At 42.1% G+C, this 123542-nt stretch overlaps 3 protein-coding genes across 12 annotated transcripts; 1 reads left to right on the forward strand and 2 right to left on the reverse strand.

The window, feature by feature from the left end:
- Positions 1-1219: 1219 nt before the first annotated feature.
- Positions 1220-29581, reverse strand: LOC116229690 (rho GTPase-activating protein 6-like). 4 transcript variants are annotated; one of them, XM_090150231.1, is made up of 13 exons: positions 28693-29581; positions 24341-24533; positions 21836-22027; positions 17637-17793; positions 13672-13734; positions 11526-11785; positions 10292-10487; positions 9754-9809; positions 9239-9389; positions 8488-8636; positions 7536-7706; positions 6935-7032; positions 1220-6051 (listed from the first exon to the last, which is right to left on the reverse strand). In XM_090150231.1, the coding sequence occupies exons 4-13, from the start codon at positions 17749-17751 to the stop codon at positions 5922-5924; spliced, it is 1389 nt and encodes a 462-aa protein (XP_090006357.1). In that variant the 5' UTR covers positions 17752-17793; positions 21836-22027; positions 24341-24533; positions 28693-29581; the 3' UTR covers positions 1220-5921. The 4 variants fall into 4 exon arrangements, with proteins under 4 accessions (XP_090006357.1, XP_031450198.2, XP_031450199.2 ...); XM_031594338.2 differs by lacking the exons at positions 21836-22027; positions 24341-24533; positions 28693-29581 and adding exons at positions 18473-18674; positions 18761-18846; XM_031594339.2 differs by lacking the exons at positions 24341-24533; positions 28693-29581 and having other exon boundaries at positions 21836-22170.
- A 75-nt stretch (positions 29582-29656) lies between these two features.
- On the forward strand, positions 29657-41948 carry LOC116229689 (terminal nucleotidyltransferase 5C-like). 4 transcript variants are annotated; one of them, XM_031594333.2, is made up of 3 exons: positions 29657-29836; positions 36138-36260; positions 40678-41948. In XM_031594333.2, exon 3 carries the CDS (start codon positions 40697-40699, stop codon positions 41870-41872), a length of 1176 nt encoding a protein of 391 aa, XP_031450193.2. In that variant the 5' UTR covers positions 29657-29836; positions 36138-36260; positions 40678-40696; the 3' UTR covers positions 41873-41948. The 4 variants fall into 4 exon arrangements, with proteins under 4 accessions (XP_031450193.2, XP_031450194.2, XP_031450195.2 ...); XM_031594334.2 differs by having other exon boundaries at positions 29657-29793; XM_031594335.2 differs by lacking the exon at positions 29657-29836 and adding an exon at positions 30559-30691.
- Positions 41949-61356: 19408 nt separating this feature from the next.
- Positions 61357-117725, reverse strand: BRWD3 (bromodomain and WD repeat domain containing 3). Of its 4 annotated transcripts, XM_090150233.1 has the most exons (41): positions 117309-117725; positions 117159-117217; positions 116942-116971; positions 116668-116727; positions 108429-108579; positions 106028-106126; positions 98706-98866; positions 96624-96845; positions 95765-95865; positions 95022-95092; positions 93541-93641; positions 91739-91779; positions 88182-88286; positions 86590-86743; positions 85959-86093; positions 85042-85170; positions 84419-84644; positions 83637-83807; positions 81659-81842; positions 81091-81184; positions 80291-80440; positions 79588-79664; positions 78505-78682; positions 78063-78179; positions 77657-77764; positions 76398-76522; positions 76098-76180; positions 75464-75575; positions 75102-75163; positions 74856-75011; positions 74458-74578; positions 73571-73696; positions 73389-73470; positions 72861-72917; positions 72205-72348; positions 71768-71920; positions 70266-70429; positions 69562-69659; positions 68898-69056; positions 67762-67854; positions 61357-67684 (listed from the first exon to the last, which is right to left on the reverse strand). In XM_090150233.1, exons 1-41 carry the CDS (start codon positions 117343-117345, stop codon positions 66894-66896), a joined length of 5487 nt encoding a protein of 1828 aa, XP_090006359.1. In that variant the 5' UTR covers positions 117346-117725; the 3' UTR covers positions 61357-66893. The 4 variants fall into 4 exon arrangements, with proteins under 4 accessions (XP_090006359.1, XP_031450191.1, XP_031450192.1 ...); XM_031594331.2 differs by lacking the exon at positions 67762-67854 and having other exon boundaries at positions 72205-72345; XM_031594332.2 differs by lacking the exon at positions 67762-67854 and having other exon boundaries at positions 68898-69050.
- Positions 117726-123542: the final 5817 nt, after the last annotated feature.

Raw genomic sequence — 123542 nt, forward strand, 5'->3', positions numbered from 1 at the left:
ATCCTTTGGGTGAATGAGCAGGTCACAGAGGGACACTACGGACTTCAGAGGGAAAAAAAAAAAAAGAAAAAGAAAAAAATAAAAGCACATCTGTGTTTTCTAACTGTGCTCATTTGGAGTTTTCTTTAGCTCTTACTCCCGTACAGAACTATCAGCTAAAGCTGACAGTTTCTGGGTGTAAGCCAGTGTCCCTGTATTCCTTTCAATGCAGAGTGGCACAGAATATGATCTCAACCCTCATGGTGCAGAACCTGTATTTAGAAGAAATTGCATGTTGGCCATTGAGAAGCAAGTAGTTATTACAGCAGTGCTTTATGCTGCACTGGGACTGGCCATGCTCCGATTTGCCATACTGTGCTCTGGGGTTTTCACTGTAAATAACACAGTACAGGGAAGGCTGGAAACCCCAGGCAATTCCCCTCCTACTAAACCCCAAGAGTGCTGGCCCACAGCCAGTTTCGGGCTGGTTGTGCTGCAGAACTCTACCAGTTCTAACCTTCTTAAGACCTCTAAAGCTGACTAGCTGTAAAACCCCTCTGGTGTTGCGTTGCCCAAACTGTTTCTGGCAGTGTGTGAGCAGGCAGCCCACAGTTGCCCCCAGCAGCATCACTCTGTCCTGGTACCTGAGGGCTGCAAACAGCCAGACAAAATTTCCAACTGCTTTAAAACATATTTTTATAGCAGTTTGCAAATTCAGGTGGGTAGGAGGGTAAAAGAGGCTGAAACTGAAGCATGGCAAAAGCCAAGCAGATTTGCCAGGATCTAGCATTACTTCTATCCTTCAGCTTTGTGTCTGCATCTCTTCTGAGGAGCAGGCCTATTGGGGCAGCAGCTGAGCAAGAATCAGGCAAAGTGCTTCAGGAATAACAGTGCTCTGCAACCGATTCGTGAAGTCTTGTTTGTTTGAGGAAGCTGAAATAGAACAAGTCATATGCAAGCACACGTGCCAGGCAGTGTCTGCTGCTGCACTTCTGAAAGAGCACTTCATGCTGCTGAGAGGAAGCAGCGCACTTACAGAGACAAGTGGTGACAGCTGCCCTCATGTGGAGCTTTCAGCAACATCCCAGTGTTTATCCCCTGCCAGTGAAGTTTCAAGCCTTGCATGCAGTGGAAGAACCTTACACTAAAAGAGATTTTTTTTTTTCCTGTAAAAAATAATAATTAATCTTTGAAAAGTGCATTTCTCTGCAGTGGCTGCAAAGGACAGCCACTACTTGCTTCTCAGTGAACCCTCAGTGCCGCTGTCCTCTAATACAGTGCTTGGCAAGCAAACTTTAAAAGGAATTTTCTTGCAAAGCAAAGCAAATAGTGTTTCATCATAGCCATCACCTTCAGGTTAACATAATCAAGAACTAGAATTAAGTGCCCCACATAGTGATGCTTTTGAAAATGCACTTCTTCCCCTGGCCCGTGGGGAGCAGCACATGAAACACAGGGTGTGCGTTGTGCACACGTTTGAAATGAATCTGAGTGCAACCAGCTTGTCTGCCGGGGTGCCTCTACAGGGCATAGAGAACTTTTCATTGCTTTTAAGCATGGCTTCCAAAGGGGCCAGGCACATTGATTGCTCGATGCTACTCTGGTGTCAGCTGTCAGCCAAACACACAGCCTGAATGTCACTCACATCTTCAAACCTGGTCTGGCTCTGCAATGTATTTCCCCAAAGCACTTCTCATTTGGTGTTTTGCTGGCATCTTCAAGCTTCAGCTTGCCACTGTTACCACTGCACACTTGTGTCTTTCCTTTGCCTCTTTTGTAACCTCCTCCACCAGATGTGTTACGCAGTCACCGGGGAATCCCGTACATGACACTCCTTTAGGACAGCCCTTCCCAGGATATCCCATCAACCTGCTGCACTAAGCAAAACTTGCCTATCTATTCCCCACGTGTCCAACACTTCATATTTCAATGTGACAAAAATATGATGACTCAGGTGTCACATGGGCATGATGATTTGAGTGTCCTTATGTCCATTTAAAGACAGATATCTGCTTTTTCTTGAAGTCAAAATTATGAATATTTGTAACCACTTCTCCCAAACTGAGGATCTGTTTCCCTCCCAGTGCCGTCTCTTGAGGGTTTCATGGAAATGGTGTCCAACTGCCGTAAAACCCCTGCCCTGAGCCACCAAGGGCACTGGTTACTAGAAGACCTTATCCTCATTAGTGCTGCTAACAGACTCAAGCTGTTGTGGCTGACACAAGATAAGTTGTCACTCACACTCCGTGGGGACAGCAAGACCAATGCTGGCTGTTGGCTGAAGATAGTCTCACTGATGTGCCAAAGGCTTTCAGGAAGAAATTGAAAGGTCCCCCAAAGGGTCTGCTTTTGCACCAGGTATAATCCTGCATCTGTCGGCACAGACCAGCTGCTCTGCTGCCTTCTTGGATATGATCCTGCTTGCACAGCTGGCCATTGGCTGCCTGACAGTGTTGATGGCCCCAGGAGCATTTAGCAAACTCATGGCATCCTGTGTTTATCTGTTCCTGCAGAGTCAACAGCATTGCTAATCTCTGGATTCGTGGGAGGCTTTCACCAGCTATCTCTCAGCACACTCATCCTTCTTTAGCCTGCTATTTTCTGGGTACTGCTTCCCCATCTATTCTGAGTGTACCCATCCACAGGAAAAAGACCTCTTCAAAGCAAGATTTCAAACCCAAGCAGTGCAGCTGCAAAGATGCAGTACCCTATGCAGGTATCATGCACTGGACAGATGAGGCTACGGTGGAATATCTTCTCTCCCTGCCTGGTACCAGAAAGATCATGTATTCATTAACAATCGTTTTGAAGCTAAAAAGGATGGCCAAAGCCAAGCATTGCAATGACAAGTGTGGGACACATGAACTGAGCTGTGAGGGAAGTGCTGGAGCACACAGGTCTGCACTTTAATTATGCCCACAAAACAAAGCTTAATCCGTAATGAAAACCTACTTCTGTTGTTTGCATGACCCCAAAGTGTTTTCCCGTGGTCACAAATTTCACCTGAGCATGCAGAGATATACAAACTGTTTCCATCAGAAAAGGCCCAAATATTTAGTCTATCTCAACCCCATAGTCACCCTAATCCCATTACTAATCCCTATCAGTCCTAACCTAAAATTAACCCTAGCTCTGTTTCTACCACTGAACACACACTAAGCCTATACCTGCCATTAGTCCTAGGAAAAAAGATTTTATCAGTGAAACTAGTAGCACGCATTTAGTCATCTCTCCTCACATCAAAACATCCTTAAATTAATTCAATTATGCTGAGAAAGCTTCAACTCACTCAAAAACTTGGAAGTGGGAGGACATGACCATAACCTTACATGGAAATTCAGCATTAACAGCACATCTCGTGCAGGGACCTGTGCAGTGCATTTCTCAAACAGCTGCCAGGTGGTGCAACCGCTGTGTGGAGTGCGCAAGAGGATCTGGGCTGTGAAAACCCCAGATGACTTTGGTCTTCCTTTGGCAATTCATCTCTAGTCCCAACATGCTACCTCTCCTTGCTATCCCTAAGGCACAGTTCTGTCAAGCACTCAGGCACTGTTCCTTTTCAAAAGTAGTCTTCTATTTTTCAGCCATTTTGTGGAGAGGAAGGGGTGCGAAGTACATCAGCTTCTACCCAACATGGCAGTGTAAGACATTCAAACTACAGCAACAAGCAAACAAAAAATATTTCCATACGTCAGTGGGTGGCAGTGCTGATGAGGGAGTGCTTCTGATGGGATGGGAGCTTCTGTACAGATAAGTTTAATCAGTTTCCTGCAAAGACTGCATTTGGAGGAGTTTCAAATTGTATATGAACTCAAAGAGGTAAGATAAAATTAATTACTAACCAGAAGTTTCCATCACACAGGAAAAACTCAGTGCTGCCTAAATATAACGTAACACGTCAGGTCAGCAGAGACCTATAGGACAAGTAGCAAAAGGAGCTGGGCAAACTGTGCCCTGAGTTAAATCCACTCAATTTCTCCACAGTTCAAAGAAAATAAGTATCATTGTGTATCTCATGATCTATCTCCAGAATAAGTAATAGATTTGCAGTTGATTTCAGGGTTTCCAAAAGAGAGGAGCTGTGACACCAGATCCCTCTTTCCCCAGCACCAAAAAATACCAGCATATCTCATACCCTGCCTCCTTCCTGTTCTGCTGCACTCCAGCTTTACCCATCTTCCTTCCCTACCTGTCTGTCCTAGTTCTCTATATCAACACTCCTTTAGGCATCTGTTCTCCCACCACATCTCTTAACTTCCTATGTGCTTGCCCTCTTCTTGGCACTCTGCATTTTCTTGGAAGCAAAGCCTTAATGGTGAATACAATCATTGACATTTCAGGCCAAGAGAATATAAAATTCATTATCTCAAAAAACAGATAAAAGACAAAAAGTGTTCTGTGCACAGTTTACAGCATTGTTGTCTCCTTGTCTGTGACCTCTCTTTCCACATATGCCATCTTTGTACCATATCAGGAAAACAGCCTTTAGAAGAGGTCAGAATCTGTCAGGAGCACAAAGGTAAACATTTTCATCATATCATGGCATGACACAGTTAACCCTCCGAAAGGCTTCCAATACCCAAAGCTGTATCACTTCCAGAGCATAAGCCTTTACCTGAAGACAAGACAGAACTGTTAGATAAGACAGATTCATTCAAAGAACTTGCAAATCTAAAGTCATTCCCCATCCTATGCTCCTTTATTTCAGCCTTGCCTTCTAATCTAGCAACTAGAAAACAAGCACACCCTCTAGATCTGTATTTACATCACTCTTCCCTGCAGACTCAAATTCTGCCTCAGCCCCTACTCCTTGTTCACTGGGACATTCTGTCCTGTGCTTGCTGAAAGTTTGGCCTTCCACATGTGATTAACTGATCTCAGAAGAGGAGCTTCCCCTCCTCCAGATATCCGCTGTGTGAACAAAGCAAGAACAAGCCTGGGAACACCATGGGCAGCTTTATCCTGTGTTACGCTGGCTGTGGATCAGGCCTACCTGAAGGTCTGGGGAAGGCTTTCCATAGCACCCCACCTTCAGCTGCTGTTTCACCTAAGGACAGCCCAACCCAGGGGTTTACTGGGGAAGGGGCCACCAGCCATGTCTAGCAGAGTAAGTAGAAAGAAAACCGCAGAAAATATTTGCTGATAACTTTCATTTTATCCCATCAGCTAAAAACATACATTTGCATGTAATTTGCAGTGCCTTCCAATGCCTCAGATGGAGGAAAAAACAAACCAGACATTTATCAGCCAAAGGTCACGAGACACTCAATTTCCGTAATACATTATAATACATTAGATCTACTTACTGAATATTATTCAAGGAATAAAGATGTTCAGAGTATACTTTTCCCTTGTACTACACTACCTATATATTTTGTGGTCAATACTGTGTTTTCTATCTATAAAATTAGCAGTTGGAAACCTGAAATCAAAATTTAAAAATATACATATATCCATGATTCTTTCTGAACATGGCACACTGTAGATCTTTGCAATAGCGGTGCTGTTGGGTTATGGTCATTTCTTCAGCTCTGAGATATCTTTCTGCACAAAGCGGTGACAGGACAACACAAGGTGAGTGGCATATCCAAGTACAGACTGCATGAAGTTGAACTGCATTTTTCCATCCTTACTGCCCTACTAGCAGTCTCCACTCACTTGTGTTTCAGGCCAGTCATGCCCAGTGGGTCTCAGCCCAAGCTGCTTCTCTCCCACCCCTATCCTTGTGAGCTGACAGGCAACGAAGCTGTAACTGAAAATCCATTCTGCTGCAGAACTGACTACACCAGTACCATTTTTGCATGCCTACAGTTAGCAAAGGTACTTTTGCATACATTCATGCACCCTTCTGTTCTCCGCTCCTCCAAAGTAGGATAGAGAACATATTTTTGTAGTGGAAATGTTGCCCAGTTTTGTCCATGGAAGGCAGTGTTGAGGTCTGGCTAGATGCCAATGTTCAAGTTCAGGAATGAGATGTTGCTGTACAGCTCTGAGAGTGAGTTGCTTTCCAGGGTCTGATCAGGCATCAGGATTGGAGTATGCTCCTCTGTTGAATTCTCACTTTCTGTTTGCCTAAAAAAGGAAGAAATAGAAAAAGAGAGATGTTGACCCCAAATGTTTGTCATCTCTTTGACCAGCACCAATAGGAATGTGAAGTAAGACAAGGAGCAGTGGCAGAGACTACTTGTAAGATCACTGCTCCAGGAAACCATTTCACACATTCTGTGTACATTGAAGGAGAGCCTGGATTTATAAGGAAACTGAAGGTTGGTGAGCAAGTCCTCCTTCAAATCACAGGGGAGCAAAGTACCTCCCTGTGTTACGACATGATAAAGGCCCAGCCCATGAGGTACAGGGTCCTTCTAAACCCTTTTTCTTAATCACAAGGAAAAACACAAGCTCAAGTTCTGGCCTTCTATGGGACTACCCTATCTTGCAGTAAAGGAGCACATGTACAAACATAGTTGGCAGTCACATAAACAGATACAGGCACATGCCTACTTACATGCATGCAGGAGGGGCCAAAAATAAGCAGAAGTGCAGACAACACCAAGGATGAAGGAAGTTTGGAGGTAGATAGTGATGCAGGTAGTGAAAACGCAGCACACACCAGTGTCGAGCATGGAGCAGTGGGGGGACTGGGAGTGTGGCAGGACAAGGGATGTGTAGATACACACAACAAAAGTGTAGTGGAGAAATTCTGAGGCAGGAAAGACTTCATTAATGGAGAGAGCAAAACAGAGATCAAGGAGAAATAGAAACAGAAGCTCCAAGGGACAGAGAGAAACCATGATGTTTCACCTCATAGAAGGTGTTATTGGCAGATGGAACACGAAAAAGGGTGATGAAGTGTATGAAGAATCAGCAGGATTTGCGTTGATTTGCCAGCAGTGCAATGGCTGTGACTATACTGGGCAGGTGGGTGCCCTCCAGCTATATCTTGAGTGAGACTTACAGCACAGCATTGAATTTCCTGCGCAAAAGGTAGTCAATGACATCGGGGTCTGTCTGAAACAGTCTCCTGAGGATGTCATGCTGTGTTTCTGGAGAGACCTAGGAGAGATGGACAGACACTGCTCATGGCAGCCTACTGTTACTTCTTTCCCATCATCTGCCTGAGGTTAGAATATCTGAACCTCCCACCATCACCTTCTAGCTCCTTCCTTCTAGGAGTCCAACCTTTTTTCTTCCTTCACTGGGACTCCTGAGAGAGAAACAGTACTGAGGTGCCACTCCAGCAGCTTTTGGCTGGTTGTTTCCTGTCCCAAAGGAGTTATTTGTGTGGGTAGAAAGTGACAGAAAAGATGGGATCTATGAATCAGTGGGATTCTATGAGCTGTTTGTGGTATCGCCCTCAGCTCAGTCTTTATGAGACCAGTAACAACCCATCCCAAATTAATATTTACATGTACCATGAGGAATGAATCACATTTCTGCAAGTCACCTCGAGTCACTTGCTGTTAAGTGGGGCTGTGAGTATATCTTCGTACAACCATTAGGAAAGAGTTCAGAGAAGAAAAGGTCTAGAGAAGATGATATGAGAAAGCTTCACCTACCGTGAACAAGGTCTGGTAGTGTTCAATCAGCCTCTGAACCACCAGTATGATAGCTGTACTGTCTTCAAAGTTCATGGCTCCAGCATCTTTTTCTCCAGGCCTCTCTTTCTGAAGGATGTTGGGACCAAAGACAGTGGCCAAGTTTGAAACTGTCATTTTATTCCCAGGAATCTAGTAAGCAAGAACAAAGGAGAATTGCAGATGCAGCAGCATGCAATATCCCAGGATAGCCTCACAGGAACACGAGCTATTGAGTGACAAAAAAAAATTGACCTGGGTCCAGCTCAGTCTTTTCTGAACATAGGGCTAACCTCAAGGCTGCGTGGTGCAGCCTTTCTTTGCATCATTCCCACCTAACTCACTTTGACAAGCTGTACAAGAAGATGACATCATGTTACAGTTTGGGACAAAACCAATCTCTTTGCATCACGAGGAGCCCTAGAGCTCAAGTTGTCCAGAGAAACCAAAATCAACCTCAGTGAATCATGATAAGTTCCTCATGACAGTTGGAGTTGGAAAAGCCTGGGGTTACTGCAAACCAGAAAAACGGAACTGAGAGCAAATTAGACTCACCACAGAGAAGGAAATTAATTGAAAATACATGTTTTATCTTTTCCTGGTTTTTCTTCCTTTGCTTTAAAATGTTGCCTGCCCTAGTTTCTGTAAAAACAAAACCCGTTCCAGAACCTTACCGGTATGACAGAGTAGCATCAAGTGTGCAGTATAGGCCAGCCTGGAATATCACCTTTAGCCACTGTTCTATTCAGATGAATTAAAAATGCACAAAACTCCTTAGCCTTTGGCTGGCTCAAGAGTATCCACAGGAGAGAGTCATTGCAAGCCCCAGGTGTCAAAGGATTATGCCAAGTTTGCAATTACTTTTGCAGGATCTTCATCAACAAAGTTTAAACAATCCTTTGCCATAGAGCTGAGCTTTGTGTATGAGCCTTACCTCCTGGCCATTGGGGCCCCAAGAGTTGTCAGCATGCCGTGCCACCTTGCTGAGGAACTGCAGGAGACGGTGCAGTGTGTCACTGTGGCAGGGGGGCAGCAGGAAGAGCAGCAGCTGCAGCACAGCCAGCTGCTGTGGGCCCTCCATGGCTGGACAGAGAGAAGGTCATTGTTTAGTGCAGTTCCCAGTCTGCTAGACATATATCTCCAGCTGGACAGTTCTACTTTAATTTGCAGTAACAAGTTGTGGAGGGAGCCAGACAGGTTCTACCCTTTACAATAAATCAGTAAAGCCAGTATTTCATCCTGCCTATGCAGGGATGTAATTGCATTTAATACTGTGCAGACCGTGGCCAAAGACTGTCCTAGGCCAGTGAGACTATAATCTAGTTATTGATGTGGAAACAGTGAATCCAGGATTAGAATTATCAAATATGAGAAGAAAAGGATGGAAAGGAGAAGAAAGAGAGACAAAGAGATGACGAACCAGACCAAGAAGGTATGAGAGTAATAGCAGTGGAGACGGTCTAAAAATGCAGTCACCCTAACTATGGAGGGTAGGTGGACCTGGACAGAACATTTGCAAAGACACCCTTAAGAGTGGAAACCACTGGGCTGAGATACTGCATAGCAAGCTGAACTGTGCTGGGGCCTGGTGAATGCACAAGGAGAAAATTCCCTTTTTTCCCATACAAAATGAGAAGTAACGGGTGGACTGTGCAGAAAGAGAGCAATGCACTCTGAGTGCTTACAGGCTGTGCTGAGGAAGGCTGCGTAGAGCTCCCTAGGAATCAGTGAATCTGGCATGTCACGAAGAAACTCTTTGAGCAGAGCAGCAACATCATGAACACTTTGATGCTCATCCAAGAAGACATCCAGTCCATGGTCAAACTCTTCTCTCAGCTTGAAGGTGAAAATGAGAAGAATAAAACCAACAGTCACGCTGTCAAAAAAAGCTCCTTGTACAGAGCTGATGAAAGGAGGCATGCCAGAACCCAAGAGTGGCTTGCTACTGACAAGAGGGAACTCTGAAGTGCCATCAGATGAATGAGGCTTAACTGCTAAAGGCAGCTTGGAGAGATGAAGCTTGCTATCCAGAACTGGGCCAAGGACTCAACAGGTTACAGATTGTTTGTTCTCCAGTATATTCTTGTGATATTTTAGATCTCAATATGCCAGTGTCTGCTTCATTCATTCACCTCCCATACAAGCATTTATCCCGTGGATATGAAAATGCAGAAAGGATGCAGTGAGTGCCTCATTTTACCTGCTGAACTCTTTTCTTGGAGCTCCCAACCCGGAAAATGCCCACCGTTTGGAGACCTGAGAGACAGAAAGTTAGTGCTCTGCATTCCCACAGCACCTTGTAGCACCAGGGCACGTTAACATCATGGGAACAGTTATCTTGCCCTGCTCATGAGGCAGCATGTTTTTCTCTGTTCTTGGCAGAGAGAATAAGAAGAAAGGTTTGGGAGCTATAAGATTTGCTGGGGTTATCTGTGGCTCAGGGAGGAGATCTAACCTTAAAGTCACTCCAAACTATAAATTGGATTTACAAGGGAGCACACTAGGAATGGGTTGATTGATACCCATGGGTGACATTCACCTCTCAGTTCAGCGATTACCCCCAGCTTGGAGAACTCTCCCCAGGTGACTGCTCAGCAGTGCATTCTGCCCTAGAAATCTGCTGCCTTCTTTTCTCTCTGAGAACTGCCAGGCCAAACAGCCCTGGCCCAGCACTTACAACGGCTTTTACCATCCTACTATGGGACTGGTCATCTGGCTGGAGGGAAATCCTTATTTACCATATGTTTCAATGTGCTTGCAACATCTGTCCACAATCCGTGGGACCTGCCAGGTGATGGGGTTGAGGCTTAGCATCTTTTTCTTGCCCAAGTTCCTCCGTGGATCCAGCTCATGGGGATGTGACAACTGCAGTGCCTCCAGCAGCTTGGAACTGTTGCCACTCAGTTCAGTGATGCAGTCCACAGACATGGCTCCCTGAGATGAAGCAGAGGTGATTCACAAGGTGGCAGGAACTGTCCCACAGGACCCCAGTACACCACCGTGGTTGTTACCACAGAAGTTAGTGACAAAGAGAAGCATGGCCTCTGAATGAATATAGAGGTCCACAATGAGTCTAACTTGGGTTGTTACAGAATCACAGAGGCACATTTCAACTGTTGTGCCTTCATTTATGTGCACTGTTCCTAGAGGTGTTTCTAAAAACAGCCTTCCTACTGGGACATAGCCTATACTGCATGCAGACATGGGGAAAGAAGAAACATCCCCAAACCTGCCATCTTTATGCAATGTACTGGATTTAATCACCTTCATTGGAGTTTCTCTACACCAGGATTTACAGGGATGTGACAGAGATGGGTCTCTACTCCAAAGAAAGGAAGCAAACTTAATCCAAGTTACTATGTACATCCTCTCACAAAAAAAAACAGAACTAAAGCCAAGGTGGCCAAGGTGCTGGCCAGTTGCACCACCTTCCTTGCCTTTTGGTGCAAAGACAGTCAAACACTACAAGCAGACCAGAAGACCTCAGCATCATTGCTCCTCCAGCAGTGAGAAGGGTCTCACCCTGCACTGTGACCAGGGAGCCAGCAGGACCCACCATCAACAATCAATTTCTGATGGGAGTTCAGAAAATGTGAGGTCCTGTCCCTAACTGCTACATTGCCAAAAATCTGACACAACAGATGGTGGTACTGCTCAAGACAATGTTATGCAATGGAGGGTATGAAAAAATCTACGCTACTGATGAATCTACTCCCATTCATATCTGCTGTAGTAGGAATCTGGCCTTGTGCTTCTGCTGACCTTGGCTTTCCTGAGCTCCGAGGCTCCATAACAGCTAGTATAGGCTGGCCCACTCCTCATAGCCCATCTCTTCTAGCACTGTTCATGCACTTGTAGCATTAGTCCCCGAGTGCATGAACAGTAGCCATCACATTTGCCTGAGCCTCCCCCAGCCAGCAATACTATCACAATGAGTCTGCCACAGAGGTTAGCTCATTTCTGCAATCATACCCTTCGCTGACTCCAAGAAGAGTTATGGTCAGGAAAATCTGGGGAAAGAGGCTCTTCAGGGAACACTTCGTAAGGTACCAGCAAACAGCCCCTGCCCAGCGGGGATCTCTTCTGCATCTGAGCACGAAAGTTTGTCACTGTTTTTTCCACCTCCACGCACAGCCGGCGGCTGCTCTTCACTGTTTCTTGCAGTTGTCTGTTTGCACGGTCATTGGCAATGACTTGGCACAGTGGGATCCCAAAGGTCTGAGGAGAGCAGTCTAAGAAAAAAACACGGGAGACACAGAAAGTATTGTTACCACTGAAAAACAACCAGGGCAGCACAAGCCAGCTGCCAAGAACACATGTGCACGTCCAGGTAAAATAATTAACTCACAGAAGAGAATACCATGCTACCATAATAGTAACGACCAGCAAGAGTGTAAGCAGTACTGCATGCAAAACTGATTCAGTACATGAAAAGGAGACATGCAGCTAGAGTTCAAGATGGCAGACCTGCAACTATCACTCTCTGTTCTCAGTTTCTCCTCCATTTTCATAGGAAGCAGGCACAGAAACATCCCAAGTAGGCCAGAGCAAAACCAAGGGGAGCTGCCGTCCTTGAAAAGGACTGGGACATTGCTGTGATGGGACTCAGAATGCTGGGTAGTATGGGAGCTAAGTGGGGAGAGCTCCATGTGAAAGACAACATGCAAAAGGAAGAGGAAGGAGATGCAGGGAATATGGCAACAAAGGTAGTCTTCCTCAACATGCTTGTTGCAACTTGTCTCAGTTTTTCTGAACTTCCTTTTCTTCTATTGGTTGCAACCCTATGAAGGCACCATACCATCTATGAAGCATAGATTTTAAGTCACCAGACATATTTGATACAAAACAAATTATAATCTCCAGTTTCCTACAGGGTTTGCATCAGCTATGTCAGAGGTGGCAGTCTTGGTACTAATGACAGTGCTGGGCAGAAAAGGAGCCAGGGGTACTGGTCAACAGCCAGGGGAACATGAGCCAGCAGTGTGCCCAGGTGGCCAAGAAGGCCAATGGCATCCTAGCTTGTATCAGCAATAGTCAGCCAGCAGAATCAGGAAGGTAATCATCCCTCTGTGCTCAGCACTGATGAGTCTGCCCTTGAGCACTATGTTCAGTTTTGGGCCCCTCACTACAACAAGGACATCAAGACCCCAGAGCATGTCCAGAAAAAGGCAACAGAGCTGTGAAGGTTCTGAAGTACAACTCTTATGAGGAGTGGCTGAAGAAACTTATTTAGGCTAGATGAAAGGAGACTTGAGTGAGACATTATCACTCCCTACAACTACTTGAAAGAAAGTGGTATCAAGCTGGAGGTGGGGGCCAGTCTCCCAAGCAAAAAAAGATAGGACAAAAGAAAATGCCTTTGAGTTGCACTGGGGAGGTTTATGTTGGATACCTGGAAAAAATTAGTCACTGAATGGGTTGTGAAGTATTGGAACACACTGCCCAGTTTTTTAAAAGACGTGGTATAGATGTGGTGCTTAGGGACATGGTTCAGTGGTAAACTTTGCAGTGCTAGGTTAATGGTTGGACTTGATGATCTTAGAAGTCTTTTCCAACCTAAGTGATTATGTGACTTTTTCCACAAATAATTCACCTCCCCCCTCGCCCCCAACTCCTTGTGGATACTAGAAGACCTTTCCTTACTTGCAGCATACATGCCACCCTGGACCAAAGGGTTTTGCAGCAGAGCATGAGCCACAAATTCATTTTATAAATTATCAGATTGCTGCTCAAAATTTCCTTGAGTGGACTTTTTGTGCTTTGGTGAGGAAAATTAAGTGCTCATTCCCAGCCGGTTGTGCACTAGACTTCTGTTATTCCTAGTTTTTTAGTTTACATCCTGCAAGGGACAATAAAGTCAGAACTCAAACAGCAAGACTGGGAGTTGAATGAACAAGTAGACAAGCCCACACCTTTACACATACACATTTGTACACACACACACCCTTCTACAGTCTTTCCTGGTTATGTATGCATCATTACACAACACTCTGGAGAAAACCAAAGCAACACTGGCAAATCACCTTGCTAACTTCAGATTCCTGGCTCAGCCCCATTAAAAATCACCCATTCTGTCTGAGAGTAGTGACCAAAACCCTGATAAGAAGGAGGCTCTCACCTTTCTTCTCCTTTGAAAAGCTCTCCAGTTTCTGACGGATAGATTTACTGCCTCTAGGTCCAACTGTGGGGAGAAGAACAAAGATTCTGCATCATTAAGCTGCTTTGGCACAGTCCCACGTTGAAGCTATTTGCCTTTCTGCACCCTCACAGGTAGAACACATCCACAGGCACCTCCTTCAGGTAGGGGGATACTGTGGACATGACACAGTGATGTTACAGGCCACGCAGGACAGCACACTGGCATCAGCTGCGTGGGGGACTACTGTCATTGAATTATAGAATCATCAAGGTTGGAAAAGACCCTATAAGATCATCCAGTTCACCTATCACCAATAGTTTTCTCTAAACCATGTCCCTCAACTGACAACTGTCCTCTTGAAGTGGAGGAAGGGGCCCCTCTGAAGCCTGACACCTGGACTGCAGGATCCCATAGCACTAAACTGTGGGTTAAAAGCAACTCAAGTGTGGGACTCACCCCTATCTGGCTAACAGCAAGAGGCATCTGCAAAGCACGACCTGTTCCAGTATTTTGCTGCAGAAGTGAAGTGCCTCCTGTCTGTATATGAGGCTGCACATAGGAAGGCCTTCATTGGTGTAGAGCACATCATAGAAGATTACTGCCCATGCATGATAGTGGGGAGCAGTAACCCTCCGTGGGGGCTCTTTCCCACATCCTTCTGCATTAAGGCCAGACCTTTGAGCCCCATGTGTGGGGCAGGATAACGTGTTCCCATCCCTGCTTGCATTTCATTCTCTGTGCATTTCTGCTGTGGCCACAGCAATTGCTCCAGCCTTCTGCATGGCTTAAGGCAACACCATACCTTATTGCACCTTCCCAGCTACCAGGCAAGACATGTAATACAGCAATGCATAACAACTGCAAGCTAGTTAGTGCTTATGAAATACAAGGCAGGCAGCAAATTAATAGGCATTACAAAAAAGAATGAACCACGGCTGATCTTTTGGTGGCATCCCAGCTTCCCACATTCCACTCCTGATGCTGCAATAGTATAGAGAGTGTGGGATATGTTGCGGACAGCAGCCAGCATTTAGGCTCTTGCACATGAAAAGCCAGTGGAAAAAGCTTTTGCTGTCCAAAGGCTGTAGAATAAAAGTGTTCTGACCACTTTAAATCCTGTCATGTTACATGTGATCCTGAATTAATAGTGATGTTCTCATCATCACCTAAAGACTGGGAAAGCTACTTTAATTCAGACTCAGAGGTCTGGTCTCAACACTAGGAAAAGGAATACAGCAATACAGCCCTATAACTGTTTCTGATTTTTTTTTTTTTTTACACAATATAAACAAAAAAATTAGACAAAACATCACCCAGAAATCCCATCTTGGTCCTAGATAGCCAAGCCCTACACTTAAGTAACCCCAGAGATGCAAATCCAGGAACAGCAGTCACCATTTTTTTTTAGTTGCATCAATTAACTGAAAACTCATTCATTAATCACTCTAAATCTTCCCAGAACACATCATCCTACTCTGGCCTTTGCCATTTATTAAGAATTCTATTTTTAGATGCAGCTCGTATAAATGTTTGGGTTATTTTGTAAGATTTAGAAGGAAGCTGCTTTGATATGAACAGTATGTACATGAAAACACAGTGTACATTAATCATTGTACAGCACTGTATGTTTTGTTTCATTAAATGAATAGCAAGAAGTTGAAGAACAACCTGGAGCCAAAAACACTACCCAGATATAGAAGAAAAAATGCCAGCAAAACTCCACTGTTTAAACATACAGTCACAATAACTCTCTACTCCTGGAGCCATCCAAACGTTCCTAACAGGAACAAACCAGGAGGCAGCAGATAGTAAAGAAACCACACAGATCCCCCCCTACAGAAGGCATGTGCTGCTATCTCTGTGGCAGAGTAATGCATTTGACCTACTTCAAACTCGGGAGACAAGGACAACTTCTTTTCACTGGTAGCTGTACCTCCTTCAGAGATTTCATCTTGTTTTGGTCTTCTCCTACTTGAACAACAGACTTGTTCTTGCAGAATTGACCAAAATGAGATTACAGTGTCCATCAAAAGTTTCTTCTGCGGTTCAGAAGAGCCATCCTGGAAGTGGCTATTTACTTAGAAGTCTGCAATGCTACAGAAGTTTGTTGGGACTGAACGAGGCAAGGACTGAAGACAGACAGTAGCTCAGGGAGTATCAAAACTGTCCCAAAGAGTGGCTCACACACCCTGTGTTCCCCACAGCATATGCCCTTCCTGGAGGGGATTAAAGAAAATGCTGAACATGTTTGCATTGAGGGAAGTAATAACAATCATATGGCGGCTGTTTATTAAAGAGAGCTATTTATCAAAGAAATTTCATGTAGGCAGTTTTTGGGGAACAAGCACAGACAAGTGAATGTACTCAAATGGAGACAATGAAGTCCAAATTCAGGCACTTCCAAACATTATGAACCTCCCTTTAATACACCAACTCAGGAGAACAGTGTTGCAGGTGCAGTGCTTTCATAGCTAATTCTCATCTAATCTTTTACACTGACTCCCAGCCAGCCAACTGAAAAAAAAAAAAAAAAAAAGGCAATAGCAGGTAGAAAGCTGAGGGATAAAGGAGAAAGGAATTCACTGAAAAGCACTTTCTTCAAAAACCAAGTGAACATAAGATACATAACACACACAAAGATGAGATCAGGAGTTTACACTCCCTGTGCTCATCATGCAGGAAGAGAGGAACCTGACTGACAAAATGCAGGACACGGAAGGAAATTGTTGATTTGCTTTTCACCCTGCTGTTGTTCTGTAGAGAAGCTCCTGCTGCACGATATCACTGAGAATGGGTCACAACAGCTCAAAACAAACAAATTGGGGACAGCAGAATGTTTATGAACAGAGTGCCCCAGGGACTGAAAGAAACTTCAGTGGCTGCTGCTGCAGCCCTGGGGTGATTGGATATTCTGGGAATGAGAAGGGAACTTTCTTCTCTTTCACTCTTCTTGAAAATATTTCATGCAATGAAATGTTCCAAAATATTCCAAATAGTAATAAAACAAGAAACAAAACTTGAATGTCACCCAGAATAAATAGATGCAGTTACATTCTGGCACCTGCTTTCTATGCAACATGAGTCTGAGCGATAGAAAAAACTCCTTCTCCATAGCAGCACCCCAGAGCTGGGGGGCTCCAGCCCCATCCTCCTGTATCAGTGGTGGCAACAGCCATGCTGTGAATGGGAAGTGAGACTGGAGAACCCAAGCACACTTTCCAACTGCTCTGCTGATACTACACGTACAGCTCATGATTAATAAGCATCTTTTGCCATACTGGGATGCCAAAATATGGCCCAGAGCATAGAGAAGGCATTTGTATCTGGGCTCCATTTAAATTATAAGTACAATTTGAGAAGCAATCAACTGATTCTCAGCTCATAGTGCTTAGTTGGTTAGACATTAAGCTGTTAGGGAACATAGGCAGTTATGAGAACCCAGAAAATGCCTTTATTTCTTTGTAGGCCAGGACAGAAGACCATAGTCTCTGTGGAATTTCTATATTTATCTGCCCATTAATTTCAGAAGCATATCCTCTAGTCTTGCATAAGCCCCATCTCAGCATCAGAGCTTTGTGCTGAACATTAATCCACAAAACAAAGCTTACCCCATCCCAGTGGAATTGCCCCGCTGGAAGACCTTGCTAAATCATGTTGCATCTGTTTTGGATTAGGAGGACCAAAGGCAGGGTAATATTCTCACACTCCTATCAACACACAAACCCTCCCCAGAAGGTTGCTTCAGCCTCCAACGCTCAGACCAAATCAGGAAACGAACAAAACAAACAAAAAAATGGACCAAAACTCTTAAGTGGAAGTGTCACAAATATCAATCTATAGACTATATATTTCTATATTATGAAATGCGGGAGTGTGGGTGAAACGAACTAAAGGCTCAGACCTCAGTCCTCCCCTGGCAGATGCCATCCTCTCCCATCCTCTACCTTTAGCCAGGCTGAGATCTCCAACAAGCAGCTTTTCTTGCAGCTGGTAGAGGGCTAGCTCCTGCAAACTGGCTCTTTCCAGCTCTGAAAGGCTGTGCAGGGACACAGGTTGCATTTTGGTGCTTTGTTCTGGCAGAAGAGCTGAGATAAAGTTCCTCTGAAAAACACATACATAAAAACAAAAGATTCAGGATTACCTTGCCAACACACCTATTTAGGATGAGAAGCAACTGAAAATGCCACACAGTGTCTTCCCCAGTGCAGAAGACATCCTGCTTCCTCCTCTCCAGAAAGCGTGCTGGTTTGTGGCCACACTGCCCCACTCCACCCTTCCAAACAAAGGCCTTTACAGGCACCAGGGATCTCAGCCCTCACTCTTGAGATCTCACAGGATCCCTGAGACTTCACTGCTTGGCAGAGACCTTCCTGGCCAGGTGCTCTTCTTTCACCTCGTCACATCCTCCAACTGTACCCACTGACCTTAACCCTCAGCTGCAAATACTTGCTACTACATTGGAGATCAACTCTGGGTTTGTTCAGACTCAGACTTAGTTCATCCTCCCTCTCTCTAAAAAGTAGCACCTGTCAAAAAACTCCTGGAAGCCTCAGCGTTTGCCAGATCCCCCCAAACACCTTCCTCTTGTGTCACCCCTGCCCTCCAACAAACTTCACCAAGTCAGGAGACCCAAACCCAAATTTTGGCATAATGCTAACAGGTGACAGCAGTCAGCTTCATAGAAATTTGGAGAGCACTACTCCCAGCCAGACCTGACTGTAGCCCAGCACAAGCAAAATCTCAGCGTCTGAGTGGAAAGGGTTTATGGTGAGTCACTAACCTCGCACCAGTCTTTATGGGATGCTATGCACGTGCACACAATTCATCCCATTCACCCAGATCTCTGGGCTGGATGCATGGGATGAGTAACTGAGAACCAGTGATTTCCTGAGAACAGCTTTGAGTATCTCAGTATGGTTTACGGTGGCTGTAGAATGTGGGAACACTGGAGCTGAAGGCAGACCGTTACTTCCTCTCACCTCCTGTATGACAAAACAATGTGACAACAGTGCCTTCTAGCAGGATACTAACCTGATGGAGTAATAGCAGGAAAAAAAAATTTGCTCACCCCTTCCAATTTTCCAATGACTGGCAGCAGTTCAAGAGGAGAACAACCTCTATCCAAAGAAATGTTGCTGCCTTGGCTGCTAACCCTTAAATGAGAGTGAGGAGGGGGGGGATCCAGGCTCCTTTTCATTACTCAGGTGCATTGCCTGCACCTGAGCTCCCTTGGTTAGCCACGCCTTCTTACCTAGTGCTCAACTGCTGGTTCAGGCTGTGATGTGTAATTCCACTGCACCTCCTATGGTGTGTTCCACCAGGGCAATCCCTTCCCTCACCCAGTGGCAGTGCTGGGCCTGATGCACCATAGGGTATGGTTGGCTTTGGGCTACCAGGGTACACTGCTGACTCACATTCAACTTACTGTCACCAGAAACCCCAGACTCCTTTCTGCTCTCCAGCCTCTCATACCCCAGTTCGTACATAACCAGGGTTGCCCTGTCCCAGATGTAAAATCTGGCACTTGCTTTTCTCAAACTTCATGTGGTTGGTGACTGCCAAGATCACTCTTCAAGGACTCTCTACCCTTGAGGGAGTTAACAGTTCCTCCCAGTTTAGTACCATCTTCCAAATTCTGCAATCTTAAAATCAGCACACACCCCACTAAATAAGACTTACAGCCCCATTTTATTCAAAGTTGTTCTTCTCTGCAGCAGTAACTGAGAGAAAGAGCATTAGCAGCACGTACACAGAAATGACACAGTGAAAGTACAGCTATGGAGGAGCTTTCCCAAGGAGGGCTTTAAAGCAATAACCAAAAATAAATGGCTGGATAACTGTCAGAACCAGAGACAAGGGTGAAAACACCCAGGAGTTCTGGCCCATGTGGTGTAAACAGACAGTCTGTACAGGTTCTTGTGGTAGCCTCAGAACATTATTGACTGCACACCTCCATTGCCTGTGCCTGGGGAGGAATGTTGTCTGGGGCAATGTTTGCTTTGGCCAGGTTTTCAGCTCCTAAACAGATTTAGAAAGTTACATAAATTAAAAATAAAAAAAAATTTAAAAAAGAGTTGTTATGAGCTCCCCTGAAAGGCAAACCGTAAATGGAAATTTAGCTAAAGGCAAAGATATTCTTGCAAGATTTGAAGTTTAGTACAAAAACTGTGTGCCTCTGCAGGGATGACAAAAATGAGATGCAACACAGCCAAATGGTCTGGTAATGCTCAGCACCTCTGTACAATTAAAAACCTGCCACTGGGGTACCCAGCTGCCCATGGCTGTCCAGTACACTGGACTAGGCTAAAGCTCCAGTAAGACCTGATGCAATGCTGTTTACATTGCAGCTAACCCTGCAGATAGCCAGACTTAGCACTAAGCCATCCAATGTTTGCAGCTCAGGGAGGCATTAACAAGGAAGCCAGAGAGACACAATATCTGACGGAGGCATTCGTCTCTTGCTTGAAAACAAAGATTTGGATTACTCCACTATTAAAAAACATCAGGTTCTGCCGTTTTGTTTGGCTTCCTCTTAGCTGATCTGATCTACCCCTCCATGCGAAAGCCGGACTCATGGGAGACCCACCATTTATAACTCAGTACATTGCTTTTTATAACTTTCACACTGGGGGAAAAAAAAGAAAAGAAAAAAAAAAAAAGTGGAAGGAAAATATATTTTATTCATGGTCTCGAAGGGATTGCATCTAAATAGTCTTTACTTAAACTAAAGTAACTAACTGGTCCTACTAAGTTTTACAAAGAGTGCTGAGTGGGAGATGAACTCCCTGAGAGCAGTTCTGGGGAGAAGGGCTGTTCTGGTGAGCAAAGAGCTGCATCAAAAGAGGGGACTGTCCCTTTCTGCTCTGCCCTCGTGAGGCCCAATGCAGAGCTGTTGGAGTGGACCTGGAGGAGGGCCTTGAAGGTGATGTGAGGGCTCGAGGAGCACTCCTATGAAGACAGGCTGTGGGAGCTGGGGGTGTTCAGTCTGGAGAAGGCTGTGGGGAGACCTCATTGCAACCTTCCAGAACTTGAAGGGAGCTTACAGGCAGGAGGGGGATTGATTTTTTATGCAGTCTGATAGTGATAGGACAAGGGGGAATGGTTTCAAACTAAAAGGGAGATTTAGGTGAGATGTTAGAAGGAAGTTTTTTATTCAGAGGGCAGTGAGGCCCTGGCACAGCTGCCCAGAGAGCTGTGGGTGCCCCATCCCTGGAGGTGCTCAAGGCCAGGTGGGATGGGGCCTGGGCAGCCTGAGCTGGTGGGGGGCAGCCAGCCCATGGCAGGGGTTGGGACTGAATGAGCTTTAAGGTCCCTTCCAACTCAAGCCATTCTATAACACATTGATTCTACAAGACTGAAATGCTGCAGATGGAGAGACGAGTCCTGAGAGTCAAACTGAAGGAAATTACTTTTGTGTAGCTGATGCTCACAGCTCCAGGTAGAGACCACGTTCACCGATCCTGCCTGAGCTGAAAAGATGGTCAGGGTATCACTGAGGATGCAGCTGGCTTGGGGAAATGAAGAGGAAGCCTGATTAGGATAGAGAGCAGAAGAGAGAGTAAGTAGGAAGGAGAAGTCAGAGCTTATCTGGTCCTATTTCACAATCTATAAGAACAGCCTCATAAAATACCACCATCACTAGTTTTATAATAAACTTTTTGTTCAGTGGTTAACCCTCAGAATCCTGGCCTTCTTGCAATAACTGTGCATTTATGCTCATGAATGCAAGTGAGATTCCAACTGTCGCAAATCACAGCACACAAACACATGGGTGTCCCAAAACATGTGAAGACCTGCAGAGCCTTGTATGAGAGTAGAAGAATAGCCTGAAAGGAAGAAAATGCTGATACACAGTCAGGGGAAAAACCATAATAAAGAAAAAAACCCTTCAAAGGTGGTTATCATAAAAACTGCTGTATTAACTCTAAAACAGAAATTAAGTCTCTCATTGGTAATGTTAACATGGTACTTCCCCTTTGCAATGACTTTCTTTGCTTATTTTCAGGAGTAGGCCCTATTTCAATAATTTCATCGGAAAAGCTCAGCACATCTGCCCCTTCTAGTCCCATAAGGCTGCATTTACTCCCCCTTTTTCAGCAGTAAAATCACCCTATTTCAGCTGGAATGAAGAACATGCATTTACCTTCCTCCTTTCCTTCTCACAGCATCACCAGTGGCAGCCTAAGTTCACTTCTTTTCCTTCAGGATGATGAATTTTAAAGCAGTGTTTCCACCATGTCCATATGCAGCCCATGCAGAGAGTGAGGGGAGTCTGCTGCTTGCTGGGAGGATGTGGTGAGAGAAGTGGAGAAGTGATGGGGAGGAGAAGTTGCAGCTGAAAGTAGACAAGGGGAGGAGAGGGGTGATGAGGAAATGAATTTTCTGCCAAGAGAAATGAGAGCAAGAAACATCCTGTGGAGACAGAGGGCAGCACTTCCCACGCCTGACAGTGTTTATTCCTTGGCAGAAAGGCTTATTGCTCAATTCCTCGTCCCCATGCTTTCCCTGCCCTTATCTGTCAACAACTAGGACACTCATAAAAGCAGTAGCTTTCCTGGCAGATGAAACCTGAAAGAGAAATTTGCTGCTTTGGTGCCAGTCAGCAAAGGCGATTGGATGGTTTTCACCTTGGCTCTCCTCCATGAAGACCTCTAAACTGTTCCATCACATTGTATTAGAGATGTCCCTAGTGCAGATTGGTGTGGGCAAGATGGGCCAGGCGCACAGCTCTTCTCTGTATCCATCAGATCCTATGCAAAGTGCTGGCATTAAAGAGCTCATAGGCATGATGGAATAGGTGTTCAGCTGGCATCTCATATGACATAGTGAATGTGGTGGTTACAGATACCAGAGAGCCTTACACAGCAACCCACAAAACATGTGTGTTAAAACCTAAAATGAACACCCTGCGCATCAAGCACTTGGGGGACCATAGGCCAGGCTTATGGTCTGTGACTTTGCGATATGGGTGCAACCAGTTCCCTGCAGGGCCATGCTGCCTCTGCTCTGCTGGTGAGCAGGCAGCTGCAGGACCAGCTGTGCTGCCTGTCATCACCACTGTGCACAGCTAGCAGAACCTGAGCCCATCTGAGAGCATGGTGCAGAGCCCTGTGTGGAAGCATTACTGCTCTTGGCAGAGAGGAAGCACTGAATCCTCTTCATGAGTCTGCGTGCAGCATGGAAGAAGGGTGACTGTCAGGAAAAGGTTTACTGAAGGACAATCTACTGCTCCCACAGACACTGGGATGTATATCAAATCACAGCACGGGGATGATGGGCCTTGTCTAGGACTTGTCTCAGAGCCAATGACCCTGCTAACAGGGCTTTCCTCTTTGCAAGGAGCTGCCCTGGCACCTCAAGGACTTGGCTGTTTCTCAATGTCTACAACTTCTCTCTTGCTGCCAGGAACGACAGAGCCCTGAATGGGATGTATCGACACACTCAGTATCTACTCACTGGTGGCCATCCTTTCCTCAGTGGGATTGCCAGTGCCAGCTTCCATGCAGCGAACAAAAACACAGAAAGCTCAGCAAAGCTCACTGATGAGTGACTCCTGGCTCCTGCCCTCCAGGACACTTTAGTCTCTCACATTACTCTGTTAGCACTCAGATGTCTGCATCATCACACATCCTGGCCTAGATCAACTCTCATATTTCCAGAGCACCTTTCTCCAGGAAAGTCTAGATTATTCTCAGGCTCTTTTTTTAACTGAATACCTCCTGTTCATCTAGAATTCGGCGCTGCCACTACCTGCTGCATGGGGGGCTCAGCATCTCAGGGGGCAGCAGGCAGAGCACCAGTTGCCACCAGCTGAACTGCTTCCTTCCCTACAGCAGCAGCTCCTTGAGAGGTCACAGCTAGGCTTGCAGCTGCTCCCAGAATGAGAAGCCACTACATGAGAACTCCCTTTGGATGCTGCTGAACTTTTGTGGAGGCTCATCTTTGTCAGTACTGGGGCTCTGCTGCACCGAACAGCACCACTGGAAGACACACAGCACCCCATCAGCCCCACAAACTTCTGGCTCAGATTATTCATATGGTATCAGAAAAAACTTCCACAGGAACAGTCACATTATCTTCGTGGCAGTTCCAGGCAGAGCAAGGACCTCCAGGCTATCTGGATCCCGTTGCTGTGTGCTCCATCTGCTCTATAAAGCATCAACACTATCCCATGCAAGAAACTGTGTGATCCAAAAAGAAGGAACACACCAAGGCAAAAGCATCCTCCTTATCCTTACTGTTCTCCACCAATTCTGCCCACCCTGGAAGCACTCTGGGGACAGCCAGATGCCATTTCAGAGTTGTTTCTTACGTCCTTCTTGGAAAAAAAAACAAAGTTGTTCTTTGGGCAGCCTTGTCTGAAGCAAGGCATCGGACACAGTGATCCTGGTGGGTCCCTTACAACTCAGGATATTCTATGAATCCATTCTGTGATTCTAAGAACCATCCTTACAAAACGCAGACAGAGCCCATGCGTGTCCCTCTCTGCTTCCCCTAAACACACACTTTTATGTTTTTATTACTGTCCTCCCCAAGCACTGCCATAATTTTTAAACTCCAGCTGCTTTGACGTTGCGTGCACTCAATTCAGTATCTGTTTAACAAAACATCACAAGAGCCCAGAGGGTAAGCAGGGACCAATTCATACCAGTTCACTGTTACTTGCTTGCTGGCGTCTCTATATTTGAGTGCTCTTGAAATTTACTGGATGTTTTCTTGCATTAAGTCATGCATACTCTACATGTGGCAGCATCACCGAGGACAGCTCATGGGTCAATGCCTGCTCTCTTCTTTCTGCTTTCTCTTTGTCCATCTGGAAGTCATGATTCAGTCAAGATAGTCTGCAGCAGGGAAAGGGAAAATCCTAAGTGCCACTGCAGAAATCCACCACATACCTACATCTAAACTGCCACAAACAGCTCCAGACATCACCTTAGAAGTCTGCCCTGAAACCGGGAATGGTGAGAAGGGCAAAGTGGTGACTAAGTCTCAGGGACTGCCCCTGGCTGCATTTCCATCCCTTTGAAATAGGGCATCTGGTTCAGGACTCCCTCCAAGTCCTAAAAGTTGTATCTGCCCCTTGGAAATAAGGTGGGTTTTTTTTGTTTGTTTGTTTGTTTTTTTCTCTAAGACTCCTCCCCATGGAGATATGAGGTACTACAGATGGGGCTGCTGAGATCCCAGCTTGCTTTACTAAGAGAGAAGATTGGATTTGTGACTAAACAAGCCAGATCAGGTTATATATTTCTGTGCAGTTTTATTTCCTTCCCTGCCACCACAGGGATATGAATAAAAGCGTATACGTGTTAAAAAGCAAGCATTTGCCATATGGGGAGATCTTGTTAAAATGGCCACAAAGTTTTTGAATGTAAATGTTTGTATTTGGGATCTGTCATGACAAAGGAGTCAGAGATGAAAGGCACATACAGCACTTGTCTTTCCTTTTGCCAGGACAGTCAGGAAATAGCATTTTTCTGAGCTTCCCAGCTGTCCTTGGTGATGAATTACTCCTTGTTTCCATTTAGTCCAGCTTCAGCTGGTCTGAATATATTCTATTTACAAGGGCACTGAGATCAGTTCAAGTTGCTCCAGACTTCAGTGTGCTGACGTTGAAGGAGATAAACAGAGTAATTTGCTGATTCACCATAACAATTTTAATAAAATATGAGTCAGGATTTTCTTCTTTCATGTAATCATGAAATTAGGTTAGCATGCTTTGCTGAGCACTTAGCTCTACTATGTGTGTTCCCAATAGCATCTAATGTTCCTGTGGTATATTTTTGGAAGCATAACTGGATTTGCAAGGCCACATTTTCTCCTGTTTCCCCTGGCTTCCCAACAGACTAACATTCACCACTCTGTGTCTTGAATTAGAAGCTCCATCTTCACTCTATTATCAGTCATGATACCAAGTGTGTTTTCTGCAGCTTCTCACCTGCTGGACTATCAAATCTCCATTTAAAATCATCACTGATGTGGGTTTCTCCAAAATCTAGCAGCTGGTGCGAAGTTTGCTGAATGTCACAGGAGCCACACTCAAATTACAGAATACAGAGACACTTCTTTTCTCAGATGGTTCATTCATCTTGGAGCAGCCTTCTTCCTACTAGACCTTGCAGCTCACAACCTTTTTACATGGCACCTCGCACATGCATTTCCCCTTTCATTTGTCTCACACTGTGTCGACCCACTTAGCAATGAGCCTTGATCTCTGCATGCTCTGGCAGTGCCTTTCTAGTTCCCCTCAGTTCAAGAAGCTATTTCAAATTGAAGTAGCTCCTGTAGAAAATGACATCAGTATTTAAACAGATTTCCTGAGGAAATCTTTAATGGCTATTTTTATAGCTTATTTTGAGCTTTTCAACTTTTTCCTCATTGGCCAAAGGTCAAAAAGTTATTTCGTACAAGATCAGAGTTTGAGCATCAGAACATGAAAAGAGCTAATTCTGACTAATCTCATGGTTTTGATTGTGTTGAATTGCTTTCATTCTAAGCACGAGTGGCAAAGAAAAAGTGAATTGCATTCTGTATTGAAAAAAACTGTTTTGGATGAATGAAAACATTCTCCACTTCTAGGCTCACGCAATAAATAAACTTAGCAAGTCTCTTCACATTTATGAGTAAAACTCCATAAAAAATTGCAGGAGCCATAAAAGCTCGGACCTCAGTGGACCTTTCCCTTTCCAGTTTCCTGAGCAGAAACTTGCAGATCAAGTAGCTCTCAAGAACCCACTTCCACTCTGTAAGGTCTGATCAGCACACTGTGGCTACTGAATGGAAAAAGCAGACACAGAGGATAAATGCCTTCCTAAAGTCTGGCCGAGCACTCCATGCAAGGCACCCCGTGACAAAAGGGAGAGCTTGCTGTGTTCTGACAGATGTGCGCAAGCTGTCGGATTCTCTCTGGCAGTCTGGAAAGTAAAATTTCTTACAGTAGCATTTCTCCTTTTTGTGCGCAAAAGCAAAGCCAATGCCTAGTTAATCTGGAAAGTGCACTTTTTCCTCCCATCTTGTCTCAGAAGCATAAGCTTAAAATCAAGGCCATGGGGATTTTTTTTTCCTCCAATGATTCTCTTTGAGACAGACTATGCATCATACGTGACATGAAATTCTGCAGTTTTGGAGTGAAAATATAGCACTGTGATGGAATTTTCCAAAGGTAAAAACTATTTTCTTCCTCTCTACTGAACTGCAGAGCAGAGCTAAATGTGCAGGGTATCTCAAATCTAAATACATGTGAGAATTGGGGGAAGCATAGATCAGGATCTGACCTTTACAATTCCAAGCTTGGTAATCTTCTTCATTTTTAAACTGCCTTTATTACTATCACAGTTGGAACTTACTCTGCATATCAAAATCACTATGAAATTTGATAAAATTTGATGATAGAGCTGGACCCTATGGCTGCAGCTAGGTGCTGTTACTCTAGCAAAGCATGACCTTGCATTAGGCTTTCCACGCTACACACTTGGAGCAGTGCATAAAACCAGATAAAGGGCACAGTTCCAAAGCCTCTGTGAAAAATTGGCTGTGCTTCTAAAATTTTATTCAGCAAGAAATCACTGCTGTGCGTCACTGGTCAAAAGATGACTAAGCTCTTGTTATAAACGATATAAATGATAAGGATTTACAGCTAGATTATCCCACTCCTATTGAGAAATACCTTACTTCTTAACCAAAGAATTAGAGATAAGCAAATCCTTAAGCTAGGTATTTGCTCAAAAACTTTGCTGATGAGAACAGTACTTATGTATGTGTTAAGTGCTTTCTTGAATTAGGGCCAAAGCAGGAGGAGGTAGCAAGAGTCCAGGCTTTAGAGAGCATTTCTCTACATGGCAGAGGAGACCTGCCCTCAGAAGTTACCTTTAAAATCCTCATTTCCAAAACAAACAAAATGTGCTGGGTGAAATCCCAGTTTCATTGAGCTCAGTAGCGAAAGTCCCGTCAACCTCAGTGGACCCAGGAATTCATCATACAGATGTCCTTCTCTTTCATTCAGTACCTTCTGCCACTTTTCTTTCTGAAAATATATTGCTGCAAACCCTGTGATCATTCCTCTGGCCTGACTGCATATGGCCATTCATACTAGCATGGTGACATCATGATGGCACAAATTAACATCCACCTCCTCGAAAATGCGCAAGAAGGTAAAGGCACAGTTCCAAGAAAATCCAGCTCTCCCTGCCTCACATTAAATTAGTTTTATCAGCACTGAACATAAGCTTTTCTCTATACACTAATAGCTATTCTCTTACCCAGCCATGGGGCTGGAAATTATCTGGTTTTCATAGTGCGTTAACTAATTGGTTTAGCCAATCAGTCACCCAACAGAGACATACAAGTGTTGGGCAGAGCTGTGGGCTTTGTTCTGTGCTGGGTGAGTGCAGGTGAGTAACTTCTGGGCTGTGAGTGAAGTTGTGAGAGCAGAGCACTGGTTTGTATTGAGTTTGTAAGGGCTTGTGAGTTATGAAAATCTCATCACTGATATATTTCTACTTTGACAGCTAGGAATGTAAACTAATGCTGAGCATTTGGCATTTAAGGCCTAAAATGAAGTTGGTTCATGAGCAGGTTTTTTGATTACTCAGTGCTGTGTAGTTCCTTCAGTAGCATTTTATCACTGCTTCCATAAAGCGGTTCTCAAGAGGAAAGAGACACTGAAGATGTTTTTAAAGGCCCTAAAGAATAACAACTGGTTTGGGGATTTTCGTGTTTTAACAAGGGTCAGATTGCTCCTATTTATTTATTTATTCATTCATTCATTTATTGAGAGAACAGGTTAAAACCTTGATGTTGTGTAATACGCAAGAGCCAGCCTAGAAGTATCCGGGTGCTGTAAATTAAAGTACAGACACAGCTCTTTAAGGTTATGATATAGATTTGCCTGTCATAAAAGTTAGCTTAAAATACTGACATAGCCATTTCTTGTCAAGGTATGCTCAGTGTCATGAGTCATCGTAGCTTTGAATCTGCGCTTTTTCAAAAATAATCACAACTTACCCATTTGGCATCAGTTCTCAGAACACTAAAGTGAATTGTCTTTCATTTCAGTTACGTGCAGTGGGCAAAGCAGACGCTGTACAACAACTATCAAGTATTGAGTACTACAACGAAGAAAGACACAAATGCTGTAACCTAATTCCATGCAGGGATTTGTTCCACCCAGCAAGTTAAGTAATTGATCGAAGAGATTTAATTTTAGAACCCCACAGCTCAAAAAACTGCTTTTCTCATCTCACCACTTGAAACTAGAACCGAATTAGTGACACGCTGCATATTGAGGAGCATATGGAGCCTGCACGGAGGGGCTCTCTCCCAGCAGAGCTTCTGCAGAGCCAGCTCCTCTCCCAGGAACTGAAGGCTGCGTGGAAAATGAGCGCGGGGGGGGAGCACTGTGTTGTGTCTAAGTCATAATGTTGGATTCTAAGCGACTGAAGAGCGGGTCCTTGCACTTATGCCGGCTGAAACACCGCAAGCCCTCTATTTTGCGGCTCTGAAGCTTCACATGTGTTCGCTGGGGTCCTTCTGCAGCTCCGCATCCCCTCGCTGTGCACGCCCACAGCGGACAACCACCAGGCGAGGGCTGAGCTGCGCCTCGGCGCACAGTGAGAACAAAACCGCAGACGTGGTACGCGGGAAGGACCTCGGCAGCAAAGGAGCTCTGTTTGGGCACCGCTCGGGGAGTACGGGACGGAAGACGGGCAGCGGGAGGGCGAAGCCGCCTTCCCCCGGGTGCCCGAAGCTGCCCGCCTGCCGGCAGTGACGGCCCCGCGGCAGAGCGCTGCCCGGCGCGCGTGAAGGCGTTAAAGGCCCGCCGTCCCGCCCCGCTGCTGGGGCACACCGAGGCGGCGGCGCGCGGCCTGCCCCGTGCTGCGGCGAGCGGGAGCCCCGCCTCGGCCTGCGTGACGCGCGTTGCCATGGCCACCCGTTTACGCTACAAGGCCCGGCGGGGGCGGGCGGGAGGGAGGGGCCGCTTCAGCACCAGGGCGGCCGCGGACAGCAGCGGCCCCGGCTCGGCGGCGGCTCTCCGGTGCGGGCTGCGCGGCCGCCGCGGAACCGGCGCCGGGTCAGCGCGTCTCTGTGCGGCGGCGGAGCGCTCCGGTGAGTTCTGCGGGAACCTCCGGCGGCCGTTCACGGGCGTGCGGTAAGCCGAGCCCCCGAGCGCCGCGTTTGGGCGGCCGGGAAGGGGAGCGGGGCCGGGCGGGAGGCGCTGGGGTGGTGGGGGGCGGTGGGTGGGCGGGGGAGGACAACCGCCGGAAAACTTTGCGAGACGTGGAGGGGTGGCTTCGGGTTTGGCCTCTGTACGGCGTTCTCCGTAAAACAACTTTATCAACTTGTAAAGAGAGGGATTTGGTCAGTTTGCTGTGATTTTTTGCTTCGGGGGTTCTGCTCGTTGCACACGAGCGCTGTTATGATGTTGGCGTTCTTTGTGTGAATCCTGAAAACTTCTTGAATTTCGGGTGAGACCTCCAGATTGGCAGTAGAATAGCAGAGGCGTGCCGTGCCATTCACCACTCGCTGTCCGGTTCGATGCTGGAAGCTCTGTCACCTCGGAGCAGCCCTCCCTGCCGCAGCACACGTGCTGTGGGTCAGACCTTCTCCCAGCACCTCCATGTGGTCCTCGGGGCGATCTGTGCTCCCCACAGAGCTCACAGCCTGGAGGTGACAGCCGGACCCCTGGGGTTCTTTGACCCAGAGTGTTTAGAAGCTCTCCTCCTGTAGGTATCCCTATCCATGCAAAGCCAAGCTGGTTCCCAGCACGTGAGATCTGCATGCAGTCCCGTCTTCTCAACATGGAAATGCATCTTCAGCACTCACTGCCTTCTCCAATCTGCAGGCACATCTCTCTGGTACATCTGTTAAGCCACTGCAAATCTTTGAAAGAATTTATTATTCCATCATAAAGAGCACGGTTGACTATACAGGCACACACATTGTCTTCCACGTGCTGCTGTGTTAATAGCAATAGTTTTTTCGTGACTCCTGTAAAAAGCAAAAGGTGGGTATGAATAAGGATGTGGATCGCTGTTAAAGGCCAAGAAATGAATAATAACTGAAAGTGAATTGAGAGCAGGGACTCTCTCTCATACTTGATGCTCATGCTTTCCTTAACCCATAGAGTGAAACGTGGCTTGTGTGTGACCCACGTCCCTGCCCAGTTGTTCCTCTGTGTGCTGTGGCTGCAGCATCTGGGAGCAGGGAATGAGGGATGGATGTGCAGAGGGGAGAACAGCAGGGCCAGAATTATATTTTCTCCTTTATACCTCAGCATTCTTGCACTCCTACAGCTTAGTTTAAAGAGAACAGTAACAATCCTAATTTGTCGTTGCTTCAGACCTGTGACCTCGTCACAGTGTTGCTTGCACACCATCCCTGCTCAGCTTTGCATTAAAGGCATAACTTTACAGTAAATTTGGTTGTTTTGCCTCATTAGGCATCAGACATACAGCACTGTAGGAAGGACTGGGTGACCTGTAATGATTCAGCTGCCAGAAAGAGAGACGTCTAATGCTGACCCCTGTGAGCAAAGCCCTGAACTTAACTTCCTGCCCTGCAGAGCATGCGAGCGGCTCCTGCCCAAGTTCAGAAGTTACTGCTGACACAGTAGGCTCCGGTAATTTATAAATCTGCTCTAAGGCAGATAAGTGGATGAAACTCCTTGAAAGATCACATTGAAATCACATTCAGTGGAGTTATTTTGAAGAGTAAATTATACAGCATTTAGGCTGGCAGTGGAAATTAATTCATTAATTAGCACTGCTTGAAGGAATGAAATTCTACCTGATTTTCCAAATACTCCTAATCCAGGTCAGTTTCACAGCCTTCCTGCCTCTCAGCTTCTATGATCATCATCAGCCATGGCTGTGTGTCTTCTGCAAGGGAATTGGGATGGGCCTGGTTTGTTCCACCAGCACTAGGGCACAGCAGCAGGTGGAAATGTCAGCAGCTGGTGCTTTGCTTTGCCTCCTTCATTCATGCCCCATGGTGGGTCACACTGAGATTACCAGCAGTGCTGAACTCCCAGAAGCTTGATTGCCACCTCCATGTGGGCAGAGTATTTGTCTTATGGATATAAGACATACATATATAAGATACATGTAAGATATATGCTTATGTATGACTGCCATTAACTGGTTTTAATGGTACAGATGAAGCCCAGGAACAGTTAAAAGAGTTGTAGGCAAACTCCAAACCAAATTTGATCATCAAAGCATTGGGTAGGGATGGTTCAGTGGGACTGCTCACAGTTTTCTTCCTTCAGGTCATATGCCCAACCATGCACATACTCAGCCAATTCTTCTCCTATTTACACCAGAGGAATTTCTGGTGTGAGAACTGAATTCATGCCAATTCAAATATTATTTATAAAGAGATACATACATGTGTAAGTCCCAGTCTTGCTTTCTTCCTTTGTCACCATGATCTTTATGCAAAAATAATTATTCAGAGCATCAGTCCAGAATCTATGACACCATAGGGAATTAGCAATGTACCTACTGTCCACTCCTATGCGGAATTAGAGTGCATTAACTAAAGAAAGAACATAGCTGTAAAATTTGAATATCATATTGAATGTAGTTTCTTTATGTTGCATGAGTGCTCACAAAGAATTAGCACATCCTTTTTTTCCTAAACGAGATAATTTTGTGCTCCAAAAACTGTTTATTTCAGTACATATTAACAACAACAAAAAAGTTTCCCTCCATAGAGCATTATAAACTGGTACAACAGATGTCAATTTATGTCAGCATCAGCTGATTTTCTTCTCCATTACCCTTTCTACTGGATCTTTGCTTATCTAGCAGGTCCTAGCTTTTTGACATCCAATGTCATGTCGAATGTTTTTTCACATTTAGTGATAGAAGGCTTGACTCAGCCTGTCTCAAAAGTTGGTGTCATCATCTACATGATGGTCATTATGAATTATTGATAGTGATGGAAAAGTCATGAATACACACATCTTTGCTGCAGGGCTCAAGCCTTTTTCTTTGGTTGATCATTGTTTTATTCTCTCTCTGCATTTTAATAACAGTGTCAACAGAGACTTTTCATTCTGCCTTCACCATGGAAGAGCAGCAGTTGCCTGGTGCTGCTGCTGCAGATATAATCCTTTGCCTGATGTTGTATGTAGTTTCTACTTTATCACGTAACTCTAGAAAACATTTTGGTTATCAAAAAGTGATTTTCTAGGGCAATGCAAGCTCTTACTGATGCAACATTAGGAATAATTTTTGTACAGCAAGTGCTTTAAGTTAATAAATAATTCATGTATTTCCCTCAGTGTTACAGTGTAACTCATAAAATTGGGAAAAGAACATTAAAAAGAAATCCCACTACTGCATTATATAGTCAGAGAACAGATTTCTAATATAACTGTGGAAATTAATTCATAAAAATATGAATTATATTTATACATTGACATTGTAAGCACAAATAGCAATAAAAGCAAACAGTTGGAGATACAGTTATCTTTGACTAGGACCCATATCCTACCTTACAAGCCAGCTGATACATGCTCTTTTGGAGGGTGCCAGCCAAACCAGGTTCAGGACACAGGAGTTTCTTCCAAATCAATTTAAGCTTAGAATTTACTGCAGCAGTCATAAACAGCCTGTATTCCAAGGGACCCTGAGATGCTCAGCAAATCAACAAGGAGACAGCACAGAGTTCATGTTTTCTGCCATAAAATGAAAATAGTTCTGAAGCGAAACAGGGTGAGTGCTTAATGGCAAATACTTTTATAAAATATGCAGAGTAGAGCAGGGGTGATGCTGAAAGGTCTTTGTGGAACACAAGCACATTTGTCTTTGGCTTTCTGGCTCATCCCACAGAAGCCTCTCTAAATGCCTTGTGCTACAGTACACATTATCAAAAACCAGTTTGATGCATCAATGGCTCAGTACTGATTCAGAAAACAAAAATGCATTTCATTGATTGAATCAACCAAGTACAGCTTCTAGCAAGGTACAGCATTTTCTGGTACATTCAGTAAAAGAAAGAATTCTGTCCAATGTACTGTGCACGTTGTGTTGGAATCCCCTCAAAACAGACCCGACCTCAAGCCTGGTGGCATCCTCTGATGTTCTCAAAACCACGGCCATCCCACCAGACAGGCTCATGGGACCACTTTATGACTTGTTTAGTCTCTCTTAGTGTAGAAGAGGGGAGGAAACCCCTTTGATAAAATTTCTGAGGAGAGCCTAGACTTTGTGATGCCTTTAATCTTCAAAAAGCAGCCTAAATCTGGGACTGCAGTGGCGCACTGCATAGCTCATCCCTCCCTCTCTGGCATTTGAAGAGGAGAGACAATTACAAAGATGGTTAATAGATGGACTGCTTCACTCCTTACCTTGCCTGCTTTTGCTGCAGTTTAGTCATCACAAGAGTTTTTTTGGTAAGCGAGCTTCAGATTGAGTCACTGGTATCTAGAACGAATAAATAGATTTTGGTATTAGTCTGGAGGGCTTTGCACAGCAATCAGATGCTGCATGGGGACCTGGCAGGCAGGAAGGGCAGGCAAGCATCCCTTGGCCCCTGGCTCTCAGTCCTGCAGAACTGGGCACTTCTGAGTGCTGGGAGCCCATGACGCAGAGCCATGCACTGTCATTATATACTTCAGCTCATTATGCACAGAGACACTAGAGGAAGAGACTTGGAAATGAATTTGTTAGTACATATCATCACCATTCACATTTGGAACTCAAGGGCAGAAAAATATTATACTAGAGATAAAATAAAATTGTTGATAAATTCTTTTATTTCTTCAGTTAGAAAAAAAAAATCTGGAAACCTTGAGCAGGGAATAATGAAACTGTACACTCTTTCCTGTAATGACTGAGCCAGTAAAAGGCAGTCATTGAAAATAAGGTCCCAACAGCCAAAGCATTTCATCAATCTCAGCTGCTGTTTTTATGAATGTATTGTATAAAAATGGGTCTTTTACAAATTATATAAAAGTCTGTCACTCCTTCCCCTATGCATCACCAGGGAAGCCATCAATTCTACTTTAGTGTCAATCTATCTATCACAGTGCTATGCCCATTAGTGGATATCATATATCCGTTAAATCGTTCACCCTCGCACAGAAAGAAATAACAATAACTCATTGTTAAAAAGACTAAATTTTGTATTTTTTTAAGTGGATGGCTATATATTTGTCTGACTTTCCCCCCAGAAGGCCAGACTGCACATGCTGAGACTCTTCTACCTCTTTTCCTTGCCAAGAAAAGATTGCCTTCTTCACTCTCAGCCTAAACAGACATCAGCACTTGCTAGACAAACCCCTGCGCTCCCAGCTGCAAACATCAGCTAACACTGCATAGACCTGGGTAGCAACACAGGGAACACACAGTCATTCAGTCAGTAGCCTATCATGAGTTGGAAAGCATATGAGAGCTGCAGATAGGTCCTGGCACAGCAAGGACAGCATGAGGAAACAGAGTCCTAGGCTGTTGGCAGCGTGTATAGCATGCTCAGTGATGAAGATACAATTGCTGTAGCATGGCAGAAAAGAACCACCATAATGTTCTTAGTAAAGTTAATGCTATAGTCCATAACTTCCTGGCTATTATTTCAGCTTTTCTTGCAGATTATGCATATATTCACACTCAAATCATACTTTCTAAGTTTCATTCACTCCGAAACAAACATACTTCCAGCCTAAAAGATGAGACTGTGAAGTATAACTCAGCAATGGGGAGTAAGTCACACCCGTATGAAGTCATATGCTAGATGGGGTGCTCCTTAGCATAAAGAACCTTTTGTAATTGCTCTGAACTTTGTGGGATGGGACACTGAGATGAGGGTCTTTGAATGAAGGTTTACAAAAGATTGCCTTGCTGTCAATATATCTTTGAAAGTAGAAACAAATACAAAGAAGTGCCTTTATGATCGCATGCAATTATTTACCAAAATAGCTACGATTCCTGCTTAGCCAGTCAAAGGCCATTCAGTGCATGGAAATTCCAGCAAGAGACTGAATACTGGGCTTACTGTAAATGAACCAGCAGCCTAGTCTGCCAAGAAATAAGACCTTCCCATCATCTGTACACATTTTTAGGAAGCATTTGAAGCAATTTCACAATTTCTTATATTTAATTTTGCTGAGTTGTTATTAGTTCTAATTTTTTGTATGATTCCGCTGTCTCTTCTAATTTGCATGTCTGTCAGTAATGTTAAATACTTTTTCTTAATCCCTTAGGGAAAATAGCAGGTTGTTAACATCCTTTCAGAGGACTTAGTATGACCTGAAACCCAGAGACTCTTTGAGCACTTCTGTGCCTTGCCACTGCTTTTACATTATCATTTCTGACTTAAAAGGCTATTGTTATGACTGTGGGACTGCCAAGTCATAATGCATGATTTATTATGTGCAGCAGGTGACTGGTAGTTAACATTTATCTCGAAAAGGATGTTATTGTTTTGTTGTTTTTTTTTCCCTGTAGCTTTCCCTGGGAGGTTCATGTTTTTAGCAGTGACAAGATGACAGTCCTTATATTTACCCAAGGATCCAGTGAGTCATCCTATTAACTCTGCTGAAATACATGCTTGCCAATCGTCCTGCCACGGTAAGCCTGAGATTCTGCATTCTCTCTGTAGACATTATTCAGAAATTGGCTCATAGGATGCATTCAGTAGTACGAATAATCTTTACGTAAACCAGTAACTTCTCAGTGATGACCACAGCCCAAAATAGACCAAATATTACATACCACCACTTTTTTCAGTTATTAAAGTAGTTTAGAGCAAATGAGAAGATTGAATATCTCTCATACCACGGTATTTACAAGGACGTGCATTGTTTGAACCTGGAGACCATGGAAGGAGGAACCTTGTGTGTTGTGGGAACTGATGAAAAAGCGCAGTGTGTCTGTTCTTGAAAATGCTACCCCATGATATCCACATGCAACTGAGAGCAAACACATTGTGAGTCATGATGAAAAAATTCAGCATCCAAAAAACCCTAATCTCCAGGATGACATCATATATGGATTATGTAGTAGTATCAATTGCCCAAAGTAAACTCCTTATTTATTCATCCCTTCTAAGAACTCCCAAACCAGCAAGCCAATATCCTGCAATGTTTCAGCAGAGGTATAGGCTGCTCAGTTCCTTTTCCCAGCTTTGTGCTGCAGAAGAGTTTGGCTGCCCTTGTGCTGTACTGCCTACAGATCAGTTTAGTTTGGGAGAAGGGGTGATCCAGGCTGGTACATGGCTGTGTTGGGTATCTTTGTTGCTTGGGTTGGGCTGGAGAAAAGGCAATACACACTTTTGTTGATAAGGTCTCTGTTTCCCTTCTCCTTTTGCTTGTTCTGCCCTTAAAGGTGATATTTTGTGGCACAATCCAAGCAAACTGCTTTCTACTTACGCCTATTTTGCGCACCACGCAGCCTTATCTCACCAGAGAAGAGCATATGGCCTTGAGTTAGTATTTGTTATTTCAGGGTAACTAGATGGTAACTGTACTGAAAACTTATGGCAAATCATGCGTTATCTCACAACAACAGGAAAAATAAACAGTATCTTCACTGCATGCATTAACAGTAATGGAAGGAAAAACTCATGAAAAACACTGTCCATCTAGTTTAAATATGTTCACATTGAAGATGCCCCAGGTGCTTTCCTGCTTCTGAATCTCTCATGTGCATTCAAATTACGCCCAGACCTCCTTCCATATTCAACATTCTTGCCTTCAGAGCTAAAGCCAGCTGCAGTCCTGAAGTCACTACGTATGTAAAACACTTGCAAATGTCCAGCTTATTAGAGAACCGTGCTGCTGAATTAAAATAAAGCTTTAGCAGGATATCATAGAAATAATTAATGATGCATGTAATGTGTATGGAGCACAAGCAATACCGAGCTCTTGGGGGAAAACTGCAATAGCTACTTTCAGCATCTCTGAGTAAATCCCAAAATGGTAGGATGCAAAGCTACCACAGCAGCTGGCATGATATCTTACATGATTTCTACAAGGTCCCTTAGCAACTGGCTTCAGGTGCAGACAAAGGTAAGGACAACTGGAGCGTTAAAGTATTCCAGATAGTTGCTGTAAAACAGACAAACTGGGCAGTAGATGAAATCAAAGGGAAGAGACTAGAGCTAACACAGCTGCACAAAAAACTATTTCAGATGTATTCTGCTTGACAATGCCAGCATATTGCAAACCCTTTGAAAATATACTGAAGCAATGTTGTAGAGCACATAAAAAGAGATTCTTAAACAGCTTACTGGTAAAATATGAGCTAAATTTGATGAGACTGTCCTCTAGACTGCATCTGTTTCCATGAAAATTGTGTGCAGCATTAAAGTTATCATTACCCTGGCAGACTTTCCTGATTGAGCTGTAAAGCCAGATATAGTCCTATTTTTATTATTATTTTTTTTTTTTTATGAAGCTGGCATATGGCAGAATGCTAAGAGTTGGTTAACTAAATCTTTTATCACTGTGAAACCAAACTCATAGTTGTTTGGTCCAAAGATCTTATATTGGTCAAAATTCAGGGTCCAATGCAGTATATAGTAAAAGTAGAAATCCCATAAACAAACAAAAAAACCCTAAAAAAGTCCCTACAAGAGAATTTCAACAAGTTCCAAATACTGATGAGTTAAGGAAAGATAACACTTTTCAATACACATTTGGAAGGCTATTTGTTCTTTTCACTGTCAGAGTGCTAGTGTTTATGCAGCCCATGGATGGACTTCAAGATAGAACTTTGAATATAAAGCATATGTAATACTTCCAGCTGTTCACATGGAAGAAGTCACAGAAAGGTTGTTCTTTGGCAGGGAGCAACAGGCCAGACCTAAGGAAGACAGGTGCTGCAGGATGACAACTCTCAGTGTCACACATAGAATCACCCAAATGGCACAGCTGCTGGCAGTGGGGCATGAGATACATCTGCCTCCCAGCATCATTCTCCCTTGCAGACATCACCAGTCCCTGGTTTCCATGCAGTCATAGCTGAGAATGAAGCTACCATTCAGTCTCCATTCCCGTGAACCCCGAGCTCCTTCCCACCCACCTCATTGTACAGAGGCACTTGCAGTGAGCTGCCTCCTCATTTCTCACCATCTCGCTCACTTTACACAGTGCTTTGACTAATTATGGTCTTAAGATTTCTGGTGATTTATTGCTTCTGAGTTTTACTTGTATTAATAATAACTCCTGACATTAGGTTGAACACCTCAGTAAATAAATTTGCCACTAGTTAAGAAATAAGGCTCCTAATGACTATAAAATAGCCTGGAAATTGTTCTTGTTCCCTAACAAGATTAAGGGAAAGAACAAGAGAAAATCCTTCTATGAACATGCAGAGTTATGTACTTTTACAAACTGTAAGAAAATTATACAATTAAAAGAAAACCCAAACTTATCTAGTTCTGTCTGTAAATTAATTATATTCTTGAAAACATAATTCCATTTTTTTCTCAGACATTTTCCTGTCAAATCAGAAGGCACCATTTCAGCACTGGACTCTTAGCAGTTTTTGTAAAAGATTTCTCAGACATAAATGTTGAGGTTCTGAACTGACAAATCATCAGCAGATTCTCCAGGAGTCACATTAGATGAATGAAATTTTAAGGTGCTGCTCTTAATAGTGGAGTGGAAGTTATCCAATTTCCCTTTGATGCAAAAGAACTACTCAGTGACATTACCTTTTGCTGTCATCTTTACATCTTAGTATATAGCAATGAGATCTAAAATAACTAATAACACGTAAAAATAAAGGATGGATTTCCAATCTTACTTAGGGCTTCCATCTTCCAGCTTTCCAAAAGTCTTTTAAGCGAGTTCCTCTGCTAAAGGAAGGGGTTTGAACATTCCCTTCTCAAAGCCCTTTATTTTTTTTAATCACAGCATTAACCTTGGAAAGCTCTTTCAATGTTTTGCAGTATCAGACCAGTCACATAACATACAAGTACTCCTTATGCAGCAATTCTAAAACTAACAGTGGTTAGTTTGCTAGTACTTCATTAGAGCTGATCTACCGAAACCATAACAATAACACAGATTTACAAGAAAGTTTATACAAAACCTCCTCTTCCCAACCTTACTCACCCCCAGTTGAACTACTTGCAGAATTCACAGCATCTTTCTGTTATGGCTATTTTTGATAATAAAAATAGAATGCAAATAAATAACCATGCTAAGGTCTATCTGCTTACGTAATACGTTGATATGAAGATAAGAAAAATATAAGCTGAGGAATTTTAGACCCAGAGCTTTATCCTTCATCTTCTAGACAGATTTCTTTGCTGGCTCTCTCGAGAAGTTTTAGGGTATCAGTGCAGACTAGAAGGGGTCTTCTTTTCAGTTCTGCAAACCCTAGCTTGGAGCTTTGATTCCTGATTGCTGTTGGACAGTTATTGAAACAGAAGCAAAATATTTTGCTTCAGAAATATAACAGAAACAACTGCACAGTTGTTGGATATCCAGTTTTAAATTGTCAGAAGTGGTATTAAAGGATGTGTGCATATAGATAACCCACAGAGACTAAAGTACATTCAAGGCATTTGACTGGATAAACAACGAGCATGTTGCATCATTTTTGTTTTTTTTTCATAGTGCAAGTGAATGAAGATGTAAGGAATATTCTAGACAGGACAGAAATAACTCAATTTGCTCATTTTAGCTCAATGAAATTTGGAGTTTCATTACAACCAGCAGTATTTCATGTTATTAACCTTTGAGTAGTTTTAAATGAAATCTGTACGGTTTATGCATTGGCTTTGACTTATTATACAATAACACAACAGTTTCTCAGCAGGATTAAAACCTGAACTGCATTAAAATTCAATTAAAAGCCTGTGAGAAGTGCAGTGGTTCACTCAGAAAGTTAATTCGGATTGTGTCTCTGTGTAAAAGGAACTGCTTTGTCACTGCACAGAGGAGCGGAGATGTTTCTGTCACTGCAGAGTGAAATGCAGACCCTCTTGTATTTGAGTACACTCTAATGTTTTTCTTTAATTTCTATTTCTCCATAGTTAGCCAACCTACATCACAATGACTGAGGACTTAGACCACAGGTTCAGTAGTCTCACTTGGGATCAGATTAAAATCCTGGATCAAGTTTTAGCAGAGGTAATACCCATTCATGGAAGAGGGAATTTTCCAACACTGGAAGTAAAACCGAAGGATATAATTCGTGTGGTTAAGGAGCAGCTCATTGAAAGGCAAATCAACATTCGAGATATCCGCCTGAATGGTTCAACAGCTAGCCACATCCTAGTGAAGCAGAACGGAACAAGTTATAAGGACCTAGATATCATTTTCGGGGTGGAACTTCCAAGCGAGCTTGAGTTTCAGGTCGTTAAGGAGGCAGTTCTTAATTGCCTACTGGACTTTTTGCCAAAATGTGTTAATAAAGAAAAAATCACTGCCCAGACTATGAAAGATGCCTACGTGCAGAAGATGGTCAAAGTCTCCACCGATCACGATCGCTGGAGCCTCATCTCGCTGTCAAACAACAGCGGCAAGAATGTGGAGTTAAAGTTTGTTAATTCGCTCAGGCGACAGTTTGAGTTCAGTGTGGACTCCTTTCAAATCGTGCTGGACTCCATCTTAAATGTTTACAAAGAAACAGACTGCAAACTGACAGAAGACTCTCACCCCACTATTATTGCAGAGAGTATGTATGGAGACTTCAATGAAGCAATGGACCATTTAAAATACAAACTGATTTCCACCAGGAACCCTGAGGAAATCAGAGGAGGTGGCCTTCTGAAGTACAGCAATCTCCTGGTTCGTGACTTTAAGCCAGCAGATGAGGCTGAAATTAAATCTCTGGAACGTTACATGTGCTCCAGATTCTTCATTGATTTTCCAGATGTTGCTGAGCAGCAAAGGAAAATTGAGTCATATCTGCGCAACCACTTCATCGGAGAAGAAAAAAGCAAGTATGACTACTTGATGACTCTGCGTGGAGTTGTAAATGAGAGCACAGTCTGTCTCATGGGACATGAGCGAAGACAAACTCTGAATATGATTACAATTTTGGCTTTAAAAGTTCTCGGAGAACAAAATATTATCCCAAATGCAGCTAATGTAACATGTTATTATCAGCCTGCCCCTTATATCAGTGACAGAAACTTCAGCAATTATTACATTGCTCATGGACAACCACCTATCATCTACCAGCCATACCCATTTCACATACAAATGCAAAGTGGCATGGTTTAGGAACACAGTAACCTTCTCAGCACTTGCACCCCTCTCTCCCCAGTTCTCTCCGTAATAAAGGCCTCATTCAACCAAGTTTTATTATCACTTTTGATTTAAGGACATATTTTTGTGCAAGTTGCCAAAGTTATTTGGTCAATGTCTCAAACACCTTTAAGCAGATCACAAGAAAAATGTGTCTCTTGTTATTCACGATGATGTATTTATGTCCCCCACTTGTGTTTGGGCTATACTTTTGGATGAAAAGAGAAGGATATAAATTATTCTAATTCTATAAGATGAAATGCACTAAGTTCTAGGTTCTAATAAATTCTTAAGCAAAATTTTTAAAGTGTAAAGTTAAGGTAATCAAATACCTCTCAGTAGAAATGCCTAATTCTAGAATTGCTGGTGTTCTGGGTACTTTACACTAGAGCATCCAACAGTTATACCCATGTGGGTTCCAACAGCATTTATTTACAGCACCTTTTGAAAATGCACAACAAAGGACTGTTCCTGGATGCACTGAGTGCACTCTGTAAGCTATACCTGGTCGTTTCCATCAGACATGAAGTCCCCTCCCCAGTGGAGTACTCCTCAGTAGGGGTTGGGATGAAATATCCCTACATGAGCAGAATCAGACTTTTGGGGTATCCAGAATTTCTGCTGATCTGAGCGAGAGATTTTGGTGCTTAAGCGTTGAACCCCAGGTAATAAAAGAGATACTACTATTCTGATTAGATTAGCCCTGAACAACAAGGTAATAGAGTGAGAAAGAAGGTGAAAATTGAGCACACAGGGCTTGCTTTCTATTGCTAATTTGTTATTGATCAGAGATGCTTCAATGCATAATAAACAGAGTCAGGAGAAAAGAAAGAACAGCCCAGGACTACGTTGTTTTTAGGTGACTTAAAACAAACTCTTGGCAGTAGTAGCATTAGAAAAAAAAGTTTTACAATGGCAGTGTCATATGTCAGCTTCCTTACCTGCACTCATACACCAGTAGCAAATGAAGATTTCTCTTATGTTCAGGAAGCATTGCAAATTTCCATGTGTGTTTACCAAAGATAAGTTTTAAACATGTCACATAAGTGCCTCCCTGTGCCAGTTGCTCTGTGAAAGTTAGAATGCTGTCTGCAGTTGTGCCAGAGAGCTCCTGAATGATAAGAAGGGAAAGAGAAGTACATACCCTTTGCACCACTGGCCTCAGAATAAGCAGGTTTGGAACAGAGGGTGCTGAGGTTGCTCTCTCCGAAACACCTCCAGTTTAGCTGCTGGATGAGGTACAGAAAGGAACAGTGATGGAAAGGGCAACGAAGGGATGTGATTGTAAAATCAAAACAGTCAACTGGAAATGCAAGCAACAGAGTTTTGTACATCTGATGCTTAACATGTCACTATGTCACATTGGCATTCATTACTGGTTCATTTTGTGTCCTCCTCATTTTCAAAAGCATTGAGTACATTTTATCTATTTACAAGTGTCAGATGTTAGAAATTTCTGCTACTTGGAAAAGAACATCTGATCTATTTTACACAAAAATATATTACATACAAATATTTAAAACATTTGCAAGATATGTAAGGTCTATGATGTTCTACTTACCAGTGAAATGTAGCTTCCCCATCATATGCCTGTACAGTAGAACAGAGAGCTTTTCAAAGAGAACTTTGTTGACCACCATCACTACAGTTCATCCTTTTTGGTAAAATACAGTGCAAAAAACATAGTGCAGAGTAATAAATCAGAAGTGCAACATTAAGAGAGCATACTGATCTACTTGAAAGTTGATTCAATTGGTGATGTTTTCCTTGAATTATTTTACTACTGTTTTCCCTGATTACTCAAGTCCAATTCCACATCTAAAAGCACAGTTTATTTCACTTCCACTAGTATCTTTTCCACCGATTAAACTATATTTCATAAAATAGGCAATTCTAATTGCTACATTATCCAATGTGATAATGCTATGAAGAGATTCCCTGCCAGAAGCAAAATGGAGTGAAACATGGTGTGTTTTTTTTTTTTGTTAACTGAGTTATTTCATAGAGTGTACCTCTAAATTTAGTTTGATGTTTTCCAAACTAAATAACACTGTGAATTTTTGTAAGAGCCTTATTTAGATTGTGCCCCTGCTTGTGCTTGCTCAGCACATGCTCTCTGCAGGGCCAGGAGCTGCAAGCTGGGCTGTGCACAGCTGGGACACCCAGACAAACCGGCAGGAGTCAGGCAACCCAGTGCCTTCATTGGCTCTTGCACTCCCTGAGTTTGCTTGACTTAGCCCAGCTCCGTTGACCTGTGATCATAATGTAACGTTGCTACAGCAACTTATCACTCCTCCACTGCTGGTTCTCTCACTTCCTGGGAGGACAAATGGGTCGAATGCCTCAAGAACCAGAAAGCAGGTCAACTAAGAAGGGGGTGCTCTCAATATACTGGGTATATCCCGTGATCCACTAGCTGGAGAAATATTTCAAGAAATTGTGTTTGTTGGTTTTTTCGTTTTGTTTTAAACCAAGTAGAAATGTGCATCCCCCTGCAGGAAGGACTACAATTCTGTTCTGAATCACACATGCAAGTGATGAACTCTGGACTTGTATGAACCAGCCTGCCCACTTGTACTTTTGAATGAGCAACTGCTCATTCAAATATATATATATATTTCACTGTCTTACATCTTTGTTTATAGATCCAGGTTAGATAAGTTAGGACTCGGTCAAAGTCTACTGAGCTAGTAAGGAGCATCCAGCTAACTCCAGTGGACTTTGGGTGAGACCCCAAAAAGTGCAAAGGATTTCTGTGAGTACCTAGAGGTACAAAGACAAAGACATCAATATGCAAAAATGTCTCAGGTATAAATAAACCCTTTAACTTTATTGAAAAGGACTTGTATTTCTTACCTACAGGTAGTTCCATTTTGAAGCTTCAGCAAGGTTTGTGATTTTATATATATTATATATATAAAATCTCACATGTCTACACACATACAGGTCACTAACAATATCTGATGTTGTCTTTTAAATATTTCCTTCCAAATGCTGAAGGAGATCTGGCAGCAGAGTTTGAACTGGAGGTGGTTTTTAAGGTAGTATTGATTCCATAAAATTATTTTAGAACAGAGATGAAGTTGTACAGACCGCTGCTTGCAAAGCACTGATAACAATATGTAAAACTTTAACCTCTACTCCAGCTGTTACCTATTTCACTACGTGCAAATCTACAAAGAATTGAGAGGGTCTTCTCAGCACCAGTATCCTAAGCTTCACATCTACAATATATCATGTTGTTATGATCTGTTCAATAATTACAATACCTGGAAATTGTATGGTTGATTTTATTTAATCACAAAACTTCAAGGTTTACAGCTTACAGTAATCTAATGTTGTCAGGATGTAATTGTTCAAGTTTTAAGTGCTTTCCTAAAAAAAGAGTCATTTGAATTTTGTGTTATATTGTAAAAGGTCCATTTGAAGCATATACTTTATGGTAGTTCCTTTAAAATGTAATTTGTGAGCTTTATACTCCACATATTACAGAGGTTTTTGTGATGGGTAAAAGAAATGTAAAACTGTCCTTGCTCAAGCTGTTATATTGTCTGTTGTGTTACACTGATCCTGTAAAATAATGGATCCAATTTACCACTGTGCCACTTTGATTTTTTAGCTATGTAATTTGACTTACGTTAGAAGAGTTACATCAACATAAACTTGGATCTGGAGTAACACAGGGGGTGTCCAACACGATGTTTAGAAATACCTGGAGAAAGAACAGCGCTGAGTTCAGACAAGTTGGAACAACTGGGATTCTTACTGGTCAGTTTTTGTTTGATATATTTTCCTTTTGCCTAAAGAAATGGGAAGGTATACAGAAACAAAGCTGTTAACAGGAGACTAGAGGTATTTCACATAACGTGCCATCTGAAGCTGTTGAAAAAAAACATTGTAATGCTAAAAATGTGTACTGATCACACAGATCTGTAGGCCATTAGTCCACAGTGTTGACTAGTGCCTTTGGGTATTCGGGAAGCAATCATTAAAATAACTTTCTTGTTAAATGAATGCTTTGCTTGTAATATACTCACTATTCTGTCTGGATGTCAGCCCAAATATGCCGATTTCTTGCTGGGGATGTCGGGCAGCCAGACCGGAGCGTCATGACTGCAAGTGGGAAAGGCTTGGTTACGGTTTGTTGGGTCAATAAGCCACAGACTCAGGGCTAGCAACAATCCGGCTGTCAGACAGTTAAGGCTATAGTCAGATGCTCATAACATCTGTGATACACTTCAGTGTCTCCACACTAGTTTGTCGAACCCGGCTTGTGTCAAATACTCACATTTTAAGTGCCTAGTTATATATTTATGTAATAAAGACAACTGTCTGCTGGGTAAATAAAATGAATACTTAACTTGATTATTTGGCTCTACACGTGCATAAGAATACATTTTACTTACTGAATGCATATTCACGTAAATCTGAACACATTTATCCAGGCTGAAGGACCGCTATCAAGTGTGAGCACTGACTTGTGCTGGCGGCCTTGGGAAATGGTCACAGAAAGTCCTAACATTCATGGTTTTCAGAGGGGCGATATCTTTGGCTGGGTTCTGAACTACTGATTATTAATTTCTAACATTTTTGTAGAAAGGATCAAGTCAATGCTGCTCTTTCTTCCTTGGGTTAGACCCTACAGGCTCTCTTGGTGCCTTACAGCAGAGAAGAACAAGCGTGCCAGAGGTTTCAGCCTGGTGTTAGAGGTCAGAGATCCCAGATTTGGGTATTAATTGCATTTTGTCCCCTTACAGTGCCAGCCATGCAGCACCGAGAGATGCTGCTTGGGTTCGCATACAGTAATGATGAGTCCATTTGGTGGAAGCAGGAAGCAGAAGCAGCAGGGGATTTGTGGCTTTTGTTCCTTTCTCCCCAGGTTCAAAACATGCTGTCCTCTTTCACAGGGGAGCGGAGAAACTTTTGTAAGTCTCCACCTCCCCATTTTTCAACCAGAAATAGCCATTTAATCATAACTTCATTTCCTAGCCTTTTCTTTTCTTTTATGCAGCCGGCTTTTTAATGGTCTGTCTCTTAATAAAAAGGTAAGTGGGAAATGGGAAGGCAGCCTACACAGGGGATGTTCTTTTCCTCAGATATTCACCACACACTTTCCTAAGGAGTTCAAAATCTAAAGCAATGCACAAAGGTAATGGAGGGCTGCTTTATTTTCTGATCTCTGCCTCCCCGTTTTTCCTACTCTATCAGTCTCTATCATTAAGTCCTATTTCATCAGCAAGTGACTTTCTTACCAGCTGCATCCATATTCAACTCCATTTCATCTTGTGCCATTGCAGAACCTGTGTTTCTGAAATTACAATTAGTTACCATGGAAAGCAATTCAACAGCATAATAAATACACTCAGAAGCTGCTCACTCAGCTATGTATTACAAAATAAAGTATATGTCCTCTGGAGAACTGGATTGAGATCATATGCATATATGTTTCTGGGCAAGTATGAACTCATTGGTAAATGCAATTTCGTACTCTATTTTTTTTGTATGCTGGTTGCATGTGAATATGAACAGAAGAGCAAACCCAGCAGAGATGCAGCCTTGCAAACCTTGCCTTCCACTGAGTCCTTTTCTCCATCCCGTGTTGCATTACCCTGAAGACATTCTCACCCTGAGCCTCCAAGCTCTGCTGGGAGATGCATCCGTGCCCACCAGTTCTTCCCCAGTGTTTTACCACTTCCTGACATTTTCCAGACAATAAGCTGCAGCTCATAGTGTAGCCTGAAGGATAAAAATTGATGCAGGAGTATCTCTCTTCTCATTGTATTGCCTGCTTATCCCCAGCAGTTCCCAGGTAATGAGATTTTCCAGTGGAGGGTCTGGATTCATTACCTGCCTCAAACAGTTCATGTACTCCCATCAGATTGGAACAAAGAGCATTGAACACCTCCTATTAGAGCACCAACAACTCTTTCACTTTTTCAGAAGTCAATTAAACTGTAAGTTACAGCCCAAACATTCAGTTGTGTTTTCAACCAAAAGAGGCATAAAGATACCCATAAGAAACTGTGCTGTTGTGGGATTCAGTAGTGTGCAACAAACAGAGCTGATCTGGTGCCAGCCTCTAAATTACCCATTGATTATCCCTTTCATTAAATAACATATTCAGCCAATGAATTCTGAACCCTTATTGTAGGAAACAAGCTCAACAGGTGCGTTTCCAGCCAGTGCATTCCTGCAGGCAGAGACATTGGGGTGCAGCAGATGTGACCTTCAGAGCCCACATGGGAACAGCTCCTCATCATTCCCTAGTCCTCACAAGAAAATCACAGAACAAAAACCACAAGATTTGTGGGACAAGCAAGCTTTTGGCAAAAGTTTGTCTCCCCATGCAGTCATTAAGGTATTAAGCCAGACTATAAAGCAGCACTATGACGTTTTTTGGTTTTTAGTTTGTCATGAAAGTTGTTTTGTTCTTCAGTTTTCTCAACCAGTGCTTTTAACATCTTCAGTTTGAAAGTTGCTTTCTCCTATATTTTGGTTGCTTTTCACCTGTTTTGCTTCTGGCATTTGTTTTCTCTCGTGCTTGTCCTGCAGGAGTAAGTCCCATTTTGCACTGGTGTGTCATTGCACCACTGCAGTGACAATACTATGGGGAAACCCACCACACACAGTGCAATTCAACATCTGGGAAATTTAAGAAGCTTACCACTCTCTCCTATAAGTGATAAATAGCAGAAGGCAAATTCTAAGGGCTTCCGTGGTGATCTGGATTTGCATAGCCATGCATTAGTAAATATGTGCTTGTGATGAACAACAAAATAACAGCTTATTTATAGAGTGAGGATGAGGAATGAGATATCCCTTTGGAGCTTCCTCCAAAGGAAGGGAATGTGGGTGCTCCCTCAACCTGAAAAGGAACAGCCCCCACAAATGAATGTAGCAAAGCTGAACCGAAGCAAGCCCTCTGCTTTGGCAGAAAACCAAAATAATTGCAATTGCAAACGTCAACTTCTTCAAAACACAGCAAAAATCAGTAGGTGCAAGTGCTGTTTGCTAGTGGTTGGGTTTCTTCCCACTGTTGTAAAACACAGATATTCCCCAGAGCAAGGTGTCAGAAATCAGCACTACCAATCCATGACAAATGTTGATCCCTCTGTGATTTGGGATAAGCATTATACCCATTGGTGTTCCCGTTTGGGTAGATCAATGGTTTTCAATGAGTAGTGTTTGAAGCAGCTCTGGAGGTGAGAACTGAGGTCAGGGTTCCCACCCATTGAGAAAAAGAACTGCTGATCAACCCCTTGCACATTTATGTCACACATCTGTGGGAAGCCAAGGAGGAAGGACCTCAGCCTGGCCCCAAATTCACTTTTTTCCATAGCTGGATGGACCCTCTCCAGACCTGTGCTCTGAGTGCCAACCTTACCCATCCTACCAGCACAAACAGCTCTGAGCACCACCCACACCATGTACTGATCAGGTTTCTTTAAACAAAGAGCTAGTGGCACATCCTGCTGATCAGGGCAAGATTCAGCAGTCTCACTATTGCCAGTGCAGGATGGAAACTTTTGACATTTACACCTTCTGCCCACTGACCATGAACAAACCCCTCTGCCCCGCGCCCCCGGCTCTATGGCAACACTGCTGGGCATCATTACTTATGGCTCTTTGGTCACCCTGGAAACAAAGTAGATGCTACCAGACATGACTTTTAACACAGCTAATTACGCCATTAGTGTCAGTGCCACTTAACAACTGGCATATATGTACCTTCCCATGTCTGACACTGGCAACATCTCCATGGGGATGACCCCACTGTGTGCCATGCTGGGGATGAGCACAGAGGGCTCTCATGATCTGGTGACCAGATGCATCCCTGCTGCTCACCTAGAGGCACATCTGTTGGGTGACCCAGAGACAGCTCACCCCAACTGCTAGCTATCTCAGTAGCAACACATCTCCATGAGCAACCATTACTGGTGGGGTTTCAACAACTTTAATGCATTGTAACCAAGAAAGCTGGCTTTGGTTTCCTCAGTAAGATGGAAACAGCTCCATAATGAGCCAGTAAGTGATCCTCGGAAGGAGAAAAGGATAAACCCCTGCCCAGAGGCTGGATGTGTCAGCTCTGCAGACCTATCATGGCACTTTGCTGCAGGAAGAGTTCACAGTTGGTTGGTGAGTTTGAAGTTGGCAGATGAGTTGTCCATCCCAGGAGAGCTCCACCAAAAACACATTTCAGCAGCCATCCAGTTTGACACTATGCTGTTTTTCCTCGATTTCCCTCGCCTGGGAAAGAAGGATGGATCTCTTTGCTAGCTGATGACAGCCTACACGCACAGTTCAGCTGGGGGCTGCCCTGGTAAAATGGCACAGCTTTATGGGGAATACATAAACTAGGGGAAAGATGGACGTTAGGGAGATGTGGTCAAAGCACCAGAGAGAAATCTGAGTGCCCAACGGGTGTTTTGTTTTGTTTTTTTGAAAGGAAAACAAACTGCAATTTTGGAGCAGCAGTAAGGAATTAGTCCCCTGGGGACTAGGGTTTCAGCTGCATGGTTTAGATGCCTACTCCTTTGATGGTGCTCATTTAGTTATTCCCATCCATCCGCCATCATGCATGCACACATCCACCCCCACCACCCACATCACCACCCCTGTAGTGCTTGGGATTCCCTAGCAGCTCTGTGCTGCAGCTGTTTCTAGGTCTAAAGACAGACAAAGCATACACAAACCAGTTGACTGTATATTTTTCCTTGTAGAAAAAAAAAACTACTCAAACACGCCAGTAAAAAGAAGCAGAAGGTATCTACATCAGTCTCATCTGCTTCTGCCCTAAATAAAACAGCAGCAGGAGGGAAGGTCTGGCACCCCTACCCCACTCAGCACCATGGTTTTGTGTATCTTTCTCCATTTGCCCACCAGGAAACCTTGGGGGAAGGATGGGCTGAAGGTCTCAAACACACTGCTGAAATCCAGTTGTCACTGTAACCCAGAGACCTTGCAAAAGAAGCTCCCATGCCCACCACCATCCCCTGGGCAAACCTCACCCCAGGTGTCAATTACCTTGAAACTGAATCTAGCTGAAAAGCACCTGCTCATAGATATGCACAAATCCACCCACATCCTGCTTGCATCATCACCCATGTACTTTGCTGGGAAAGAACACAGATAAACAACTGACTCACAAGGTCTTATTTCTCAGATTTCATGCAGTTTGGGAGTTTTCCTTGTATTTTACATTAAAATGCTTGTTCCCTCTATAACCTTCATTACACATTAGGAAGAATGCACAAATAGCTCTTGAACTTATAAATATGTAGCAATTGATGTATTTTATTTTACAATTATTGTGATAAACAAATGAGATATTTTAGTAACGCTCAAGTGTGCTCTGTAAGTAATGCCTTTCATTGTCCTTTAATTGCATGTATTTGCTAAATGAGCTTTAAAACAGAATTAGTATTCATTAGGCACAGACTACCATATATTTTATTAATTCTGCATGAAACGTAACTGTTTCCCCTGGCCATGACACAGAGGAGGGCAGCCTTCTATTACAGGTATGCATTACTGTTTCTTTGCAGATAAAGTCTACTTGGGAAGGCTAACTAGTTATTTGTAGTTAATGGATGTGCAGTGAACACAGGTGGATGCACCTGCCAATTTTCTCCTTTTTTTTCAGGCTGGAGTCATTCCAGAGGCAAGAATCAAACTCTTTGATGTAAGCTAATATAAGCAGAAAAAAATTAATGAAGCACCACTAATTTAACAGGAGAGTTAAATCTGCATCAGAGCATCAATTCCACAACCTTATACGTGCCTGTATCCACAGAGGAGTGCACAGATTAGAAACCAAAAGGCACAGTAATGCCTACTGGTGCCTGCAGCCCCCACAGGATGCCTGCCAACACACACTGTAATATCCACACCCAGCACAGCAGCTGTTACCCAGCAATGACCACTGACCTATGTGGGGTGAGCACCTCCCATGGCTCAGCTGGGCTCTGCCTCCAGGTGGAGCAGAGGGAACGTGCTTCTAGAAAGAAACTAAAAATCAACTGCGAAAGTGATAAAAATAACTGAAATGAATGTTGAGGAACTCTGAATATTACAGTTTTCATCTTCCTGTACAACCTATGTGGCTTTCACAGCAAAGTAGTGCACAGAACACATAGAACTTGGTTTCAAGCTCAAGAGGCAGCACTCAGTGGAATTAAAGCACATTAAGTGGGAGAATTTATAACTGGGAGATTAAGAGTAGCAATAAGACAGCATAATAAAAAACAGAATTTAACATACACTTGAGTTTGGCTCTAAATTGCAGTGGAAGCCAAAGAAGCCATGATCATTTTGCAAGTAGGTTATACTTAGTACAGAAGGAATCAGGTCAGACAGCCAATAACCCTATAAATATTCAGCTGGTGGCAGAGCAGCCCATTGTGTGCATTGCCCAGGAATCTGGGTAAATAAATGACACTGGCCTTTCCAAGATCATCACCTGGAATTCAGGAAACACAGGGGGTACCCAGTCACTGAGTACAGGCACCTTGAGAAAGCTCATCAGCATGCACAGAACACAAAAGACTTGCAACCCCATTCTTCTAGACTCAAGAGAAAAGAACCCACTTTTTTCATTTTTAAAATCAAAACAAGGAAGAATGAAGTTAGTTTGTGCTCATTGAAAGGCATGTAAAGTTACAGATAAGTAACACAAGGTGGTACATCTATACTCACCACACAGTTTCTTGGGATGAAGGGGAAGCAAGAACAAGTGAGCTCCACAGGAAGGAGCTGGCCTGCTTCCTTCTTGCAGACAGTTGGCTTTTCTTCCTGCTAACCTCACTTTTGCATTTCTCAATATAAAAGTGAGCACATGTACACTTGGTGCAATGCTTGCATAATCACCATACAGCCAGTTTACACTCACACTGCTTATGTTACGCAGAAACCAGATGAGAACATCCCACATTTTATCTGGGATCAATATCCAGATCTGCTCCTATTCCTCAGAACCCCCTTCTGTGCCATTCACAGACCATACAGCCATCACACTTGTGCTATTGTCAAGGCATAAAAATTAAGGGAACACCTTCCTATGCATTAGTGAATCATTGCTCATGAGCTCAAGCAGCCAGCTTTACATTCCCTCCTTACTCTCTAGGCTAAGGCACTGCTCAGGCTCTGCTTTTATTCAGCCCAGGACACCTGGTAGCAGTTAAAGGCAGAACACAATCAACTTTTAATGAGCAGCCAGGTCATTTGCCACCTGTTTTCATTGAGCAACAGTGGTACTCAGTACCTGCCCAGCATCTCCTCCTGGTCCAGCCCTGTGTTTGCAGGCCCTTTGCTCTACTTCTCTGCTGAACTGAATGCATAGGAGTAAAGAGGGATGGGGCAGGAAGGAAGGATGATATTTTAAGTGAAGCCATTTGGTAACTGGGGTGGAAGCTCACTGAAGAGAGAGGAGTTGTATGTGAGTGACAGTGTTTTCCAGGTGCTGCCTGGAAAAGATATGGGTATTATAACAGGGTGTGGGGAGAGCATGCAAAATGAGGAACAAGATATTGCGCTTAGAGGAACGTCATGGAGAGCTTCCTTATTGGATAGCTCTGGCCTACAAAACCATGCTGACAGGTATCGATTCAGAGGAAATTCTATAATATGTAATAACACCACTTTGTCATTTTATATTCAATTATTTCTGCTTGGCATCCTTGGGATTTCCCAGCTGAGCATCATGAGGTGTGCAAAGCGCAACCTCTGCTCAAAAAAAAACCACACAAAAAAATCCTGCAGCTAATTCTAGGACGGCTGCTTGCATTGCTTGCGTGTTTTGATTGGGCTGGTTAAGAACTCAGCTCCCAGAGCAAAGCAATTCCTGATCTGATCAGAGATTCTCCCAGATGAATCTGATCCAGGAAGACAAAGCACCTTCTGGCTCCCACAGAGCGTTTTGGGTGCTCTGCAAAGGGAAGGGACAGGAAAAGGGAATGTGGAGATCAGGGAAAACAGACGCTGCAGTGTTTGCTTAGTGCCACCTCTCAAATAGAAGATATCATTGAGGATATCAACATCCAAGTACCTGGGACACTAATGTTTGCAGGCAACAGATGACCTCTCCCTTCTCCTCGTCATCCAACACTGGTTATTGCACGCTAAGATTAAAACAGCACTATGCCAGTAAATAAAGTGAACTTTCACATTAGCTTGTCTACTTACTTTCCCTTAAATACTGCAATTATCATTTCCTTTGCACAATCACTCCTTGCTGCTTCAGACTCATTACTAATATGCAGGAGAAATGCATATTAGAATTTTAACGAGCTGTTAACATCCATTAGCTTTGGACCGTAGTGTGGTGCAAGCTCTCTTTCTGCTCTTTGCCATTCCCAGTGCTGACTTCAGGGCACGTTGCCCCATTCCTCACCCCTGGAGGCAGAAGGGGTCCAGGCCATAACTGTTTAGAATCACAGAACCATTAAGGTTGGAAAAGATCACTATGATCATCCATCCCCACCATGCCCACTAACAATGTCCCTCAGTGCCACATCTCCGTGTTCCTTGAACACCTCCAGGGTGACCCCCCACCTTCCTGGGCAGCCCATTCCAATGCCTCACCCCACTGACCTTCCTCAGCACTTCACCATGAATCCGAACACACAGTCTCCTGCTTTCCTTCCACACCATGGAGCCTGCACACCTTCCTGAGGAGCTCCTGCAGCACCAGGTTTCTCCAGGCTCCCTCAGCCTTCAGCCTGCAGTGCTCCATGAGAACCCAAGGCTTGACTTTTGGAAATCTCAATCACCTCTTGCTACCTCCCCCCATCTGGATTGCACAAGTAATAGGGGAAAGCATGACTCCATAGGATGTTTATCTTAAAGCATCTAGAGAAGGCAAGTAGCTACCTCAATGTTTTTCTGCTACTAGAGAGCAGATGCTGATCCTTAATGAATGGTGTTTGCATGAATCCAATAGCACCATTTATACTGCTCGACCTTGGTGGAGTTGACTCATTAGGTGTTATAAATAACAACTCCTAATATGCAGTCGGTGTACAAACGCCTTGTATAATGATTGAAGAACAATCACAAACTAACTTCCCACGGATAATTCATAAGATATTTGAATAAAAATAAGGTGGTATTTGCATATCTCTCTGGACGTAATCTCCCTGAAAAATATGTTGGTTTGCAAACTGCATTAGTCAATGACTTTGGCACAGTCGCCTTCACAAGAAATTATGCTAATACATGTGGGAGATTTCATTTTCTTTTAAAAACAGAAGGAGTTGCAGTAAGACACAGAAGAGCAGAAATGACTGCAGTGAGATTTGCTGCCCCAGGTAATTGATTGCTGTATCCACTCCAATAAGCTGTGCTTTGTTATAGAGAAAAAAAATAGGCACGCTACAATCTGATAGCTATAGCTTCATCTCCATAAACAAATACCATTCAGGATTTAATTTGAATATGGATGTGTTCTATTGCACACAGCCTGGGCTATAAATTCCACCTGTGCCCACCCCCCATCAAGACATGCCAACCCAGCGTGAGCACACTGACAATTCCAGCAGTGGTGTTACAACCTTTGCCAAAATCCCGAGTTCTTAATTGCCAGTTTTGACATCTTGTCTATTTCAGTAATACCACCCAGCTATGCTTTAAGCAGCTTTTTAGTCAAATGAAAATACAGACATTCTCACACCCGTGAGGCATAACAGCTGAAAAACAGTGGGGAAGGCTCTCCTGAATGACGGCCATGGTCTGGCTTGTGAACTGTGAACAGGCATTTCTGCAGCTCTGTTCATCACTCAGTGCATTCGTGTTCTCTTTGACAGAGCACACATTTTCATAAGGTACATACAGCAGCCAAGCAGAATAGCCACGTTGCTGAAGAGCTGAATTCCCAAACATTGCTGACAGATAACAGCTCTTTAATGATTCTCAGGAATCTATTTCAAAATCCCAAACTCTTGTCAGTATTCATTTCTTGCTGATTTCACAAGGTATTGCTATATTCAAAATCCAAATTCAAATAAAGGAGACACAATGACTGATTTTGGTGGATGGATTCCTGCCATCCTTCTCCCAGCAGAAGCCCCAGGGAAGGCCATGTCCAGTGCCCACATCCAACAGCTGCTCACCTGGCTCTGAAATTCTCCTTTTCTCTCAGGATTTGACCAATCTTCCAGATCATAATGTGTCCAGCAACCCTTAAATAATCTGCTCTCATCAGTGGTTGACTCTTCAATGCCTTTTATTCAAGTGTTTCAAAGACCTTTAATTAAACCTCAAAACCCTCTTAGGATGAAGGTGGCATCCCTATCTGACACAGCCTTAATTGAATCAAGGGAGGTTAAGAGGCCAAAATACAGAAATAATTGGAGTGCTCCTCAAGGAATGCTTCCGACCCGTGGTTCTCCTGGGGCTGGTAGTGCCAAATTCTAATCCTGTCCCTCAAAACACCACGACTATGTCAGTTTTCTGACTGATCAGGTCTGTTGCTATAAGCTTGTAAACACTGAAGTTGTTGGTTTTAACTATGTCTAACAGGAAGAACAAAATCTGATAGATGTAGGAGCCTCTGCCCCAGGATCTGCATTTCCTACGTCACTTAGTATTTTTCAATTTAAGTTATTTCAATAAATGTGGCTTGCTGGCCAATTTAGCAATGTAAGTGCTTCTGATGAGCTCTCAGTGCAAGTGGGTTTCAGGAATGTGACTCTTAATGCTTCATAGAAATTATTAAAAAATCATAAGCGAGTCTTACTTCCCACTAATTGCCAGTTTATAGCCATGTTCCCATGGCCTTCTTAAAGGACTTTCACCATTCACAACCTTAAAGAACATACAGGGAGATTAGAGAAAACAGTTGTTATGATTGATTGCATGCAGACATCTATGAAAAGCCAGAAAATGGGAAAAGTCAAGCAACACCTCTGAGTTTCTCCGAGTTTTATGGGCAGACTGAGCCATCGTCACCACTGCAATTCACTGCCTGCAGGCAAGGACTTCCATGGGCAGAGCATCACTCACAGGGCAGAGAAGGAGATAAAGAATCACCGCTTTGTACAGCGTTCAGCGGAGATAATTAATTGGGGATCAATTGAAAAGTAATCCAACTCCCTTTAAGTTTGCAGTGATAAAATCATGACAGATGGGATGAAAGGAGGCGAAATCCCAGGCTGGCCAGGCAGGAAATGAGCCCTGCATGCAGCAGCCTGCCTAGGGCTTCCCCAGCTCCTTGCAAGCACAGGCGGTGGTCCTGTGACTGGGTGGTTCTGTGATTCGGAGGTTCTGTGATTTGGTGACCCTGATTTCTTGCTAAGCTATGGGCACCAAACTTCTCGTGCCCAGCCCTGCCCCGTGCCCTGCCATTATGAGATACACCAGGCTATTTAAAGCAAGTTAACAGTAATTATAGGCTGCAGTTTCAGCCAGTTTGCTGCCCCTGAGATCCTCCAATTGGGCTTTCCCAGTGAATAGCCATTTTGTTGCTCCTCCCAAGCCAAGTGTCTGAAACGTTCTCTTTTGTACCTTTTTTACCCCAATCCTTGCACTGAGAATCTCAGTGCACAGAGAAGCACACAGTGCTTTGAAACCTGGGGATAGAAACCAGATTAAAGCCCCATTCACAACTTCATATCCCCACTGCCCACTTTCAGTGCATGACTAAAAGAACAGCCACGGCGCCAGGATGACAGAGACTGTTGTGACAGCCCAAAATCTGTGTTTTGAACTGTACATGAAGATATATCAGCCTCTCATTCAAATAGCTACCATCCTGCAACACCTTTGTTTAGCTGTTGCAGACCTAAAACAAAGCAGTTTTGGTGAGCAGCTACGGGTAATGAAAGGCCTCTGCTGGGGCTGGCTGCCTCGCTCCAAAGTCCAAGAAACCATTGCCATCCTCTAACTTTGTCCATTCTTCTTTATTTAAAGAAAGAATGCATTCCGTGCACATCCTGCCCACCAAAGGGAGGCATTTCGGTCTTCTTGTGGCTGTGGGATGGATTCTGTGTTGCTGCTTTCCAGCACGGAACTCATTTGCCATTTCTGCATTATGTTGCTGTGCTCAGAGATGGATTTCAGGAAAAGGGCACTCGCTCCAATTTTCCTCATTCTGATTTTTCTGCCTTCAACAGGGCTTCAAGTCACTCGACCACATCTTATTTCCACTGGCATAAGGGAAATAGAGGTGACCCCAGAAGCGTGAGGACCTCACAGATATTCCTGTATCACTTTAAAATAAGGTGCTGGGGAGAAAAAAAGCCGTGCTAAGCACAGACCGTGGAACATCACAGTTCTGAGTAAGTGTTTATGGCTGAGCTATAATGGAAGTGCTGACAAGCCCTTCCTGCAGTGGTCCCAGCTGGCCCCTCTGATAATGAACGACACGAAGCGAGCGGCTCTGATTCACCGGGGCTGTGTGCAACAGGGTGGGGAAACAAGTTGGGGCGCAGCACTGCTTTGCTCCGCTGTTTTCCTTGTTTCTATTTTGACCCAAAGGCTGGAACATTTCAAATCAGCGTTGCGTGCGTTTTATACTGTGAATATTTCAACATACATGAATCTTTAATACAGCACTGCTCGGCTTAGCTCAGGAAATATGAAAATTATCTGTGTAGTGACTATATAGCTTTCATAAAAACATTGTTATGTGATGTACCAGCAAAATAATGAGCTTAAATGTGCTGTGGCACCGGCTGCATGCTTGCAATCAATTCTGCTTTGTACAAATGCAAAAATGTTCCCCTTGGGAACGTGCTGGATTTCTGAATTTTCCAGTGTCTATGGAGCGTTATAAAGGGATCAGAAGTGACCCCAAGCAGCTTGCATATGGATGCAACTCATTACAATGTCCTCCATTTTAGTACTTCTGCCCAAATAAGTGAAAATACCTCCACACCTCAGCACGAACGTGGCCGGGTGCAGGGTGGGAGCAATGAATCTGCAGGTGCTTAGCATCCCTGCTGCACAGCCCATGCTAACAAGCTTCATTATTTAATAATAATCAGCAGCGTTTAATTAACACAACCATCACCATCCATAAAATACTTTAATTACACCGGAGGCCGCTGGAAAGATGTCAGTTTGGGGTGACACTGTGCAGCAGGTTCAGCTCTGCTCTGTGCACTGAGCTGTGGCCATCAGCGGATAGACAGACAGTTGGACAGACAGACAGACAGATGGAGCTATGCTCGGTGCCTTCACTCACTGATTAATTATAAGCTGAAATTGCTTCAGTTTGTGTTCTTTAATTGCTGGAATGGGACATTCTCGATTTCCTCTTGATTGCCTCCACCCCTGCCTGCTTTGGGTGCACAGAGGGCTCTCCTTGTGGTACAATTCCAGCAGTGCAAGCGTGCAGATGTGCAGGCGTGCACTGCACAGCTGTGCAACACGCAGGTTAGGTTTGCTCAGGAATTTTTCCCATTTGATTTATCACACCTTTCCTGGTTAGCTTTCTTTCCCTTGAAATTGCTTTCCCAATCCAGCATGCTGAAATGGCCAAGCCCCTGTATCTCAGCCTTTTCTAAATGAGAAGTAGCCATTTAAAGATATATATACATATAAAACAATATAACAACATACACAGGTAACATGATGAAAATGCTTGAAAGTAACTGAATTATTTGAACCTTTAGACATGGACCAAGACCTTAAACATGCTCACAGAAGGAGGGAGCAGGACCCAGCTTTCACCTGGTGCTGGCAGCCAGCATTTGGGTGCAGGGGGACGCACAGCAATGCCTTGGAGCCAGCACCTCATTGGGTTGCATTGGGATGCCTCCATGGAAGCCCACCCGCAGCCTCAGCTCCTTCCTCACCTCCTTCAGGACCGGCTGCCCCCAGCACCATGACTACGTGGTTCACCTGCTCTTTCCCCACACCTGAAGCTGTTTTCAGTTGCAACCCAGAGCTACAAGAACACGAAAACGAACGACAAATGTCTGGTTTTGAAATGAGCCCCTGTTCCGCAACTTCAAAAACTTCACTTTTTCTCATAGAGCGCATTTTCTCCCTGGCAATTTATGCTTCATCAGACACGCTTTGATCGTCATTTAGCATTATTCTCCGGGCGCTTTGTGGCTGGCAGCGCTGCTCCCTGCCCTGCTCACAGCTGCTGTGCACACAAAGCAGGACGTCGTGCACCTGCCCTGCCTGCCCGCAGCTGGAGCAGCGCTGCGAGGCGCCCAGCAAAGCGCCAGCAGTGACTCAGAGTGGAAATCAGCCTCGGTTCTTCGTGACTGCATTACGTGGCAGCACGGGCACGGCGGTGGATAGACAGCGTGCCTGTTACAAAACCTTCCTCCAACGCTTTTTCAGCAGTGCTGAGACAAAGGAAAAATACGGTTTTAGAGCCTTTCATCTGTTTGTCGGCTTAAACAAAATCCATTTTGGTGCAGTGAATAAACTTAATGCATTCCCAACTGCAGTAAATACAGCATTTGGGGGTTTGACCGCATAATACAGCTATCAAAAAAGTGTTAATTGCTTCTTTTGGAAAAAAAAAAAACCAAAACACCTCCACAATGCTTCCTTTTCAGCTGCTTGATGGAGTGGCTTGATGGAGGTGAAGGAGCCCCCAATGCCAAAGCCAGTACCGGTGTGTACAGGTCGTGGTAGCTTCAGCACAGGTAAAACAGAAATTTGATTTTGTTCTCAGCGTGCAGCAAAGACATGAAAAAGCCCTTCTGTTCCTGGAGCCTGAAGCACCACATTGATGGGGAGGACGGGGCTCGGTGCAGGGACAGCACCAGGGGCAGCGGCAGCAGGGTGGCACGGCCCAGGCACCAGCTCTGTCCCAGGGCACTGCCTTCACCTCACCGCCCCTCTCCATCCCTGCCCAGCAGTTCCCGGCCCAGCCAGGAATCAAAACAGACTGTGGGAATTCAGCCTGATTTACTGAGAAAAATACAGAAATAAAATATTTTCCTGCTAGTGCATATACTTTTATATACTGTCCTGGAGCCCCGTGCGGGCAGAGCGGAACAAAGTGACATAACAAATGGTGGGGCACCTGCATCTGTCAGAAACGAGCCCCACCAAAAGCAGAAATGCAATTTGCTTCGAAAACTCCTTGGGCAGCATTTGCCTTTCTCTCTTCAGCAGCAGAGTGAAAATAACAAAGCTCCATATTCCAGAAGCACTGGATTTTTCCTGCTGAGTGAACAAATTAACGCACTGCAGCTCCATTCCTATGAGGCACGACAAAGCAGGAATAAAGCACTGCATGTGCCCCTGGCACCCCAAGCACCACAGCACCCAACCTGCCCACAGCTGCCAGGCCATTAAGCCCCTCCTGTGGTCAACCATCCCCTCGTGGGGTTAAATTATCCACATCTATCCCATTTATACAAGCGTCCTTCTTTGTAAATACAAAATGATACAGTTAAATAAAGAACAAAAAGCTCACAGTTGTGAGTTGTTCTTGTCTAATTAACTCTGAACTACTCAGTAAGCAATGCAAAACCAAAGTATCAGTTTCTCTTTTTTTTTTTTTTTATTAAGTCAATCCCACAGCTGGAAAATGAAACATCCTAGATTACATAAGTGACTTCAAAAAAACTCTAGAAAAAAATCTTTACAAATTTACATTTGTACAATACAAAAACTAACAGCTCATTGCATATAAATATTACATTTGGTCTGCCAACAAGTGGCATCAAAATCCCTGAAGTATTCATTTAAAGGGACCTGAGATAGCGGATGTGAAGATATGGGCATAAATATCACCTGAAAAAAAAAAAAATCAACAGAGAAAGTATATAATTCTAATAGCTTTGTGCATTCTTGGAGTATTTTAAGTCACCCAGAGCATGAACTGTAGAGCCTAAATGTGGTGAATGTCACTGCTTCAATGCCAACGGTAAGGACCGGTACTTCTAAGCAAAGTCTGCTATAACAACTCATGTAGGAATGAAAAGCCTATATTGGTATTTCTATGGAAAAAATAACGACCAGGCTTAGATTTCTGAATACATCTGAGCAGTCATCGCTCTCGGGAGGCGCTTCGAGCGGCAGAAAGGCAGCACTGGGATTTTCCAGAGCAGCGGCCCTTGTCCCATCCTGCCCAGCACTGCCAATGCAAAAAGCAACCCAGGAATGGAGCGACTGCCCTTAATTGTCCACGAGGTTACTTATTTTCCAGAGAGTTCCACATCTGGAAGTTCACCAATGTGGCTGCAGTTATTTCCCAGGAGTAGCAACTCTCCAACGCAGCACTAAGCTGCTCCGTTTCGAGTTCTTGTATCAGGTACCCACATCCATGCACATAAATGTATTTAAGCACCATTTGTATAATACTAGAGTTAAGGCTGTGACAGCAATTCCACTGGAAAGGTTCAGGGATCCATAGCACAGTTGTGTACGTTTGCTGGGGGGTATTAAACATGTACAAGCTCCCAACTGGTCTTCGCGTTTCTAATACTAAAGAAGACAACTTTTAGGTTAGGTTTTGCAGGCTGTTACTGTACAGAAAGGAGTTTTTTTTTTGTTTTTTGTTTTTTTTTCCCAAAGGTGCACACCTCCCCATATTTGAAAATTATCTATCGCACATGCGCAGTAATTTTCTATAATACATACTTGTAAGAACACAATGACAGCTCCCTATGGTCCTAATAGAGATTTTTCCTCGGATTGGTAACTGCTCCTTCGGTCTATCCTGTAATTCGTAATTCATAAAACTTGCTGTGATGATTAAAAGAAGTAAATCAAGAACTGTAAGCACACAAACACGTCACTAAAACATGGAACTCGTGACGTAGAGCAGCAATGCCCTGTGGGGCTGCCAAGACATCCCTACACTGACAGCTATTTGGCTTTCCCTGACCTTCACCACCCAAAGTTAAAGATAAGGTGGAAACCCTCAGTTTTTATCATAAATTAGATATTCCAACCTTTTTTTTCCTTATATTAGCAGTGTGTGATTTCGAGCAGTTGTCAGACACGTGGGAGCAGTATTTCCAAATGCTTGCCAAGGTTATCTTGCTTTTTGAGGTCAGCAGAGCCTCCGCCGCTGTCAAAAGCAATATATTTTAGTCTATCTTTCCATATTTTATAAATTGAACACATTTTTTTGTTAGCACGCAACATCTGTTCTTCCCAAGGCTCAGCATGCTTTGTGCAGAAGGCAGCTGAGGAGTACATTTCAGAGAACGTTAAGGGGAAACTGAGATATACAAAAGGTACAACAATTTAGGCAATCAAAAAACATCTACAAATTACTTCTAAATGCTTTTGCTCAGATGGTTCACCTGCAGGGTGGAGCTGCCTGGGACAAGGGAGTGACCTCTGCTTACTGCTCTGCAGCAAACTATTACTGGAAAGCATAACCCAAGATTGTTCCAAGCCCTATGAAGCAAGCACAGTGGGCCCTCTCTTTTTTAATAAAACTGGCAATGAGAGGGTTGAGAAAGACAAGAGATGATGGATGCATCCCAGGCACCTCCAGCAGCTGGGGAATGGTGCTAACACAGAGAGAGGAAGATATGAAAAACATGGGAAGTGGTGGGAAAGTTCATCTGCCAGACAAACAGGAGGCAAAAGAATGAAGTTTTACATTCTAACAGCCTAGCTGAAATAAAATTCATTGAGATACCACAGAATTCCAAAACTATCACAAATAACCTGGGGCAATAACAGGAAGATGAAGAGGAGTGGAACACAACAAGTGGAAAAGCAAAAGATGACAGAAAATCAAAAGTGGGCAAAGTTCAGGCTAAAGAGATGCAACAGCCTATCAGAAAACTGCAAAGAGAGCTTGGTCATTCATGTTCTAGTCCAGGAAAATATGGGAGTGGTACAGAGAGCAGATCCATAGCCAGAAGAAATCCAAGAATAGGATTTTCAGTCCCATCAGAGCACAAAGCTGGGAGTGAGGATCCACTGCAGTGACCCCTGGGACAGAAGCTCCTTTCCCAGGGCACCTCAGAGTGCCCTCACGCCCCCAGCACTCAGAAGGGCCACACAGCCGAAGAACGCCTGGCCTCTCATGGCTAGAGAAAACCTTGCTTGCATCTTGTAGCACAGAAGCTCAAGAATTAACCAGCAGCAGCAGCTCAAGAATTAACCAGCAGCCGCAGAGGAGCCCCAGGCCTGCATGCATGCCTTGCTAGCCTTCAGGGATCTCTAATAACCAGGCCTGCAAACCTTTTTCTTAGGTCCAATTTTGTAGTAGACAGCACAAGGCTTAAACCAGCTCACTGCTGCTGATGCACCCACAGGGCTTTCTGCAGCAGCAAGTGGCTCCTGGCAGAATCTGGATTTGAGATTTGCCATAACATTAAAATCATCCCACAGAATGAAGGGATGAGAAATCATTTGCCCAACTCAGAGAAAGAATCCAGATACAAAACCGAGTAAAAATAACAACTCTAAACCCAAGTTATTTTTCATGCTTACAAAGAAGTTCTCATGCACAAAAAAGGTTTTTTTGTTTTCTTTTTAAATAAGCAATAGCTCTGTTGTTCCAGCACACCCTGCTGCCTAGCTCTTAACCATGTAACACATATGATTAATACTTACGCCACAGCAAAGTGATGCTTCACTGTTATCTTCACAGTACTTCATTACATAGAAAAGATACATTTGAGAATATGTTTAATATTATCCTAACTGTTGCTAAAATACACAAATTATAAAATGATTTATCTGGAATCCATGTATTTATCTCCCCCCCCAACCCCTACACAAAATAAATATGTAAGTGGATCTTCGGCCAGTCAGAAATATATGGAAAGCATTTCTTCTGCATTTCAAGATTTTCAGGCTTTAGAACAGAACCCATAGTGTTTACATTAGCTCAACAGGACTGATCTAAAAGAGGTACGGCTCTGACTATGAGCTGATGCATACATGCTATTCCTGGTTACCATATGTAGGAGGAGCCATCAGTCAAAGAAATAATACCTTTTTTTTTTTTTTTTTAAATAAATATATAAGCATATATATATGCATATATATATAAAATGAGAGAGAGATGATAGGACAGGTATTTATATTTTAAAGCCCAGTACAGAACTAGCAGTGTCTGCACTGTATTTCCACCAAGACAGAACTGAATTAAGTTCAGAAACAGATTATGGCTGATTCAAAACAGTTGATAAAGTAGATTTTTCTGCTGAACCATTAAGTCATACTAATGCTCTGAGCAATTTAGGATATACTTTCCTCCATCACAAAACTAAACCTTTGCTTTTTTTCAAGTCATTTTGTTTCTAACTAGAGGTTCTGGAAAGCGAGATAAAATAGACAGTGTTCAATATAGAAAGGCAAAAACTATATTCTTTCTGCATCTGAGAATATACATGGGTCACTCTTTGCTGCCTGAGGTTTTCCAGAATCATTGACCAAGCCGTGCACAGAAGAACTTACGGATATTGGATGAAAATTTTTGTTTGTTTTGTTTTGTTTTTAAAAAGAATATTGAAAAACTCCACCAAAAACGTACAATCTCTTTCTTTCCTTTTCTTCTCTCAGTGCAATCTAACTCACCCAACCGAGCTGGAACTGTCAGATTCTTTTAGACAACAGGAGAAAACCGAAGTTCCACATGCATTCCAGCAGACCCTGCTGAGCAAAGAGGCTGCCACCACCAGCTCAGCCCACGCAAAGCGCCTGCTCCTGGCTGCTGGGTCTGCACCCACGGAAAAGCCTCTACGTTTCCCTCGTACCATCACACACTGTACCACTACTACTACCACCAAAATGATTCTGACTTCAAGTTAGCATTCTGCAGTGTCACAACAATACAGTGCAACATGAATTTGCTCCTGGAAGCTTGAGATACCAGAGTTCGTGTGGAGGATGGAACAGCAACTTCCCAGCACTGCCAGCCACCAGAGCTCCATTCTGCTTCCCCAGCAGCTTCAAGGGACAAACTAAAACAAACACAGATTTGCACTGAGTAAGTGGCAGCAGAATTGTATGGGAAACAGTTGAGCTATCTGCACAAACAAATTGCCATCTGCTGAAAACGTTAGGCTTCTGAAACCTCTGATAATTACTTAGATTTGTTTTCATTGTGTCAATAAAGATATCTTTACTACACAACTCGGTGAACAATTCCATCCTTCTACAGCTCCTTCTTGCCAGTACTTCTTCAACACGTACTGAATAATAGCATCTATTTTCTTTTAAATTTCCAGTAGTTGTGAATAGAGGTAGCCAAGCTACTATTAAAAATCATGTTATGCTTCGAAGAGGAGGAACCTTTCAAATGTTGAAGTTACCACTTAGCTGCACAATCTCTATTAATACTATAAAAATATGAGAGGACAAAAAGAAAATAGATGCAAGTAACTTTTGCATTTGGCACCTTTTGTCTAGATATTCATACTTCTCAAGTATTCTCTTTTTAATAAAGTTAATGCACACATAGGACACACCACATCAAAGGTTTGCTACATATTTACAAGGCACCAACCCTTTGTCACTTTTTACACGAATAAAGAACCGATAGAAAGCACATCAGGACCCTCATAACTGTAGTATAGACATACTTCAGTTCAGCACAATTCATGACTGTTTGGCCTGGGAAGATTAAAACAATCCAGATCCTTCTTACAATATAGAAACTGTAAACATTTTATAGCTGCCTTTAGGATTGGTGTATTGTGCAAAAGTTATAATTATTACTGTGTATAAGGATTTATGGCAAAAACCACATAAAAACTCTGTAAGAAGGTGCTATTTCTATAATACAAAAACAAAACAAGGGAGAGAAGTCATAACCATGATTCAAAATGTCACGTTCTTATTGAGAAGCTGGAAGCCTCTTTAATGCGATGAACTCGTAGTGTGTGGGGAAGAATTTCTGTAATTTAAGGCCTAATGAATAAGGCTTGCTTTGACCAATGAAGTGTGGAGATCTAAAGTTTTAAAACAAACGCAAACTGACATAATGGAAAAGCACCACTGTGAAACGTGAGTGGAGTCCCCGCACAACTTGCTTGGTAGATTTTCTGGTAAAATCCCTGCAGTAGAAGGCCATTGAAGTTCTTTTAAAAATTGTTCCAAAGTTTTTCATCTGTCAATAATTCCATCCCATGAGATGGCTGACCCTGGCTTTTTCTGTCATTTTCCGCACCCTGCCTGACCTGGAAGTACCAAGGTTCAAAGGATCCTCGGTGTGCACAAAATTGTCATTATCAGAATCGTCGTTATACAGGACGGTTCTTCTACCCTCATTCCTCGTTCTGATTCGAGGTGCTCTACTGAATCGGCCTCCAAACACATTTTCACCGAATTGTCCTCCAAACAGAGTTTCAAATTCATCATCTGTAATTCGGGCACGTTTTGCTCTGGTGGCTCCTCGTGAGGCTCCTCTGCCTCCTCGGCCTCTTCTTCCACCCCTGCCACCACCTCTTCTTCCTCTGCCACAGCCTCTTCCACCTCTACCGCCTCTTCCCCCTCTGCTCCATCTCCCCCACCTTCCCCATCTACCTCTCCTCCCTGTCCCTCTGCTCTGCCAGGTCCTTTTCCCACTGGTGAATTTTCTTTTGATTTTTCTTTTGGGTTTTTTGGATTGCACAACTTTGCTGTAGTCGTGGTCTCCATCAATGTAATCCTGATCTGTTCTAGATGTTGATTCAGAGTCTGAATCAGAACCACTTCTACTTTCAGAACTTGAACTAGATCCTGATTCCCCACTTTCTGATGAAGACAAACCAGATTTCTCCTTTATTTCTCTTTTCTCTTCTTCTTCCTCTGCCTCTCCCTCCTCTAGATGCTCATCTTCTGATGCACTTATTAGCTTCCTCTTCACTCCTGTCCGAGGTTCTCTGCCATCACCATTTGTAAGTGGTCCATCAGGAGAGTGATCTAAGCAAACACAAAATTATCCAGTTATCATCATAATCATGTCTGAGCTAAACTGGGCCACAGAAACTGGGATTCACCTCGTATGTCTTTGTGGCATGCTCTGGAGATGATCCAACTCTGAGCTAGCCACCAGAGATGACCTTTATGTTTTGTGTATGCAAACTGGTGTTCTAAGAGGAAAATTTATCAGATCAGAAGTAAATACAGTTCACCACACACTGAAGTAAAGACTGTAGACTCTCTTGACTAAGAGTCCAATACAAATCCACTCAGTAAAAGGAGAACATAGTGACATGCTTGGACACGAATGTCTAATAACACTTAGACAAATCCTACCAACAGTGTCAAGAAAAAAAACCCACCAAAATCTATTTAAAACTCCCAAAATATACATTAAAACAACAGCCTGCAAGTAGTGCTCATTTCCTATCAAACACAAGTTGTCAAAAGGCTTAGTTTAGGGAGCATTTGTGGCAAACAGTTTCAGGACAGTAAACAACCCCAAATTGCTCACTGGGATTTCTGAATGCCTTGAATTAAAAACATAGCAAAGCGCTTTGCTGTCTTGGGACCAAATTTGTTTTTAAGGTTACTCTTCATTGTCAGGTTTGTAAATATCTTCTTTCACACTGGATTCAGAAAGCTCATCTGCCATACACAGTACTACTATAGCACAGTAGCATGGACTTGAGAAAGACTTGAGAAATTTCAACCAACGCTCATTCAATGCCTACCTCAGTGAAAGTTCTGACTGATGTGCCCCAAAAACAAAATACTGAAGGATTCAAACTGTTTCACTTTCAATTATAACACCTTATTTCAAATATAATAAAAAATATATTTTAAAAAATGGAATTATTTTATTTATCTTTGGTTTCATCTTGATTACTAAAAGGATAAGGTTTTGGGGTAAAGATTCTTTCAGCTTTTTTTGCCTTTTTGTCACTCTTGAAGAAACTGTACTTCAAGACTTTTAAGAGCAATCAAGTTTTTCCATCATGAGAAATTTTAAAGGACTCCACTGAATTAAATGTAGCATTATGTGCATGCCACCGTTCAGACAACAAGAACTGTAAATAATAAGCTAAATTAGTTTGAATATGGGTTGGGGCTACAGTATATTAGACCCAGACAAGAATACCATAAGATCAATGCACAAGCTTCCATTTCTAGTGAAATCAGTCACGGAAAGAATAGAAAAGTTATGTCCCACCTTGTTTCACTGGTGTCAGTTTACTTCTGATTGGTTTAATTTTCCCTGGATCAATGGTATTTCCACTTCGATTCTGTGCATTTGAGCCTGAGGAAGATGGCTGGACTTCCACATCTTCACCAGTGGCTGAACCCAGAGGTTCCTCTGTTGTATCTGAAACTTAAAATAGGATACCACTAGCTCAATACAGTATCTTTCATCCTCTATTTATACATCTGAAATGCATGTGTATTTTTGGGAAATTCTGAAGTTAGTCAGTGGCCTAAAAGTCAGGAGGTTAGACTCACCAAGCTGCCTCTCCAGTCAAGGAGACATGGATTCTTCCACAGCGTAACCCAAAGTAACTTAATATATTAGTAGTTGCTGTATGAAGGAAGCCTATGTACAGAAGTCCACGCTCTACTAATTCTTAGCAAGGACAGGCCAAGTTACCTTATTCTCTGAACCTTACCAATAACTTACCAACAAACAGAGGGTCATCTGTTAACGTGATCTACAGACCACGTATTTACATGACTTTGCTACTTGCTTGTTCAACAGGTAAGTTTTGCATGTGTCTCATGAATATAATATTTCAACTGAATATTAAATATCCTTCAGCTTTTCCATCATTATGCAGACAAGCTGCTACAGAAGAAAGGATGCATATTAGAAAACTTCTCACCATGAGATGAAACTGAAGAGCTGGTCCTAGTCAAAGGCAATGAGGTATTCAGGTTGGTTTTAGGTTGAATCTTCATTTGCTTCTGTTTCCCTTTTGGACTGAAGACACAAAACACCCCAAAGATATAAAACTGTTTATACCAAAGGAATCAAAGATGACGACTTCCCCTGCAAGATGTCTTGGTTTTTTTTTGGTTTTTTTTTTTTTTCTGCATAAAAGTCATAACTCTAATGATCTTTTCCCCCTTGGTGCCTGCAAAGATGTAGTAACACTAAACTTAGTTACAATATCCTGTTTGGCAAAGGCATTTGAGCTTTTAAGTGCAAGGCATGTGAGGGTTCTTTTTTTTTCATCTCACCTTTTGAAACTGGAATACTCAGTTTTCATAGATAACGTATCATACAGAAGTCAATGAAGTGCTAACACAGTATTTTTTTTTAACCTTTATGAAACAACAGCAAAAATAAATCTGGTTTTCCATTTTATCCAGATTACTTCTAATTCCATAGACTTACACTTAACAGAATTAGGCACAAACATGAAGTGAGCACGGGATTTGTGCTCATGATTTTATCATCCAAAAGAACAACTGTATCAAGAAACAAGCAATACCATTACTGGCTGCCTATTTACAAAGGTTTGTCTACTACTGTTATGATGTGTCTCAAATGATACTAATAGCACATGTTACTAGTATATGTTACCTAGAGGCTCTGCTAGTTGACGGTGAACTGCTGCTGCTTCTTAGTCGTTTTCGGTACCGGGGCCTTTTCCTCTTCTGGCATTGCATTGCTGACTTGTACTCAGAGATGATATTCTTCATATGATTTTCAAATAAGGCAGATAGTCGAAGTGTCATGCTGTAGATCTGGGGTGAGAAAGCATGGCCATACTTATCAGAACTTCACCAAAAAGAAGATCAGCAAAAAAGTATAAAAAACTACCTAGACATCAGCGTCTCAGTGCAAAAGGAAAGTTCATTGAGACTTCAGCTACAAAGTTCTTTACAGATAATTTCCATTCATGAGATAAGCTTATTCTTATGACAGAAAGTGTTTATGCTCTGTTCTTAATCACCACAAAGCATGGAAGCAATCCATAAAATAACTTGAAGTACCAAGGGGAGAAAAAAAAACCCAGCAACTTTGATGTCCCCTCATCTAAGCTTTTGGCTATAATTCTCTAGTGAAGAGTCCTTAGATTCATCCCTTTAGAGCTGCAGAGAAAAGCTACCTGAAGCGTCTTCGCTCCTAATTTTTATAAGTCAGGTATCAAAATCTTTAAGCTATTTCCCTGTCTTCTTTCTAGACCACACCTCTGACTTTCCTCATTCTTGAAGTCACTCATGTCTCTCTCTCTCTGTATTTCAGACTATTTACTTCTGTTCAAAATTTTACTTAGAATGTTTTTCACTTATAATTGTGTAAACTCATAGTTCAAACTCAGCATATACAAAAACAAAATTTATTTTCTTTCTCATGTCTATACTCCTCTATTGCATACACTCTTATGGATGTCACATAAATACCATCAAGACAACAGTATCAATATCTTATACCTCTTCCCATTTCTTGCAGTCTTTCTGAATACCAAACTTCTTTGACAAGGAGTTTTCTTTCCATTCACACAACTTAATTCCTGTCCCCTGGCTCTTACATTGCAGCAATGTCTCCTTAGCTCTGGCATGTACTGTCCTGCCCTTCTTGCCTTCACTTGGGATGCTGTTGCCAAGACAGTAAAACAGACTAGAAAACCTCAGGATGTTGACACACATTTGGTAGCAGATGAACCTACAGTGGCAGAAGGCCCAGCTGTGTGCCCTAGCCCTCCCACAGCAATCATCCCACTGAGGCACTTCACAGCATTTAAGCAAATGGATATTGATGGACCACTTTATTAAAGTAATTTGGGAGTTGACTCACAAGCTGTTCAGTTATAAATACACAGGGAAGTTTCCCAGGGGGTGCACAGCAGTAAATAATGCTCCACCAAGCTTAATTTGATGTCAAGCACATATAAAACACCCTCAAATCACCTGTCTTGTTGCGACTCTTGTGACTCTCCACTAATGTTCTCTGTACTCAAGCAAGCAAAAATTACTAGTCTTTATCTTCAGAGCTTACCCCAACCCACCTTTCATCCTTCACGTATTGTATTCATGCAAGGTCCAGGTCTTTATAAAGAAGAAATTTAAATTTATACTTACTCGAGACTTTTTATTAGGAGTGTAAGCTTTAGAGTTGCAGAATATTAAACGAATATCTTTGTAGAATTCCAAGGGACTGGTGTAATTCTCTGCTTCCAAGGTTTCTTTCACAGTGCTGAAGTCCATAGGAGTGTCAACAATATCTCGGTAATCCTACAAGAACATTCAAGAATTAATAAAAGCTGCTAATAATAATGTCCATAGCAGACATTTGAAAACATCTAAATTATCACCCACAACAATAGCTGTTATGTAATTATTTTCACTTAGGACAGAGATTTGAGAGTTACTGCAGATAATTCTCTGAAAACACTGGTGCATTGAACATGATCAATTCTAGCTAATAAAAGGAAAGATTAGAAACATATTCAATATGGAACTTTGCCAAAGGATGAACACCAGCTTGTTAAAACTTTGAGTATGGAAGTTGTACTTACAGGGTAGGAGAAGAGGTCAACTGGCTGTCTGAAAGGCTCAGAGTCCTCTCTTTCATAAATCAGGTTTAACAACTGCTTGCATTGCTCTTTCCAAGCATCAGGACTTCCTTTCACAGGCTGTCTTTTTATTCGTCGTCTTACCTGCTGGGAAACAGAGATATTTAATCATCTTTCAAAATATTCAGAATTCCCACTTTAAGCTCCTATTAATTCACTAGTGTTCTGATTTGAAATAGATTTCCATAATTAAAAGCAGAACTGTAAGAAGTTAAATCATAGCTAATGGCACAACAATAAGCAGTATGCAAAATGCAGAAATATGCTTTTTCTGGCAATAGATAATTACTCAAATCCATACAAAGTATATAATATTTCAGATTCAAGGCTGCTATTGTTACTTTCCCCTCAATTCTGATTGCAAACTGAACTTGTTCTAGATATCCTTCAGATCAAACAAACAAGACTCTTCAGCAATTAAATTTTCCTGGGCAACAACATTCTTAGTCTGGCAGCACTGACATACATACAACTGAATTCACACTGAACTGCAGAATATAGGCTGATGAAAGATTTAAACTATTTCAGAACTAAATGACTATTTTAGTACCTGTTCTACCTGTCTTTGTAAACTAAATCAACGAGAAAGATTTACTCACTCGTCGTTTTCCAGAGGAAGTTCCTGGAGCATCTGAATCTACATCTACTTCTGCCACCTAAAGGAAAAGGTGATGATTACACACATGAAAGCTTGTGTGCACAGAGAGCAATGGAAACAAGCAGGATTACAACTAAATAGTTGCTAATACAATTATAAACTACTCAAATGAAAAGACAGTTTTGAGCAAAACAGAAACCATTTTTAAATCAGAAGTTATGTAACTTCAGGGTAGAATGTAGCAAAAAATGTAGAAAAGCCACTGCATCTCTTTTCCATCCCAAATTTGCTTCCATTGAAATTACATGTAAGTATCTGAGAAATATTAGTGGCTTGTTTTCAGTCCTTGAGAATTCAGCTAAGGCTCAGCCTTGCTGAGCTATATATCTCTGCCTAAACATTCATGCCACGAGCAGCTGTACTGAGTTTATTCTGACTTCATGTAGTGTCTTACGTTGAATTCTGCAACTTTTTTCAGAGACTGAACTTAAAAAATGTAAGTTCTTACAATCATACTTCATGGTCTTACCTCTTCCTCTTCATCAGTACTGCTCAGGTCTTCTGCTTTCACCTTATTATATATATCTAATATATCCGTACAACTCTGATCCCTGTAGAGCAATAAGAAAAGTCAAAATACATAAGTGAATTTCTTAGAAACTCAAGACATCAGGTCTATGAAGATGGCAAAAAAAAAAAAAAAATGCCTACCCAATGAAACGAAGTAACACATCTGTTACGATTTTGGCTGCTTTGACTATAGGACTGTCTGGCTCATTGAAAGTCCTGGCATTGTGTTCAATGTATCGTACCTCCCACATCAGTGCAGAGATTCTCCTGAACAAAAACAACAAAAATGAAAAGGATGGAACAGAAGGGGTACACCATTCACCTTCTGATTTCAGTAGATTTACTGAGTTAAAAATAATAATAAGAAGAAAAAAATTGAGTAATTCAAGTACATAAGAAACAGGTTGTCAGAGACAGAGGAAAGTGGTTTCTGTTCAGACACTGCTTACTGCCCCATTAAGTGAGCAAGTTGAGGTGACTTTGGAGGAAAGATACCTCTCTTCAAATCAGCAATGAATGGAAGGAAAAGAGGAGACAAACCTACTGAAGAAGATTGCTGTCCCCTCCCAGTTAGAGAAAACCTTGCAGATAAAGTGGTCCCCCAGGGAAAAGAGTATTATAGAAAAAGATATTAGCTATAACCATGTTAACTGGAAAAACTAAGACTTTCAGTTTAAAGCACTATTTAGCCCAATTCTAGCAACCACAGCACTAGAAAAGTATCTGGTTCAAAGGCAGCAAAAGTACAGATCAAATATAGTCTACCTACAATGCATCCAGGGACTCTGAATGTGTAACAAAAAGGACACTCCAGATCCAGACATATCAGTTTTTGCCTTAACAGCAAGGCCAAAAGAAATGATCATATAGTAAAGACTTACTTTCTACAAAGTCAAATAGAATCTCATTTTAAGCTTTCAGTTTACCAAACATTGCCTAAATAGCATTGCATGTTATTTACCTAAACATATTTTGCTCAAATAGTCCACAGAAAATGTAGATTACAAACAAGTAGAAAACAAACTGACCTATAAAACCTGTTTTCAAGTCTCCTCCTGATTGTGGTGAGGTCAGTTGGATAAGCAACTACAGTGCAATACATGGGATAGGCACTAAGGTCCACTGGAACAGCAAAGGGATTAGAAATGTCTGAAAGACAAAAGGTCAAAGTAATTCAGATGCCTCAGATAATACAAGCAGGAAAGTATAGATGCCTTATAATAGTTTCTGTTGTTTCCTTTCTAAGAATTTAGCAAAAATAATACATGGCCACCACATGACATTTAACAGACTCTTTTCAATTACTTAGCTGAAAACATCTGAAATACTTCATGCCAATTCCCAGCACTCCACCTTATCTACCATTCAGTCATGTGCAGCCACGCTGACGTCCTTAAAACTTCCACCTTTTCCTCTCCAAACATACCAAGAGAAAGAAGTTGCTCAATCCCCCGAATTACTCGTTCACATTCTTCATCTCTGGAATGGGCCCCCCATTCTCCTTCCTGGGGTTTGTAGAGAAGAGCTGTCAGCTCATCTGGAGTCACAGGAACTCCAGCACCAACCTCCTCTGGATAAGCAGCTAAATATGAAGAATTCAACAACAGTAAGCACTGGCAATGACACAAAACTATTTTCTTTACATATGAATGTGAATTCAAAACACACTTACTTCCTTCTGGAATTGGCTCCATGTCCCATGGACTCATTTTCTCTCTTTCATTATTGTCCCAGCTTTTAAAAACAAAAATAAAATACATTCAAATACATAAATTAAAGCATAATTGTAATGTACATTAAATACATAAATTAATAAATTTAATTTTTCATCTGGCTTAATATAACAACAAATATTTTTCCTCCCATGCATTCACAGTAATGCTATTTATGCTAGAAGAGTTGCTTTAGGAATAAGATCATCGTTAAATACATGAAAACAAAGCAGCTTACTATGTATTTAAATGGCAAAAAAGGATCCATGTTCCTGAAGTATACACTGAGCATATCAACCATGGCACCTATGTAAGTACTTACTGAACAGAGTAGCACTGAAAGGAGCTATCAGGGTATTCTGCCTGAAAAGGCTGCTGACTCTCCACAGTTCCAAACCACCAAGCATCATCTATTATACTGCGAAATCTATCCCCTATAAGGAAAAGGATTTTTGCAGTTTATCATTTCTCTTTTCTGTTACAGGAATTGTAATAAACATCAAATAATGATACTATAGTGATCATTGGAAACAAGTGTGACATGGCCTTTTTTCACTGTGTTATAAAGATGCTGCACATCATCTTACAAACACTTCCCCACAAATCACAAGCCTTGTTCTAAGAAGTCAGGCTGTGGGAGTGCTATAGGAATATCAGAGAGTTACAAAAAAAGATTTGTAAATTAATTACAAAATAAAACTTAGAATCTTCTAGAATCTTCACCACAAAGTAAAGCTACTAATAGAGTATACATTAAAATTATTTTACATTAGGATAAACACTGTTTGAAAAAGAATTTGTATACCTAAACATTAGAATTTGCTGTGATGTGAGCACTTCTTCCATTTCAATGTCTGAAATATATGATATTCACAGAAATTCAAAAGAACACAACCACCAAATTTTAGCCTATTGAGCAAGCAAAGAAACTCAGCAAAGCATATGGAAGTTGTTACCTATTTGCCAGTTCCTCTCTTTGGCTTCATTATAAAACTGATGCAGCACAAGGAAGTCAATAACATCTGGCATATCATGATACCTTCGTGAAATAGAAAAATTCTTCTGTTAGCCACAAGCATTGTACCATACGTACAATACAGTCTCCAAACAAAAAAATTCATGCATTTTCTTCTCACGTTTGGCATAATGAATTCATGCCATCATGTCTTGAAAGAGAAGAAAAAAAAAAAATGGGGGAAGCTTCTACACCTCAATAAAATTTCTTAAAGAACACCATCAGAATTTCAGTTACTCACTTAATGGAAAATGATTCTCCTGTCATTTTGCCTGTGATTGGATCTAGGAATGCAAGCTTCAAGCAGCAAAGTGTAGGGGGCCCAACTTCATATTTAATTCCTACAGTCTTCACAAATTCTTGTTCCTATTAATCAACATGCACAGAACAATATTATTTTAATATGTTTACAATAGAAACATCCACATTAAAGTACTAGATCTATAAACAACAAATAAATGTTTCCACTTTGCAGCCCAGGTAATTTCACCCATAGAAGTTTTCTTTACTAAAACTAAAAATTAATCACAGCATCCTTAAAAGGAAAACTAAAAATAAAAGATGTTCAACAAATACACCGAGGCACTGAGCAAGATGCCCACAACTTATTTAATTTTTATGAGAAGACTTTAAGGCACACCACTTTCTGTTTCAACCACACTGATGGCACCAAGGGTTATTCCTGACTAAAGCCAAGGCCTCTCACCCTTGTATAGCAACATACAGGGGAAGAAAAACGAAACTCTTCCTTCTGAAGTGGAAATTCAATATTAGCACTGTACAATCACATCTTATCAACCATGAGCAGGTGTTAGATGTGTATCCTAAGTGAAATAGCATTTCCTTATTCTTTGAAAGGTATCCTAGTGATGTCTTTGAAGATTACAGGTGGAAATCACTTAGTACCTAGCACTAATATCAGGATATATTTCCAGTAAAGCAATTCTTTTCATATGTATATGAATATTAGCACTTATATATGCTCTTTGCTTGATATTGAAATCTAAATAAAGCAAAACACAATGTGAAAATACTGAGCATTTGGTGTCACTGGACTCAGTAACTCAAAGTAAAATGGTTAAGAAAAAATAGAAGAACTATGGAAGTATAAAATCTGGCCAAACAATCTATAATACTTTTATTCTGTTAAAACATGTTGCAATATAATGTCGAGCTCTTCCAAGAATTACCATACACAATTATGTTTAACTACATCTTGTTCAAGGAAGCCTATGCATGCATTAAGTTCTTTACTTACTTGTTGCAATCACATTTAAAACAATGATACCACCTATATGTTCAGGTCATTGCAGAGCACTGATAGAACTATAAGCATCTTTTGTGGGGTGGATATTGCTTGAATGAGAGTTAAGAAGGAGAAAAAAAAATGCAAAAGGGACCTCTGGCAATCATCTAGTCCAACACTCTTTCATTTTGGCTCATAATGCCAAGTTAACACTATAGAGGCATTCAGCACTTTGAAGTACCTATTAAACTTACCCTGAGTTCCATTTTGTTCCATGGTTGTTTTTGCATGTTAATACTGTAAATTTTTGCTTTCCTTACTGCCCGCACGTAAGCTTCATGGCCTTGCCTGAAGTATATGATCTTAAATGAGAATTTAAAAAAAAAAGTTTATTTTATTTTACTGATTGTTTTATTCCTGTTCAAAACTGAGATCATTACAAAGCACAGAGGTTTGTTTGAAAATGCACAAACAATTCTTCTTTCTATTCAGAAATTGCATGCGCGTATAAGGGGACATACGACAGTTATCTGTAAACATCTGGTTCCCTAAGTCAGCTATCTTGACCATGAGTCACTGAAAGCTAGATTTAATAGTGCCAACCAAACAAAAGTTCATCAGCCTAGACAGGAATTTAAAGATGGCTACAGTTGGAATTACCTCATCTCCCATTTGAGGGACAAAAGGTGAGCGGCGGGGTATGGTATCCAAGATCCACTGCGGGGCCAGCCACTCCTCACTGGGCTCCCCTTCCATTGAAAGCAGTCCACTTGGTTTCTTAAATATATTAAATTTAAAGCACAAGCTGCAATTACTGTGGCAGAGTATACAATAATAGATTATAAAGCATGATCTAAAGATAACTATATATAAGGGCAAAGCAAATGCTGGAACCTTCCAAAAATCTCAACTAACCCATGGGTGGTAAGAAATGTTCATTATCAATAAAACAGAAGATTAAGATGTTCACAGATGGACTAGGTTTCTTTAAAAATACACTGTTGGTCTTCTTTAACAATTATTAGGAAAAAAACACAAACAGTTAAAAAATACATGTGTATTTATGAAGTCAAAAAGGCCTTCATAAATTAAAAATGCCAACCTTTTTTCTAGGTTGCTTTAGTTTCCTTCGTTTTTGCTCCACTCCTTTTGTTCCCTTCAAATTTTCATCTTCAGAACTACTACAGATTTTCCGAGCTGCCTGCCTCGTTTGTCTCTTTGGAGGCTGGAGATTAATTCCAGCATCTGCTGTCCAGTCAGAATATTCACTTGATGAATCACTGTAGATAATATAAAATTGTAAGAAAAAAACAGCACTTCAGTTTTCACACAATGGAATGAAAGGTCCAATCCTTCAACCTGTTTTTCTGGTTATGTGAAACAGATGTCAGGATTAGGGCACATTTCCATTTTCTTAAAGAATAGTTACGTGATATCTTAGCAAATTATTTTAACAACTGAAAATTCCTGGTAAATCTAGGAATTCTGTTTGCTACTTATTTTCATACTAATTAGCTCATTGATTCATAGACTGACTTTTTAAGAACTGATTTAATTGCATGAAAATAATCAGATAATCAGAGCATTCTTAAAAATATATTTCCAATTTTAATACCCAAATAAGACTCACAGTATCTGTATTAACTCACGTCCCTTTCAGTCATAAAAGCACAGCATTAAGAAAACAGACTGTGGAACTCATACACCAAGACATATTGACAATGAAAAAATTAACTGAAACACGAACAGAAGATATGCATGCATTTCTATCAATATTTCTACTAGATACTACTACATGGCATCAATTTTTCAATAAGTTATTAGTTTAAATGGGGATTTTCATAGCAGCAATTCTTTCAAAATTGTTCTTCAATTCCAAAAATAAAAAGGAAATGCTTTAAGTGGGATTAGGAAAGGAGGCACTCTGCAAAAGCTTTCTCATCATATTAAAATCACTCAAATATACTCAAGCATTTACTTGATAAGACTCTGGAATTTTTTGTTGTTAACATTTTAAACTACTTTAGTCTACGACAGTTCACTTCAATCTGTCATAGGATATCAACAAACCAGTATCTTTACAAGTTCTTCCTGAACTTGCAATCATAGTTTCATAATATCAAAACAAATGTCTTACTTATCTTACTCAAATTACTTAATATAATAAAGAGGCTAATAAATGTACCTGGAGCTGCTGTCACTTTGCCATGTTGCCACAGGATCATCCACAGATGCATCACTTGTGCCAACTGTCTCATCTTCCTGTATTAAAAACAAAAGGTTTCGCTTTGAGCCAAAGTTTTACATGTACCATTTTTATTTACAAGTTACGTGGTCTGTTTCACCTGAGGAAAGCTTTGTTGTTATTCAGTGGATTCACAATTCTCAGTCTCTTTTTTACTCTGCATGTCTCTCTACTGAGAAAAAGTTATATTTAATCTGGTATATTTTAAGTTCTTCTATTGTCATATCAATGATTAATACCAACATCTCTTTCAACAACAGTCTACAGATGCAGATGAAATTAAAAGTACTGAATCTGACCTAGAATATATGTGCAGTATGTGAATGTCCAAAACTGTAAGTGGTTTAACCCAATCCAGTTAAAATTACTTGAAAATATTTCAGATTTCCAAAAATACACAACCTGTTTTAAGCAAGTTTTGAGTTTTGAATATCATACTAGCACGGAGGTAAATGATCCTCCTCTCTCTAAGATTAACATGCTACAGTGACACCACAAATCCAGAGGATTCAACAGTTTGAGTGTTATTTTTTAAGTGGAGAAATTTTTGAGCCCTCGCAGTGACAGTGTTCTCAGTACATCTGTTGCCAAAACAGATATCTGTGAACCAGGAACATTTGGAGGAATCATTGACATATCAGACCTCTGAGGAGCTGTCCGACTCTTCCTGTGCACGTGAGTTTTGATTTGCTCCTTGCTGACTGTGCTCTATTGTGGAGCGGGTCTGGTATGCATGCTGGCGTTTGCGCTGGTTCCTTCTCAAAGATCTTCCACTTCCTGACTGGTAATCATTCTTTTATCACATGAGAGGAGAGAGAAAAAGAAAACAAGTACATATTTAATAATGAATTATGGAGTTAAAAGATGTCTTTTTAAAGTGACTATAAGTTCTATCCCATCTACAAATGCCAACCAGAAAACCTAGAATTAGAATTGAAAAGACATCTTTTATAGACTCGTGGTTGCTCATTTCAGTGTATGTTGGTTTGGGTATTTTTTTTAGTTGGATGGTTTTTGTTTGTTTAATATCAATACTACTTTTTAAAGTATCTTTCGTTCTAAGAATGACTTCTATGATGAAATATAGTTTTTCTAAAACAATACCTGTAGCCCCTGGATAAGACAAAAGTTGGTAACTTAACAGGTGGCACCTCTAATCTTTCTCCTAATTTCTGTAAGTCAAGCTGAGCATTTACCACAACACTGCTCTTTTGCTTTCCCAGAATCATCCTACAACTGAAGCCTCATGGGCAAAAATTTACCATTGTTTTTTGCACGCTACAGTATAAAAACAGATAAGTTACAGTTACAGAGAAAAGTAGGAGAACCAAAGTAACAATTAGCACTATTGATCTTCTAAATCATTTCCTTTCATTTTATTTTTCAGCTGAGTTCTCAGAGCTGTTTGATACCCAGGTTCTCACTTCTGGTGAATTAACTCACCCGTTGTAAGGTATGGGATGGCTTTCTCTTCTTTTCAACAGTGTATAATCCAATTTCAATTTCACCTTTAGCAGCTCGACATTCTTCCTGGACCCTAATTACACACAGGAAACATCCGTTTTATTCACTGTATCACTATATATTCAACAGTCTCTATAAATTAAAATACTTTTGTGTCTCTTGCCACAAGAAATCTGAGCACAGGCCCTCCAAACAGCATTCACATAAACTTCACTCCAAGGAAACTGAAATGTATTACAATTAGTGTGGGGTTTGTCTGTCTTTAAACAAAGCTTCAGGAAGACAGAAGAATCAGAAAACTGAAAATAAAAAGAAAAATGTGTATTTTGAACCACTGAAAAAAGACTTAATTGAGAAGGAATTACTATTCTTAAACCTTCAGCAGAAGCTACCGCTCTGATCCTACTATCTGAATTTCCAAACAAATCCCCCCAAAAACGAAATTATTTCTCAAAAATCATTTTTTAAAGCCTACACTAGGTGTATGGAAGAATCACTAAACATCGTAAAATTTAATCTTCTTTTCCTATCTCATTTGGCTTCTTACTTGCTGATGCCTGGAGGAAGCTCATTCACTACTACTCTTCTGCTCCATGCCATGAGATCTCTCTCTGTTGCCATTTGACTTCGGGGAGCATTGTGATGCATTTGCCGGACCCCTTCAATCTGACCGCTTCTCCGGAGACCAACATTCGGTGGAGATGCAATTTCCAAGGCTGGACTTCGAAGAGCTGAGGGGATAAAAAGATTTGTCTTCACTTCTATGACCAATGAATAAAACCCAGAATTTGAAGCTTAAAGATTGCAAAACGTCTTTTTGGAACACTAATTAGATGTCAGGTGGCTTTGTCTTTTGCTTCAGATGAAAGTTTTTTACATATGGCCATAGACTACTGCAGATGTATTTGTTTTAGTAATATCACTGTGGCTTGCAATACCTTAGAGTTGTCTATGGCAAGCAGAGAACATAACTATAAGAAAAACTGTAAAGGCACTTAAGTGACCCTCAAATCAAAACACTGTCTTCTGTTTAAAGGCTTTTAAGTCACAAGTCTTAAATTCTATGGTAGAACAAAAGAGAAGATCATCACCTAAACTAACAGATTGCTACAAGGTTTAACATGTCTCTTGTGCCTGTACCTGTATTTGTGATGTTTACCTTGTGTGCACAGGCACACTTTTTATCAGGTGGCACAACAGTGCAGTGCTACACATTCAGAAGAAAACAGAGACTGAAACTTCACGGTAGCAAAATGAGAAAATAACGCTGACAAAATCAGAATTGCTGCTGTCACTGCCTTAATTTATCTCATTATTTGGGAAAGCATCGACAATTTGTACATGCTTAAATATGGCTAACAGCATGAAAAAACTGAATTTACAATTGTACTACCCTACATAGAGATATTCAGCTATTAAAATATCCATATTTCATGTATATTCTAACTGACTCACACAAATGGGTCAGTTCATGTGGGAAAAACATTGACTGTGCAAGTTCTGGAAAGTAACTACATTCATTTCTACTCTCTCACATACAGAAATTCTCTCTCACACAAATACAGGGGCATTTGTACATATTTTGCCAATACAACTGAGGACAGGGATTACACATCATAAGAAGCAGAAAGGACTTCCTGTGAATTGAAGCTGCTTTCTAGGCCACATTCATGACAACACCAATCCAGATCAAAGCAAAAGTCTGTTTTATGCAGTTTCCAGTAATATTTTTCCTATTCCTTCTTGAATTTAAACTCTAAATCTAGCAATTTAAGATTTGCTAGGAAACTCTAATACAAAAGTATAATCAGTCATTTAACCTAAAATTAATCTATTAGTGATGTAAATTTTTTAAAAGCTCAGGATGATTTGCAGCAGAAGTCCACAGCATCTGTTCTGTTATGACAACTGCACTCAATCAGCTGCTTCACAGTCAGCCGTTCATATCTGACTGAGTTTGTTTTAAATTTTTAATCACTTTGCATATTAAAAATACAGTCACAATAGCAGAACACTCACCAGGAGAACAATCTCAAGGTTTTCAGGAAACATTAAGACAGAGCAGACATGTTTATTTTATAAACACTGATGCTCAGCTTTAGCATTTATGCTGCACAAGGAAGCCATTAGGCTGTCACAACATTGTATTCCATTGGCATTCTCTAATTACATGCTGTTAACTTGACATTATTCAGTTAGAAAGTATAATCTCCATAGTGATTAAGTGACATCGAGACAATATGGGGAACTTTATCTTTAGAAACGATTTATAATAGAATTAGCACATTAACAGTTCTAAGTAATCAGATAATGTCCAGTTAGTAAGTGATCGACTGCACCTTCAACATTTAATTCCTTTGAATTAATATTAGCAAGTGCCCCCAGACAGGTTAATAAAATGTGTAAGAACAAGAGAAAGTGTCCTCAAAGACACTGTCCTAAAACACAAACTTGAACACATTTTGATTAGCACCTTACTGTTCTTTACCTAAAGAAATGACAGAGGTAAAGAGGGGATTGCTTACCTCCATTAACAGAGTGAGATCTATTGAGTGGAGGGTTTGGAAGAGTTTCTCCTTCATTGATTAGTCTCAGATCCTGCTCCCTTTGTAGCTCTCTGATCATCCCATCAAGGATACTCTCATCTTGGTCATTAGTTTGCTGTCCAATGACTTGTTCAACTACTTCACCATCACCTTAACAAGAACAGGGTCATGACTGCTTACAAAATGCTTAATTTCTGATTTATAAACACTATAGAAACAATCAAATTTTAAGTTGTGCTGTCTGCCCTGCAAAATATCTCATTACAGGCCATCCTTCTGCTCTCAGAATGGAAGCAAAGTTTAAAAGATTATCTACAAGAAAAACCTATATTTACAGACTTGCACATAAAATAAAAATAAGCACTTGGTAATAACAGGAAGAATTTATACTTCAGTAGGTGACAGTGGAAGACCTCTATCAGAGATTAGCATTTTTCAAAGCCTGTCTTACTTTCCTACTTCCTTACTCACATACATAGTCACATCAAGAACAACAGGACGACAGTTAAAGCATTCTGCCATAAATGTATGTAGAGGTCCACAGATTTTGGAATACTGAAGTCTCCTTGTCTTATCTCCAATCTAGTTAATCCCATACAATTCCTTTATGCCATGAAGGTACTCCGTTTGTTATTCTACCCCTAGACGATTTTAAACCACTTGTTTCAGAAGAAACAGAATTAATCTTTACAGTACCATCCTGCTAAACTGGTGCTCAATACTGTGCAATACATGTATTATGCATGACTTAGACAGCATACCATTAGCTACATAACCCAGCTGAGGAATAAGTTGCTCATCCTTGCAATTTTCTCTCCCTGGTACCAGCCGCTGGAATCTCGTGGGATGAGGATTTCCATCAACATCCACCAGAAATGGAGGAGGCATAAGATGTGGAGCCTGCTGAGTCTGTTCGTCCAAAACATAGTTATTTGCATCACGGATCAGTGGTCGGTAATCTGTATGGAAGAACATCTGATCTGGAATCTGCAAGAAAAGCAATTTAGTAAATAAATAAATGGCCATTTGCAGCTGTCGTGAAGCTTTGGAATGGCTCCCATACCCACATACCACAACTCCTACACTTAGAATCAACAGAAGAAATGTTATGACAGAGAACAGACGCCTACCACAAGTGTGTTTTATTATCAAGACTTGATGCAAATATTCAATAGTAAATTATGCCAAGGTGAATTGAAAGAAGATAGTCTTGCTCCCTTGTCTAGCAATTCTCATCTACATCTTTCTGATTTAGATGAACAACAACCGCTCCCTTATTTAATTAGTATTTAGTCCAGGGCATGGGGGAGACAACAAACTAACACAACTGCTCCTTAGACAAAATGAGGTCAAGAGAGATGAGTTTAAAATTCACTCAACTCACCTTTTCATAATATTTACTGCATCCAAAACCAAATAGCAGCAGATGTCCATGAGAGTCTGTGCAGGCAAAATGCTGTCCATCTGGTGAAAACTTGCAATCAAAAACAGCTCCATGGCCTTGGCCCTCAATCTGTATACAAACAGAGCATCCCTTTCAAAATCACGTATTCTCTATGAAAAGAAAATTTCACTTGTGCTCCATCAAGTACTAAATCCTAATTCTGTGAACACTCCCAACTCGCTCAACGCTTGCTTTTACTTTTCTACTCAACTATTAAAGTATCACTGACCAATAAAGTCAAATTACTTCTTTGCCCTGAAATTTCAATGCAACTTTTAATGTATGTTCTGAAACAAGAAGTCTAAATTTTATTTAGTGGAACATACAGAGCAAGCATGTGGCAAAGAACTCATACACACAGTAGCTCCATACCAGCAGGTTTCACAGCCTCAGGTGCCATGAAATTAGCTCAGGCCCTGAAACAGCACAGCTGCATTTGCTCAGCAGTGGAATCAGACCAACAAACCTGACACTGCATGGATTTAGATAGATGCCACACAGGACAACCATACTGTTTCCCAGACCACAGCATTGTGTTACAACACAGAAACTTACTGGGTTTCATTGCTCTGCCTTGGGAATGACTACTATCTTTTGCATAGTATACCTATATAAATGAATAATATTCTGACCTAACAGATCCCATGAAAGACTTGCTGCTACACTTACACACACAGTAAACATATTTAGGTGTTGCTTTCTGAAGAGTATAGTGCTTTCTGTTAAATATACAGGAACTTTCCACTAATCTTGTTATAACGTTGCTCACAGCAAGTACATGATGAAATCCACTCTTGCCTCAAGACCAGTTTTACATAAATGTGAAAAACAAAAACTCCTTCCCTGATTATTCTTACCATGTTAAAGTAATTACGAATTTTTGTTCCTTTGTCTATATCCCAAATGAAAATATTTCCATCGTGACCCGCGGAAAGTACAATCCTTTGGTCAAATGGATGGGCCTCCAGAACAAAAACTTCATCATCATGACCCTACAGCGAAACCAGGGTAAAAAAAAGAGTCATGTTTTTCCACATAATATCTCTGAATACACCAGTATTTAGTGTGAGGTTATCTAAAACAGCTCAGTTTACTAGATCTTAAACTAGAACTGCATCTATACTTAGCTGACATTTTGTCAGAGGCTTGGCATTATCATACTTTCTGCTTCAGACTGTAGCTCAGCACAAAAGGAGGAGAGGGGAGAGGAAGCAGAAATCAGTATTGAGGACAGCTGCAGCCCTTAAGTCAGGACAGAAGCTGTGACCTCCAAATAGGTTCCCTTGTCAGCCATCAGCAGGGTCTAGCAGCACTTTGGTCATCAGCTCCTCTCCTCATGATACACATCCTCCCAAAAAGCACAAGACAGCCAGTATATTTCAGGATAAAACACTGCTTAACAGGAGGCATGAGGTTGCAGCTCAGCCTCAAATCACTTTTAGAGTTCATTTATAACAAATAGGGATTATTCACTCAAACTTTACTCACAGATAAACTATGAAGAAGCTGCCCTGTGGATGAGTTCCACACTTTGAGAAGGAAATTGTTGACTGCAGTGATGACAGTGGCATCATATCTATCCCAAGCCACCATCGTAACCTTCAGTTTAGTCACCTTGTCCTCCCCAGATGCTACATTGTTTCTAAGAAAATTCATAATTTAAAGAAGAAATAAATCAGTAACTGCATATAGAAACATTTAACAGCACTAACTCAATGTGAAGTTAGGGAGAACATGGTGGCCACAACTACTGGTTAATGAAGGAGAACGAAAGGGAGCTTCTGCAGTAGCAAAAAACAGATACAGAAAATGCTCAGTACCATTAAGATTTATAGTTCTCTCTCCTTAAAAAGAACAAGTTCCCCTTCTGTTCTTCAGTGACCATCCTCACCTACCACAACTCCTTTCATTAAGTCCTTTTCTACAAGACATTTCTTCTTATTGGTCATCAACACAAGTAAACTCTGTAGTGAGCAAAAGCTTCCTAAATAAATCAGATTCAGACTTCACCAGCTAGGTTATTAAAAATGTAATCATTTGAAATACAAAGAATGCAGAAGAAAAACTGCCAAATGGATTTTCCCTTCACTGATTTTTGATATTGTACATATTCAGCTACAAGTCTTCAGAAGTCACGTGAGGACCTCAAACAGAAAAATTCAAAATTCTAAATAAACCTGACAACAAAATGAACACAACTCATCTCTTACCTGAAAGCATAGGGAAAAATGCAATGTTAATAATTGCTCTGGATATACATTTCTATACTACAAGAAATTCTGCAAAGCAACTCAGGTCTTGGATTAAAATAAGAAACCTGAAAGTATGTTTACAGAGTGTGTTTACACAGGGAAGAAGGTTGTTACAGAAAAGAACCATGTCAAAACTCTCATCAACCTTCTGCCTACTGTCACTTGTCCTCAAGTGAGTAAAATAAACATCAGTGGCCTAAATTTGTTTATCTGAATAGTAACTGAAATCACAGAAGAAACTGCCTGCTATTTGTAACAATGGCTGCACAACATTAGAAACTGCCAAATGTCCAGATTCACAATCGTATTATATACTGTGCTCTTTTTATGTTTTAAACTCAATTAATTCATTATAATTTAAACTCTATCCCGTAGGTACAAAAATAAAACAGTATGCATGACATAAAATGAATATAAATGACCTGAGGAAACTATGGCAGTAAATAGTAGAACTTTTTTGAGAGGTGAGAGAAAACACGAGTTGTCTTCAACACACACACACACACACACACACACACACTTATTTTAAAAACATACAGGTCTGCATAGGATCAATGAGGTACTACTAAAAATCTCCTTCTATGAGATGAACTCTATTTGACATTCTTACCTCATCAATAAAATACTAAGTATCCACTACGGTCAGGAACTACTATTACTGTTTTCTTCTGGGGGCTAATTAACAGACAGGGCCATGGCATTTTCACTATACCACAAACATGCATTTTTAGTTAACTTAATTTTAAGTAAATAGTTTTAAATTCCATGGAAGATTTTGGTTTTTATGTACACAATGGTAAGCAGCATGCTTTGTTTAGTTTGCTTTACCCTGTCATTTTAGTCGCCATATCCAGGACTACACTCTTCCATTCTTGCTGATGATATTGCCATACTCTTGCCGTTCCATCTCTGCTTCCACTGACAAACCTTAAACTATGGGGTGAAGTTGAAAAACAAAAAACAAACAAACAAAAACAATCATGAAATTCTGAATAAGCATTAAGTCACTGCTGCTTCTGTCTAACACCCATATGCCCTTCTTACATGCTCACTGTTCGGTAGCTTCACTGTGGAGCTTTCTATCCTCAGCAGCAGCATGCTCAGAGCATACTAAACCCTTGGCAAGAATGTTTAGGAGTTTGGCAGAGGACTGTGTTTCCCTCTGCACCAAATATGTACACACGTACATGTATACAGGTAAAACACTTGGAGATGCATACGTGTGTGTATACTCTTGCCTTACTCCCTATATGCCTACAAACAGGCACGTTTAATCTGTCATAAAATGTCCATGAACTGTTACCACACAATAAAAAGCAGCTACAAAATTTGGCAAGCCAAGAGCACGTGTGCTCAAATCAGTACAGAAGCTAGAATGTATTTAATACTTTTTCAACACTTATTCTTTATATTGTTTGCGCATCTCTGATCTAGAGAATATAATTAAAAGATAGTGAGGTTACAATTTTCATATCAGATTTTGTACAGCAGAAAACAGTTTATATCTCACAACATTAATTACATTTGGTTATAGCTAGCAGATGGCCTTGGAATGACTTCAATGTCGTAATTCATACAAGCTGCACATTCCCTTTTAAATGACATCAGCAAATCCCTTGAGCAGTTCATAGTGGAAGCAAAGAAAAAGAAATTACATGCCAAGAGTCTAGCATAAATTATAATACATTAACTTAGGGAAAAGGTGAAGACAGAGAAGGGAAATACCCATGCTGAATAAAAGTAGTAGCCCTGTCTGTGAAGCTGAATACAAAACTATATCATAAAGCTTCGACCATCAATATTACAGAAGTCATTTTTGTTGAGAATTTTGAAAAAAGCTCCCCAAATAACATTCTTTCTCAGGAAAGCAAACACCTTTAAAAATGTACTACATTTACATACAGAAACAATGATTGGTTCACCTTCTCGCATTTCTTGACCTGAAATTTTTCATGATGATGAAAAAGTGTTTAAAAACACACATGACAAGCTTTCCTGCTTTGTTATTTTTTTAATATAAAGTAAAAACATGGTCATAACTTTTCCATTTAGCATATGAGTATAATTTTCAGTGACTACCTGACTTAATACCCTCAGTGGGACTTGTGCTCTCACATTCTTTGGAAGGAAGGAACAGTTCATACCATTATATAAGTACACTCCCATATAATTTTCCATGACAAAGATTTCTGAGTACAGGTGCAGTTGCTCTGGCAAAGGCACTGCTTTGCTTGGATGGCTCCTGCATGCAAAATCCCTTAAACCTTCTGCCAAGCAAAATAAGGAAAATGAGCAAAAGCTGGCATAAATGCATTTACATTAGGATGTTGGTCACTAATCATAGCTTGTCATACTGCACTCTAACACAGCTGTGCTGCAGAAGCTTGTCACACAGATATGCCTATAGGAACCTCTCACCATGGGCATCCTGATTGCAATTCCTACAGAAGCAACAGCACTCCGACTTAAAGCAGGTTTTAAAAGCAAAAGCAGTAATCTAAACTAATTAGCTGGAAATTCAGGATTTGCCTAAAAATTCACATTTTTGCAGACACATTATCAGACAGAAGCAAATTTTTATAAATAATAAAGCAGACCAATAAAATTGTCCACAAGACCCAAAGGCCTTTATACCCCATTGAAGAGCTGCTCTGTGCTTATTCCCCTTCAAGAACAAATCAGATTTTCTCCTGTCATTTTGGAGGCTGTTCATCACATCATGTTCTTCACTACACTCCCACTGAAGTCAAGTCAAGAACTTACGAATGGCAAATTCATTAAAACAAACACACACTTCTCAAATTTTTCAGAACTCTGAGCACCAGAAGACAGAACTTGCTTGGTCAACATTCACAGAGAGTGCCTCGCAGAAGAAGCCATTCACCAAGGAATTAAACTAGACAGATAGCAAAGGGTGGATGACCTCATGCTTCAGCAAAATATCAGCAATGTCATATCATTTGGAAATTATATTTGGAAATTATATTTCAAATTATGCAAATCATTGGCTGCTTTCTGGTCCCCAGCTGATACAAAAGATGCAGAAAGCATAGGCAAGAAAGGCCTAAAAACTAAACAAAAACAAAAAAAAAAAAACAAAACAAAAACAACAACAACAAAAAAAACCCACTAAAATACAAACTGACACATATGTAATCTATCGACAACACTACCAGCTTCAACACGATAAGTAAGTGCACAATTAAACAAAGAAAAAAAAGAATCCTACATATAACACAGTTGTGCAGTTCATTTTTCACTTATGCACAATAGATACTCAGCTGCCAAAGTATCCATGATTCCTTCCCATCACACTTCAGACAACACACCAATTTCTATTTCTTCTTTCCTGTTTATCTACCTTTCATCAGCTACTGCATGAGGTTGTGGATAGGACTGCTCCAACGCTAGCCTAAGAGCATACTTCTTTGAAAGCCACATATTTCAGAGTTCCCATATTAAAGAGAGGGTGGAATAAGAGTAGCTGAAAGAGGATAAAGTGGCATTTTTATCCGTGCCTCACTACAGAAACATCAGAGATCTTCTTTGAATGCAACAGCTAACTGAAGTGCTGCTATCACTGGTAGCTTGTCCATTCCTTTGCCTCTAAGTTGGCCATCAGCACAAGCTAAATCTGGCAAACAGAGGTGTGGTACAGCCACTGTGCCACCCCCTTGCTTCCTGGTGCTCTAAAAAAATAGGCAGTTGAAAGTCATTACCAAATGAGAGCCACACAAATAAACAGGTAAGTGCATATGCTTGCTCTTCACCTCACCCTAACAGGACTGAAATGATCAAGCAAAGTAATTGGAAAATGAAATCCCAGATCCTACCGTAAAATCTGAAAACTTGAATACATTCAGTTGCTACTGCCAACTTTCTCAGGTAAAAGCACCTTGCAACAGAAATCCCCTTAATGAAGATCAGATCACAGCTCTTTGCAGATGATCGCATTCCAGTCCATGAAGCACACTTGCTTGTCTGACCATCTATGAATGTGTAACAGTTTTAGCTTTTGCTTAGCTTATGTCAATTACAGTGCTCTTACTCTAGAAGTAACTCTTCCTGTACTTAACAAGCCTACCTGTGAGGTGAGACACTAAAAGGATACAAAATTTGGTTTCCTATTTTCTCAAGTTAAGAAGAAAAAAAAAAAAAACACCAAGAAAAGAACAGTCATAGAATATTTTTGTTGTTACAGCAGAAGACAGCAAGATTAAGCTTGCGGATACGGTATGTATCTCCCAGTACACTTTAAATAATTTGTCTAAGATTAATCAGAGCCCACGTGCACTCTTCCTGTTGCACTAAGTTTACTCTGGAAAGTTGTTTAGAAATTAAATACCATACTTTCAATGGAAAAATCCCAGGGTGGCCACACTCACCTGTCTCCATTGTTACAGAACTGGACTGCGACAACTTTGTCCTAAAAAGGAAGGAAAAAATAGTAGGAAGTGCTTTGTAAGATGAAACACTCATCCAAAAAATTCTCATTGTTGAACTGCTGTTTAGGAAATTACTCCTTCCTATACGTCTCCTGTAATACATTATCATACAAATTCAAGAAAAGTCACATCCCATGTTAAAATTTTCCCAAGCAGGCATTTTGTGTTAGACATCAAAAGAGAAAAATCTCAAAGATGCAGTGAATCCACAGCTTTCCAGAAGGAGCTCAGGGATGCAAAGGATTTCTAGCTCAGCTTCTCCAATACTTGCATATGTAGGAGGAAGAAGCTGCAGCAGCTCTGCTCTTACCTGAACACAGTCTTCCAGCACAATGCCACAGGGCAAACCCTGCTTGGGAACCCCGCACCTTTAACACTCCACTGTTAACAGGAGTAAGGTACTCCCAGAGTCCCAAGGCCTGGTAGGTATAGCACTCAATACAATGGTAGAAGAATGACTTAACTGCATACATAAGAGGCTTGCAATTTTTAGATAGAATATTAAAACAGTTCAAAATATTTTGTCCAACAACAACAGAAAAAGCAAACAAACCTTGGTTTTATTTCCACTTCTTAATTGTTGAGAAACTAGCATTAAATTTTAGACGTTTTTAAAAAATTGTTATTTTATTTTGCTTAATACTTGTATCGGCTACGTGCACTTGCTAATCTTTCCTCCCATGAGCATTCCCAGGTCCTGACAACAAGTGTCCAGCTCAGGACTTCTTCAGGGGCAGGGCTAACAGCAAGCTGAGGTATTAAGCCGAATTCCAAAGCTGATGTGCTGAATACAGAAGACAAGTTCTTGCTGGTGAGTAAAACATTTACTAGATTTACTGACTTGAAGTTCTGAGACACAAACGCAGAACTCATGACTCAATTAATCAATTTAGTCCTCAGCCCTAATGCACAAAATATTATTAAAGTGGGTGGCTGGGCTATTACAGTATAAAGATAAATGCTCCAAGCTCCTCATCATTGAGAAGCCTATCAGTGTTGCTGTAAGTTGGTCTTTCTGATATATTATTTACCACAAACACAATAAATAATACTATCATCCTATGTTCTCAGTAACAATAAGAAATGAATACAGATTTGACACTATTTCAGTAACTGCACTTTATCAGATTTCAGTAAAATCAAGACATTCAATAGTTTTAATAGAAACCATAAAGACTTGGAGGTTATACAGATATTCAGAATATTTTTAATTTCAATGAGAATCCCTCTGCATCACCAGTGAAAGGATACTCTTAAGTTTTCCTTGCTTTCTAAATGATCCAGAGTCTGACGCCATACTCTAAAACTAGAATCACTCTGAGGTCTTTTTATTACATAGATTTTTGTCACAAATCAAGTTAAATATTCAAGAAAAAATTCAATAGGAATAATAATGTCTTCCTGAAAACTGCTTTAAATTCCCCACCCCATCACAGACTCTCTTCAGAAACAAATGAAATAAACCAGTCCCTCCTCCCATTTCCTGGAATAAAGGTTTTCGGGGCGGGGGGATAAAATATATAAAAATATATAAAATACATAAAATATTCTGCACGCATTTCAGGCTTCAGGGGAATTTTAAAATAAGTACATTACAAACTTCAAGGCATTAAAATACCACAGTGTTGAGAGCCAACCAAACTCTAAAGGCAGAAAAGAAGTTTAATGGCGTATACAAAGCTTAAGTTCTTGAAATAAGATAGAGGGAAAAAGGAAGATTTCCTTTCTGATTTGTCTCTTACCGTGTGAGATTCCAACTCAGCCATTTTCTCTGGAGACTCTGAGCCCAAATAATATATTCTTATCACGTGGTCAGTACTACCTGTTGCAATGAACATGCCACCTAAGACAGACAGTGGTTTTGGTGAGAAGTCATCCAAGGAACAACTAAATTCAATTACTACTTTATTGTTAAAGAAGCAGTTTTAAACAAGTTCTAAACCGAAAATTTCAATGTAATGCAAACACACATCCTGAAAAAATAAGTCAACCCTGACAACTTCTGTTTTAACCTGTACTTTCTCAGACCATATCAACTTTAACATAACAGTGAGGTCTGCAACATTTTACAGCTGTCTTTGCAACCAAAAGAAGATAAAATTGCAAGTTACAGCACACATCAACTAATTCTACTGCCTTCCTCCATTCCTCCAGAAATACACAGTGCCCTCAGTCAGCCTATGCAGAACAATAGAAGGGGAACAATTTGATATCCTCACTGGCCAAACTAAGTATGGAAGCACATTTATTTGAAGTGCATTAGAGAAATTATTGCTGAACTGGGAGTCAGAGATTAAGTTATTTTCTTGTAATGTTTGTTTGTTCTGTTAATAATACTGCAGAAAAAAATGGGTACTCATGTGTAGCTTATGGCATCAAAATGGTTTTCACGATTTCAGGACTCCAGATTTTAAAAAAGGAGTATGTTAAGGGTTGTGTGGCTCTAGAATAGTTCTCAATTTCAGGTAACAAAAATAAATAAGAAGTTACACAGTTTTGCTAGTGAGAATCACTATTTTTGAGGATTAAGAGCTGTAACAGAGGATGTTATTCAAGCTGATATTTTCAAACGCATACAAGGGAACATAAGGACTTGGTCACTTACAAATCACTCAGTAGATTATTTTATACTTCACTGCTCAGTACTAAGTAGATTACTGATTAGCTGCTCACTAATGAGACAACTCTGTCTCCCTCCTGCACTCCCCGGCTGGTCTGGCCTCCATGGTTCTGCCAAGCAGCACCACGTGCAGCCTGGGCAGCCAGAGGGAAAGAGGGAGGGCAAAAGTGCCCTGAAGGAAACACTGGAAATTACTGCAGCCCAAAGAAGTCTCTAAGTGAGAACTGATCTTTCTAGAATACAGCCAAATCTGGAATTGGCAAAAGAGCCATCTCTAAACAGAAGTCACCTGTCTGGAAGATTTCAAGAACTTTCTATTGAAAATCTTTACTGGAACTTTTTTCTGAGATGGTAAAGGCATTTAAGTCAAATTTAAAAACAAAGAAACAAGCGTGCACACACACACACACACACAAAAAACAAAAAAGCAGCTTGAAACAGACACTGCACGAAGAAATTCAAACAATCAGTTTGACAGTGCTGTGATTAACTGAAAAAGGCTTTGATATCATTTGTATTTATAAAGAAATAATAGTCCTGTCACCCATCAGAGGAATTACAGTTCAGAAAACACTTTCCAGCTACCTCATACTGCATACATACCAGAACTGAAAGATGAACAAGATATCTGAACACCAGGCCTGGACCTCTCCGCAAATTTCACAGGGCGATCCCTGTGTGTGACATAACAGCATTTTTACTCTTCATTACTTTTTTCCTGCACTGCAGCTCATAAGGTCAGCTCATCCATCCTAAAACTTTTTGTTTCATAATTCATACCTTATTTTGCTAGAGCTTATTTTTATTTGTTTACGAATAAAACCAACATTTTCTAAATTGAAAATATTTATCTTAATTATAATTGTATTAACCAACTTAAATCTATTTAAAACAGAACTTGGCAAGCCATTTGTATAATAGGATTTATTTCCTATTAAGTGTGGGTTTGGTGCCATCTATAGATCCGTATTCTTCTGATCAAAAGCAATGAAATATCTTTGCTTGTACATTTCACACAAGGTTGTGGTCCTGAACACAAAAGCATTAAGTTCTTCCACAGCACTGCCTGGCAAAGCACAGAAAAAAGAAAAACTAACCTCCCCTCTGCATTGTAACGCCAAGACTCTGCAGTGCATATAAGAAAGTGCTCTCTGCCCCACACACTGGTGTTATGTATGGCAGTCACACCATAGTCATCCAGCAGCAAGTATATAGCAGAACACATCCCCAAGGAACTTGCTCATTGAGAAGGAACATGCCCTTCATTATCCCAGCATTCTTCTCCATTTTAAAATTCCAAGTAGATTTGTCCTTCTTTTAAAATAATAATAATCTGACAGGCTTACTTAAACTTCATGGTGTTAGCATGCCACTGCCAGAAACAGATTGTTCCGTCAGCACCAGTAGAAGTGAGGTATCGTGTTGTGCCTTTTCTTGCTGGAGAGAACTGAAAATAAAGTTTAGAATTCAATCAGCTAATTTCATTCTCCCCCTTACATGCCACAAGTCAGTAAATGGACATTGACAAGAATATTTTTCATTAGCATATTAACTTTCTCCTCAAGATTACAGAGAGCAGGAACAGGTACAAACATAGAAAATGAACTTCCATAAAAATAAAGCCGAGAAAATAGAAACAAAAAACAAACACATTTTGACTAGCAAGTCTATATTGGCCACAGAAAATTTAACTCCGAAAGGAAAGAAGCTTAGTCCTTCTGACCAGGGCAACAAGATGAGAGAATACCTCTCTAATTCTCTATGTGCATGACATTTTCCTGTTTCCTCAAAAAGTCAAAGAATTATGATTATTTTCTAAGTTATCAGAATTTTTAAAAAAAGCTTGCTAGGAATGTCATATATACATTGTATATGTATACCATATATAATATTTTGTTTATATAAATATATATAACACAAAATCAAATTATAAAATATTGCCATAATAATAAAGTAAGTAAATTGCAACAGAGTTAAAATCAGACAAAACTGGAAGTATAGACAAGGGGAAGAGAAATGAGGTTCCCAGTTGCTGCATACACAGCTTTCAAGGATGCCAGCTGTTTTCCCCTGTCCCTGCCAGTTCATCTGATGCTCTCAGCTGGGACAAAGCTACACTGCCAAACACAATGAAAAGAGAAGTTTTATTCCCATCTGCTGGTACCTTTTTATTTCAACAGCTCATGAAGAAGTGTAATTCCTTACCTGTATAGAAGTAATGGAAGCAGAATGGCCCTGCAGGACTGCAACTGGGGCACAGGTTCGAAGACACCACACTCTGACAATCTTATCACAACTGCCTGCTGCAAGCAGCGTGTTCTCATAGTTAACAGCCATGTCAGAAATCTCAGCCGAGTGTCCTCGCAGCGTTGAGAGCAGGCGCCCATCATCTGTAGCCCAGATTTTGACCAAGCAATCATCTGACCCCTAATGCCAGAAAAATTTCCAAAGATTATATAAAATAATATACACATTATGTGTCCACGTTACACACGCGGGCTGTGGATGAACAAGTACCTAAAGCACCCCAAGGTCAGGAACTGCCAGATGAACAACTTCAGCAGGATTCCATAGAAACACATCTGAGTTTGGGAACCATTTTGTGATGGCAGGAATTGAGATGTTTGTAAAACAGAAGACGCTCTTTTGATTTGTACTAATATACACTGCAAATATAACATCTTTCAGTACCTTCAGTAGTAATCAAGTTTCAGATGAGATGTTTAATTATGTGTTATTAACAGGCACGTTCATCTGTGCGAGCAGGATCAATCCAATATTAAATGTAAGGTGACCATAATGCTGGAGGAAGCTCTAAGGAAAATGAGAACTTAAGCACGTGAAGCACCTCAGAACCCCTGCCAGGCTCCGAGAGCTGCCAGTCAGCTGTACCATGAGGTTTAATTTTTGTTAATGGAAGAAAGCTGGACCACGAAAAGAGAACTCATGGATATCATGTGAAACTGCGAGAATTCAGTTTGGGACAGGATACAATCCAACAGCAGCTTATTGTAAAATTCTTCTACCTCTAATAGCAGCTACATAACTTCACACTCAGTCTGAATATTATTGACAATTTTTAGGCAGTTCACAGATACTTGAACTATCCAAATATTAAAAACAATACTGATTTTGACCTTAACTCAAGCAGGCAAAAGAGCTCAAGCAGAGCGCTACATTCAAGTCTCAACCTGTGTTTCCAATGTTCTCCTAGGATTACCACTAAGCACTCAGGCACTTCAACAGAGTAACACTAAACATGATGTCAACATCATTTGACTTTAAATTACATTTTATTAGCTGCACATAAGCTCACAAACAAATCAGTTTCAGTACTTCATATAACTGCAGATGAGAAAGATATTTTTTTTTTTATGATATAGATAAAAATGGAAAGGCCCTCACTGTGATCCAGAGTAATTACCATAATAATATCTCTATTTGACCAATTCATGATTAGTGGAAAAGCTAGCAAAAAAAACAAAGGTAACAGTTAGCCTTCCAGGTAAACTGTGCTAAATAGCTATCAATAAGAGACAAGGGCAAAGAAAAGCCAAGACAAGGATTAGCATTCACTCTTTAAAATTGCATTATTAGTTATTAATTTTAAAAATCCGTTGGTTTTTAAATACATACAACAAAAACCAAGCATAGTGTCATAGAAACATATGTTATATATTATAATGAAAAACTGAAAATGGTATTCATATTTCCATGTGAAAGTGACATACTATGAACTCTAGAAAGTACATTTAGCAGAGGCGTAAATTGCAGACGAGGCTCTTTATTTGTCACCAGGTTTTTACTGAGATGTAAGAGGACTGCCAGAATTTCCAAGGTTACCAAAGGTAAAATGTAGTTTAAAAAAAAAAAAGAAAATGTTAAGACTGAACTCAGCAAGCAGTATGCACAATAATTACAAAGTCCAGAATAATTCAGGTGCCATTCAGCAAGAAAGTTGATTAACCAATAAAAATGAGCACACATTTCAAGTGAGAGCTACAAGATCTGGACTGGAACAGCTCTTCTGTAAGGGCTGGTAAGCAGATAGCTGTTTCAGTCTACCAGAGCCAGAAGCAATTTTAAAACATCAACTCAAGTGAAAAGTGAAAACTAACAATGAAAAAGATGGATTTTCATATATATCAAATATTTTCTTCCCTTCTTTTTCTGGAGGCTGTTTCTGCATCTCCATCAACAACAAAGAGGCTGATAAGGGACACAAAAAAGAAGAAAACCAAACTAAGCAAAGCAATCTTCAAAGAAAAGTTAAATTACTAGACTTACTGTAAAAATTCTTCTCCCACTGCGATCAAAGGCTATACAATAAACAGAAGATAGATGCCCTAATATCCTCTTGTGCATCTTCATCTGTTGGTAGGTGGATGTTGGGAACAAGTGGCTGAAACGTCCACATCCAGTTAATTGCCGTGCAGAAAGAATATTTACTGGAAGAAAAAAAAAGTAATAATAAAAATTAAGACCTGGATTTTGTGTCCAGGACTCAAAGTAAACAAATATTGTGTCAATATAAGATTTGGTAACAACATTTATAATCCATAAATCTGAACCTCTGCCACTTTATCAGGACATTCTGTTCAGTCTTCCAAAAAATACACAACCATGAAGGAAGAAGTTTTCAAAGCCTATTACAACACACGATACACCTGGCTTCCTAACAAATATTAAAACAAAATAAAGTGTTTTCACAATCACCAAAAGTTAATCGAAGAGTTCAGATCACAAACAGGCAACAGATATATTCTGTGGACTTTGAAAATTTGGTATTAGTAATACGTAATTCCCATATAACAATCATCACAAATTTATTTTTGGATGGCATCTCTTTTGTTTGTTTGTTTGTTTTTTAATTTGTGATAAAATAGATTTATTTGGAAAGGACCCTAGATCATACGTCAGGATCAAAAGTTTTCTATGTTTTTCATAAAGTCTCTCTCATTACTGGCAGTAGCAGCAACTTCCTTTCATTTTTATAACGATATAAGAACAAGAAACATGCAGCGCTGATAGAAAGAGTTCCAGTCAAGAGCATCAAGCAGAAAAAAACCTGCAACAACAAATGATACCAATATTGCTACTCCTAGGGGTCCTGACAAAAAGAGGCTGAAACCCAATGCACAAATGCACAGCTTCACCAGAGGAAGGTCATGCTTGACCAGTCTGTGGCCTTTTATGATGGAGTGACGGCATCGGTGGACAAGGGAAAGGCGACCGATGTCATTTACCTGGACTTGAGCAAGACCTTTGACATGGTCCCCACTACATCCTTATCTCAAACTGGAGGGATGTGGATTTGATGGGTGGACCACTCGATAGAAAAGAAACTGGTTGAAAGGCCGCAGACAGAGGGTGGTTGTCAATGGCTCCATGTCCAGGTGGAGGCCGGTAACGAGCGGCGTCCCCCAGGGGTCTGTCTTGGGACCGGAGCTCTTTAACATCTTTATCAATGACATCGATGACGGAATCGAGTGCACCCTCAGCAAGTTTGCTGACGACACCAAGCTGAGTGGTGCGGTCAACACGGTTGAAGGAAGGGATGCCATTCAGAGGCTCAAGAGGCTAGAAAGGTAGGCCCAGGTGAACCTGACGAGGTTCAACACAGCAAAGTGCAGAGTTTTGCACTGGGGCCAGAGGAATCCCAGGCATCCATACAGACTGGAAGGAGTGGTTCTTGAGAGCAGCCCTGTGGAGAAGGACCTGGGGGTCTTGATAGATGAAAAGCTTAATATGAGCCAGCAGTGTGCCCTTGCGGCTCGGAAGGCAAATGCTATCCTGGGCTCCATCAAAAGAGGGGTGGCCAGCAGGGACAGGGAGGTGATTGTTCTGCTCTACTCTGCTCTTGTGAGGCCCCATCTGGAGTACTGCATCCAAGTGTGGAGCCTCCAGTACAAAAAAAGACAGGGAGCTGCTGGAGAGGGTCCAGAGGAGTACCATGAAGATGATCAGGGGACTGGAGCACTTCTCCTATGAGGAGAGGCTGAGGGAGCTGGGCTTGTTCAGCCTGGAGAAAAGAAGGCTGCGGGGTGACCTCATTGCAGTCTTTCAATACCTAAAGGGAGCCTACAGAGGGGAGGGGAATCAACTCTTTGAAAGAGTAGATAACAGCAGGACAAGGGGAAATGGTTTTAAGTTGAGGGAAGGGAGATTTAGGTTGGATGTCAGGGGGAAATTCTTTACAGAGAGAGTGGTGAGGTACTGGAACAGGCTGCCCAGAGAGGTTGTGGATGCCCCGTCGCTGGAAGTGTTCAAAGGCAGATTGGATGGGGCCCTGGGCAGCCTGGTCTAGCATTAAATGTGGAGGGTGGTGGCCCTGCCTGTGGCAGGGGGGTTGGAGATTCATGATCCTTGAGGTCCTTTCCAGCCCTGGCCGTTCTGTGATTCTGTGAGGTACAGACAAGCACTGCTAACAGATTCGCTGAAGGTAACTATGAAGCTTTTCACTAGGAAATGAGAGGAGAGACTAAGCATGAAATTGACAGCCAGGGCACACCACTGCAGGAAGATCATCATGGCTGCAGAATACAGAAAGATGTTAATTCTAATCTTTGATCCAATGCATAATTTGAGACAACTCTTGGCGTTTAATTTCACCTGTCCTAATTCATGCCACTTGAACTTTTGACTTCAGAGTTTTGAGAGTTCTTTTTTAACGCCACTCGAGACACAGCTGCTGTATTGGTGGGTTTGCAGACTGCTTGCAATAGGAGGCTCCCTGTGGCTCCCCTTATCTTGTGTACTGCACACTGCAGTAGGCAGGACTTCCCAGGAGCCACAGGAAGCTCCCGAGTGCCTTTCAGCCCTTTATTTTAACAGCCTAAAGAACAACTTGACCCATTTTCTTAATTGTATCATCATACTTTTTACCTGCCTACACAAACACCAGGAGGAAAAAAAAAGACCATGGAAGATGTTAGAAAATTACAAAGTCAAGAAGCATCCTTCCAAAGAGTTACAAAGTCATTACACACTTTTGTACATTTATAAGACTGAGGCACTTAAACACAAGCAGAGGGATAAGCAGGGAAGAAAAATGAATTAGATCCAGGTTTACAGAAGGTATTTTTGTTTCTCAGTTTTGTGCCCTGAAATTTGGGCTATTGTTAATAATTGAATGCAACAAAAAAAGCTACATATTAGACAAAAGGCACAGTAGCATGGAAAAAGTCTGTGCTTGAAAAAATCAGATTCCTACCATGATCTTATCTTCAGTCAATATTTGTTTTTCATGCAAAAGCACATACACAGCAGTACTAAAGAAGTAAAATGCACTAAGCCAAATTAATTTACTATCTGCCTACTATTCAAGCAATACCTGATATTATATAGGACCTGTTATATTATATAGAAACTGCCTCCCCTAGCAAAGTAGAAATGAAGCTTTCCCCACCTCTTACAGGAGGGAACAGTGATAAATGCAGTAAAATGGTACCTTCTGCTTTACCTACACATTATTTTTATACATTGTTCAGACAAACCAGCTTAGCATCTAACTTCTTAAAAACATTACAGTTCCCTTTACCCACCATTGGAGCTTTGTTAGGGTAAAGCAGAGATGTAGCAACTGAGCAACACAGTAATTCTGCTTTGCCTTTCAGAGAATTCAAACACACAGTAACAGCCTATCTGCCTTGAAACAATTTCAGATGACTTTGAACATTTTTAACCACACACACACACACACAACTGTGAATCAAAAAGGTGTAACTGTATTTCAATATATTCCCAATAGTCACAGTACCTTCTGTGCACTGCAGTGTTCTCTTCTGGAAATGTACCACTGCTCATTGTTGTAACTCACACAAAGGACACACCGTGCATGAGGCACAAGTGCATCTTAGAACAAAAAGAAGGAAGCTTTCGACACACCTGGTTCTCACTGCAAAAAAGCTAAGTGTAAACCAGAAATGTCTATCTCACACACAAAACCATCACCGAGATCTTAGTCCACCCACACTTCATACACTCTCACTGCCTTCAAAGGAACTGCAAAGTAGCACTCATACACACATCAGAACACACCAGAATACAACAACAAACCATGCGCAAATCTAGTTCTCCTATCTTTTGGTAGGAGATTAATGGGTGTAATACCTAAGTACAAGATAAAAAGCCCTGGGAAATTTGTCTTCTTTAGTGCAATAAAGTTATTATACTCAAAGCCTAAAATCATTAAAAAAAAAAAAAACCTTATTCCCACAGGGAGAATTAGAAAAATAGCACTCCTAAAAACTTTGAGAAACACATCTAAATAGCTGCAGCACTTTGTGCCATACTAGGCCTAACAGCCGCCAGGTCCGCTCCTTCCCCTCACTATTTACTCCTAAGAAAAGCCTTCAAAACTGTCTTAATGTTGCGTGATATTAACAGTGAGCATATCTAGTCTTCTTTTTAAGAAATGAAGCAACTTTTACTGCAAACAGAACTGCTTTCTCAGGTGAAGTTCTGCTCTTGTAGCTGTTAACATGACTGCCACCCATGCGCAGGGATGCCATGAACCTCACTGCTGCTGATAGCCTTTCACCAGCCAAAACATTCCTTGTTCACAACCTTCACAATCTCCAAAACACTCCCTACTGCCACACAGAACTTGGCACACTCTCCCTTCAGTAAGGAGAGATTGCTGACCTCAGAAATGAATCCAGGTTATGTGATCTTTCTTGCATCCCACACACAGGGATGTGGACTCCTGACTCCTTGAGCTAAGGGAAGCCCTGGCTTACAGAAGCACCAACCCGCAGCATTAGCTTGGGGTGCCAGGCAATAAAACATTTTTCTGCTTCTCACTGCCCTTGGTCCTTGAACACACATTTCCAAAAGAACACGCACTTCCAGTGCAAGTACAGGCATCACTGCAGCGAACGCAGGGGACTCAAACGTGCTGTAAAACAGTAATTTGTAAGTGGCAATCTGTACTGCTAGAGATAACAAGACAAATCAGGCCTGAATGCTTTCTTCCTTTCAAAGTGAGCAGAACAGACACATCATGAGCCTGGATTTCACATGGACACTGGGAAACACACGCAGTTGGCTCACACATGCCAAATACTTTCTCAAAGAGCAAATGTGTCACCAAGACAGCCTGCTAAAAGCACAGAAACAAAGCATTCTGGCTTTCAGAGCTGCTGACTTCATGGAACTTTATTCAGTCCCAAAGATACCCCTACCACAAAACCAGCAAAGAAACAGTCTGAAAGGCCACGCTCATCAACCTCACCATGGTATCCTGCTGGCAGCAAGCTTAAATCTTTATCACTAGAATGGAAACGATATAAGAATACTTATACCCACTATTTCTACACCTGAGTTAACTGTCTGCACAGGCAATTGCACAGTGGTTTAATTTCACTACTGCACGTGATGCTGGGCACCCATTCCTTCAGCACAACTACTTCCAACACTTCAGCAAGTACTTGCAGAAACCTCCAGGCTGTCCCCGTCTGACTGCCCCAGGCCGTCCCAAGCTAAGTCAGCACAGCACAGGAATTCACAATCATGTTGAAATATTAAAGAGCCTATGTGTACTTCTTTGTTTGGCATTTTAAAACAAGACACGGACACTGCAGCACCACTCAACCAAAAAAAAATCCCACTCAATTCTGCATAAATACAGAAAAATTTTTTGACACCTGACTCAGGAACAGCCACTGGGAACACCAAAACCAAGTTTCTGTCTCCTTACCTTCAGAACAGGACATTTCTGTATTTTTAAACTTTGTCCATATTTTTCTATATATCTACTCCAAGGAGGACTGTGTTCTTCTAAAAACTGGTATTTACAAAAAGGAACTCCTCGCTATACAGACTTGTTTCCACTCAACACTTCTGTATTTCTTAATAGCAGTTTGTGGGAAAATATCAAAAACAAGAGAACATTCTGTTCTCCAAGTCACTGAACAGACACCAAGCAAGTAGCAGAGACCTTTGTCAAGATAGCATGATAGTGCTGAAGTCCAATACGCCACTATGCTTCATCAATAACACCAAGTATTCCAAAAATATCTTACCGAAGTGTTGATCCAGAACCCCTTATGGAAATACAATTTTTACAGAAATTGAGGTTATGCAGTCAACCTACAATCCAACTTATTAGCAGCCCACCAACTTAAGTGCTAATTTTATAGTAAATTCAGAACCAGTTTAAAAGAATAACTACAGAGATATGCGCAGAAGTAACATTATCAATATATGGAAATAGTTCCTTCTTTTTTAAGTGACACAGTATAGCTCAAATTCCTGCAAAAGCAGGAAAAGTATTAAGGTAATAGTAAATTATGAACAAGCTCTAGGCAAATATCCATTTATTTTCCATACAGGAGATCCATATTAACTTCACTCTTCTGTCACTGTTGCTGGAACACCACAGACTTTATGCAAAGTGTGCCACTGGTTTCGGCCACAAGTAGTCTTGACTTTGTCACTTTTATGTCAGACAAAGGTTAATTTTTAGTAAGGAGAGACAGTGAGAAAGTGCAGAAACATAACAGAGGAACAGATACTGTAGAAGCAGAAGATTGTCACCATGATCCCTGGATCTCTAAAGGAGAAATGGCTGGAAAAGGAGAATGGAATCTCCTTAAAAAAATAAATTATTTCCAGAGATTAAACAAGGATTGTGGACAGGAAAAAGAGGAAAGAAAAAAAAAAAAAAGAAAGAAACAGTATCCTTGGTACTCTCCGTTTTCTGATTTTTAAGTTAAATTAATCATGCTAGTTGGATGGAGTTCAACAGAAAGACTTCCCATTAGAGATTTCCACTCAACAGGTTAGAGAAATGCACGAGAATAAATCCCCTAACAAAACAGGGGAAGTCCATACATCTTCACAAAAATTCACATGGTAATCATAGATAAAATACCCCAATATGAAAAGAAACCATGACAGACAGGACTTATATTTATGCCTGTAAGAATCAGATTTGTTTGCTGCAAAAATAGTTAATGAAAATTCAGACCATACTAGGAAAAGATGTTTCAGTTTAAGCAAAACAGAGCTCTTTGATGATAAATAAGCTGAATGCATACAAACATCCGAGTTCTATACAAGTTCTTTATCCAACTGAAAGCAAATACAAGTGTTGGTTTGGTGATTATTTCCTTTTATGTAGAAGGATGTTGCAAGTAGTCTGCTTTCTGTCATAACTGATCCAAAATGAATTCTTGAGACACGAAAGTTATCTGGGAACCAGGTGCTTTATTCCAGCTAAAGATCTCGAATGAAAGATTGTCTACATGCTCCTGTGACCATGCCTTTTCAATCATATGGGCATATGCACTTTTTACGGGTGTATCATAACAGATGAAAGCCTATTTCTCCCTAAATAGGAAGGTGACATGCAAAGCTTTTTAACTTGGACACAGTGTTTTACCACGTGTACATATACTACAGAAGGCTGAAGCCAGAAGAGTGCAAAAACAATTATTTGACTGTCAGTGAGGATTGCTTTTTAGATTAATTAATGGTGACATCTCAAAAAAGCCACTAATGAAAACCCAAATTAGCAATTCAGACAGAAAGAGTTAACTTTAAGATGGAACATTAATAAAAACACAGAGAAGGAAAAACCACCTCATTTACGCTTCAAAACTCACCCACGTTTGGTGGTTTCCCATAATTTACAGGTAGTTCGGGAGGCCGGCCTCTGTGAAGAGCTGCAAATGCTGATCCCTTCCATAGTGTGTGTCTGAAATCTGTATGGGAAAGATTAACAGCAGGTTAGAGAAATGATCAGCCAAGCCAGGCCCAACTGACCTGCTCTTCCCAGAAGCAACAGCATCAAGCAGCACTTCCAGCACCCCTGTCTGTCATTTCTCAGCCTCCAGGCTCAACTGCTCTCATGGAAAAATAAGATTCATCTTTTTGAGTAGTTTGTCAGAAAGTTAATTGGTGGAGGTTGTTAAGCTGATTTCTCATTCCTAAGCAATATGACCGTAAATGTTTTTAGCTTGTTTTCACTTCATTTTGGTGAATAGTTTCCAATCCGCTGGTAAGAAAAAGAGAACAAAAAAAGTAGGTGTACTTTGTAGTGAAACAACACTGAATTCTGGTGTGATTTTAGTCTTTTTGGAATCCCAACACCTACAAGATCTCTCCTTACAAACTGTACATTTGAGAATACGCTCACATACATTTTCTCCCTGAAAAGAGGAGAAGGGAAATTTTTTTCAATAAATCTGTTTTCTTGCAATTGATGGCAATGTGCCCTATCTTCAGATACTCCTCTGCACCGCCGTGCCCTTCCCCCCCAAAAAGAGCTATTAAAATGAAAACTGTTTTCTTTAAAGGCACTCCAGCTACACGCTGCCAACTGGCCTCAGAGAGCCTTCTCTCCAGAACAATAGCAATTTTTCTGAGACTGTTCAGAGAGCCTCAGAAATTAGACCTGGACTTCTTCCATTTCTGGCCATCTGGAGTGGAGAAACGAGCTGCCACAGTGAATAAGAACTGAAAGAGAAGGACAGTGCCACAGATTGGTAGGTCCATGTATCAGCACCTCCATCTCTGAACATGCTGTGTACGGGGTTACGTGACTCAAAAAGACTCCTGAGAGCACCCTCTGATTACAGTCCAAACTGTGCCCAGAGCATTACGATGCTGCACCTTAAAAACAGCACTTAAACTTCCCAAAATTGATCAAAATAACTGCAAATGCTAACGGCAAATGGAAGCTTCATACTGAAGCACAACTAAGAGTAAAAAAAAGAAAAACAAAACAACCCATATGTGTCAATTTTAAAAAGGTACACTGTTCCACACCAAATTGCACAATGTCACAGCACCTTTTTTTCCTAAAGGAAAAAATCCCATCATAAGCCCAGCAGAATTCTCTTTACAATAGAGCTGTCACTTAAAAACCACCACACGTCAGCAATTCATCTAGCCTCTGTTCCCTAATTTGCCCAGAGATCAGCTCCCAGCATAGATATGGTTTTTTTCATGTTTTCTTCTAAGATGCAAAGCGATGACTGATTGCAGACACCACATCCATCAGGTGACATCAAATGGATTAGCAAGAAGCTACCATCCTGGTTACATATCTGAGTCTGACTTCACATGCAGAAAATTTAGTGCTCAATTGCCACTGAAACAGGAAGGTCCAGCTCTCCACCCGGCTCCTCTCTCAGGAGGATGCTCCTTTGTCACCTCCAGCACTCTGATCCATGAGCTCATTTAATTCAGTACTTAGTACTATAGCAATACCAAGTTTTGCAACAGTTCAGCTGTGAATCAGCACATCCTACGATCAGAAAGTTCTGGCTCCTACAGGGGAGAAGTGGCAGGGAGGAGGGAAGGGAGGAACCACTCTTTTCAATAGCAAATGGCTCTCAGATCCGCTTAGTTATAACACCAAAGTGTGCTTTCAGGAACATTGTCTCAAGCAGAGCAGTTTTTCAGAAGGACTAGACTGGTGTCCTATTCAAGGAGGGAACAGGGATTTTGTTCAAATGAACTTCAAGCAAAGACGAGCAGGAAACTATCACCAAAGAATGTCTCACTTTCTCAAACCCTCTAACTACTGCCCCAAATGCCATCCTACCCTTCAACCTGTCTGCACAGCCAGACAATCAAATAAAGGAACACAGCAGCAATGAAAGATAGCCCAGCAAAATATATACTGTGGTAGGTTACTTCAGACACACACACACACGTTTATGTATTTGGAAAAATATGGCTATTTTTCAGGTGGATCAAATCTCTAATCCAGTTCATCACACTGTTGACACAAATACCAGTCCAACAAGCTGGGGAGGGAAAGAAGTAACAAGATAAGGCAATAATGGACACAGAGATGACATTCCCAACCAAAGACACAATAACAGGGCCAGCAATAACTGTGTTTTAGCAAGATCAAAATAAGTAAGCAGGAACTGAAAAACCGAGAAGATAAACCAGGGTTTACACAAACAGATACAGATAACACAATATAGATTGAAATAAAAGGTTTCACTCGTCAAAACAAAAATGCAGACAGACAAAAAGTGAAAATCTTACCTTTTGCTGCCCTTAACAGAGATTGCCGCCCAACACCCAGCAAGGTCTGCACACCTAAGACGCTCTGTGGGATTTCCTTGTCTAAAAGCGGTCCGAGTCTCTCACAGATCCTAAGAAGATAATCCGGAGGGATGTGTGCATTGACAGCCACCTAAACATACAGATAACACAGGTATCTGAAAATTGGTTCATTTTTGCTTCTGCTAGTATTTATTTATTTATTTTTTAAAATTCCTATTCAAATAGGAAAATTAGTTACTTAAATCATTTCTAAAACGAAGATGGTGAAAGCGACCTCAAAATTAATTATACCTAAGACATCTTTTAACATGTCACAGACTGTGGAATAAGTCAGACTAGAAAATCAAGGCAGTAACAGCCAGAGTAGTAATTTAGAACGCTCTTTAATAACAAACAAAAGATCCCAGAAACACAGCATTCTCAGTGCACTGGTCTGATCAAATGAAGTATTGCCTGAGGGCTTCTCCAGTCTGTTCATTCTTCTCACATGCACTATGTTTTGCTTAGCTGAAAAACCCTTGCCTTACATCACTGTGAGAAGTGCATGTACAAAGCCTGAAAACCCTAAATATTATGCTTAGAGCAATACCCAGTCCTTATTTTCTAATTCCTAGGAATAGTAACTTCAAGACCCACGTTTGTCAGCTCCTAATTTGTTATCCCGAGAAAACATTCCTCCTTTTCTGCTTTAGATAGAGACTGTTTTTTATGGGGATATGATAGCTTCCCCAACAGTCTGTCCAAACAGCAAATAAGCTTTGCTGCCATACCTAGAGTGCTCTGTAGCTGCCTGACTCCTACTACATCCACCAGCTGCCAACAAAAATATGCAACATCAGAGTCCTTTTGGCTCCTTCAACCCAGGCTGTAGAGCTATGACCACCTCTTTTCTAAGATCAACAACAGCAGGCCCTTCACCTCCTTGGTACCTGTGATTGAAGACTGAGAAAACACTGAACTAGAACTATTTGCAATTGCTGTATCTGTTGCAACATTATGAAGAATAAGATGATACTAAAAGAGCTTTTGTTTTGTTTTGTTTTGAAACTAATGCCAATACTAAAGCCAACCTGAAAAGGCCAGAACAGCATTCATTGTAAAGAAACAGCAGCAGGCACATGTGTATGCGCACACCCACCAGAACACTGCAGCTGCGTCCAGTTGCACCCAATGCTGGTGAGGAGCTCTAAGCACTCTCCAGCATGCAGGTTCCTCCCGACAATACAGGACAAGTTTTTGCCCAGCCTGACTACTCAATATAGTTTCCCTTGGCATCAGCCCCGGTGCTCACCTATCACACTGCAAGCTGTTTCAGCTCCCCAGGCTCAGAGAATATTCAACCCACAGAAGGGAAAGGCACTCTGCAGAGCTGACTGTGATTCAGACAACTGTCACAGCCGGTGGAAAGGAGAGAACCGCTTCCTTTAACAGCAGAGCATCACCAGACAGGTCTGGCTACCCTGTTCACCTACACCCCCAAGAGAATGCCCCAGAACAGCAGAGGGAGCGGCAGGCAGCAGGAAAGAGGAACAGACAACCACTTCATTGAGGTGTTCTGCCAAAACACTACTGGTTGAGCTGTGTCATCACAGGCGTTATTACCACATGTCATTGGGAAATGGTTCATTCCAATTGGGCAGCAGCAGTGGTGCTACGGGGCCCAGAGCAGTGAGTCATGTTGTACAATGTCATCACTGCAGCGCAGGCAGGATCAGCATCGTCCCACAAATCCACGAGTGAGATTTTAACCAAACAAATCACAGCCTTTTCTAATGACGCATACAAGGTACTATTTAATTGAAATCACTCAAGCACTCCCAGTCTGAATGGAAACTCTTACAGAAGAGTAAGGCTTCACCATGCAACCTCTTAGTCACTGCGTGCCAAAGATCTGCAAGGCAAAGCAGTCCATGTGAAAGGCGAGCTCCTCCAAAGCCCCGGGCTTTGTAATTCTGCAAGAAATATAAACTTGATAACTACATTAACACAGGCCCACACCATGAATTTTCTTACTATGAGCATTAAGGAATGAACGCCCTGTACCACGAATGTCATCCCGTGCTGAGTAGCTTCTGCAGCCATTCAAACTTTCTTTTCCCAAAACCATACAGTTCCAAAATGATATCAGTAGCTACCCAATTGTGCAGCCAGTGAAGTTCAGGATGTAGTTATAAATTGCCAAGAGTTGGAAACTACATGATATAACAGTAGCCAAAATAAGATACAAGGATTACGTGAACTTTTCTATTTGTCTGTCATTCTTAGCTATTTGTAAATTATAATTTATATATATATATATATAATTATAAATTTTATATATATATATATATATATATATATATATATATATATATATATATATATATATATATATATATATATATATATATTTTTTTTTTTTTTTAAAGGCTTTGTTATCATGTGCTAGCTTCCCTTCACTGTGTAAGGGAAGGATCTGAAACAAAAGCAGTCTAAAGAGAAAATATGCAATGTATTAAATTCAGAGTACGAAATGCTCTTTTACAGCTCTGATAATTAGTAGCACGTTTCTCAGTCAACAGCTATCAATTCTAGAAGTTATTCAAGCTCAAAAGATTAAAAGAAAGCTGGTAACCAATCCAAAAGGAGAAAAAACTTTCATTTCAATTTTAGAGTAGAAATCCTCCTCTCTCTGGAAACCTTTCAGAAAGGCGAACCATTCTCTCAACGTAACACAGCGAAACACGTCCCTTTTCACTCAGGAACACGCTGTTTGAAGCCCCACTGCTATTCTACGTCTGGAGAGAAGTGTCGGATTAAGCCTGGCAGCAGATATCCTACTGTGGAGACAGAGCCTGGCTCTACTTACACAAAGCACACGTTATTCAGCAAGAACTGACTGACTCAGTACATCTATTCAGAAATGGAATGCTACTTGCTTGCATACAGACCTTTAAGGAAGTTTTTTTTGGTTTTTTTTTTGTTTTGTTTTGTTTTGTTTTTTAAACAGAACAGCAAAGGGAGTGAGCACCAACACATCTGCAGACCTGGCAGCACTCAAAGATCAAAGATGGATGTGCCAGAACCCCAAGCATGTGGCAGCTATCACTGCTGCCTGGCGGTGATTTGTCTGGGTGGCCGAGACGCTAAGCAGCTCAGGACACAGACATCTGGCTGCTCCCTGCCAGACCAGGAAAGCTGGCAAACCCAGCACGGAGCCAGAGCTAAACCAGCACCAGGGAGCTGCCGGAGCAGCTAGATCTCAGCGCTCAGTTTTATTAGATTGTAAACTTTCCTCAGCAACATTTAATGTGGAGCATATTGCACAGACTGGGCGCGTATCAAAGCGATCGTTCCCTTTATTAACACGCCCTGCCCATCAGCTCTGCCACCTGCAATCAGAACCATACCACACTAAAGAAGAAAGGCTGCGTGGCTCTCCTTCCCCTGTCATTTACACGTTTCTACAAACCACAGCAGCCTAAGTGGCCCCTAATCTGTATATTAATATTGTTATTACCAAACAGCTACACAGGCAGACGGCAATAGAAGTAAATTCTCCTGGAGATTTTTTTCCATAGTAACTTCCAACTAAAACGCTTAAACTGCAACCTGGAGCAGAACAAGCAATTTTGTTTTCAGGTTCCCAGAAAAACTTGAAATGAAGCTCCTGTCTCTCACTTCTGTGTGAGAGCTGTACGTTGATTTTAAAAATCACCCTAAAATGTAAAGCTGTAAAGAGAAAAATGAAGCCTCCCAGATCACATTTGCATTCAAAGGAGGACAGAAAAAGGCAAAGCTTAACGTCAGCTACAGCCACATTTGGCATCCCACCTCTTTGCCACACAGCAAAATTGAACAGCAGTAAGCATATTATCACCTTCCCAAGTGCATTAGAAAATATCTTTAGAATATTAAAAACTATTTTTGAAAAATAAATAAAAATTAGGGGAAAAAAGCAAGAAACTAGTAAGACAGGCCAAAAACATGCTAAACAAGGAGCTTTTAAAGGACTGTTTTAAAATAACTCAGAAGAGCTGAAGGCATGCTAAGTGAGAGCCAATTCTACAGACATACTGGGATAAATTATAAAAATGGTTGTTGCCTTTAGATGCAACAATCCTATACAGGTGAAAATATCAGAGTATGAGACTGCCAGAGCACCACAGAAACGCTTTCCAATAAAGCAACTTTACAGATCTTACAGACCTAAAAACTCAAGTAATCAAGCAAAGCCAGTATTTCCTAAAAACTCCATGTAAACAGCTGCAGGTGAACTTCATCACAACTGCTTGAACTAATATGCAAATATGCTGCTACAGAGATAAGCAGCTGCAAATAAGGAACTATTGCTGAAGTCACGTAAGGGTAGGAGAAAGTCATACCCCTAAACCTGTTTATGCTCCTGATGTTGGAAGTATTACAACATAATCTCAGATTGCTAAGAAAAGAGTCTTCACTGGGCAGCTAAGACACAGGCAAGAAGCTTGCTGATCCCTGAAACAAACAAACAAAATCCCCTGGAATTACTGCTGACAGTTTCTCCTCCCAAGAACAGTTCAATAAACAGGAAACAAACAAACAAACAGACAACTCATTGTGATTACTACTTATAATGTCGTGTCTGTGTTCCCAGGGTCTGGAACGAGATAGCTCTGAAACACCTCTTCAGGGCCAGAGAAACATGGCTTCAAAGCACCAACTCCATCTGATGCAAACGCCGCACAGCGGAGGGAAGGCAGAGAACAACGTGGGCCTTGGAATGCCCCTTCCCACCAGGTCCTGGGGCAGGCAGGCAGCTGTGCAGCAGCAGCAGATTTCTAACCTCCAGGCAGCCGCACCATGCTGCTCTCATTTGCCAAAATAACAATCAAATAAGAATCAATTGACAACTCTATCAAGAAGCCAGCAGAGGAGACCAGAGGACCAAGACAGCTGAGCAAGCAGGAAATTACTCGAGACCTCAAATATGGAATCTCAGCAAAAGAAAGCTCAGATACTGGACTTTCACAAGATGTCAACAATATGCATATACACAGAAATTCAAAAGCCATTATCCACCCAATTTCCTCAGGGAGAGTGGTTGGAACTATCATACAGCAGATGACATTTTCCTGAGGTGACAAAACCGTACCACGTCTCTGCTGCTAATGCTGGGATTGGCAATACCTATAAATAACGGCACCTCAGATTCACAGCTAGTTTTAAATCAATGCAGATGGACGAGGCAGAAACCCAAAGCCAAATCCCATAAGCTGTTCCATACTAGTGCAGCCATCCACAGATACAAATTCTCCGCTCAGATACACCGTCCAGCAACAGCTGATGTTCTGTTTTTCCTAAAATTAAGCTTAACTTCAGCACAAAGAACAAAACAGTCTTTGCCAGAATAGACAGTCCTTCAGAAAGTTCTTGAAAACCAGATCAGTCATTTTTATCAGGAATAAACAACATAATTTCCAAAAACTGCCCACTGGAGACAGCTCTGATAATCTAAAGCAGCTCAGCTCAACTCGTCTGCTCGGCAGCTGGCTGTATGTTAAGCTGCTGTGGTTAATTTAAAATAGAAGTACTAATTGCATGCAAGTTCGACATACCTAAGACCTTCCTAATGAAATTGAGGGCCCTCCCCTTTACAAGCATGTTTCATGTCCCAAGACCACCAGCAGCCAATAGCAAAGTAAAAACCGCTTGGAGCACGCAGACCTCTGGAGCACACCTGGACAATTATCTAGACAGGCAGCCACATGTTGCACATAAAAAGTGCTCCAAAGTGGAAAGAAGCAGGAAACACAAAGGGAACACAAATGCAGAACATGCTCGTGTTCTCTGAGTGGTTTCGCTCACCAGATACAGTACTTACTAGTGTATCTTCAACTGTTCTCCTGCCTGAGGGTGCCTGACATGTAAAGTGAAAGACTAAGTTCAAATAAGAAAGAAAGAAATCTCTCAACAGAGAGATTCTGGATCTTGACTGAAAGCTTGAGGGAGGTGGGAGTAAACATTAACTAGACAAAAGCCACCTGGTAGGCGATTTGGTTGTTCCATCTTTATCATTTCAGAAAGAACTCTGAGCAATAGCACACTCTACCACAAGAGCATCAACACATTCTTGCAAAAGTACCAGCTCTAGACTAAGCAGTGAGACTGAGAATAGAAAAACATCAGCAATCAGGACAATAAATTCTTTGTCAGATTTGCGGGAGCAGAATATTGGGCAAACAAGCAAACAAACCTAACTTCTCTGGGTTTGCACATCTCTCATTTTGCTCAATTATCTCAGGCCTGCCTGCCCAGTGCAGTTGCAACACAAGGCAAAGATTGTAACTGATTGTCTTTCTGCTTCCCAGTGGTCAAACAAGAGAAATGGGCAGAAAAAAAACTCCATCCCTGACTGCTAGCGTCAGTAATTAATTTTTTGTTCACGAGGTGAGATAATTAAAATTAAGTTCAGAGTTTTTTCTTCTCCACAGTCCTAGCTTTGTTCTAAACATTACATTCAGACATCTAGCTATCACAGAAGTCAAGTAGTTCAGGTTAATATACAATCATATGTATCCAAAGGTCCAAATTCCAGATTCATCAAACTCTAAGCAGAGTGAGAAAAAGGCTTTCTTGCCACATTCTTGACAGTAAAAGCTTCAGCCTGTGGATTAATTGAAGCTCAGCTCATCCTATATAGCATCAACCTGTCTTGCTGTAATGATTAGTTTGTGGTCCTGTTCCTAACTGATTTATCATGTTAACCAGCTAAACAAAACTAGAAAAGAGATGACAAAAAAGGATCATTGTTGATTAGCTTAAAAGTGAAGAAGAAAATCTTATACTCGGCTTTGATAATTCTATGTACCAAGAAGTAATTTCCCATTAATTCCAAGCCTCACTTTACTCCAATTTGCTTCCTGCTTCTGAAAGTCTTAAAAATATACATCTTCAGCAGCGGCACCTAACACAGAAGAAAAGGCTTTAACACTTTCCTAGCCACATCCCACAGAATGAAGTGGAAAAACATAGACATGATGCAACTGATGAAGCAAAACAGTCTGAAATCAGCTTTCACACTGCAGCTGTTAGCACCCCTCACTGCATGCAGGCACAAGCTGAACCTGAACCGGCCTGCCGTTAGATTTCAGATGCCCTTGGAAAATCGCACACAGCACGGAGATTTATTGAAGGCAGTACTTACTCCATTTCTGCACACTCAATAAACAGCTCTAGAATTATCCACCAGAGGAATGACAAAGCACGGTCACCTTAAATTCTCTGTATGTTTTGGAAAGGGAAAGCCAGGAAGTACCAGTGTCTCACCTCAACACCAGGAGCTCTCCCACCTGCACCTGAACACCTAAAGTAGCGCTACAATGGAAAACCAACCGCAGAGCAAGCTACAGGACAACACTTGTGCCCAAAGCCCGCACCGCCACGGCGCTCTGCGGGTGCAGAGCTGGATGCTCACAGCGTGTCGGTATGGCTACAGCCAAGCCGACGGCTGCCAGGTGCAGTGTCAGCGCTGTCATCCGCGGGCAGTGACGACAGGGCCGCTCTTCCCTGCGGCCCTCAGCGGCCGTGCGTTCCCCAGCGCGAGGCAAAGCCGCCCTTCCTCAGCGGTGGGCACCACGCGGCTCTGACCCACCCCCGCCAGCGTCCCCGCAGCTATCTCACAGACTTTTTGTGCTTTCAACGCCACGCTTCCCAAGCAGGGCCCGGCGCAGGCCGCGCCCGCAGGCCCGACACCACGGGGCGGCCCCGCAGCCCCGCACCCCCCGCCGCCGCCGCCGCCGCCGCCGCCCCCGGCCCGCACTCGCCGCCCTCCCCCTCCGCGCCCCGCGGGCCGGGCCAGACCCAGGGCTCCCAGCCCCGCGCCCCCCGCCGCCCCCACCAGTTCCTCTGCGGCGCCGGAGCCAATCAGCCGCCTCCTTACATCGCCGCCCGCGCCGCTCCGGCTTGTAAGGCGCGGCGCCATTCGCCAGGCCGGGCCCCGGTACGTGCCCTCAGATAACCCGCCCCGGCCCCACAATAGCGCGTCGCGGTCAGCCCCCCGGCCGTCCCCGCCACCCCCCTGCCGTTAGCCAGCCCTCTCCCCCCCCAACCCGGCCCGGCCTCGCCGCCCCGCCGCGCCCCCGTTGCCCCGGCCCGGTGGCGGCCTGGGGCCGGCGGGGCGAAGCCGTCGGGCGGGGCGGGGGGAGAGCAGTGTGGCGGTACGGGGACGCGGGGCAGCCGCCGGCGCGAGGGGGCTCACCAGGTCCTCGAAGCTGCGGCGGTGCTCCTTGCCCTGCCAGTCCAGGCGCCGGGGGATCAGCTGCGGGAGGGAGACGGGGAGAGAGAGAGAGAGAGGGAGCGGGAGGAGGGACGGAGCCGGCGGTCAGACCCCTCCCCGGGCGGCCGAGGGCAGCCGGCTCCGCTCCGCGCCCCCCCGGCCCGGCCGCACCACGGCCCCGGCCGCACAGCGCCGCGCGGCCCCGCAGTGCCGGGAGGGTCCGGGCCGGGCCGGGCCGGGCAGCGCCGTCCCTTACCTGGTGCTCCTCCAGCTCCTCCACCAGCACCTGGGGACACACACAGCACGCACACAAAGGACGTGAGTCCGGAGCCCGCAGCGCAGCGCCGTGCCCCCCCCGCCCGCCCGCCGCCGTCCTGCCCCGTCCCTCCTGCTTCCCTTCCCGGCTCCTCTCCCCGTCCCGTCCCGTCCCGTCCCTTCCCCTCCCGCCCGGCCCGGCCGGCAGCCCCGCTCACCTGGGCGGATTTCTTGCAGGGTCCGGACTGCAGGAACCTGGCGATCAGGTAATAGAGCTCTGCGCCGGGACAGGGAGGGGGACGGGAGAAGGGGACACGGTTACAAAGCGGGCGGACGGCGGCGGAGCCCCCGCGGCCAGCGCTACCCACCGGCTTCCAGCTGGGTCGGGGCGGCCGCCGTCGCCATCCTCCTCAGGAGGCCCGAGGGGGAGGGGAGGTGGCGGATCGCGCCCCGCGCACTCGGCGCTCCTACAGCGGCCGAACGCCCATGGAGGAGCCCCGCTGCCCGCGCGCGGCGTTCGCCCCGCTGCCGTTCTCCGCCGGCTTCATGGCATCGCCGTTCGCCCCATAGATAGCCCGGCCCGGAGAAGGCAACCGCCGAGCTGGGTGCAGGGAGCGCCGCCGGCCGCGCGAGGGCGGTGCGGAGCGGCTGCGGGCAGCGGGGAAGCGGCGGGGCGGAAGGGCCGGGCGGTGACGCGCGGCGGAGGGCCGGGGCGCGGGGAGGGCGCGCGGAGGCCTGTGGGCCCGGCGGCCTGCGGGCGTGCGTGGAAAGAGCGAGAAAACGGAGCCGTGTCAGCTCCGCCGCGGGGAAAGGGCGAAGCAGAGCGGCGTTTGTGCGGCGGGAAGGGGCAGGGCGAGGGCCGCGGGCCGCTCTGCTGGAGGGCCCGGCTGGGAGAAAAAGGGCGGGTGAAGCGTTTTGTTCGATTTTATCAGCGTGTAATGCACTGAACGCGCAGGAAATAAACTTCAGTTGTGTTCGTTGAGTTGTTTCCTCTGAAGAAGATTCCGTTTAATCCTCTGAAAACGCAGGCAAAATGCGGGATTTTGGACTCCCAGAAGCGTCCTTGCGCACCTCACACTGAGTGCCACAAACACAAAGGGGCTGCAGGCAGAACGCCGGGTTTGGGGCGCCCACAGAGCACCCTTGTGATGGCATAAATGAGAATTCCACCATAAATACGAAGGTCCTCAAGACAACGTTCAGTTCCAGATGCCCAGGCAGTGCCCTCATACTCTATTAACGTGAATGGGAACTGACAGCCATCAGTACGTGACGCCTGTCATCGTCACCACCTCACAGGATTTCAGTGTGGCTGCTCTTGTGTGGTCCCCAGATACCACAGAGACAGTGGTAGACAATGAAATTGGGCTGCAGTGGCTTTGCTAGATTAGGTATTTCTCATCATAGAAATAGACGAGAAATAGCATCATAGAAATAGGATCATAGAAGAGCCTGAGTTGGAGGGGATCCACGAGGATCATTGAGCCCAGCTCCTGCACTTGTCTTAGCTCACAGCCAGTGCTTTCGGGAGCTGAATCATAATTATTTCCTCCCAGTGTCCAGGAAATAAAGACATGGATGATGCTGCACCTATTCTCTTCAAAGAAAATACTGTGCAATATCAATCTCCATAGACATTCTTGAGGGAAACAAGTAATTTTTTCCAGAAGTATCCTGTCCAAGCTTCAGAAATGTATTTCACTTCAGCAGTAACTTGCTAAAATATTAAGTGAATTGACAGCATTCCTTAATATACAATTGTGTTTTGCTGCCATAAATACCTGATGTTTGGTGTTAGAATTTCCTGAGCCTTGGCAGGGTAACAATCACTGTCATAACTGAAAAATAAAAGAATAAGACAACTCATATTCATGCTTTGAATACCAAGAGCTGAATCATAGTAAATTGATGCAGTTGAAACATTAAGGATAAATTCATTTTCACATATATTCATAGTATATATGCATGACTAGACGCTGTGGAGTGCTATTTCAGAGTTCTTCCTGCTGTTACCACAAGGATGCAGCCCAGCCTGCTCTCAGGATGCTTCAGGATACCAGAACAAGTCAGATGTGTGACATCTAGCTGCTCTGCATGCCTCGCCTACATTTTAATACAGGTGTGGAAGTTGTTTGTGGCAGGCGCTTGGATGAGCTGGCTGAGGCATAGACTTCATTTTCTTCTTTGTCCTCCAAAACTCTCAAGCTGCTAATGAGAATTTAAATAGCCAAAATAAATAAATAAAGCATCCCTGCTTACCATCATAGCTCTTGGAATTTTTTATAAGGCAGATTTGTGGTTATCACTTAAAGAGATGTAGGGAGCCACCTTCCTAAGCTGTTACTTCAGCTCTAGGGGCTTTCCATTAGTAACAACTCTTCCAGCATGACACGGGAGCCTTTGAAGTTAGTCCTGCTGTTCCTGTGGGAGTTTGGGTGTAAAATAGTTCTGGAAACAAATTACCTTCTGGGAAAAGAACCTTCTGATATTCTGTATCTTTAGAAGTAATATTTCTCTCTCGTCAGAACTGATAATTGCAAGCTCATCTTATTATGTATGCTAGGAATTCAAAAGAAGAATGTAGATATTGTAATATGTTTTGAAAGTGCACATCAATCTTTCTGAGCTAAATTTAATTCTGTGTCAGGAGAAAACACAGCACCATAAACATTGTGTAGCACCAGGTCCTCATGTGTTCTAGTGGTAACAGTTACCTAACATATTCTTGATGGATATGGCATGTTTCTTTGGCCCCCCTTGGCTGATGTCTTGCCGAACCTTTCTCCTCACAATTTGTCTTTATTTGAGCTTGGAGGCAGTAGCATATAAGCTGCACCACCACAAAAAGGCAGGATTATTCTTTCAGGGCCTATCTAGAGCCAGTGGAAATTCCTACAGGAACTGAAATGGGCTCTCAAATTGAAAGCCAAGGTAGAAAATGTTTCCAAATGAAGCTCCTGTCCCTTGCATGTGTCCTTCCCACACCATTCGTACTGGAAGCCTTGCTGCATGCCTAGGTGCTTACACATACAGGCTCTTACAGCTCAGAACTCAGAGGTGCTCCTTAATGCAAAGGCTGTGCCCTTGTTGAAGCCTAGGCTGATTCATGCATCAACAAGAAAGGAGCACATTAATAACTACGTAGCTATTTGTTAGCTATGTGTTGCAGAGTATGAGTGTACAGACCACAGCCTGCATCCAGGCTGAACACAAACAGCTCATTAGTCATGTACGGTGCAGCCATTGGATAGCTTCCCTTGGCTAGGCTCCTTCAGAGCAATTAGGGCTGGGGTTTCCATCCTCGCAGTGACCCCCAGCCTTCTTCCTGTGTTGCTGATCCTGTGGCTCCACAGCTTCATATTGTTAACATTCTCCCAGTTGCTTTATGATCCCCTAGGGTTGCTCAAAGCGCTGTGATCAATAGCTCTTCCCGCTTCTTCTTAGCTCTCCCCTTAAGGAGTTGTCTTTCTGGTGAGTAATGCCCATCTTCAGGTGCACCTTTCATTCCCTGGGAGCTCTGTGCCACAGCGCACTGCAGCCACACGCAGATCTGCAGCCCCATGACTCATCTCTTTCTTGATCCTCTGCATCCAAGAAACATCGTGCAGAACAGCAATAGTAAATCTCCTAGTAAAAGCCAGATTTGATGCTAGTGCTTATTCATGTTTCTCCAAAGCAGAATTTTGTTATATAAATGCCAACAGCAGCAGTGGCACTTAGTGCTGGAGAGGAACATACTGATGCAACGGTCTTTGCTGGTGAATAACAGATGTACTCAAAAGCAGAGATGCTTTGAGAAAGAAGCTACACTGTGAGTTTCTTTCCATGCTTGCTCTTTTTTAAATAATAGTAATACTAGTAGTAATAATAACAATAAAGGAATGCCTTTGAAACATTTTGAGTGGAAATCTGTAGATAAAACTTTAATCTACACACTGTCCCACAAAATAAAATCAGTCTCATTCTGCTATGGCCAAACTTGTCAAATGTTGCAGGGTCACCTCCCTCTTCCTCCTGTGCCCTTCCCAGACGGAGGGCAGATCATTGCAAAGCATTCAGATCTGTAGAAAGCCTGGAAGGGTGGGTAACGAGTGCTGAACACGTACGGGGGGAAAATCATGACAAATATCATGGTGAAAGAGATCTTGTTGAGGTTCCAGATATAGGTTATAGATGAAGCTGGTTTGGGAGATTTTAATTTCCTGCATAATGTGCATTTTTCACACTTTCACAGACTCAGTTCTGCCCTTCCCTCTTGCTGATATTGCTTGGTGCTAATAAGTACCCTGGTTCCCCAGCATAGCATCTCTATATACATCTTACTCCAAGTGAGAACCTGCAGGGAAAAAATCTCAGAAAAATGTCTCCTACTTGTGCCGTTGTACAGTTAACTTACCAAAACCACTCTTAATATTAAATAACTGTGATTAACCTAGTGCACTTAACCCTCTGAAAAGCTTGGTTCTGGCAACTCTCACCTCAAACACCCATTCTTTCTGCTATTTGAAATAGCAAAAACCTCTCAAAAAAGCCCTATTTTGCTTTCATAGGAAGAGATCTCCAGAGGTCACGCAGTCCCCATCCTCACAGAGCAGGCCTAAAATATCACGTTTGACCAGGCAAGTCTGAACACCTCCAAGGAAGGAAGATTGCCCAACCTTCTGGGCAACCCAACCCCTTCAAGTCTGACCATCCTTGTGATCCAGAATCGTTTCCTTATCTGGACTTCTCATGTTCCAGCTTGTGTCTGCCACCTCTCACTGTAATGCTGTAGTTGAGAGGGCGTGCAAGTAGACAGGATTTACCTCTCTTTAATTTCACTGCTATACTAAATTATCTTCTCCTTATTCAGCTTGTAACACCAAATGAGTGTCTCTCTTATTTTATTTATTATTGTGCATTCTAGATGAGTCAAATTCTTTCTGTTTTCTAGCTCTAGCATAATGTCAGGACATGCCTGGTGAGGTTTTCCACTACTGGACAGAAATACAGCACAGCTGCAAATCAGAAAGTTGAGATTGGAACCATGCAGATGTGCTGGGTTGTACCTGGGCTGTACCTTTCCTCTCCAGTAAATGTATATGGGAATGCATGTATCCGAATCCCTTTGGATTTAGACTACAGGAGGTTAAGCATTTTTTTACATTTTGGACTATTTATCATCCATTTTTGTATGTGCTTTCTGCTAATCTTGGGCCTCTCCTTATGCAGCCAGGTGAGACACAAGGATACTCATTGTTCCTGAAATGAAATCCAAGTTTTTCTGTAACTGATACAAAAATAAGTGCTATTTAGAAGCAGTTTCAGAATTGGTGCTTTGTACTATACTGCTGAAACCAAATACAGGTATTGAAAAGTCAAGGTTTACTTTAAGATGGTATCAAAATGCAGTAACCTCAAAATGAAATTTTGGCATTGTAATTTGTTTAAGTAAATAAGAGGTGCTAAATTATTAACAAAATAGACACGTTTTCTTGCATGCAAGGTCCTCTGTGCCGATAAACATCCTCTCTCGACAAAGAAATGCCCTTTTTTCTCTTGACGACATCTGTTAAATAACAATCCGGTACCTGCTGGTGGTTATGTAAGATCTGCTGTAGGATCTTTGCTATTTTTACGTATCTGATCATCTCACTTCTGCATCCCTCCACTCTGCCCTCTGGGTGGTGCTCCATAACCAAGAGTTCCGTGTAGCACTATCCCACAGGAAAGGCTGTTGGGAAACAGTCAGGGCTACACTCTCCTTTGTTTCTAAATTCCATCTTAAAATAGTTCGTCTAAGTTCAGAGATTTGTTCAGTGCGATATAAACGTAGTGTCTCTTCCTCTGGTGAAGCTGCAAATCCATTTGCTAGCACACAAGATGCCACCTGTCTGGAACAGGATCAGCTGTTACTCTGCCGACCGATCCATATCTCATATTTCTTATGGCAGCCATTAACTGCAGTTAGCTGCTGCTCTGCTAGGAGGTATGTACATCACCCACACCACTGCGTAACTTTTATTTGCTTCATTTTCAAACAAATTAATTCTCTCTGAACATTATGTAAACATTTGTGTCTCTGTTTTACATACAAATAAATGCAAAATTTCAAATATGGATGGAATGCATACAAAAACAGGCAACAGCAGCCTGCATGCCGATGTGCCCATAGCTCTGTAAACAGAAGAACCATGTGAATAACGCCAGCACACGGTGAAATCTGCCACAGCATCACCGAATCTCAGCACTACCCCTGAAGGTGCCTATAACTCATCACATTCTCTAAGCAGGAAAATTACCTACAGCTGCAAGTGACGAGACAGCTCTCCTCACTGGTGGTGTTGCAGTGGCAGTGCCCACATCTGTAGCTCCGGATCGGATCCTGTCTTGCCAGGAGCGTGTGTTGGTGCGAGCCCTCTGCGCCCAGCGTTCTGCAGCTGCTGAGAGCGGTGCTCATGCAAATGGCTCCTGCTCTGCTCGCTCCGGGGACGATGTGCACAAAGGGCTCTCCTCAGAAATGCTACCTGACATTTCCTGGCTGAGATCATTCAACAACTTCACGTCTTGCTGAATCCTTTTCTAGACTGTGTTTTGTTTGTTTGTTTGTTTTTTAATTTACA

The sequence above is a fragment of the Phasianus colchicus genome, chromosome 14 (assembly GCF_987193195.1).
Source record: "Phasianus colchicus chromosome 14, bPhaCol1.hap1.1, whole genome shotgun sequence".
NCBI classification, from domain to species: Eukaryota; Metazoa; Chordata; class Aves; order Galliformes; family Phasianidae; genus Phasianus; species Phasianus colchicus.

Excerpts from the sequence above, each read along its gene's own strand:
- LOC116229690 (XM_090150231.1), bottom strand. The coding sequence starts at position 17,751 with ATGCAACCTGTGTCCCTGCACAGCCTTTCAGAGCTGGAAAGAGCCAGT. Across the intron at positions 8,637-9,238 it reads AGCCTTCCTCAGCACAGCCT|CCATGGAGGGCCCACAGCAG; the intron begins GTAAGCACTCAG and ends CTCTCTGTCCAG. Across the intron at positions 7,033-7,535 it reads ACTACCAGACCTTGTTCACG|GTCTCTCCAGAAACACAGCA; the intron begins GTAGGTGAAGCT and ends CATCTCTCCTAG.
- LOC116229689 (XM_031594333.2), top strand. The coding sequence starts at position 40,697 with ATGACTGAGGACTTAGACCACAGGTTCAGTAGTCTCACTTGGGATCAG.
- BRWD3 (XM_090150233.1), bottom strand. The coding sequence starts at position 117,345 with ATGGCGACGGCGGCCGCCCCGACCCAGCTGGAAGCCG. Across the intron at positions 96,846-98,705 it reads GTGGGAGAAGAATTTTTACA|GGGTCAGATGATTGCTTGGT; the intron begins GTAAGTCTAGTA and ends TTCTGGCATTAG. Across the intron at positions 73,697-74,457 it reads CTTGAAAACAGGTTTTATAG|GAGAATCTCTGCACTGATGT; the intron begins GTCAGTTTGTTT and ends GTTTTTGTTCAG.